The sequence below is a fragment of the Phoenix dactylifera genome, chromosome 4, assembly GCF_009389715.1.
Source record: "Phoenix dactylifera cultivar Barhee BC4 chromosome 4, palm_55x_up_171113_PBpolish2nd_filt_p, whole genome shotgun sequence".
NCBI lineage: Eukaryota > Viridiplantae > Streptophyta > Magnoliopsida > Arecales > Arecaceae > Phoenix > Phoenix dactylifera.
In genome coordinates this window covers 3,323,114-3,467,292 of record NC_052395.1, presented here as the reverse complement: position 1 = coordinate 3,467,292, position 144,179 = coordinate 3,323,114, and the positions used below count along the sequence as shown (strand labels likewise).

Sequence of the window (144,179 nt, the reverse complement as noted above, 5' to 3'; positions counted from 1 at the left end):
CCCACACAACAATTGGAACACATGCCACCGCCAATCATATTAATGGAACGGATCGAGCATGGGTTCCTTCGAATATAAAGAACAATTAACGAACACAATGGAATGAGGGCAAGTTGGAAACAAAAGTGACACCTTCAACGTGGAAGTCAAAACAAAGTAACCACCTACAACAGTAATACAGGTCAAACATATGTGCTGTGTCAGCCTCGAAGAGCCTCTCCACCTCCCGTTGGAACAGAGGCAAACCACTCTGAAGCAGAGGCTTGGATCTCAGAGCCCTCACGCAAATTCAAATGTAAAGGAGTTACAGCAATCTGTAAAGAAGATGAAGAAGTAAGCTTGTGCTAAGAGCGTGCAGATATACATGCTTGTGAATCTGTCTGTGTTGCTTGTGAGAGAGAGAGAGAGAGAGAGAGAGAGAGAGAGAGAGAGAGAGAGAGAGAGACTCACACAGCCATTTTCCAGAGCCCTAAAATCAAGATCTTCGTTTAATTCTTCTTGCTCCTTCTCAAGAAACTGCAATTAAAGAAATATGTTTGAAGGCTCATTTGAAGGCTCCAATTGTTAAATCCTAAACACTTGTACAACATAAAGTACTCAGGTGTTCTGAGAAAAGCTAAAAATATGTTCTAGTAAGGAAACAGCCTCCTATGCTACTATCCATATTCAAAATTCTTTTAGAGGAAACAAGCCTAATATTAGGCTATTGCGCACAATTTAATAAAGCACATCAGCTAAAATCTCATCAATGAGCTTTGGGTGAGCCACAAAACACCCCATATTATTTAGACATGGCTTGCCTGTTAGAAACTTACACAGGCCAGGCATACCTTTAGACGGAAGTACTTCTTCACCACTTCTCGTTGAGTCTCAGGTTTTCCAGCTGCTCCAACTGACTCTATTTCCACGTTCTTCCTTGGAGCATTAATGCGACGAGCTGCTCCCTGAAAATGCAGAGCTTCTTCAGAAAATACAGGAACAGTCCGACAAAAAATAATGGCAAATTTCTGGTTCCTGTCCATAGATTATGGTATGATACTAACTGCTGCAGAGGCATCTCGGCCAAGCTGTGCGAGCTGCACTCCAAGACTTTGATGCATAGACATGAACTGCCCGGCAGAAGGATGCCTGTTTGCTGACACAGATTGCCAGCTCAGAGAAGACCTCCACAGACTCTGCCTGGTCAGCTTGAAGCCCTGTCAAAAAGTACAGCACATAGACTGAAAAACAACAACAGTCTAAGGAGCTAAGATAACTTGCAAACAGGGAAGTCAACAAATTCACAATGAAATCAGGCACAGCAGCCATGTAAAACATACTTTAATCTTAGCAACTTAAAAAGTTCTATATGATAAATGTGCTAGTCATCAACGCAAAAGTACCAATACAGCATCTTCACAATGTTGGTATCTATCGATAGCTTTGGTCCATTGCAAGTGAATAAATGCAAGTGCATGCCAGATACCAAAAGAAACATGACACCCTTGTTATCATTCAGAGATAATATGTCAAGCCTCATAAAGGTTCTCAGGATAAGCACCAGTCTGCTAATGTAGCCACATTAAGACACCCTAAGAAGGGAAGCTCAAGCTATTGGAGATGCGAGCTCCCTAGAGAGCACCTGAAATGAATAACATTAAAATTTACCAAGAGAGATCACCATTTTCATGTTATATAATTGTAGCAAGTGAAGAGCAGCTCCTCATATTGGAAATGCATTTCATCCTTGGAGGAACATGAAATGGAAAATGGACAAGATGAAATTTTTCTAATCAATTCAACTCTAATCCATTTCCTCTTCATCTTCATCTTTCTTCACACTAATTTTTTCTTGCCTGTAGATGGTGGATTTAATTTTAAGCTCATGGATCCATTTACCAAGGCCACAATTCAATCACAATTAGAGGCAGAATAACGACCAAAGGCCAACAGATTAGAAATACAGTGAATTGATCAAAGTAAAGATTTTGACAAGTTCAGAAAATTTAGCACATCAGTTTATTATTATAGCAGTTAATTCAACCTGATGACAATGTAAACATCCACTACAAGCTTAGCCAGCATATTGCAGTCTAACCTCCGAAAAACATGTTTATTGCCATTCCACCCTCCAATTTCGAACAGTAAGATTTGCTTCTAACATTTATCTGTCTGATCATGTCACCCCCCTGATCTTTTTCTTTCCGACTCTCTTCTTTCCTATATCCTTTTTATCTTTACCTCAAATCTCAACAAAGGAGGCACAACAACCTGACAATGTAATTGGATTTTACTCCGTTTGTGTAAACATGACCCTCTTCCAATGTCATATATGTGTAAGTAATTCTTGGACTTTGATTATTTTTGATAAGAGACTTCAGATTTCTTCAACTTGGTGGAGCAATCTATAAAGTTGACTACATCCAAAACAAAGTTAATTTTGATCATGTTGACAACTTAATTAGTGAAAAGAATATGCATGATGATAGAGAATTTACCATTAGTAGAATATTTAATGGCTAGGAAGCACAGATAGTTTAAATGTCTCAGATAAATATCTTAAGTATCCCTTTTTTGTTGTTCTATTTAAAGGCTTCATATACCTCCGGATGCTTTGGGGATGAGGGGAGAGGACTTTCTTCTCGTTTTATAAATGTTGAATATTTAATGATGGATGGTTAATTTTGATTTTGATGTTATTATATAGAGTGTCAATTTTGATCTATAAATTTGAAAGGCTAATTATAAGTTTGTAGAAACTGGTGACCATGTTATTATAATAAACCATCATGCTTTATAGACGATTTTTACATATATCTAAAAAAATCACTTATTTATGTTGTACCATACATGTTTCGTACCCTATTTTTCAGGGTTTGCATTATTGATGCATCTCACATCCATATCTATGCTTCAAAACTTAGAATAAGTATCTGACATGTATCTTAATCATAACCAATGCATGCAAGTATAGATGCAGTGATAAAACATGAACAATTTGTTTATCCTGGTCAGATGCAAAACCTTACAAATTCAGTATCTAGCGTAGGTTGATTCATAACAGAACGAATGATATTCTACCTGATTGTGCACTGATAGTATCCATGTGCAAAGCATGATTAGAAACAAAAAGGTTTAAAATTTATAAAGAAATCCTAAACAGTTTCCCGAAAAATAACAGATGTTATTAACAATTGAAATATGTCCAATGAAATAGAGTTTTCCAAAGGATAAGACTTTAAGGAGAAGATTGGAAGAGGTAGTCGATGATATGGACACGAGTTTTCCTAATATTGCACCTTTACAAGCATTGGAGCAAGGGACGAGCCAAGGTTCCCTCCCTCCCCACAAATTTTACCTTCCCTGCTCACCAACTCATAGCCCTCAAATCACCCCAGCTCTGCACACCCCCACCCCCCAGCCCCCTCCCTATATTTCAAAATACTTGATAGCCACCTCATGCCTGATCAAAGCACAACTATGGTCAAGAGGGTGTAGGGCTATAAATAGGGTTTGGTTTGTTGATCAGGTCCAGAACATGTAATTCCAGTTCAATTATAGATACAGCCAAACTCAACCAGCTGTCACTCCTCATGATAACGCATATCTTTTGTTGGTTTAGGCATGGCCAGTACAACTATTGTGCCACTACATGCTAGCAAAAAAAAGTTAAACCTTTTGGAAGGATAATATCATCAAGTATTATTTGTGATAAAATCAGATGTTGAGCCTGCATTTTTTCTGAATAGCCAACCGCATGGCACTCCAAGAGAGCGGATTCATGTGACTTTCAAGAATTACTTTGATAAAGATGATGCTCATGGTCCATACCCATAAGAATTAAGTTTTTGATATAAGAATAATTTGCCATGATATCAAACCCTCACATCCATAAGTTCTTAAGCACCACTCATGCTTCACCGAAATGACAATGAGAGGTTTTCGCATTGAAGAGACAAATGATGGAAAAGGTGAACAAAAAAGCATGATACCATGAATGACACTTCTGACTTAAGAGACAAAATCTGGTGCAGGTGTAGCAGATAGCAGAGACCCAGGTCATCAATGTTACATTCATGTATGCCATCATATTCATATGTATAGTGATGACTACACAAATCATTGGTTACATGAGACACTGGTTAAGCCATATGGGCTAATTAGAAAAAAACTTAGCATATCTATTGTAATGATCAACCACTGAACATGCCTGAAGTCATTTGAGAATCTTTGCTATGATGTAATCCTAGAACAAATAAGAATAATATCCAGTACGGAAGCAGTCAAAATGCCCTCAAAAAATGCACATCAACATGTATGCATATCAAGAAAAGAATCATAGAAGAAAGTAAAAGGGAAGGGGGGGGGGGGGGGGGGGTGGGGTTCAGGTAATTCACAAACCGTGGAGTGATAAAAATATGGCTGTATATGTATAACATTTCCGAAAAATTATCAGACGTATTAGCATAATCAGGAGGAGAAAATCCAACAAAACTATAAAATGTTAGGTTAGGGGAAAATGAAGAGATATTACACAATATCACAGAGAAATAGCAAAGAAGACAAGACACCATTGAATTTGGGGAGAAAATACAACTCTATCCTATTTAGAGCAGAATGATAAAAGATTTGCTTGTTCATTTCCTTCCAAATCCCTCGCCGGCTAAAGGGAAGATATGCCATAGCAAGTTCTAATCATAATGAGGCCCATCAACTAATGTTAGGTTTTTTTTTTTTTAAAAAAAAAAAAAGAGATGCAACTTGGGTTAGGCTCAACCCGAACCCGCCCGCCCAACCCCCTCACTAGATAGGGCTGGGTTGAAGTTTTATAAACTTGGGTTGGCTTTGGGCCAGCCCGATCTCAAGTAAAGCTAGGTTAGGGTTGACCTTCAATCCAACCCAAACCCGACCATAAACCAACCCGAACCCAACCTGACCTGATATATGAATAAATAAATAATAGTCCATATTTATGTTTCATATAAATTACTTCTATGTTTGTATAATTATATCTTAATCTTCTTAAACTATGATTTAGGTCACAATTCGAGAAATAGGAATCCAAGAAAAGTGCACTAAAATTCAATCTATCTTAAAATTCCTATTCAACTTGATATAATCCAATTAAAATTAAACAACCCAACTAACCCGACCCAACTTGACTAACCCTTACCCAGACCAAATTTAGCTGAAGACTTGATTAGGTTGGTTGAATGGTTGGGTTAGAGAAATCCCAATCTGAGACCAAGTTGGATTGGGGTTAGGGTTGAGGGATTTACAGGCTGGTGGGGTTAGAGTTTGCCCTCAACCCAACCTAACCCGCCCGAAGCCCTTTGTTTTTATATGTAGCAACTAGTCAACTTCTACATTCCTAATAAAAAGGTTACACACTGCAAGGACCCACTTTTACATAGTTCCATGAAATGAAGGCCTGAATACTAAACTCATCTATCGAGCATTACAAGTTCATGCATTAGTCATCATCTTGAAGAAAGATCTTGGTGCTACAATCTAAGCTCCTGCCTCCAGTAATACCCACTTACCTGCCATATGCTTTCATCACACACACACACATTAAATTCTTCAATGCCCAAACTTTGTTCCATGCAATATAGCATGTCTCGTTATTTTTTGTCTTTCCAGATTATCTTAAGTCTCACTGGCTTATACCAACCAATTTACATTTCTGCAGTGCATCTCAAATAATTCCATTTTCAGCACAACAATCTCACTTATCATATCATCCCCCCCAACATTATATCACAATTAATGTCAGTCAGACCCACATCTTCATCAACTATCTTATAAAAACAGAGATACCACAGCACGATTAAACAATTATATGCACCCGCTACATCTATAAGTTCGCTACTTTTCAAAATGGACAATCAAATATCTGGAATTCTGCTTCATGCATAGGGGTGTCAATTGTTATACTAGGCCTGATCATTTAATTTGCTTGGCAGACCTAATAAACCTTGTGCGATTAAAGGATTGGACACACCACCCACCCCTCCTCTCCAGGGGCGTCATTGCAACGAGGGAGAAGAAGGGAAAAAATAAAAAAAAAAGGCGCCTTGACTCATGTCATGATTAATTAAGCAAATGCATTAGTTTTAAATTCAAGAGAAAAACCTAAGCTGCTCAACTCCTAACTTTGCCCCAATCTATTGCTGCATTTACACCATGCTTTTCGTCTTAAGAATTCAGGAGCACATACATCCATTCCTTGCTGCCGAGTGGGCTATATATCTTTTTACTTTTTGGCCTATTTCAAAAATTAGTCATCCGTGAGATTTTCTCCACTCTAAATGTTGGTATTGTTGTTGATGTTGTTATCCCTTGTATATTTCCTATACTATTATTATAAAACCTCACAATCTTCAAAATTCAAAAGACGGTACAAGCATGTGTAACTAGATGCGCCATTGAAGGAAGCACATACATATAATATAATTATCAAAGAATTCATGGTAAAAGAATTGAATTACATAGTAAAAGAAAAAAAATAAAGGTCACATTATATTTTTCAAACTTTAAGGCATCGTGTCTGGTTCATAGTTAAAACCCGGTTAAGGCTTCGTTATCTACTTAACCAACCAAATAGTCTTACTTTTTGCATGATCAACTTTAGCTAGTTAATGCACTTTAATTACCTAACCATGTTTAAAGTTCTTTCACGAGGGGGTAGGAGTAACTTCAACCAGCTGGTTAAGCCACCTGGCCCCTTATTTTCATTCCCAAAATGCCCCTAGGTGGTTAAAACCCTTTTCCCCTTTTTTACTTCGGTTTGGGTAGGCACAGTCCCCTTACCACGGTCCTCTTCTCCCCATTCCGCACTCTCGGTCCAAGTGGTGTTGTGCCCATCCTGGTCAGCTCCTAGCGGCCAACACAATGCCGCCAGTCATGCTAGTTGGCAAGGCCTAGCTTTGTTTGTTTATTTTTTGCTACTATCAGTGCTCCCTCTTCCCCTTCTCCCTCATCGATTCCTTTCCCGCTACTCTGGTAGCAAATCTGCCCTCTCTACCTCATCGAAGATTGATTGGTGATCGTGGGTTGTACCTTGGGGCTCCGTTCAAGTCTCCAGTTAGTTGCTTGTCGTGGTCTCTAGATCAACCACAAGTGGTGTTGTCCCGTGGCCTATTTCAGCTTCAAAAGGTCTCAAGGCTCGCCAATCTTCATCGCTTTGAACCCCAACTCTATCTCAGATGAATGTGCTCGCTAAGGTCTCGTGACCAAGCCAACATCCATGTCTAGAATGTGATATTTGCTTTGCTCTATGATTAATTTAATACCTTGGCCATTTTCAAAAAATGCAAGGTTATGCTATACTACCTAATTTCATATTGGCATGCTTGAAATTCTTGTCAATTTGTGTGGGCTTGTGAATGATATGCTCTCTATTTTGATGCCGGCATGCTCTTATTTTGGTCATCGTGGGATCCATGTTTGGAATGGCCCTGCATCTTTGTATCGGGCAAATGCATGGATCTCGATGATGATCTTCACGACTAAGCCATAGATACGTTGAACGTTACCATACTGCCTACCCATGTGCTATGTCTAATAAGCTAATATGCTACACTTAATATCTTTCTAGGAAAAATAAAAGGAAGGCCCATTAACAAATTCTATCGAATCCATAAGATATTGTTGAGAAGGTAGGTCATAATACTCATGATAGGAAAAGTAGTAAATCATGTTGTGAGAGTACAAGTTATGAGAGGATATGCATTGATGTCATTTTTACAATCATGTATAATAGAGATTATTTCGATAACATTCAACTAATAAAATAATGTGGTGAGCAAAGACATATTGGGTGGTCAGTGCATTCATATGATGAATGAAGTTCTTAGCCATTTTCATCCAAATGGAGAAAATGCATAAGGACATTATTGTCCATATAGCACAAAAAAGGACCTCAAACATGCTTTTTGCAACCAAACACCATTTCAACTAACTCAGCAAAAAGTTGTGGTTAACCGACCAACAACCAGGCAGCACTTTAACTAGCCTATGTTTAATTGGTTAAGTAGTGGTTACCAATGCTTAACTTTAGCCACCCCCCAATTAGATATCTAGGAACCAAACATAACCTAAAAGACTCAAGACTTGGCAAAAGCAAACCTTATTTGTAGAAGGGGAGGTAGGAATTTCTATGCTCAGCAAGCAATTTTTTGGGAAAAGTCCCTTTTCAATATCCCTAATGGCTGCATGTATTAGTGGTAAACAAACTTCAGCTGCATCCTTGAAATCACTTTCTTGGCTTTCATCCTTCCTCCTAGCAGAAGTAATCAAGGTTCAATGTGTAAGATATACAAGGAAAATGGAACAAGCAAAAACCATCAAAACAGATAAGGCATTATTTACCAATTCAATGAGATTGCGAAAGAAGGTAGTCCACATAGTAAGGCCTCTCTAGCTCCAGCAATAGCACCAGAGTAGAAGCTATATAAATTTTCACAGGAGATGAGAGAACTACGTCAACATCCAACATTTACATAAGAAAGTCTGACTTTAACCTGATTCAAAGCCATATAAGGAATGAAATATGCAAGGAAAGGAAGAACTATAAATAAGCTAGTAAGTTATCAATTTGCAACCAGATCTTGAGACTGAACATGAAACATGGAGCTCACATTTTGGAGGAACATAAAATGAATAAACTATACAAAAACTACAGTGTACACCTCTCATCAAAGAAAAGAAGGCTAAAGTCATTATTTGGTTACTGATCCGCAGGAAACCAAGGGGGAAATGAGAAGGCTCCCATACTTACATGTGATGGCCACAATTTGATCCCTTGTTGATACCGCTGATGACCTGTGATGTATCATATTAAACATTCTTAAATCTCTAAAAGACAAGGTACTAAATTGACTTCAATTTTAGCAGCTAATAAAAGGAAATATAGACAATCATATACCAATGCTGGCCTGGACCAAGAAAACAACACGCCTGACAAAGCCAGGGAGACACAATCAGCAGGAGTCCCTGTGAAAAGAAGCAAAACCTACCCGCAATTAGAACATAAATAGCTTCTTTGCTCGCCCTGTGATGGTTTTTGCAAAATAACTTCTTCAAATCCAAGTTCCAGTATCGCAATCTTGAAATGTTATTTCTAATAAATTAATCTAAAAATCATAATCTAATAAAGCGGGGAAACAATTTAATATCAACAAATCAAGAAAGGAGCCTGGAGGAAAAAAAAACCTCAAGAATCGACTGGAAGAAGATCTCACCAGAAACTTCAAAAGCCGTGGCACCATGGAACTCTGCAGAAGTCACGGCGACGGTCTCACGAACGGTAACTGCATGACCCGAGGCTGACTTGTCCCTTTTTCCAAAAGGAAAAAAAAAAGTTACAAATAACCAAGAAATCCGACAACATCATTACCAGTACCTACCAATATCCAACAACCTCATCTCGCTCATCCAAAACCCACGAAGCCAACAATGGAATCAAACTAAAGCGAAAGAAAAGAAGAAGACAAAATCCATGCATAAATACAAGTCAGCAAACCCTACTGTAGCTATCCCAAATCACAAGCTGCGCAGAGACACAACTAGTGGAAACAAACCCGCATTTTTTGGACACATCCAATACCAAAAAAAAAAGAAAAACCCAAATAAACCAATCAAGAAGATAACAAAGACAAATCAAAAGGAAATAATGCTAACTAAATTTGGCGAAAAAAGGAAAGGAGCCACACACCCAAATCTTGCTACATAGGAATTAAACCTAACAGATAAAGAACCAAATGAGGGAGGGAAGGGCCTCACGATTCGGGGGCGCAAACGTGGACGTCGCACTGGCCGCAGCGGATGAGGGCCTCAACAAGGGCGGCGAGCCCCGGGGAGCCAATCCCGTCGCCGTTCGTCACGAGGACGACAGGCTTCTTGGATCCGTTCCCTGACTCCTCGGCGGCGGCGGCCGCGGAGGAGGAGGAGGGGGCGCCCTGGGGCTCCTCCTCTCCGGGCTTGGCATCGCCCTCGCCTCCTTCGCCGTCCACGCCGCCGCCTCCGAGGGCGGTGAGGAGGGAGGGGGGCAGATGGTTGTTCTTTATAGACATCGAGTCCGTCGTCATTATTACAAAGTTATAGTCCACGGGGAGGAAGAGGAGAAGAAGAAGAAGAGAGAACGGGATGTGAGAGAAGGAGAGATTCCAAGAGAGTATAAGGAGGTAAAGGGGAGGGAGAGGGATTCGTTAGGGGCGAAATGTAAATTGGGTGGAAACGGTTCGGAGAAGGGCGCATTTATAATATTATCATCCTTGAGGGATTTGGCTGATTGATTATTGATGAATTTTTGGCATGGAAATTTTGTATGAATATCCTTTCAAAATTGATATTTGCATTTACATGCTCATAGAACTTTGTTATTGTATAAATACTATTCTAATAGTGTTTAAAAAATTATTTTTATATTAATTAAAAACAAAATAAAAATTTGAAATGACGTTATTATCCTTACTATTTCCGTCTTTCTCTTCCCTCCCCTTCCATCCCCACACCCGCAACCCATCCCTTCCCCCCGGTGCCCGGCTTCCTCCCCGCTCTCTACATATCGGAATCCTAAGAAGAAGAAGAAGACAGGAGCTCCACGCAGCTGTGCTCTGCTTCAGAATCTCTTAGGCCCAGAAAAGAGAGATAGAGATAGAAAGAGAGAGGACTGCTGGTTCACAGAATCCAAAGGAACCTCGGCCCGTCAGGATTCTCTCTCGATCTATTACACTGTTGATACCTCTGGTGTCTCGGTAGCTGGCTTTTTTTTTTTCCTCCTTTTTTTTTGGTTTTTGTTTCTTTTAACTTTTGAAGGGAGAAAGTGAGGGAACACTCTAGTGTAATAGATCGAGAGAGAAACAATAACCAAAAAACAGGAGGAAAAAAAAAAAAGCTAGCTACCGAGACACCAGAGGTATCAACAGTGTAATAGATCGAGAGAGAATCCTAACGGGTTGAGGTTCCGGATTCTCTGAACCAGCCCTCTCTCTCTCTTCTGGGCCCAAGAGATTGAGCACAGCTGTGTGGAGCTCATGTCTTCTTCTTCTTCTTGGGATCCCGATCTGCAGAGGGCGGGGAGGAAGCCGAGCACCGGAGGGAGGGGGTGGGTTGCGGTTGCGGTTGCGGTTGCGGGTGTGGGGTGGGGTGGGGAGGGTAAAGCACCGGGGGTGGGGGGCTGGGGTGGGGTGTGGGGAGGAAAGGTGGGAGGAAATAGTAAGGATAATAACGTCATTTCAAATTTTTATTTTATTTTTAATTAATATAAATATGATTTTTTTAACACCGTTAGAACCACCATTATATTAGGGGTATTTGTACAATAACAGAGTTTTACGAGGGTATATATGTGAATATCAATTTTAAAAGGATATTAACGCAAGGCCGAAAGGGAACCAGAATCCTCTACTCTATGATAGGCAGTGTATGTGTATCAAAAGGGGAACAAACTATCGATCGGGTTGCCTTCTATACTGCACAGCACTTTGAAAAAGTTTTTTTGGGCATGCTAGAAGATTTCTCCTTTACAGTTGTGCCAAATTATTGTTGCTGATTATGCTGGCTGCACCTATATTAGCATAGAATAAATCATTGTACCAAAAAAAAAAAAACATTTATAATATTAAGATTGAAGAGGGCTTGAGTCCGTTTTTCCTATACGGTGTGTGTGGCCCAAAGAGTTAGCTGAGAGTTTTGACTTTACCAAGTTAGTTGGTAACTTTGGTGGGGACGGAAGCAAATTAAATTTTTCAACAGCTGCTAGAGTTATGGAGAGGTGAGTTCAAGTCTTGCATAGATGAATAGCTAGCATAAAACTTTCTCTCTCTCTCTCTCTCTCTCTCTCTCTCTTTTTCTCTCTCTCTCTCTCTCTTTTCTTTTTTTTTTTTTTTTGCTTAAGCAAAAGAGGAAGGGAGAAGCCCACCCCCGTATAGCAGCCCCCACTGGGCCTCCACCCCGCCAGAAGAATGTTCGATGTGGGCATAAATGACCGTATGTTGAACACCCCGACCGATTTTACTCATACCCTCCTCATCCGTGGGTCCGGCTTGGTTACTCCTCTGGGCTCCGGCACGAACCCTCCGTGTGAATACGTCATATCCGGCACCACCGAGGCTACCATCATACTACATAATTTAATCGACGCTCGCGCGTTTCGAACTCGGAACCACTTGGCTGAAAGTAAGGCGATGGTACCACTGAGCTACTCTTTGACAAAGTGGATTGAAAATCTACAATTTTTCTGATATAAAAATCTACAAATTCAATTATTCCTTATATGTGTGTGTGTGTGTAATAGGAAATGGAATCGAGGAATTCAACTTTAGAAGGAACAAAATGCAGCAACAATCATGATCTTATTGTTCATTACCAAAACAATGTAAGCACCACACACGGTAGGATTATTCTACTACAATGTGAGCAAGAGGATCATAACAATTTGCAAATAAAACCAAAATAAATTGTTCGCTGCAGCGAGACTAACTACCTTACGGTCTTGAAAGCTAAAAATAGAACTTTAAACAGGAAGGAGAATTCTCTAAACTTCGTTTACAAGAAAATTACACATGACCTCAAGTTGAAGCCAGCTTAGTTCAAGTTTGAGTGCAAGAAAAACTGGATAATTATCATAGTTAATTAATGAGCAGCATAAAAGTAGCATTGGTGTTGGAAGAATTAGTAGGTAGTGCAGCATAAAAGTAGCATATAGTTATTTGGATCAATATATTTGGATTAATACTGATGTATGTTATAGTTTCAACCATATAACTTTGCATTCTTGGTGGAACTCTACTAAAATGAGTAATTTTAAGAGTAAAATCACCAAAAAAATGATCATGTTTGAATACTTTAAAAAAGAACAAAATAAGAAGAAAGCTATACAACAATTAAAGAGACGGTAAGTTCAGGTAGGGTGGCAATTTACTCCACCCTATCAGGTACCCAGCCTAACTTAATCCTAATGGAGTAAGTTTTACCTGGCATGCAGTAGATCTAACATAGATACGGATAATAGTAAAACCTACCCCAAACCCAACTTGGATATATGCAACTCTTCCCGACTCCTCTCTCTAAAGTTTAAAAAAAAAAAAATCTACTTGTTCCACCCTGCCCCAAGGCAAGTATGAGGTAGGTATGGGTAATGGCTTATTCGATCCATACCCGACATGTTACCATCCCTAAGTTCAGGTCAAGACAACAAGGATATGGTGCATGGTTCAATCTTTGGAAGAATATCTGCTCATGAAATAATACCTAGTTTACTAGCTGCTGATTTCACCAGAAATGGTAAAAGAATCCAAAGTAGGATTTTGCTCCATGCCAAAGGAATCCTGAAAATGAAACAATAAAGTGTATAACATATTAAACAAAAAGAAACATAGAAGGGTCAAGGTTGAAAAAATATTTTGGAGAACCAGATGCAAATAAGAAAACTTAAGGAAAAGAACTCAAACTGCTCATTGTTTGGCAAGCAGTAAAGATTAACTGCCAATTACTGAAGTTCCTAAGTTTCCTAAGAAACAACAGCAGCAGCATATGGATAATGTTCTCTCTATAGTCATCAAGAGAAATGCCTGGGTAACACAAAAGAACTCTAACGTCTCAATTTCTTATTAACTGGACAGCTTGCTAACAGATTGTATCGCCGACTGCCTATGTAATGGTAAATTACCTAATGGTGTTATAATCTTCTTAGTTATTATAATGTGCAGTCCACATGCTTCAATTTAAAAATTCTAGGATCATAGTTATTTCTTTTCTATTATATTTGCATTCTTTTTATGAATTTGATCAAAACAATCATTATACACACATACACACACACAAATAATCATATATATATTTGATGGGTTACTGTCTACCTATATTAACTGGGCTCTTGGTAAGTCGTGGCAGCAGCTAATGGTCCTTGATGGCATACCACAATCACAATTTCCCAATTTTTCACTTACTTAGAACTTGACATGTGTCACGCCCCGGATCCGAATCCGTGACACGGCCGTGCTATTGCCGACTACCGCCCACAATAGCACGCAGCCTCATACCTGGGTAACAGGGTAGTCAAACCAACCAAATCTTTTCATATGAAAGCATTCTTAGTACAACATGCTGGTCAGTACCCAAATACAGAGCTTCTATGTAGTTTATGTACACAAAAGTATACTTGCTTTACCCCAAAGAAAGAAGCCCTGATACCAAATTAACGTGTCTCTGGCAGCTATCAGTGGTGAGGATCTGAAAGAAAAAGTAAATGAACGGATATGAGCTACACGGCTCAGTAAGTAATCATACATAATCTTACCGGATCGGACATAATGGTAACCATGTTTATGCAGGGTTTGAGAAGCTGACATGCGTATTATCTCACAATTTATCATGGCAAAATATGTATGCTTGGAAAACAAAGCAGTATTTTTAATCAAACAAAATTTTCATAAAACATAAGAATTTATGCGATTAGCATCATTTAAAGGAGATAGCGGTTTTAGCAAAATACAACATTTCATAAGGATATATTCAAAAAAATCCGTTGTAAAACAATGTATGCTTTGGCCAGGCACGTTCATAAATGTCACGGTCCGCCTGCGCAGGGCACGTGACTATCGGGCCCACATGAGGGGGAAACACGGGGCTCCCCTGCCAGATGTTGGCCGGTTCCGGGGCTTCACGCAAGCGTCCTTCACCCCTCACCGATTTTGCTTCTCCCCAAAAACGCATCTGCAGGATTTGGAAACACCCGCCTCATATACCCAGGCTCTGAAACGAGCCTCATGATCATGCTTCAAATATCATTTTCATAAAGTATGCATAGAAAATCGTGCTACCGGCATGCCGTGGTCATACTCTCAGATACTACTGCGAAGTCATTCTCGGCCACTGGCGAGGCCAGCTCAGTTATTAGGCGGCCACTGGCGGGGCTGGCTCAGTCATTCTCGGCCACTGGCAAGGCCGGCTCAGTTGCATTCGATCAGTAGCTCTTAAGAGTTCGTGGACAATATTTCTTATGGGTGGTACCTCATGGATGCTAAGGCGAATTCATTATCGGTCACTGGCGGGGCCTGCTCAGTTATTAGTCGGCCACTGGCGGGGCTGGCTCAGTCATTATCGGCCACTGGCAAGGCCGGCTCAGTTGTATTCGGCCCGTAGCATCAAGAACCCTTAGGTACCCCTTGCAAGATGTGCAAACAACTAGAGGCAATTCATCATCATGCTTTATGCTCATGCTAATGAAAATTATGACATGCAATTCTATTCACCTTACATGCATCATGAAATCTACATAAGCATGATTTATGCATAATCGCCAATTATATGGCTGACACACGCCACTCATACACATGATTCATAATCCATATCTTAGGATATAATGTAATCTACTTATTTTGTAGGCATAATGGAAATCATAAAGCACATACAATCATAACTTGTATAACTAAGGCATGCCATATACATTCACCGTTCATAGCTTATAATTTAGGGTACATGACCTACAATCAAGTATAACGGGTTAAATTTCATGCATGATCCGTAAAAGATTAGGACAGGTTACTTACATTTTATAATACACCCATTCATGAAATATATACACGAATAACACTTTAAAATCTTAGTAAACATAGTACTCACATGATCCACAATAAGATTAACATAGATTACTTACTTTCTTCGCAAATTATGTATACAATTCAAATTGTATGAAAAAACACTGGTTCATCTTATAAAACGTAATACAAGATCTACGATAAGATTAAGACAGATTACTTACTTTCTTCACCAATCATGTATACAATTCAAATTGTATGAAAAACACTGGTTCATCTTATAAAACGTAATACAAGATCTACGATAAGATTAAGACATATTACTTACTTTCTTCACCAATCATGTATACAATTCAAATTGTATGAAAAACACTGGTTCATCTTATAAAACGTAATACAAGATCTACGATAAGATTAAGACAGATTACTTACTTTCTTCACCAATCATGTATACAATTCAATATGAAAAACACTGGTTCATCTTATAAAACGTAATACAAGATCTACGATAAGATTAAGACAGATTACTTACTTTCTTCACCAATCATGTATACAATTCAAATTGTATGAAAAACACTGGTTCATCTTATAAAACGTAATACAAGATCTACAATAAGATTAAGACAGATTACTTACAGTAATTTGCTTTTTCCTAGGTCTCTCGCGTCTTGGTGTTGGATCCTGAGTCACCTAAAATCATGTTATAACAATGTGTTATTCCTTTTTTTTGCTGGTTTGGATTCTACTCTGAATTTAGCCCAAGCCTAATGCATCCGTATTGGAGCCTTGGATGGGTTCACATGGTTTAATTGGCTTTCTAATTGGTCAATAAGCTTAATCCCAAATTTAATTGGGTCAAATATGGGTTTAGGGTCAATGTGGTCTATTTGGGCCTGAGGGTGAACCCGGGACGAACTTTTCTCGCTTCAGGAGAAAAGAGGAAGATAAGGCCAACGGTGCAGGATTAATCCGGGGTTAATTTGGCCCCAAATTAGTCACATTGGGCTTGAATTGGACCTATTTCCACTAGTTTGGTCTGTTAGGACCAATTCCAGCCGAATTGGGTTTGGGCCTCATCCAATTTGGGCTTAATTTTGGTTAAATTCATAGTCTGGGCTCGTCCAGACTTAGCCCAATTTACTTGGGCTCGGGTTCAGGTTTAATTGTGTTCAGATTTCACTCCATCCCTCATCCGGGTTCACCCAAATAGATTGGGTCTGGTTTTATTGGGTTCACCTAACCCATTTAATTATATATTTAAGCTTAACGGGTTGCGGGTTCGGATCCGACCCGCAAACCCGTTGCCATGTTTTCTTTCTCCCCCTTCCAGAGGCTTCTGCCTCTTCACCTTCCCGACTCCCCTCTCTCTCTTCCGGCCGCTCTCTCTCCCTTTTCTCTCCTTCGTCTCCACCAGAACCCACGCCTCCGGCCGGTCCTCCGGCTCCCCTTCTTCTCCTCCGGCCAGATCTGTGGCCTTCCCCCTCTCGGTCACTCCCTCTCTTTTCTTTCTTCTTTGTTTTCGCCGAGACCCTAGCCTCCGGCCCTTCGCCCCCCCACCGGAACTCACTGTCTCCTCCCCTTCTTCTCCGGCAGGCGACCGGGGAGACGAGGCTCCCCCCGATCCACCGACCGAGGCGGGGGTTTCCCCCCGGTGCACCGGCGAAAAGGAAGGCCGGCCCTTCCGCTCTCCGAAGTGATGCCGGAGAGGGGAAGGGGGCTCGGAGATGGGTCGGAGTCCGGGCTATACCCGAGAGCCTCCATCCGTTCCGTCCACGGCAGGGCATGGCCGGAGGGGATGAAGCCTTAAGGTCCGGTGAGTTCATTTTTTTTTTCCCTTCTTCCTTTTCTTTTCTTTGGTCCTTCCTTCCGGCACCACCACCTCTTGCCGGAGAAGAGGTGGCGGTCCGGCCGGGGCTGGTGGCCTTGTGGCCACCTCTATTGCCGGCTCGGCCAGATCCGGCGGCCCGAGCTGCCCCCCGAGCCCTAGAGTAGCCGCAGCCGAGGCTGCGGTGCCCTGCAGGCGGCTCGGCCGAGTGGTCATCGGGCCTGGTCTTGGGTCGCGGCCATTCTCAGGCCGGTCCGGGGTCCATGGGTCCGGCCCGTGACCCTTCTCCCTTCTGCCGGTCTCCTCCTCTCTGTTTCGTTGTTGAAACAGAGGGGAAATCCTCCACAGAGGGTTTCTCCAGGCTTTAAAATTTTATTAACAGGGGGTCCATACCTGGTTTTAGTCGGTTGTAGTCGGGCAGTGCTTCCTCCCTGGTAGTCCCCCCTTTCTCAGAGCTTCAGGGCTCCTTGGCCTTAGGCTCCAGGGCTTCGTCTTTCTCTTTCTCTCGTTCAGTGTTTTAGGGGGGTCTGTGACTTGGGGTTGCCGGCAGAGGCTTAAATATTTTGTTTAAGGGATGAGACCCCCCTCTGAGAGGTCCCATCCTCTCCTTTCCTCCTTGCTCCGGGACTGTCAGCCGCCCCCCCTGTCTCAGGCGCGCCGGAATCGGCTGCCAGCAGGGGGTGAGGTCACCGTCCCAGGGTTTGCATGGCTGGGGATTTCCTTCTGTGAAGTCCCATCTATCCTACCCTCTGGCTCCGGGACCAACAGCCGCCCCCTTGTCTCAGGCCCGCCGGAATCGGCTGCCAGCAGAGGGTGAGGTCACCGTCCCAGGGTTTGCATGGCTGGGGATTTCCTTCTGTGAAGTCCCATCTCTCCTACCCTCTGGCTTCGGGACTAACAGCCGCCCCCCTTGCCCTGCCACTGTGCCTGGCCTGGCCACGTGGGGCGTGAGGTGGCCCTCCCTCTGTTGGCCAGTTGTGGCCTTGTCCCTTCATCTCTTAGCATGATGTGGCAACCTCTTCCTAGTTGCCATTCTAATAATACTGCCCACAGTAAAAATTTGGGCCCAAACCCCTTACTGGGCCTATTTCTTATTGGGCCTAGTAGGTTGTGGGCCCGGACATTACAACATGCCTTGTTCCTTTTTCATTTCTTAAATGCTCAAGAATCTGATGACATCAAATCATTAATGGTTGGTCTCTCAAGTTGCACAACTCTTCCAAAAAAAAAAAATGAAATGAGGAGGAGAACTAGTTCCTTAAAACTCGGACCATGAAGTAATGAACATTGCATACATATTATGAAATTTTGAGATTGCATGTGGTTGATGAAATGTGAAGAAAGCCATATAATTAGAGAAACCTACATGTTAATGTAACAGTCATTGTTTGTGAGGCCTTCAATAGTTGTTTGTTTCAAAATTTTAAAAATAATAAAATGTTTAGCCACTCATGAATTGTTAATTTATCTGTTCATGTCGCACTGAGAGTTAGTTATTTGATATTCTTCAATATTTTCTAATAGGTCATTCAAATAAACCTTAAATATGACCATGAGTGCATGTTCTTGTTTTAGTAGGAAAAATGACCTTAAGTTTTCAATGCCCTTGACAACTATGTAAATCTTTAACTACAGACTGGAAGGCCAAAGCCTATCAAACAATTTAATTATATTTAAAAAGTTCACTTGCTGTCAGATGCGTAGATTATGCAGCATGGTTGGTGAACTCAGTCATCTTTCCAACAGTGCTGCTTTACATCAAATCCATCAAAGAGGGAGGATTAGGTCTTGCAAGTTTAATCCATCAAGAAAAGAAAACATCTTTGATACAAAATGCAATTTCTTCATACATATTTTAATAAAATTTAAGAGCAAAACCAGAAACATATAGAGAAATGCATTTCTTCGCCATCCATCTCCTTTCAAGAAACTATCAGCAAGCTGAAAATAAGGATATCTGTACTCTCCATAAGGCTGCATGGTGTTGCGTTAACATTTGCATTGACTATCTCATAATCCTTTCATTCAAACTTGACATGAATCTCTACCAAAAAAATGGTGACATGAATCAAGAATCTTAATCCAAGCTCAATGACTGAAAATAAAATAAGGGTCCAACCTCTATCTCTCTCTCTCTCTCATAAATGATAAAATGAATTTTTCATATTTCATCACTTATATCTGTCACACTTTTATGTTAAAGGTATTCCTTTTTCCAATCAAGAGATGTATTTTGTGGTCAACAATCAAGAAATGTATTTAGAGATATGCAGCCTATATTAAATGCAACAACCTCTACATACCCAACTAAATCACTTCTATAAAAATCCTAGGAAGCTGTTTCCTAACCACATCAAGATCCAGCAAGCATCCACAAAACCACTAGTAAATTTTTAAAATCAAATGCACCAGCTTTGTACATAGATGACTATACATTACAATGTGGTCCTTAGGACCTCCTTTAGGGCTGGAATTATTTTCCACAGTAATGGCAAAGCTGACCCTTTCTAGATTGAGTACTGTCACTTTACCCACCAAACAAGTATGACTACCATTCCTCTAGCTTAAGATGATTTCAGAAGAAGACACTGCAATTGGGCTCTCTTTCGCACCTATATTCGTTTTATCCTAAAATGAAATTATGATGGCAAGTGCTTTGACCATGTGAATCCTTTCAGTGCTCTTCTGACACCATGTTGGACTTGCAACCCCACAGGAGGGAAAACTTCACACAATGAAGTAGTTTTCACTATGATATTGACATCTAGGTAGCAAGGAAGTAATACAGGAACCAGTACACAACCTTTTGTTTAGCTTTTCTTTCCTCAGTTAAAGCTCCTCGCCTTCTCATCACCCTCGCTTCAAGAGCCTGCAATATGTAGACATTGCAAAGAAACTAGTGACTACATGAAGATAATAGACCAAAGAAAGACTAGGAGGTAATACAAAAATTGGATCAAATTTAATACTGTGTAAAAGAAAGATGCTGCTAATCTCCATGTTCACCTCCATCTTACGGATAACAAAACCTAAGAATGCTAAAAGTTGAATCCAGAAGGTGAAAAAAAATATTCAAATGCAATTCAAAATTTCATTTTGGTTTGACCTGTTTCCTATAGGAGCCAAAATGGTATAAGCCATTCCTTATCCTACAACATGTGAAAGTGACCCAGCATATCTGTGTCTGATTAAGAGAACTTATTTGTAAAAAGCACTGGAGTAGTAAATTTCGGATAGATCACTTGGATGAGTTAGAACATCTGCTCTACAAGACCATTTTTCTGTAGTAGCAAAAACAACATATTGTCAAATTAAAAGAACCAACTTGTAAAAACAGTATAGCAGCACATGTCTGACAGATCACTTAGATAAGTTAGAAATCTAATTTTATGATACCAAGAACATGTAAAAGCAATAATATATTTTTAAAGCAAAGATAAAAGTGATGATTACAAGATTAACTATTCTATTTAATACAAAAACTTTTGCCCGTGCTGCAAATAGCAAGAAAAATATAAAAACAAAAACACCATTTCAATGAATTACTGAATATTAAACAATCATTAGAAAAAGAATTGTCCATGAAAAATGAAATCCCAATTTTAAACAAACAATGTATTAAAGTTATTTTTGAAAATGTCTCTAATGGAAGACGATACACCTCAGAGCCAACCACAGCCGACATGGCATACCAACCAGTGAGAGCTCACCACGAAACTTCTGACCAACCAAACAAAGTTTGCCACATGGCAGACCCTAAAGGTGTGCGCAGAGTCCTTCGAATTTCAAACTCTTACCCCCCAACTGGCAATAGCTTAGCCACGATTGTGAACAATTTCCATAACTGCATGCGAGATGCATGGACGAAACATCCAGGCATGATCTTTGACATGCGCAATCTGTTATCAAAAATAGCCAATCCGCATACTCGATTTCCTTGACGACAGGTGCCGATCATTGCCTATATAAACAACTCCCAGAGGACCCTCCAAACAAACATTCTTGAGCCCTAGAAGCGCTCCTTTATTTCTTTTGCATTGTCATTCTGCCGCTCTCACAACACCTTCGTTGTTTCTTAAAAGTTAGACTGATTTAGGCATCAAAAGATCCCCGTCGGCTCTCCGGCAAGAGAACTCCCCTGTCTTTGTTGTTTCATGTCAGATCCCTACGTCGGAGCGAAGGTCTGAGCTAGATCTCCATCACCTTCAAGGGTGACTAGTGTAGGAGTCATCACCACCCAAGCTCAGCAGCCATCGAACCGTCATTGCAGGGACAAGCAGTGACCCTTAGTCGATCTTCCGACCTAAACAACTGACGATTGGAGCACTCCAGCAGCCCAACTAGCTCAGTGCCTTGGTCGGGCTGATTTCCAATGGCAACAGAAGACATATTGATTCATATATGAATTTGCAAAAAAATATAATCATCGACTTTGAGAAACAATAACAAGCAAATAAATCATGGCAGCATATTCATCGATAGAACAAAAAAAGCTTGCAAAACAATGCCAACACTCTGAGAGCAGGACCATCCACAGAAAATGCAGAATGGAAATTTGTTTTTCTAAAATGGTAATGTAACACTCAGAAAAGAAAAAAAATATAATCATACCTCATCGTTGGATGTTTTTCTTTGTTGGTACTCGTTGTTTTTTCTGAGTTCTCTCCAGCCAATTCTAGAGCGTGAGTTCCCACATCCAGCCAATTCTAGAGCGTGAGTTTTTTAAACATGCATTATTTCATCCTTGGTAATATGTATGGGCGTAGCTGACTCATCACCCTTGCAGTTACCTTCACTTGCATGCATGTCTGCTTCAGTACAAAACATGTTTGTATGCTCTTTCTTAGGAGAGCCACAAGATGTCGTCCTTTCCACTAAATTTCATCGTTCTTGATGTCTCCATCATCCTCTGAACCTAACATTGGACACTACTGGAATTCATCTTTCTTGACCCAAAACTTCCATCAAAGAATCGGGACAACAGTGTGTTACTTGTTGCAACCTTTCTCCTCATTCTTTCATTAACTTAATTTCTTTATCCCGAACTTTATCCATCACATGCTTTTCAGGAAACGTATATTCAGTTAATACATCATTTTTATGCATTGACCGTGCCCTGTGCTCTCATTTTACCATGAAGACATGAAGTAATTCCTCAGAAGAATAGATCATTCCTTCCCCAGAGACAATCTTTTTACCGTTTGCATCTAGAGTTTCATGATTCCTTCCTTGTTCTGAACAGGAATTCCGATCCTTGCCATCCGCTACTTTAGCGTTTTGAAGAGGTACATCTTTTGGAAAGTCTCTGCCGTCGCCTAATTCCTCCCTTAAACCAATATTTCCATTAAAAGAAGAATCATCAAACCGACGGTTTCCACATGCCGAATCTCTACTCCTCTCACTGCCTCCAAATCCACCGTGCCTTCCCCCTTTCCAACCATGCCCGAGTTCCTCCGCCACGATTCCATCACATCTTCCATCAAAGATCGAATCTTTACCGGTACAAGAGCTCTACGGCACTTCATCCGATCCAGGGTTTGGATATTTACGAGATTCATGAGGACGAACGAGGGTTTCGTCGAGGCAGGAGAAGACACGAAACAGAGCGCGATAGGAGGCGACGTCGAGGTGGAATTGCCGGGGGACGCGGGAAGGGAAGCTTGAGAAGCCGTCCATCCGAGGGTTTAGGGTTTGGAGCTCGGGCGCGCGGCTTCGAACAAGGTTCCCCATCAATTCGAATTCCCATCTCCCTCCGATGTCTCTTTTTGATCCGTTGGAAACCCTAGCGTCACCCGTGGAGTATTTCTCGGCAGTCTATAGGTATAGCCGTATAGGGCTCGGGCTGCGGTAGCGTATACCGCCGGAGTAGTTTAAAGTGGGTGTCGCGATCTTTGGGTTAAGTCGGCGCGTGACGTGGAAACTATTGGGAGCCGTTAGAGACGTGCCACGTCGGATGGTAACGTTGTGAGTCGTGTCTGGAAGTTTAGATGACCATTGGGTATCTGGATCCCATGGTCACGTTGTGATTCAGATGGATGGCTTAGATTTCAGGTCCTAAGGGTACAAGACCGTGCAAGGCCAGGGAAGCTTGGCTGGGCCAACCTTGGGCCCATATTTTGGGTCATTCTGACATGAAACGAAAATGGTGACATCTACACAATTTCTAAAGCATTGTTTTCAAATAAAATTGCATTGAAGTTACATTACATTAAAGAAAATCCCTTTTAGTTTTATGAGTTAATTACAAAAATCTTTTTAAGATTTATGTTTATTACACTTATACCTAGTTAAAATAATGGGTTAATAAATCTGTTTACCTTATATGAAAAGCTAAAATTGCCCTTAAGTGATGAATAAATTACAAAACTTCCTTAAGATTATAAGCAAATTATACTTATATCCAATAGTTTGAAAAATCTATGCTTATCCCACTAAAACACTTTAACCTATAACTTAACAGATTGTTAGCCAAACTGTTAACTTAAATGAGACATAAATGCTATGTCAGAAAAAAAAAAAAAAAATGACCAAACTAACCTTAAGTAATATAATATCCATCCAAAGAGGAGAACAACCATAAGGCATCATAGGTCTGGAGCTTGATCTTGATGAATTATCAAAAAAAGAGCCATGTGCCGAAAGAAAAGCAATGTAGATCTCTCAAGCAAGTAGATACCTCTAAAATTTTTTGCTGCAAAAAACTAGTATCAAGAGTTTTATCACTTAAGCCAGTTTGTCCATAGTTTAAGCTAGGACATGGAACCGCAACTGATGCACTATCCAAAAAGTTCCATATGTAGACGAAGGAATCTTCATCAACAACGACAATATCAAGAAATCATATATACGATATTCGACAACTAGGACTCATAATCAACAAATAATACATCGTCATCCCTGATCTCTATGACGTGGTGGCCGTGGGGAAGCAAGAACAGAACCTGATCAAGAAGAACACTTGTTGCTGGATGCCGGTTGGAAAGGAAACTTGTTGTCGATCGCTTGTCGGACAGAAATGGTTATGGTAAGGTGGCAAAGCGAGAAAGAAACCCTAGTTGCTCAATCTCGAAGGGAAGAAAACTCTTGAAGATGGAAGATTTCAAAGAGATCCGGAAGTCAGAAAAGTGAAAGAAAAGCTTTTTTTTAATAGAGGTAATTTTAACTTTTTACAATGAATAAATAATTACACTAACAATGTCAATTTAATCAGGTGGAAGTATAAGGTTTTACAAAATATTGGGTGTACGTGTAATAAACGTAAATTTTAGGAAGATTTTTGTAAGGTTATTTTGATCATTTTTAAAGAGTTTTTTGACGTAGCATTTGGGTCCCATTAAAAGTTAATAGTTTGACAAACATTCTATTAAGTTATGGGTTAAAGTATTGGATAAAATAAACCTCAAGGAGATAAACGTAGGTTTTTCATACTCTTCGATATGAATGTAATTTACCCTAATCTTTAGAAGATTTTTGTAATTTACTCTAAATTTATTTTATATGATATTTTTGATTTATATACATTAGTATTGTGCATGCGGAATGCATGCAATTGTTAAATGTGAAAGAATGTGTGCATGTTGGGTCTCTACTCTCTAATGTCAAGAAAAATATTGGGATGTTGATGTAACAAAATGGAATGGTTTCTAATATGATAAAAAATATATTGTATTAAATCATAGATATGTTAAACTAAAGCATGGACCGAAGTTAAAAATTTTATGGTTAGAGGAGAAGTCATGAGGAAGAGCAAGATGATGGATGAAAACCTTAACATTGTGGCTAGCTCATAAGAATCAAAAAGAATTGGAGTGGAAATCTAAATATAGCGGAAACAGATGGGGAAATTATGCTTCGTATTTCATTGTTTGGGTGAGACAAAGGAATGCATAGAAAAGAAATAGAAGCTCAGTTCTGATATATAATTTGGCCAATCGTACATTAGAATGTTAACTATTTTCTATTTTTTAATTTATATTTTAGTTTCTATTTATGGTTTGAATTTTTATTTTGTAATTAATATTTTATTTTTGATTACTACAATTTCTATATTTTCTTAAACTATTTATTTTTGTTTCTAGTTTTAATAATTTCTTTATTTCTATTCATCATTTCTTTTTTATTTATACATATTTTATTATATTTTGTTCCAATTTTAATTTATATTTTGTAATTTTTAATTAACATATCTTCTGATATTCTAGTTTTATGTTTTCTAGTTTGGTATGGTATTGATATTTATTTTTGTTTTTTTATTTTGTATTTTTACTTTAATAGAATATGTTAATTAATTTGAATATTTATTTAATATATTTTTGTTCTATATTCATTTTCATTTAATAATTTATTTCATATAATATGTATTGCACAATTCTTGTTCCTTAATAACATATATATAGTAAACCTTGAAGTAACTATTATCATAATATTACAACCCATATTTCCTGATACTTTTATTATTTTTAATATAATATCAATACATTTAAATATAAATTAAAATATTTACATTTTATTTATATCATAATTATCAATATTAAATTTATATCAAGTATATTATTCATTACGTTTTGTTTATATCGCAAATATTACTAGTCAATTCACTGTTTAGAATATCATCCATTGCCATTTAATGGTGGAATAACCATTATTTTTCAATTGAAGGAATGGTGATTCCAGAGATGATACGATTCCTACCAAACACTGGAATGGATCGAGCTGGAATTTTCGTTCCTGCATTCATGGGATGGAATCGCCATGATCTCGGCAATCAAGAAATTCCCGGATATGAACCTCTCGATGATCCTAGTCAAGAGGTACGTCCTAAGAGGAGGTCGAGAAGCTTATGGAAAAGCTTCGACGACCAAAGAGGCTCCATTGGGAGGGAGTACTGGAGCAAAGGTAAGAAGTTTTGGCAGAATCTTCTTACTTACGAAAACATTGGAATGAATTTGTTGCTTTGGTTGTGGGCGAATCAGACAATGCAACAGACGAGTTCAATTCAAAGGAGAATTCCATTGCTAATGAGATGATGGATGTTGGAGGAAATACAAGTCCCCCCCAAAGCACGTGAGCATATCACCAGCACGTGATCGGAAGCACCCTATCTCGGACGCCCGACCTCGGATGCTCGACCTCAAAACGCCCAACCGGGTACCCGACCTGGGAGCTCTCGACCTCGGAAGCCCGACCTCACCATCCACCCGCCGCGGTCACATCTTTCTGCGGCTCGCCCAGAGACCATCCCCTGCCACCGCCGCCAATAATTAATGCGTATGGTCTCTGCAGACCTCCGGCTTACTCAACGATTAATACGCATGACTCCTGCTATCTATGGATCTCAAGCCCTCCACGACAAATCTGCTCGGCTGCGTCTGATCAGCCATGACAACTCCTTGGCCCCGGCCTAATCTCCTACGGCGAGGCATTAATTCACACGATCCTACATTAACTCATGCGACATGCTCAATCATACGGCAGCTCCGCCCCGTTACATCACAAGTAATCCGGTACCTCTCTATAAAAAGGGAAACCCTCCCACCTTAGAGGGGACTGGACGCTGAAACTCTGGACATATTTTTCTCCATATATCTTTGCCATCTCTAACTTAGGCATCGGAGGGCCGGCGCCGGAAACCTCCGGCCACCGGCTTTTTTGCAGGCCCTACGGAGGACGCCGCCCGCCGACGGATCGCCGCCCGCCAGTTCTCGCCGGAGCTCCACTCTCTCAGCCGACGGCCGCCCCCGGGTCCAATTTTCAGCAACAGTTGGCGCTAGAGGAAGGGCCCGAGTTGTGGCCATGAAGTTAAGAAGTAAAGGAGCCTCTAATGCCTCCTGGCGTCTCCCACCAAGTCCTAGACACTCTGTCCAGAACTCGCCGTCGCCGGCTGCTCCGGTTCCCCAAGTCTAGCTGGAACAGTTTGATGTCTTGGTGCAACAGATTCAAGCCTTGGCCGCAGCCGTCCAAGGGGAGCCACGCCTGTGCCGCCTTCACAGGCCCAGGTTCAGCCAGTGCACCCTCCAAACGGGCCCGTGCCCCAGGGCCAGAATCTCCACGGCTCCTCAAGGGCTAATAATGAAGAACGATGCTGTTACCAAGGCTCAGCCCGGATGTCTCCCCGGAGATAAATGCCGGGGAGGAGCATAGACCGAAGGCCGCAACCTTCGGAAGCTGAGTCAGCTCCATATTGCCACGAGCTGGAGCAGACTACTGTGATAATCCTCCAGGCTGGGGAGCTCGATAGAAAGGTCGAAAACCTGGAGCACCAGATTGAAGCGCTTCATAGCAGGAAGGCGAGGCGCGAGGGTGACTTTGATTTCACCACCAAGTCCCCCTTTTCCTGCCAGATCGAGGGCGAGCTGGTCCCACCGAGGTTCAAAATGCCCTAAGTGGAGCCCTACAACAGAACTACCGACCGCCTCGACTTGCCGGATAATCCTGAGCTTGCACCAGCGCCAGCGATGGAAACCCCGAGGCAACCATGGACTCTACATGTGGATGGCTCCTCGATCTCGGGGGGTAGCGGAGCAGGCCTCATCCTCACCAACCCGGACGGGGTGGTCGTAGAGCAGGTTTTACGCCTCGAATTCTCCGCCTCAAACAATGCGGCAGAATACGAGGCGCTCGTTGCTGGGCTCAAACTGGCGAAGGAGCTGAACGTGGAGGACCTAAGGGTCTTCAGTGACTCCCAGCTGGTCGTCAGCCAGGTCTTGGAAGATTTTGAGGCCAGAGAACCAACAATGCAGAAATACCTCCAAAAGGTGCGGGACTTCATATCTGCCCTGGGCTCCTTCAACATCCAACATATCCCCAGAACAGAGAACTCAAGGGCAGACCAACTGTCAAAGCTGGCGACCTCCCGCATGAGCGAGCTTCCTATGGCAACAATGCTCGAATATCTCCAAACGCCCAGCACCGAGGCGCCTGAGCCGACCCTCTGCATCGAAATTGAACCGAGCTGGATAGACAAGCTCGTTAACTATCTACAAAATGAAGTCCTCCCCAATGATGAACTCGAGGCTCGGCGAGTCAGACGTTTAGCCTCTCGATACATATTATATGAAGGCAAACTCTACTGGAAATCTTTCACCTCTCCTCTCCTCAGATGCCTCCGCCCGTCAGAGGTGGACTATGCCATGCGGGAGGTCCACGAAGGAATATGTGGGAACCATTTAGGAGGCCGAGCACTGGCTCATAAAATCTTGCGTCAAGGATACTTTTGGCCCACACTCCAAAAGGACGCAACAGATTTCGTCCGAAGGTACGATCGATGCCAACAGAACGCCAATATCCAGTGACGGCCCTCGACCCTGCTGACCTCGATCAGTGCCCCCTGGCCATTCGCCCAATAGGGGATCGACATCCTGGGGCCATTCCCCCTAGCTACCGGGCAGAGAAAATTTCTGATCGTCTCCATCGACTACTTCACCAAATGGGTCGAAGCCGAATCTGTGGCCCGGATCACCGAACAGAAGATGCGGGACTTTGTTTGGAAGTCGATAATCTGCAGATTCGGACTCCCCCGCATCCTCATATCTGACAACGGCCGTCAGTTTGACAACGTCCGCTTTAGAGAATTCTGCTCCGAGCTCGGCATCGATCATTGCTTCACCTCGGTGGCCCATCCACAGACGAATGGAGAGACTGAGGTGACGAACCGCACCATTCTTCAGGAGCTCAAGACCAGGCTCAACCGATCCAAGAGGCAATGGGTCGAAGACCTCTATAACGTCCTCTGGGCCTACAGAACCACATTCTGACTTCCTACCGGCGAGACCCTCTTCAACCTGGCATATAGAACGGAAGTTGTCATCCCTCTGGAAATCGGACTCCCCTCACCAAGAGTGGAACACTACGACACAACCTCCAACTCATCCCAACTCAGGGGTAACCTGGACCTCATCGAAGAGACAAGGGAGGCAGCCCATGTTCGCATGGTGAGATATCAACAGAAAACGGCACAGTACTACAACTTCAGAGTAAAAGCCAAGCTCTTCAAGGCAGGAGACCTCGTCCTCAGGAGAGCTGAAGCTTCTCAGCCCACCGAGCGCGGAAAGCTTGCCCCGAATTGGGAAGGACCATACCGAATTGCCCGAGTGCAGCGGCCCGGGGCATACAAGTTGGAGTCTCTCGATGGAATCCTCGTCCCATGAAGTTGGAACTTCGAGAACCTCCGGATATACTGTCAATAGCTCCCCTCAGGGGGTCCACAACACTTGAAAATGCAACTCTTGCCTCTTTCTCCTAACAATTTATTCATAACTCTCCTTAATTGTTCCGTGTTTCTCCTGATATTGGGATATTTGTGATCTTCAGAAAGCCCGACCGAGCTCGGATGCCCAACCAAGCTCGGATACCCGACCGAGTTCGGATGCCCCAGACAAGTCTGGAACACCTTGCCACGTCGACGTCGAGCTTGGACTCGATCTCCCTCAAAAACCTCGACCAAGGTCGGGATGCCCCGTGTGTCGACCGTAGAGTTCCAAACTTCCTCGACCTCAAGAAACGTCACCAGGTCAACAGCGAGCCCAAGCTCTCTTGACCTCGTGCTCGATACCTCGACCAAGGTCGGGATGCCTCATGTGTCAACCGTAGAGTCCCAAACTTCCTCGACCTCGGGAAGCGTCACCAGGTCAACAGTGAGCCCAAGCTCCCTCGATCTCGTGCTCGATACCTCAACCAAGATCAGGATGCCTCATGTGTCGACCGTAGAGTCCCAAACTCCCTCGACCTCAGAAAGCATCACCAGGTCAACAGCGAGCCCAAGCTCCCTCGACCTCGTGCTCGATACCTCGACCAAGGTCGGGATGCCCCGTGTGTTGACCGTAGAGTCCCAAACTCCCTCGACCTCGGAAAGCATCACCAGGTCAACAGCGAGCCCAAGCTCCCTCGACCTCGTGCTCGATACCTCGACCAAGGTCGGGATGCCCCGTGTGTCGACCGTAGAGTCCCAAACTTCCTCGACCTCGGAAAGCGTCACCAGGTCGACAGTGAGCCCGAGCTCCCTCGACCTCGAAAAGACGGGGTAGTACCTTCACGGCCCTCCATGGCACTCGACGACGACAACGGAATAACACCTACGCAAATCTCCGACGACGACAACATCTCCTAATATGCCGGTGTCCTCGAAGCGGATCTCAAGCCAAATAACGCCTTCGAAAGCTGGCCAAGGAATGAAGTGGCTTGCTTCAACATAAGGCGCCTGACCCTAACGAGGCAAGAGGTACATCCCGCTTAGCACCTGCTCCATTACATCTATTTACTTATATCGCCGACAAGATCCCGATCAAGCTCGGGATTTCCCCCGACCAAGGTCGGGATGCTCTTCTGAGTCGACCGTGGGCCAAGGGCCCATCGACCCCGTGCACGCTCTTCCCATTTGTGATCTCCATTTTAGCCTATATAGACCCCTCTGAATGAGGACTCGGACAAGCCCAAACATTGAAAAGTCGACGCCAGTCTGCAGTGACGACCTCGACCATTGGTACCCTGGTCGAGCTCGAAAGGGCTAAGGCACTCACCATAGGTTCCGATTCTATTCGTCGGAACCTCGGCCAAGCCCGAGGCCAACAGCTGCGAAGGCCCCAACGGCAACTCGACTTTGGTCCACGGTCTCCTCGGAGACCAACCCCAGAACTTTTTGTAAACCTACGTCCGAAAAAGCCGAGCTCAAAAACTTGGCCGAATATTCTAGAAGATGAATCTGAAGGCCTAACAAAACCCCTTCGGGGTCCTAGGCCCGAGCTCAGTGCCTTATAAATTCGGAGGCCAAGCTCAAGGGCCTGGCAAGATTTGAATCCAAGCTTGAAAACTTGGTGAACTTTTCAAAGTCTAAGCTTGGAGCCTTCCCTAGCGAACGCAGTCGAAACTTAAATCTACGGAATCCAAGTCTACGAACTTAGCCGAGTCCCAAGACTTAGAGAAATTCGCTGAAGAGAATTTGACTTAGCGAACGTGGTTGGAATTCAAGCCTGCGGAACTTAAGTCTACAAACCTGGCCGAGCTCAAAGACTTGGTGAATTTTCCTAAGATTTGAGCCCGATGCCCAAATGCCATCCCTATCGGACCTTAGCTTGATAGCTCAGCAAACACGATCCGAACCTAGGTCTATGAGCCTAGCCGAGCTCGAACACTTAGAGAAATTCGTCGGAAAGGATTCAACTCAGATGATTAAAGTAAAGGCTTACCCATTACGCGAGAAAGAGAAAAGTAGACATGAATTTACAAAGGGAGTTCTTTCATTGATAAAAGTCCGAAGGCTGAAATACAAAATTGAGGACTGGCCGTACGACAAGTTTGGAGGCCGACCTCGCTTACAAAAAAAAAAAAAAAGATAACAAGTCTCAGGAGGCGGCGGCTTCATCGATGCCGGGGTCATCCACGATGATCACTTGGAGGTCCTCGACGTGACTCGGCTCGGAACCTTCCGCGGCAGGCTCGGCCGAAGCTCCGCCAGCAGTCTCGGGAACTCCCTCAGCAACCTCCCCAGCGGGAGCCACTGGAGCCGATTGATCGGCCATGATGGCCTCGGTCTCGGCGACCTGTCCCCCGACCTCGATTTCGGCGATCTCTCCCTCGACCTCGGTCTCGTCGGCCTCCCCCTCGTCCTCAAGTGCCAAGGGCAGGCCGAACTCGTCTTCCGCGCCGAACCCCGATCTTGGACGGATTCCCAAAAGGTCGAACTGGGGACAGTATCGCGCCATCTGCATCCGAAAATTTTCAAAATCCTGGAGGAATCCGTCCACGGTCTCCTCCTCCAGCATGTCGCGGAACTCTTCCGACTCCTTGAAGAGCTCCACGGCATTCTCAGCTCGCTCGAGTGCCTTCTTCTCTCGGGCCTCAAGCTGCTCAACCTTTAGGCGGAGAACTCCGCCCTCGTACTTGTAGCCGGCGGCTTCGGAGCGAGCCTCAGCAAGGCGCGCCTTGGAGGCGCGCAGCTCTGATCTCGCCAGAGCATGCATGGCCCTCTCCTCTTCGAGCTCATTGATGATCGCTCGCCGCCCGACCTCAGTGGCCTCCTCCGCGCAATGGCATCCGCCAACACGGCCTCCGACTCTGCAAGCCTCTTCTCGGCCGACTCCAGAGTGTTGATTTCGTGAATATGCTGCAGGAAAAACAACGATAAGTGAAAACGAAGAGAATACCGATGACTAAAGACAAAATGAGAAAGCGACTTACCCGAACAGTGTTGCGGTACGTCTGGTCGACAACTTCTTCGAGCCCAAGGGCTCTGAACTCGGCCTGATCGGCCGAGAGCATCGCGCGGCGGAACACTGCGCGCGCGACGTCGCCGTCCCGGAAGGCCGAGCTGCCCTCGCGGATCGGAGACTCTAGGTCGGCTTACCCGAACAGTGTTGCGGTACGTCTGGTCGACAACTTCTTCGAGCCCAAGGGCTCTGAACTCGGCCTGATCGGCCGAGAGCATCGCGCGGCGGAACACTGCGTGCGCGACGTCGCCGTCCCGGAAGGCCGAGCTGCCCTCGCGGATCGGAGACTCTGGGACGGCCAACTCCTCCCCAGAACGTCCTCCGGCCCCCGAAGAACTCGGCCCGCCCGAGCTCGTGGCGACGGGGTGGGACGTGCTCGAGACCCTGGGGCCCTGCTCGGCTCGGGCCCCGAGCGCCGCAGACGGACAATTGGTCGGCTTGCTCGTTGGAAGATGGGGACGGGACGTGTTGAAGGCACCGAGTCCGACGCTCCCCCGGAACCCGAGCTTGTATGCTCGGTGACTGGGGCCCTCGCCCGGGCAGATCCCGATGTCCCGGCCCCGGAGCCCCTCACCTCGGCGGGGGCGAAAGTAGCAGCTGGCCTGGTCTTCTTTCGAGGCTCGGGAAGAGCCCTGCCGGCCTCGGCAGCCCTCCTCTTCAGACGGGAGAAGAGAGATGTGTTGCTGGTCGGCATGTGGGGAATATCTGAAACGAAGAAAAGAAGAAAAACTCTAAGTAAGGAAAGAAGGAAACAAATAAGACAGAAAACAAAGCAATACGACCGCTCTTACCCTCGGGGCGCGCCGAGCTCAGGCCGACGTTCACCAAGGCCTCCTCTCTTAGGAGGTCGGTCAGGTTGATGTCCTTTCCGAGACCCCGCAGAGCGTCGAGAACCCTCTGCTCGTCCGACGTGAGCTCGGAGAAACTGTTGAGGGCCTTCAGCCGGGGATGCCCCCACTTCGGGTCGAATCCCCACGACATCTCGAACGCAAGAAAGAAAAATCTCCCTTTCCACTCATGGATAGAGGGAGGGGCACCTCGGAAAAGTGACATACCGCCCCGAAAGGCGAAGTATAGCCACTCTCTGTCCGCCGGGTTCGTCTTCAATAAGAAACACCGGCGGAAGACGCTTACCAGAAGTCGAGATCCCATGCGCATGGCAAAGGGATAAAAATCCGACAATAGTCCTCCATGAGTTCGGAGCAAGCTGCGCTGGGACGAGTTGGTACTCCACCAGCAAGTCGTTCACGAACTCATGGAGGGGGAACCGTAGGCCGGCCTAGAGCGTCTCGACATGCACTCCGATTCGACCTGGGGGCGGCTGCGTCACCCTATCCTCCGGCCTCGCAGTTTCGAGATGAAACCCGGGCCGAAAAAAGAACCGGATGTGGACCAGCTCCAATTCCTCCCCCGACAGACTGGACCCGACCTCACTCGGACCAAAACCCATTTTAGAAAGAAGAAAAACAACAAAAGGAGAAGAAGAAGAAGAAAGAAAACCCCCTAACTAGTGTGTGGGGGGGTGACCTACGAGGGGGATCGTCGGAAATCGCACTGGGGCACCGCCGGAAATCGCCCTGGGGCACCGCCGGAAAGGCTCTGTCACGACTGGAAAAGGAAAACAGGAGAATGGAAGCGGTAGAAAAGAGGGAAGCAGCCAAGCGAAACCTTTTTAGGGCCAGGTTAAGGGGTTTATATAGACCTTCCTGACGGCCCAGATCGGCAGGGCTGAATCCCGCCTTCCGTCCAGATTGCGCCACGTGCTGGCCCCAAAAGCTGAAGCAGCGCATTCATTCCAGACCGGCGCCTCGAATACCAAATCGAGACGGTGTCCCGTCGGATTTCGGAGCCCCATCATGAGCTCACTACACGAAGCGACCTCGAAGGACGAAAGGGCGTCGCCCCCTCTCCTCTCATTAAAAGCACCACGAAGCGCGCGGAGCGTCGGCACAATTTAAGTCTCCCTAGCCCCCACCACTGCAATAAAAGCAACTACTTCCCACGTCCGAGCTCGCGAACAGCCCGAACTCGGAAGTCGGGGGGTAGTGTTGGGGGAAATACAAGTCCCGGCCCCCAAAGCATGTGAGCACATAACCAGCACGTGATCGGAAGCACCCTATCTCGGACGCCCGACCTCGGACGCCCGACCTCGGATGCTCGACCTCAAAACGCCCAACCGAGTACCGGACCTGGGAGCTCTCGACCTCGGAAGCCCGACCTCACCATCCACCCGCCGCGGTCACATCTTTCTGCGGCTCGTCCAGAGACCATCCCCTGCCACCGCCGCCAACAATTAATGCGTATGGTCTCTGCAGATCTCCGGCTCACTCAACAATTAATGCGTATGGTCTCTGCAGACCTCCAGCTTACTCAACAATTAATACGCATGACCCCTGCTATCTACGGATCTCAAGCCCTCCACGCAAATCTGCTCGGCTGCGTCTGATCAGCCATGACAACTCCTTGGCCCCGGCCTAATCTCTTACGGCGAGGCATTAATTCACACGATCCTGCATTAACTCATGCGACATGCTCAATCATACGGCAGCTCCGCCCCGTCACATTATAGGTAATCCGGTATCCCTCTATAAAAAGGAAAACCCTCCCACCTTAGAGAGGGCTGGACGCTGAAACTCTGGACATATTTTCCTCCATATATCTTTGCCTCTCTGACTTAGGCATTGGAGGGCCGGCGCCAGAAACCCCGGCCACCGGCTCTTTTGCAGGCCCTACAGAGGACGCCGTCCGCCAATTTTCGCCGGAGCTCCCCCCTCTCAGCCGACTGCTGCCCTGGGTTCAATTTCCAGCAACAATGGATGACGAAGAACAAAGGCTCATGGAGTCGGAACAGGGAAATGTAGTTGCTTCTGATGAACCTTGTCAATGATAATATCCCACGTACGTCTACCACTAAGAAGAGCATATATGTTGGTTGAATCTACCCTAAACATTCTTGATTGATGGAAAAAATTTCTTCTTAAACAAAACAAGTACACTAGATGAGTAGGATATCCAGTGTTATAGGCGTTTCTTATGATGGATGCCATGCAATAATCTATTGAAGCTAAACTCAATTCTCATTGTCTATTCTATTCAGCATATAAATTCCTTTATTTGAACACTCGAGAATCTCTAGACAATTCTGTCGTTCCCACGTATTTAAAGGCTAGTACATAGCATGCAAGCAGTTATCATTCCTTCCATCTCTTTCTGAGGTTCTTTCGTCTAGCCTGCTACCAAGAAAAAAAAGTAGCTTTCCCCGGGGCATTCAAGGTAAACAGTCCACTTCTTTTCCGATAAGAAGTCTTACTGAGAATTGCCGTCCCATTGCAACGTTCACATGACTCGCAGATGGTGAGCCGTAGAATATTTATTTCTTTTGTCCATACATGTCGTCCGTCAGGATTAGAGGTACTTCTAAACAGAGGTACTTCTCGTCCCTTCCGGGGCAAGTTGCGATCCTTTCCAAGCATCTGCTGCTTTAATGGACTTGGCTTATTCGTTGCAACCATGCGGGGGGAGGGGGAGGGAGAGGGGGAGAGAGAGAGAGAGAGAGGTATTCTACCTAGAATTTCACAAATAGGATATGGCCATTAAATATAGGTACAAGCACCAAGCTTGTGCAGTCACTTTATATGGCTATCTGAGAATGATTAAATGATATGCCATATAAGAAATTAAGCATTTTAATATCAACAAATGAAACATGATTATAGCATGCAAGAGAGACAGAGAAAGTGATAACAGAGAAAAATTCAACACAGTCGTTTTAAGGAAATATACAATAAAGTTTTGCATATAAAGATACCAACACGTACAAGTAGCAACATAAAAGCAATTTTCCATTCAAGGGGGCATATTCTGCTTCTGTCCATGGCTCAGTAAACCTAAGCAGATGGCAACTTTAAGGCATCTCCATGTGACAAGCTTCTTCCTCGCCTTCACTTCCGCAACCTTATATAAAATTTATGCAAATATATATATATATATATATATATATATATATATATATATATATATATATATATATATACACGATACGGTGGTTTTAAGGAGAAGGGAAAGATCAAACCATGGAATGCCAACAACCCCTTAGCTAGGGAACCCAATGTGGTTGCAAACTAGGAACCATAGCAAGGCTATCATCTGAGACCTCTCCAGATGAAGACGATCCTATGATCATATCCATGAAGTCCATCGGATTGGTTGATTGTTGAGGAGTGTATAGGTGAGGACGAGTCGGAAAAGATGGGACCCTAGCATTTGCATCGATCTCACAGGACACTGACAAAGTTGGAATGGTGCATTCTTGGGTATCCACTGATTGATTGTAGGCGACCACGAGCTTGGAACCGCTACATGGAGCTTCTGTGTACTGCAAGGGGACGATCTCGTCATTGTACACCGGAGCACCGCCGTAGTCCTCCACTCGATGCCGGTGATCATCGGGGCGTTGATGAAGATGATGACGAGGGTCCGAAGGCCATGTGTGACTATAAGAAGAAGCCTCTAATGGAGAGGGTGCATTTGCCCTATTGGCAATGTGGGCAGTCATGTCATGGCCATCATAACCATGTGGCATGGGTGTCCCATTGAGAATATAGTAATGGTCTTGTGAACAAAACAACTGGTTTGTGTACGACTTCATCGGTAATAACTCATCACCAGTGCAAGAGATTGGGTTGAGGCCCCCCACAGCATGAGCCATGAGCTTCTTCTTTATGTTGGAGTTCCAGAAGTTCTTCACCTCATTGTCTGTCCTTCCAGGGAGCTGCTTGGCTATCTGCGCCCATCTGTAGAAATCCATGCACTTTTATAGCAGATTGGATTATGTTGATGGTAGTTATGTCTATAAAAACAACATGAAGAATTTCCAAACAAAGGAAGAGTAGCGGAAGAAGAAGGAGGAAAAAAGAATACTATAACTTGTTTCCTAGCACTCTGTGGAGTTCAATGATGAGAGATTCTTCTTGGGCAGAGAAGCTCCCTCTTTTCAAGTCTGGCCTTAGATAATTGATCCATCTTAGCCTGCAGCTTTTGCCACATCTTTGCAGCCCTGAACCATAGCCAATTGAACAACAAAAAAAGATGATAATTTGTGAACGCGCACAAAGACACAGACACACACACATCTACACAGAAAAGAGAGGGGGAGGGAGGATCCGCTAATATGAAGTAAGTGAAGATAAACAAAGTTTAAAAACGTCAGATGCTGCATGCAACTGGTAGAGTAGGTAAAACGTATTAGAGGCCTGTGTTCAAGTGTACAATCTTAAACGAAAGGCTGGGTTCGATATAAGTGTGAATGCATTACATAATATTTGTGAAAGAGAGGAGCTGAACCTGCTAGTCTTGGGACAGAGCTCCAGCAACCATGGCCAAAGGTGGAAATATGCTTTATGAGCTTCTCATCTTCCTCAGGTGACCAGAGGCCCCTCCTAACCTTTTGCTTGTTGCAGCATGAGTGCCGGCCCATTTTTGTTAGACGCAACCTTCTCGTCCTCTCCTCCTCCTTCTCCTTCTCCTCTTCCTTTACTTCCTTCAGCTTCAAAACGCTTCTCTCATGGCCTCCTACCACACAAGCCAGCCACAACTAGTTGGAAAAAGGAAGATAAGGTGACAAAAACCACAAAAGGGGAAGAAAAGGGGAAGTTGAGGGGGGAGAGAGAGGGGGGGGGGGGGGGGGGGGGGGGGACTCCTACTTCCTAGGTCTCAACCCCAGCCTTATCACTGAAACCCCTCACTGGGGTGGTGCAGCTGCGCTCTGAGATGGGTTTCCTGGTGGTGAATTTAATGTGGGTGGGGGCAATAAGATGAGTCGTACGCAGCAGGTGGGGGCCGAGAAACTTGCTTGCCAGGGTGACAGAGCAAAAATTTCTATTTATTTGTTTTTTTCTTCTTTTTTTCTCAGTAGGCAGGAAGGGTTGTTTGGTAGTTTCATTTTCTCGCAACCTCACAGTACAGAAGCACTTAGTAGCATAACAACCATGTTCATTTTCTTTAGGAAATTCCAGAGACTAGGCTAGAGCAGTGGATTATCTCCAAGGTCACTAAATGGGCAGCAACATAACATGGATTTGATGCAGGATCTGTGTCCTTTACACTAGCAGTCATTCGCTTCTCCTCACTTCTTTATTCGAAGGGCCTGCTTGCATCCCTCCATCAAGTTATAAGGATTATTAATTCATATAGATTTATTTCCTCAATTCTCCAATCACTTTTAGTAATTAAGTTCAACATACCAGAATTTGAATGAGTGCAGACTCTCTAACAAGTAGTCCCTGTTTATAAAAATTACAGATCTTAATAAGTCTGCAATTCGGATATCCACATTCAAATATCCAGTAACAGAGAATGTTTGATGTTAAGTGGGAAGAAATCGCAACAAATTAAGATTATTATTATTATTATTTGGATCGATGATCAAATGCTTAATTAGGCTGTAGAAATTTTCCAGTGTAGAAGACTTAGCTGCTGATTTTTGGTGGGGCCCAGATCATCATTTGAGGGATACTCTGTAATGTGTCGTTGGTCCCACTGGAGAAAGTAGTCTCAGTTTGAAAGTTGCGTTCCTGCGATGCTATTTGCGTGTCCAGGAGCCCTCGGCTGATCAGAACCAGCCAAGGGTACGAGTGCATGGCCCTTGCAATCAGGAAAAGGAAAGCAAAACAAGGTAAGTACGTGAGTGGTATCTCTCTTTCTCCCCCGGGGAAGCGTGGGCCTTAAGGCTCCTGTGTACGTGTTGTTGCCTTCAATTGGCTGGGGCCAGGCCATGGCCACTAAGGGGTAATCGACCCACCGGTCCCGGTTCGTTGAGGACGCCACAAGCTTTTCTTCTCTCCTTTTGCCTCCATGATCATGATGCGAGGCCTGAGCTGCCAATCCTTTCAAGCCCTTTCCCTGCCTCTGTTTGTCCCTTCGGTTGTTGTGACTTCCTTGGGGACTAGAGGTTATTAATTTTCTTCCATTTCTTATATTGGAAGGAAACAAGAAATTGCCTTTACTGTGAATGGAATGGACCTTTTGCCTTGAATATCCTTAGTTGTCCTGCGTATATGATGAACATTCACGGGGGGATTTCGAATGATCGGATGGTAATCTGACTTGCAATTGACAACATATGCATGCCACGACTGGTTATAATCTGATTGGGAGAAGAAAGATTTCTTTCAACTGACTTAACTCGGATCTCTTGGAAGAAAATTAGAAGAATATGAAAGAATTACAAAAGAAGGGCTTAAGTCTTCTTTTCTTTTATCGATGATCCACATCTCCTAAACTGAGACACATAACCTCTATTTATAATATTAGTGAGATCCTCCTTTTCACAATTTGGGTTGGATCCCTTTCATAATTTTTTACGCATTGGAAGATAACATCAAATTAAAATCTTTCCAGAAAAAAAAAAAATTCAGTTTGATCAGTCCGTCTTAGAGCCTAAACGATAAAATTTTGGTCCGATACAATCCTTAGGGGATTGACCTAAAGTTGTAGATCTTGAAAAATTATCTAATTTCAAAAAGGAAAGATCATCTCAATCGGGCATCGTATGACCAAGTTATAGCTTTCGGAAACTTGGCTTGCGACTTAGCATTTTGATTGGCTGATTTCACTTCTGAACCTTTTCTAGCCCTACGCGTAGTAGTCAAAGTGGTCCACATCAAATCTGTGAATCTTTCTGGATTCGGCTAGGTAGCCCTCTTTGAGTACCCCTTAAACTCGGGCATGATTTAATCCTAAGTCAATCTCTAGTACAACCAACAAATTCAGTAGAACATTGCATTTTACAGAGCTCTAGTAGAATGTATCGCAAATCAATTGGAAGTATCAAGTCAAACATAGCCATCACTAGACCAAATCCATAGGTATAGAGTCCATTGTGCTAACCTACCATGGACTTGAAGGTTGGATGGTGCGCGTTGTTCACTATATATGAAGTTCGAGAAGTAAGTTATTTGCATTTAGTTGGACTGCAGCATTCCACAAAGTGGCATTTTGAGCCTTAATTTGGCATAGTTTCATGTTTCTTTTCCCTTACTTTTTTTTTTTGTTTTTTGATATACGAGAGAGCTTGCACTGGTGTTGGATAGTATTCAAAGCAAGCAGGTTTTTTAGGGAGTTCGATTTTACTCTAAATACATTTCATAAACGGTTGAATAAGAATGATCTTCTACACCGAGAATTTGACCTTAATGTTGATGGAGGATGGCACCATTCAGTTTCTTATCGAATGAGATAAGGAAAAGTGCTGGTGCGAGTAGGAGGAAGAAGGTGATCAAGAGTGATAATTCTATCCAAATCCAAAACCAAAGTAAATATTAGCATTAATTCCTTCTTTTAAGTAGAAATTGATTGATGACATAGACATAAAAGAAGACGGCTCATAATCGACCACTCAACCTACCTTGATATCAACAATTTGCTGCGCCTCCGCATATATACATCCCATGCTACGTCCAGGAAAATGCTACAAGGAAAAAGTAAAAAAGAGGAAAACGAGACATGAGAATCAAAAAAATGGAAGTGATACAATGAATGTTTCCATATGAGTTGATACTGCGATGACATCACTGTCCTTTGCATCCGAGACATTAAAGATCATCACATCAATATAGAAACTAGAAGGCAATGCCCCTGGGAGAAAGTTAGCAGTTCACGAGTCAACTTCAAGAGGTTAGAGTAAAGATTTGTTTGGGCAAATGAGGGAGCATCACTTGTTCGGTAGACTTTTTTCCATGGCTGCATGGATATGTGGGAGAAGATATACAGTGGAGTTGGGATTTGCTTTGTCTTCTCTCACATGCTCATGTGCAACTAATGGCAAAGAGATCCCCACCTCCCAAAAGTCATAAAAATACTGTAGAAATATAAGAAGGATGAGTGAATTTGGAGGGTCAGCAAAAGGAGAAAGAGTAAGGAGAATGGGAGGCCAAGCTGTGTCTTTTAGTAGAGTGGGTTTTCTCCCATGGACATTGCCATGAAGAGAAGGAAACTAGTGTTTGCAGGATAGCCTCAAGAAGAGGCCACCTTGCTTTCTCTACACTTCTAAACCAATACTATATCATCTTCAAAATTCTTTAATTGCATGAGAATTAAGTTCCTTGTTTTGGAATTCCCATCAGTCTTGATCATCTAATTCACAATTGTGGTGTCCCACATGTTCCTCCATTAAAAAAAATTGCAACTTGTCTGCATTCTGTGGGGGGTATGAAGATTTGGAATGATCTCTTCATGTAATTTAATGATCTGATCAGGGAGAAAAAGATTTTCTTCAACCCACTCAACTCAAATCTCTCTCTCTAAAAAAAAAAGAAAAAGAAGAAAAAGATAGAGAAATCTCGAAAGTAGGGCTTTAAGTCTCATTTTCTTTCATTGATCCTTTACCTCTAAGTCTCATTTTCTTTCATTGATCCTCTACCTCTTAAACTGAGGTACATAGCATCTATTTATAATGTGAGATTCGCCCTAACATAATTTGAATCGGATTTTTCTTAAATAGACATCTTTAGTAGGCTAAATATTTCGAGGAGGTAGATCTCGACTTTTACATATGTCTTCCATCGCTCCGCAGAATTTTTTTCAGATAGAGAGTTACGCTCGATCAAAGTCTTACTCCAAAAAAAAAATTTGATTTGACCAGTCTGTTTCAGAGCCTAAACGATAAAATTTTGGCTTGATTCAACCTCTTAGGAGTTGGCCCAAAGTTGTAGATCTCAAAAAGATACCAAATTTCAAAAAAAAAAATAATATCTCAATTGGACATTGTATGATCAAATTATGGCCTCTTAAAGTTTGGCCAGCGACTCGACTTTTCGATATGATGGATCTCACTTTTGAACCCTATTCAGTTCCGCTCGTAGTGATCAAAGTATTACGCATTGAGTCTGATGATCCTCCTATATACTCGTTAGTGGCTAAAGTATTCCACATCAATTTGGTGATCCTTCTGAATATTTGTAGTGGTCAAACTGATTTACATCGAGTCCAGTGATCCAAAGAAACAAGGCCACTAAATACCACCGATTGATTGCTAACAAAATAAAGTAACAACCAACCAATGCAACTGAGAATTATTTTTTTTTAAAAAAAATCAACATCTTAGCAGGTTCCATTTATTTCTTCCACAGCAAGCACGACATGTTGAAACTTGCTAGGTTCGGTGCATTCCCATTTTCAGTTCCATATGCAAGGAGCAAGAGGTAATTAAGCTTCCTGTTGCCCAAGGTGACAAGCCAAGAGGGGGGGGTGAATTGGTTTCTTCTAAATTTTTGGTGTTTAAAAAGGACTTTCTTAATTAAGTGCGGTGGATGCTTTCTTAAACTATTTGAATGATTTAAACTAGTGCAAAAATAGAAGATGATGCAAGAATAAACGTAAGCACAAGCACAACACAAACACAACAATATATAGTGGTTCGGTGCTCTCCTTAGCACCTACGTCCACTCCCCAAGCGTCCCCTTGGGAATTCACTATAATCCCGCGGATTACAGTTGGATTGTTTTCCGGGCTCACAATCCAAAAACCTTTGTTGGTTTTACGGGCTCACCAACGAACCTATACACTTTGGTTTTCCGGGTTCACCAAAAACCTTTGTTGGTTTTGCGGGCTCACCAACGAACCTTTACACTTTGGTTTTTCGGGTTCACCAAAAACCTTTGTTGGTTTTGCGGGCTAACCAACGAACCTTTACAAAGTGTTTGACAAACAAAAAGAAAAGATTCAAACTCCTAAATGAGCATATGAAACAATATAAATTACAAAGGAGAGTTAGAAAGTATTTATCGCTTTGAAGTGGCTTTGCTCTTCTTTGTCAAGGATGCTTCACTCTTCAAGGGAGGATGGAGCTCTTGATGCCTCTTTGAAACTGCTCAATCCCTTTCTTTGATTGTTGAATGAAGCTCTTGATGAAGGAGATTAGGGCACTTTTGTTTTCTTGTGTATTCCTTGATATTTCTCTCCAAAAGATATTTTCTCTGATGAATAGTGCCCCTTTAAATAGTTTCCAACCTTCTTTGGACAAGCCCCAATGGTCAGATTTGAAAAACTAGCCGTTACTCACCTTGGGAAGAGCAAAACGTACATCTGCAGAACTAGCCGTTACTGTTCAGCCCGTGTTTGGGTCGGCTCAACCTGTCCTTGGGTCGACCCAACTTTTACTTGGGTCGACTCAAACATTCCTTGGGTCGACCCTCTCAGAAACCACAGAAACCTGAATTTCAGCCTTCCTTCTCATGGGTCGACCCAACCAATTTTTGGGTCGACTCAAAGTTCACTTGGGTCGACTCAACTTCTTCTTGGGTCGACCCTCTCAGTAATTCCAGAGAACCATTTTCTGTCTGTCTTTCTGTCTTGCCTTTGGGTCGACCCTCTCAGGGTTTGGGTCGACTCAAGCTTGGGTCGACTCAACCACTGTTTGGGTCGACCCTCTCAGTAAATCCAGAGAGCTTATTTCCTTCCTATTTTGAGGTTCTTCAAGGTTGGGTCGACTCATGCTTACCTTGGGTCGACCCAACTCACTGTTCATCTGTGCCATTTTTGCAGGAGTGTGCCAAATGATTTCTTGATGTGCCGGGGTCGACCCAATCAACCTTTGGGTCGACTCAATCCACACTTTGCTGCATTCTCAAGGTTAGATTCATTCAAATGAACAAGAACATGTCTCTATATCAATTCATACAAATATACTGAGAGTAATGAACTTATAAATGAAGTATCAATTTAACTTTTAATATACTCTAGATAATTGCTTGTTAATCATCAAAATAACACTATCATCCTCACTTCCTAACTCTAGTAATGCCAATACATGGAATTCATGGGTTGGAGTTCAAGTGGGAAGAATCCTAGGGAGCAGATCCACTATATGAACGGATTCAGTGAATTTAATCGCAGGGTGCGCAGGAGTTTGACAGCCGCATCAAAAGGTCTAAAGAAAAGATTTTGGGACACATCATGTTTTATTGCGTGTTTTTTTCTAGAAAGTAAATTGCAACACATCTTCTAGGGAATCTACTGGAGTTTGAGCACTTGGTCTTGTGTCCATACTACTATGGCCTCGTTTCGAAAAGCTTTTGGAGGGCCAAAAAGCCCTTTCTAGCCCTCCAAAAGTACTTTTAGATAGAATAGAAGTGTTTAGTAAAAATTTCGAGAAGCTGTTTTAGCTTTTTCAAAAAATTAAAAACAGCTTTTTGGGAGAAGCTCCATTTTGGAGCTTTCCGGAAAAATACTTTTAGGCCCCATCGGAAAACTGTTTTTTTGACCAAAATACCGGTGATAAAATATAACAATTACACAAAATATCCTCCTATAATTTTGAAAATCTGCAGAAAGGTACAAAATTAATTTACACTAATAATTATAATATTTTATATATTTATTATTGTATTATACTATAAATATAATATTATATTACATTATATCATATTAATATATTATGTTAAATTATATTATATTATAAAAATTAATTTATACTAATAATTATAATATTTTATACCTTTGTTATTGTATTATACTATAAATATTATATTATATTACATTATATCATAATTATTGATGTGTTATGTTAAATAATTTAATATTATATTAAATTATTATGCTATAGTATATAATATTATATTACTATATTATAATAATATTATATTATATTATAGTAATATTATACTATATTATATATTTATGTATTAATACATATTATATTTTATTATGCTCTGTTGTATAATTTTATGTGATGTCCTTTATGGTAATTTTGTTATACCAAAAATACTTTTTCAGTTTGTTTACTAAACACATATTAAAATGCCACAGTACTTTAGAAATATAGTTACTTTAGAAATATATTAAATCCATTATTGTCCACTAGCATCTAGAGATCCACGAGCACAAGTCTCCACAAGAAATTTTTTGATCGATCAGACCCACCATAGACCTAGAGTAAAGTCATCCTAGATGAATTTATATCATCCTAGGATAAAATTATTCGATGAATTCATTTTATCTTGAATTCTCAATAGACCTGATCTACCTAATAATTTCTCCACGCGGCACCAATATTGGCAGCCAAACACGTGAAAAGCACCGTCCTAAGAAAATGGGCTTCTTTATAGAGGCAGGTAGCAGTTACATCATAAAAATACAGTTGGATGTATTTTTTTCGAATAGTAAAGCCCAAATTAAATCCCATTGATAAAGGCAGGCGGTGGTCAATGGATAAAACCAAGCCTTGTGTGAGTTTAAGGGGGAAGAGATGGGCATGGACATGGTGGTCTTTAACAACATAAGAATATTGGCAGCAGCTGTAGCGGTCTTGGAATATACGAGGCATTTATGCCTTCTTAGGGAGGCTATCTTAGAACCTCAACTAGTAACAGGTTTTAAGCTATCCTCTAAAACCATGGGATCTCTGTATCATCATGCCAAGTTGTACTCCAACTGTCACCTCCACGTCGCTTGCTTGATTAACTCCTTTACAAATCAAACGCTGCCACCGATATGTACATTGTGGCTATCTCCCATGCTCTCCTTGACATCATCAATAAGTTCGGAATCATATATGAACCCCAGTATCTACAACAGCCACCACTGTCTATCCCCCTTGATCCAACATGGAAACCCAATCTCTTACTAGGTCAATGTGCATCCAGTAACAAGTCTAGTGGTCTGATTACTAGGTCAGTAACAAAGCCCGTCATCCGATTTTGTTGAAGGAATGACGTCGACCACCCATGACTTAAACGTTGAAGTGAACTAGGGACCTAAAAGGATTCACTCGCTGGTCGCTGTCTCCCTTGAAGTGAACTAGGGACTTAAAAGGATTCACTCGCTGGTTGCTGTCTCCCTTGAAGTGAACTAGGGACCTAACCTGACAGATAATTCAAAGAGAGACGAGGGGAAGAGATGCCACGTATACGCACCTGCATATACGAGGAGAGACGAAAAACAGTTTGGTATATTGAATCTCGATGGCCTACCATTGATTTTGAAAGCAAAAGGACAATTTCTGCTGTCCTCTCAAGAACATGTTTAGCATTCTTCATGCATGCACGCATGAGGAGATACAAAAAACAGTTTGGATATTGAGTCTCGATGGCCTAACATTGATTTTGAAACCAGAAGGACCATCTCTGCTATCCTCTCTCAAGAGTATATTAACATTCTTCATGCATGCATGCTCAAGAGTATATTAACATTCTTCGTGCGTGCGTGCTCACTCGCATGCATGCCTGCATGCAAACCTTGCATGCAAACCTAAGCTGTTACATATGGAGCCTAGAGATGGGAATCTTTTGAAATTCAATGGACATCCCATTTGAGATGCTTTAAGAGCAAGGAGAAATGATCAACGGACACCCCATACTCTATAGTAGTTGAGAAATGATTGGTGCTCTAGTAACTCAGAAATCTCGCTCAGAAGGTTAGTCAGCTAGTTTCCTTTCTGAATTGGCAACATGAAGTTTTGCCCACATAAGTACATAACGAAGCCAAGGGAAAGTTGAAAGCCAGCTGAATAATTTTTAGTTACCGTAGCATCATTCCAACACCACCATCCCCCAATCCTGGATTCCGTGTTGAAACCCGTCGTCATGGCTTCTCTAGAATGCTAAAATTTCTAAAATACCAGAAGCTCCGATGATTTGAGCATGTAAACGTTCTTCTTGCCTTTACAGTCTCCCTTGATTCGCAAGCATGATCTTGAAGTCAATCACCCTGCAGTTTTATGACCCACCTTTGGTAGTGGAAGGTCTGAGAACCCTCTCTAAGCTCTCAGGTGGTTGGCACAAACATGAGAACTGTGTGGGACGCCAATGTTATAGATGAGCTCTTTATATCTATCTGTTCATTGTTATTCTCATTGGAGTATTATCCAATGAAGATTGTTGCTTACAAGAAGGCTGAAAGTAAACAGAAGTAGTCTACTGGTGACCGCTTACAGATAATTTTAAGACAAAGCAACAACTTGGAAGAAACTCTATTATGAAGCCACATTAGTCCTATAATAAACCAGAGTGGAGGATCCACATGTCTGAATTGTGGGCTCTCCTAGTGAAAGAATTCAAATTATAGATGTGGGGATTAGCTAATACAGATTCTTCATGTTGCATTTTGTCAGTGCATGCAAAGTCTCAGTTAAAATCAATAAAAAAAATCTTTTTCTGACCTACCTACATCATACAGTAAAGATGAACAGAAACACAAGCTCTAGCCTTTTACCATCCATCTGTCCATTTGGGTCTGGAAATTCTCAATTGGTCTGGTACATGATTCTTCGAGGTTAACTATTCATATTTTATGCGGTGTGGCAATACTCACTAAGCAATTCCGGACCAGTGGAACCTGGAATGCACTTCCTTCCTCGGTGCTCGAAGGTGCTTAGCAAGATCGCAGATGATGATTTATCAGAATACATCGGTCTTGAACATATTTTTTCAGAAGAGTGAATGAGAAGATACCTGGAACTTCTTAATGAAATCATGAAAGCATTTAGCCAGGACAAGGAGTTTCTTGGGTTTGCCTCATCCTCTTCATCATCCAAATCAGTACGAGTTGTTCGAACTAAGGTTGCCAAGAAGCGACAGATATGATTTTTCTTCTTTTGTATTAGAATCTCTAATCTGTTTTCCTTCACACCTCATTTGTAACATATGTTGGCCAGTCTCAACTCTCATAGTGGCTCTTCCAAAGCTTTCTTAACTTAGCTGTCCATATGCAAATAAAGATGGTCAACAATTCATGCTCCCTTCCCAATTCTACTTGGAGATGGGTGAGAAACCATTCTCACCATTCATGTCAAGTTAGGGCTAGGGTTAGGCCAATTGTATGCAAACTATTTCCTGCTCTATCTGAAATAACCATGGCAAACGATAACAGAAATAAGCCAGAAGATGAAAAACTTTTATCATTATCATTTTCCTATATGAAATTAAAGCCATAAATTCTTATGTGATTCTTGTTTTAACAATGATACGAACAGCTGGTAGATCCTCTCTCTCTCTCTCTCTCTCTCTCTCTCTCTCTATATATATATATATATATATATATTCCCTCTCTCTCTCTGTGTTAGAGAGAGAGAGAAAGAGAGATGTCGAAGAGGATTTTAGCTTGACTAATTACTTCTTGTCAAGATTGGCTTTGTCTTGCAGGTCATACAATGATTTTTCAATCCGTCGGTGTGACACCTAATGGATCTTATCAATTAGAAAGACAATTTTCCCTAAAAAATGAGGGCCCTTTCTCTAAGAAAATGACGTTTATCCTCTAGGAATCAGAAACACAGCAACAGTTTTCCTTCCAGTTACCATACCAATACATTAGATTGTTACATCTCTAAGCAATTGTCCTATTTTTAGATCCGCAAATAACAGTAAGTGGTCACTATTACTAAAATCATGCTACCAAACGAGAAAGATAAGATTGAAGGAACAACAGTTCATTCTTTTCCCCTTCTCAGTGCAGAAAAAAAGTACAGTGCTCTCACTATTCACAGGATGGGAGAGCAGAAGATCAAAATAATAATCTCTAGAGATGATGATACCTCGCAGATCTTTTGGTTGTCTTCAGCATACTGTAGTTCAAACTATTCACAGCCTACATCACAACCCAAAAAAGAAAAAAAAGGAAAACAGCAATCAGCTAAAATTGATGGATAATCATAAACATATCAAGTGCTGAAAATACAGACAAAAATTAAAAGAAAAGAACAAAACCTTTATCTCTTTAAACAAATCAACAAGAAAATCAGATATAAATAAAGGATAAATTCCATCAAATATCCCTCTGCTTTCTCCAACCAATTCCACCTGTCTGTGGCTTAAGAGATCGTAGTTTAGCTGCACAATGCTGTTCAAATCTATTAGTAAAACTTCAGGGTGATATAATCATATACCTAAACAGTAAAAATGTTGCAGAAGGCCACAGGTTCTCAAACCACTTTCCCCCCCTTCCATCTCTAAGGCTTTGGACCCAGAAGCCCCAAACGCTCCACTAAGATTTGTACATCTTCACCCCAGTTCCCTGTACCAAGCCCCTCCATTCCAGCCTCTATCTCAGCCTGACCTCCTTGCTCTACTTCAGCCCCTGTGAGCAAATGTTCATCCAGCAATTCTTCCCACAACACTTCGCAAGCTGTGTCCAACTTCTGATCGCTGGATTCCAATACCACATCATCTTTCTGAAATCTGTTGCTTGAACTGCTTGGATCATTGTTCAATGTGGAAAACAGAGACTCCACCTCAAGTTCAATCTCTGCTACTTCAGTTGCTTGAGGATGTTCTGAACTTGTATCCGCCGGCAACCTCCTCTTCTTGTTGACACTCCCTAACTGCCTCTTCCGCCCACAGCGAAGCATAAGCTGCTGGACAAACATTGGGTTCTTGAGAGCTCTGCCCAAGAAAGCCATTGTCTGCTGCTGCTTCCTTTCGGTGCCTTGAATCCTTTCCTCCATGGCAAAAAGCTGTTCTTGATAATTCTGCTGCTGCTGCTTGAGCTTCACAACTTCTGCCATCAGAACGTTGCAGTCCCTCCTCAATCTATCAACTTCAGTCTCAAGCCCAAACTGCTCCAATTCAACACAGGCTCCCGTATCGTGCTGCTGTTGCAAGCTCTGGGAGATGTTTCGTCGCCTCTTGATGTTCTTCAAGAGATGCTTCTGGCCTCCTAAGAATCCTTCATTGGCAAATTCCCATCGGTCCGGGTCAACCTTTCGAAAACCCTGAATCATTTTTTACTAAAGGATTGGTATGGTTGAGAATCGACATCCACAATAGACACAAAATTTTGTTACAAATCAAAACCTAAAAAATTAGCAGTATGGACAAATAGAACTGCGAGAATTACCAATGAAGAATCATCCTGAAAAGAAATTGAAGACAAGAGTAACCCCTATATCCATAAATCAGTTACTCCCACCATAAACTAGAAACCATTAAACCTCAAAAGCATCTATCTTTTAATATTTTTTTTTTTATAAATAAAAAAAACGTTGCCGGAGCCCCACAAGCTTGGAACCCCTTATGGCACACACTCTCAGAGCAAATTGTGGGGCAACAAAGAGGGTTCAAGAATTGTCCACGTTGGTCAGGACAAAAGCTTATGTTGCACATTGTAGCTCATACTTATTAAAAAAATGATTCTTTTTCAAAAGATCGGTTTCTTTATGCAGTTTTTTAATCTACAAACCTCATCTCATGAGGAATTTAGATTGACGCTGTTTCACAAATTTTATTTTTGAAAAGAAACTTTGGATCGGTCAGACGCTTAAAATATTGAAAGAAAGAAAGAAAGAAACAACGTTTAATCCTCAGAATTTGAACATTTTTTTCTCCAAGAGGGCTGCCAAGTAAGACTGATACACAAAACCCTATGAGAAATAGAATGAATGCACACAATAAGAAGAAGAAGAAGAAGAAGAGTAAAAGTGCTTACATAGGTATTAAGCTGGCGAATGAAGCTGGAGAAGTTACTGTGCTTGAAGTGCATAGGGAGGAGGACCATGGAGAACTTGTGGGGATCCCAAACGACGAAGCTGTTGCGATCGCGGCTCCACGACACCACCTCGTCGGTCTCCGGGTCCTCCACCATCTCGAACGTCTTCGTCAGGAACGGCGGCGGGGCCACCTCATTTAACCCCGCCATCGGCCGCGGGCTCGCCCCCGCCGCCTCCTCCTCCTCCTCCTTCACCACCTCCACCACCTCGCCGCCGCCCTCCATGCCCTCCCCCTTCACCAAAACCCCTGCGTGCATATGAACCTAATCGGGCTTCGATTCCATCTCAGGTACCTTTTTTTTCCTTCCACGGGTTTAGGGTTTTACAAATGGGGGATCTGGAAGTTGGTCGGGCTCGAAGCCGATCGAGAATCGAAGCCGAAAGCATTAATATAACATAAAGCCAGGAGATCGGGAAGAGAGTAGGGAGAGGGAGAGCGCAGTGGTTGGTGGCCGGTGGGTTGGCAATTTTCTTCGGTACTTTACTCTCTTTTTTTCCCCTCCCCTCTCCGCACGCCCAATGCCTTGTGCAGCAAGATTTCTTGAACCCCCGTACACGGATGACCGACGGACGACAACAGCCGTGAGAGCGTCCTCGTCGTATAGATGCGCGTATCCAAGGAAAACGGATGCCTTCCTTCTAGAAACTTTCAACGTACACGTAGGGCTGCAATTAAATTATTCCCATCGAATAGGTAAATATTTGAATTTTGATTCATTCAAAATACTCAATAAACTCGAAATTTAACTCCAACTCGATTCAGTAAAAAAAAAAAAAAATTATCTTGATTCAACTCAAATATCAATTGAACCACTTAAAAAATATTTAAATTTATATAAATATTTTCTTAAAATTTATATTTATTTATATATTCTCATAAAATACCGTTTTTCATAACTATTCATAATATTATGATTCTTCTAATATTATTAATAAAAATTATATTTATTTTAATTAAAAATAAAATAAAATTTTAAAATTATTTTTGTGGTGTCGCTCGCAATAGCTTTATAAATAATTTTTTTTGAATATTTTAATTATTTTAATTTAATTTTTTTTTTAAAAGACGTTAGATAATTTTAAAATTTGAGAAAGAAAACGGACGGAAATATCAGCACCCGCGCGTCTGCATCTACATGACACATGCTGTCCTCGTGGGTGGCACGTGTGATCCGCTCATCCCACCACCGTTCATGTCAATCCTTTTCTTCCTAAGAGAACTTTCGCTTCTTTCAGACCTTTTTGGCAGTGCGTTGCATTGGTCGTTTTACGGTGAAGGTGCGAAAATAGGAACCCCCGTTCTTCCGCTACTTTTCATGTCAACCAGTATCCGCCATTCACTGTAGATTGATGCATGTTACGGACGAGATTGGAGGAAAAAAATTGATGGGTGGACGAGAATTGTCCCCACAAGACGCATCTACATGACACATGTAGACATCTAGTGTGGATCGTATGTTTATTTAATTTCATATTTTCTGTATATCAACTTAGCCCGTGATCCACTCTAATATAATATATAATATTATCCATTTTAAATTTTTATTTTATATTTTTATATTTACGAATGCAATCAACTCAAATAATCAAATACTCGAACTCAAAATTCAACTCGAAGTCGGTCGAACTTTAGTATCCAAGTTCGAACTGAATTCAATCTTAAAAAAAAGAAGAAAAGAAAGAAAAACAACTTGGGATAGACCCGATTCAACTAAATTATCACCCTACTCGAACTCGAATTCCAACCTAAATCACAATTAAAAATATAATAAAATATTATATTATATTATATTATATTATATTTTTAAACTAATGATATATATTATTTATAAATATAATATGATTAAATATATGTGTATTAGAAGAAGCTGAATATTTTACTATTCAAGTTTGGATATCAAAGTGGTTAGGTCTCTTAGCGGAAAAGTAAATTCAGGCCCAATCAGAAGTTTTTGGCGACTCACCATGAACTTGGGGTCGAGGATTTAGATTCGAGGTTGTGTCGGCTTTCTCAGGAAACCGTACGGTACCTATCATTAGGGGTGCAAATGGGTCGGGTCAGGTCGGGTCTTGGGTGATCCCGATCCGATCCCATTTTTTGTTCAGATCTTAATTTTGGATCCATATCCGATCTGGTTGAAGATCGGATCGGGTCGGGTTCAAGTTGGGTCCAGATCGGGTCCGGATCCAAGTCGGGTCGAATTCGGATTCGGATCAGATCCAATTTTTTTATATTTTTGGGAAAGAATTTGGGTAAATCTAATTTGCTCATATCATAATTATGAGGTGCCGGGTGACCCATGACTTGAAAGACTTGCAATTGATCTCCAGTCAGAACAGATGACCCCTGACTTACTAAGTAAGTCGGTCTACAAGCCAAATTTCATATCACACTATTTTTTGTCCATATGACTGATTGGACGGAACTTGGTGTCTCCCAGCTCCCCTCTCACAAGGACAAAAAAAAATCCCAGACCTTCCAAAATCCAATTCCATTGCAGAAAACTGGCACATGACCCATATTCAGTTCAGTGTTCCCTCACTTCCTCCCTGTAAAAGTTAAAAAAAACAGAAACCAAAAAACCGAAGAGGAAAAAAAAAAAAAAAAAGCCAGCTACCGAGACACCAGAGGTATCAACAGTGTAATAGACCGAGAGAGGATCCTAACAGAACAATAGTGCCATGACCCACACAAAAAAAGAAAAAAAAATTCTCTTTTGCTTTTTCCCCCTCTCTTTCTCTCTTCGGATCCATTCGGGTTAGGTCGGGTCCATTCAGTAAACCCAGATCCGATCCAGAAAATGATTCGGGTCCAATTTTAGGATCCGACTCGAACCTGCGGGTCCTAAAATTCGGATCGGATTGGGTCGGATCTCAGATCGACCCGACCCATTTGCAGCCTTACCTATCACGTACTGTCCAGTCCCAATGCGCGCAGTGCTTGAGATCGGCACGGGCAGGTTTCGTGGGTCTGCGACGGGTAACATGGCCATTTTTTGTGGCTAGAAAAAGGGTGCCAGAGGCCCAAATAAGGAAGTTCCAGGTAACTGGTTCTCCACCTCAACAATTGATAAGGTGATCTTAGAAAAAATAAACTTATTAGTGATAGGACAGTGAAAGAGATTAGCTCCAGCTTCACTAATACAAGCTATGAGCCATAAGATTTTAAGCCAAACTAGTTAACCAATCATTTTAGAGCTAGAAACATACCGATCATCAATTATCTTTAAGATATTTGGCAACCAACTTTTTGTTTTTCCTTCTTTTGTGGAAACGAATGATTCATACATATCTAATATAGATAAATTTAATAAAATTAGAAAATAAATAATTTTATAGTGCTCTAGACAACTCTTTATCTCTAGCCTACAATATGCCTTCGAAGTAACTGGCTCCATCCAATTTACGACTCCGTTTAACTCTTTAAATATATACTTAACTTAAAAAATTATTTTATTATTTATCATAGTCCCAATATTCTGAAGCAGGTGGCCCCGGCAACCTAACTTTTAAAGTGAGGATCATGAATGGGCGCTAGTGTTAGACATGTGCAGCTAAAATACCAGTGTTTGACATAAATAAAAGCAAAAGAGAGATAAAAGAGTATCCACCATATTTCTCAAGGAAACATAATCTTTAGAAATATAATAAAAAAATCTCAATGAAAGTTTGCATTAGGATCATTTCCTGGACCACCGCAATACCCTGACATGGGACAGATTTGGGGAACCACCTTCTTAATTGTGACGTGGACAGGTCATCATGACAGCTCAGGTGGTCCTATTCTATTAAACTTTTTACCCCCTCTCTCTCTCTCTCTCTCTCTCTCTCTCTCTCTCTCTCTCTCTCTCTCTCTCTCATATTATGCGTCTCGTGAGAGCACATGAGGACGACTCACCGTAAACCAGCTCTTCTCCACCGTATGCGTCTAATCCTGAAACACGCTTGCATGCGTCACCTCTGATAAGATATGTTATAGAAGATGTGCAAGGCACGTGGCACCTAAAGATTTTAGGTAGAAGATTTGTTTCAAAAGATTAAGCACGAATAACACAATAATATATTTTTATTTTGGCCATTATATATATTGTGGTTCAAATCTGGCCCGAGAGTGACCACATCGAAGGAGTCGGAGAGCTGCCGAAGTACGAAGCATGACAAGAGAAGCCACTTCTCGCGACCGACCGGGATACCTACACAAAGCCTCACCGGTGAGGGCCCTCTGACGATCAAGTTAGAGTAGAGCTTAGTAGATCCAGCCAAAAGTCCCTCAATATTACATGTCAGACGTTTTTATAGTCCCGATAGGGATACTCAAGTAGCGGAGGTATGGCCCGTTTCCATCATGAAGGGAAGTGGCGTGCAGTCAGAGCTTGCTTGTGGCGCACGGTGAAGTCCGTTCTTGGAAACGGTAAGGCATTGACAGTCGTAGCAGGATATGGTCGGAGTAGCATGGCGCTGTCCTCGGACTATTGTGGGCCAGCTAGCAAAGCGTGACATAGTGGTGTTAAGATGTACGACCACGTAGGAGGGCGTGGGCACGCACATGGGTGCGGCCATCGGCAAGGCCGAACTCGTTGAGAGGTCGCATCATGCATTTGGCGAGGTCGGCTTGACAGGTGCCAAGGTGTGTCCGGCGAAGTTCTTCGAGCTCAAGGGTCGGGGCGTATAATTGGAGAGGGCGCTCCCAGCTTGGCCGGGGCGCGTCGGCGAGCAAGGAGGGCGCCCCGAGCTTAGCCGGGGCGCGTCGGCGAGCAAGGAGGGCGCCCTCCTAGGGAGAGCGCCCCGAGCTAGGAGGGCGCCCCGAGCTTGGCCGGGGCGTGTCAGCAAATATCCAAGGTTGAAGGAGCTTTCAAAGCCGAAGCGCATCGACGAGCAAGGAGGGCGCCCCGAGCTTGGCAGGAGCGTGTCGGCGAATATCCAAGGTTGAAGGAGCTTTCGGCAGAGCCCGGGGCTGGGCTGATTCTAGGCCGGACCGAGGACACATCTGGTTGGGGTTGATGCCGATCGGTCCAAAACTGGGTGGCCTCTTTTGTCGTGGGCTGGACGATCCATTTTACCCCCCATCATTTGCCCCCCGACTTTCGAGGCTAAGTTGCTTTCCAGCTCGGGCGAAAGAAGTAATTGAATTATTGGTCGTCCAGCGGCGTGGCCTGGCGCTGGCGCTTGTGAAGACGCGCATGCTGAGTAGGGAACACTTGGCGTCTTTCATAGCCGAGAGCTTTGAGTCGGGCTTTCAGTGCCGAGCTTAGGTGGCTTGAGCTGCCACGTCACCCCAAGCAGGGTCCGTCATGGGGACTTCCTTGTGTCCCATGTGTGCATTCTTTTCCAAAGAGGTTGCTTGATGGAATGGAGCGGGGCGACTATTAATGCCTCATCCCCTGAAGCGCCCTGCCTGATGGAACACGAGAAGCCGACCATTAATGCTCCATTCTCCGAAGCGTCTCACCCGATGGAACACGAAAGGCCAGCTATTAATATTCCGATCTCCAGAGCACCGTCCATAATGATCGGCATTGAGTGCCGCAATCCGGAAAGATTTGTTGAGGCCCTTTTGGGGCCTGCCATGTGGCGGGACTCGGCTTGTCTGATTGCTTGGGCTATCCGATCAGAGCCGTTGTAGTAGGCTATATAAGACTTGGAGAAGACCCTAGAATCGTTATTTGATCCTTTTCGCCTCCACTTCTTTTCTTCCCGGCCGCTATTGTTGTGGTGTTCAAGCCTTTTCTTGGGCGTTCTGGGAGCTTCTTGTCGACTTTTATATCAAACGCTATTCATAATCTTCGGCGATCGTCCTGCTTCTCCTCGATCATTTTCTTCAGCGAGCTCTTCGGGTAGGTGTTTTATCCTTCTCTCGATCGCTCGGAGAGTCTCGTCTTTTTTCCTCTTTATATTTCTGTGAACAAGGCAATGAGCTCGCCTACGAGGGTCTTGATGTTCGGCACAGGTTTGTCCCGAGCTCAGACTTCTTCCGGTGTGGGGGAGACTGAGTTCGAGGCGGGCCTAGATCCGCATGGGACCGGCTCGCTCTTGAGTGATGAAGACTTGGGCGCGGTTCATACCCAATTCTTCGTTCCCTCGAAGTTTGTTCTTAAGCTCCCGGACCTCGGTGGGCGAGTTACCAACCCTCCTGAAGGTTAGATCGGAGTGTACATAGACACGCTTCGAGCAGGGCTGAGATTCCCTCTGCACGAGTTCGTGGGAGAGCTTCTGACGGCTTACCACCTTGTGCCTGCACAGCTCGCCCCGAACTCGTGAAGGATGATAATTGGCTTCCTCACCCTTTACCTTGCGCACGGTCTATCCCCCTCAGTAAACATCTTCAGAAGTTGCTTTATAGTAAAGGGCAACCCCACAGACAAAGGATTGTAGTTCTTCTCTCCCCGAGGAGGCCGTAAGCTTTTCGGAAGACCTCCAGCTTGAAAGAGTAGATGCCCTACAAGCCAATCGCAATATGTATTGCGAAAGGTTTTTTCTTTTGATTTGTCCAAATCATGTACATGACATTTAAATATGAATAAAGGCGTTATGTTTTATCATATGCTGTTGATTATATTTATGATAAACTCCTTAGATTAGGGCAATGGTTTTAAGACTATGATGAGATCATACTAGTGAGACTTAAAATCCTAAAATCCTAATCTTAAATATTTCCAGTCATTGGTACATTGAGTCGGGGATCAATGATTACCGGAAAGACTGGCATGTCTTATGTATGCTCGATGCAGAGGATGATTGATCTCACAATCATTTGTGTGGAGACACTAATATAAAGATGTGGGTGCTCATTAGAGGAATGAGTTCACTGAATTGACCTACAAAGAGAAATCTTATGAAGTCTTACTTACATGTCAAAAGATGATTCTCTTAGTGGGAGTTGTGCAACTGATCCTATGACCTGAGATCACCATGGTATCTTGTGCACATGAACCCATATTTTGGTTTACACTCATTCATGACAATAAGTTATGTACGAGGTCTTCTGGATATGGTGAATTGTGTACGAAGATTATGAGTAGGTCAACAAGGAATTAATCACTTCTAGTAAGAGAAGATAGCATCCTATTTATTCTAATCATATGATAATTCAGGAAGCCTTTGATCAAAGCAGAATGAAAATTAGAAAGAGTTTCTAATGTTTCATTATTTGAATTATCATTAAAAGATTGAGAAAAATATGAATATGAAATTGAGTTTGACATATATTCATACTCATATACATATTTGGGATGCAGTTTGATTAAAGGATTGAATTGCATGGTAACTTGCCACTGAAGGGTATTTTTGGTATTTCTACCAAATTCCATATTTTCCGGGTAGACATGACACGTTGCTAGACGTCAATCTTGTCTTATAGGTTTGATCGAATTAAAGAGTTTAATTCGATCACCAATTAGAAAGGATTCTAATTGTTAAGTTTGGGTTCGCGCAGTTTGGACTTAAATCGATTAGAAGAGTTCTAATCAAGTTGGGTCAACTTGCACTCACACCTATTGCTGGCTAAGTATGGAACCCAATGGGTCACACACAAGAAAACTTATTAAGGGTCTAATTGGATTAGATCATGTTTGCAAGATAGACATCCTAGCAGGTGTTGCAAACCCTTAGCTCTTGATTCGAATTGGATTCGAATCTGATTCTTAATTGATCTAATTTGATTAGATCATCTTCTAATATGGGTTAGCCAAGAGTTGGCACCTAATTGGCTTGGTTTGAGTCTAATTGGATTAGATTTAATAAATCATTCAATCTAGACCGTTAGATCTTGATCTACCGTTGGATGAAGACATAATGGAGAGTTGGTTTAACCCAATTGGATTGGGTTAGAGGATGGCTATCATAATTGACCATTGGATCTTAATCCCACCATTGGATGAAGACATAATGGGTCAAGTAAATGGCGCCTTGCATTGGAGCCCTTGGATCATCATCATGAAAGATCAAGAGGTGAGGCATGATGGACATGTGATTAGCATGTGATGTTGACTTGGTCAAAATATGGCACCACATGAAAGGACATATCATTTGATACACCTCTTCACTTGATCTGCACCTCCTCTTATTTGATATGGCCCTTAGATGATGTCCTTTCATGAAAGGATGTGTGAATGGGATGCATCCCTTGGAGATGCATCCCTACACCTATTATAAATAGGCTAGCACTCCATGGGTTTCATCATTCCAACTCCACCCCACTCCTCTCTTCTTTCTTTCTTACATTAGTTTCTTTCTTTCTAGCATTGCTTCTAGTGTGTCCTAAGCCAAGACAAGGTGGTCTTCTTTAGGACAAAAGGATTAGAAGTGATTCTAGAAGGTTAAAGAAAAATAGAAAGAAAGGAAAGCAAGCCATTAGAGTTCTTTAAGAATTCTGCATTAAGGATCAAAGTCTTTAGAGCTTAAGACTTAAATCAAGTTTTCGTGTGGATCAACGTTGGAGGGTGAACACTTGGGTACCTAGTGGAAATTCTGCATATTGGATTAGCGTTAGAGGTATTCTTCTATTTCTGCATTTATATTATATTATTTGATTGCTTCCATTAAGGTGATCTTGGCTTATAAGGGTTTTATGTTAAGGAACTTTATCAAGAAATTTTTAAAATTCCTAACTTCCGCTGCGCATTATAACATGCTAAAACCCTTCAAGTGGTATCAGAGCCATCCTTAATTGGTTCAATCAAATAATTATATATGATGTATGATTATTAATTTACTATGAGATAGTAATGTCATATGCTTAATGAAATGCTGAAATATATGATTCATATATGATATGATATGTAATAAAATGTCATGATATGAAATTTTCCATATAAAAATATGTTGAAGCATGTTAATTAGTTGCTTATGATTTATACATGCTATGAGATAGCTATGATGCATGATAGCTTATTTTAGATATGTTAAATGTATGTTACAATTAAAGAATGTGCTAGAGACTAGTAAGCCCTCAATAAAAATTATATTAAGTCATAGTGTTGAAAAACTTTGAGCTAACCCATTCTAGAACAATTAATCTAATTGGTGTCTAAGAAAAGCACTAAAGGTGGTTACTTAATTAGGACCTTACTCTCTGAGTAAGGGGAGCCTCCCACCTGCTTACCTGGCCAATTGTTTGATTGCCTATTATGGATAAGCTTAATATTGATATAACACTATTGATAGCCTTCCTTCATGCCTCGATATTATTATGTCAAGATCCATGCTAGTTTGTTGTGCTAACACAAAACTTGCAATGGGGACTGATGTTATACTGTCTTGGTGCATTAAGATGCTTATGGCATATTTTAATATATTGCTTTGTTGTGCAACCACAAGGGCAATATTATTCGAATATGACTATATGGAAATGAAGGGTTTGACTTAACTAAAATATTATTGTTTGTTGTGCTAACACAAGGCAATAAGTATTTTAAGAGGACAAGATAAAGTTGAGAATTGCATGAGATGCAATTGGAAAGAGGTTCCTACCTTTGAACTCATAAGAGTTTGTTGTGTAAACACAAGGCTTTTTATGATGAATTAGGATCTCAACCCTACTAAGAAAAATTATATTTTCACGTTTATCATAGGAGAGGGCTATGATATTCGATAAAAATAGTAGGAGACAAATTAGATTAAAGTCCTTATCTAGTTGCAAACATGTCATCATGATTGGTCTGCTTATATTAGTTATGTTCTTGCATATGTAGAATTATTAAATGGCTTCTTCACTTTCACTAAGAGGCATCTTAGATGCCAACAAGTTGACCGGACCAAACTATGTGGACTGGTTGAGGAATTTAAAGATAGTACTCACTCAGGAGAAAATTTCCTATATACTTGAAACCCCTGATCTTGGAGATTTAGGGGATGATGCTACAGAAGAGGAGGTTGCCACACATAAGATGTGGAAAAATGACAGTGTGACTGTCAAATGTATCATACTTGCCTCTATGAGCAATGAATTACAAAGGCAACATGAAGGCATGGACACTCAATCCATACTTCTCAATTTAAAAGAGTTGTATGGAGAACAAAGCAGGACTGCTAGGCATGTGATATCTAAGCAGTTGTTCCGTGCTAGAATGAATGAAGGAACTCCAGTGCAAAACCATGTTCTTATGGTTATAGACTTGATCACCAGATTAAGTCAATTAGGTTTTGCTATGGATAGTGAGCTCAGTCAGGATTTGATCCTGCAATCACTGCCTGATTCATTCTCTCAGTTTGTTGTGAACTTTTACATGAACAAGCTGAACACCTTCCTGCCCGAGCTGTTAAATATGCTCAAAACAGCTGAAGGCCATATTAAGAAGGATAAAGGTCCACTCCTTCTTATAGATGGCACCTCTAAGAGAAAATCGGGCAATAAGGGTTCTAAGAAAAGATTGAAGCCTAAGAGTAGCATCAAAAAGAAAAAAGGAAAGAAAAACTCCGGATCAAGTACCTGTTTTCATTGCGGCAAAGCTGGACACTGGAAAAGGAATTGCAAGAGTTTTCTTGCAAGTATGAAGACCGATGCAAGAGTTGCATCAAAAGGTATGTTTATGTTACATGCCAACTTGTCATTAAGTTCTTCAAATTCAAATTCATGGGTATTGGATACCGGCTGTGGTTTTCACATTTGCAAATCTTTGCATGGACTACAGAAAATTAAAATTTTGAAGAAAGGTGACTTCGAGCTGTATGGCGCTGGAGGAGAGTCCATCCAGGCTGAAGCTGTTGGAACCTACAACTTGGAATTGCCTTCGGAAAAGCTCCTACAATTAGAAGATTGTTATTATATGCCCAAAATTATTAGAAATGTAATTTCCATTCCTTTGTTGTTAAAGAAAGGTTTTGAAATTAATGGAAAGGGCAATGGTTGCTCTATTTATTTTTCTAATAAGCATCTTTGCAATGGCATTATGGAAAATGGTCTTCTAGTTTTATTACTTAATGACAATGTCTTTCATATTAATAAAAGCAATAAAAGAAAGAGAGAGGAAGTGAATAATACCCTCCTTTGGCATTGCCGACTTGGTCACATAAGTGAATCAAGAATCAACAAGTTATACAAAGAAGAGTTCCTTGATCCTTATGATTATGAATCATTAGGAACTTGTGAATCTTGTCTTATGGGAAAAATGACCAAGTCTCCATTCACTGGACATGGAGAAAGGGCAAGTGAGTTATTAGGACTTATACATACAGATGTATGTGGTCCTATGACAACTCCAGCTAGAGGTGGATACTCTTACTTCATCACATTCACTGATGATTTATCAAGGTTCGGATTTGTGTATCTTATGAAACATAAATACGAAGCCTTTGATAAGTTTAAAGAGTATCAAAGTATGGTTGAAAAACAAACCGGAAAGTGTATTAAAATCCTTCGATCTGATCGAGGAGGTGAATACCTTTCTAGTGAATTTTTAAATCATCTTAAAGAAAAGGGCATTCTCTCTGAATGGACACCTCCGTATACGCCACAACTAAATGGTGTAGCTGAACGGAGGAATCGTACTCTATTAGATATGGTAAGGTCCATGATGTGCTTTACAGATCTTCCTATTTCCTTCTGGGGTTATGCCTTAGAAACTGCTACATATGTGCTAAACAGGATACCTTCAAAATCTGTATCTAGTACTCCATATGAGATATGGAGAGGTAGAAAGCCCAATCTTAAATATTTTAAAATATGGGGCTGCCAAGCATATGTCAAAAGAAATTTTGGACATAAGCTAAGTGCTAGATCAGATAAATGTACATTTATAGGTTATTCCAAAGAAAGTATTGGATATCTCTTCTATCACCCTACTGAACAAAAGGTATTTGTTAGTAGGCATGCCACTTTCTTAGAAAAAGAGTTTATCTTAGAAAAGGGCAGTGAAAGAAGAATTGAACTCCATGAAGTTCAAGACCTACAAATAGAAACACAAGAAATTCTTCAACCAGATGTACCCATTGATGAAGTACAACCACAACACACATCTCCTCTCCAAAGGTCAGATAGAGTGCGAAATGCACCTAAGAGGTATGGGTTTATCATTGAGAATGATGAAGCCCACATCGTCGAAAATGATGATCCTCTGACCTATTCGGAAGCTATCATGAGTAATGACTCTAACAAATGGTTAGAAGCTATGAAATCCGAAATAGACTCTATGTATACCAATCAAGTATGGACTTTGGTTGATTCACCAGAAGGTGTAAACCCTATAGGTTGCAAATGGGTCTATAAGAAGAAGATTGGAGCAGATGGCCAAGTAGAAACCTACAAGGCTAGATTGGTGGCAAAAGGTTTCAGGCAAAAGCAAGGAATTGACTATGATGAAACTTTTTCACCAGTTGCCATGCTTAAATCTATTCGGATTTTGCTTGCAATAGCTGCATACTATGATTATGAAATTTGGCAGATGGATGTCAAAACCGCCTTCCTTAATGGTTATCTTGAGGAAGAGGTTTACATGACACAGCCAGAAGGATTTGTCTCAAGTGGGAGAGCAAATCAAGTATGCAAGCTTAAGAGATCCATTTATGGATTAAAGCAAGCATCGAGGAGTTGGAACATCCGTTTTGATACAACAGTCAAAGAGTTTGGTTTTATCAAAAATGTGGATGAACCATGTGTGTACAAGAAGACTAGTGGGAGTGCCGTTGTCTTCTTAATATTGTATGTAGATGACATACTAATCATTGGAAATGATATTCCAATGTTACAATCGGTCAAGACTTGGCTATCAAAAAGCTTTTCCATGAAAGACTTGGGAGAAGCATCCTATATACTTGGTATAAAGATCTATAGGGATAGATCTAAAAGGATGCTAGGCTTGTCCCAGTCTAGGTACATAGATCATGTGCTAAAAAGATTCAGCATGGAAGGAAGTAAAAGAGGTTACTTACCTATGAGTCATGGCATACGTCTCTCTAAGAAGATGTCTCCTAAGACATCTGAAAAGAGGAATAGAATGAATTCTATTCCCTATGCTTCGGCAGTAGGATCAATTATGTATGCTATGCTATGTACTAGGCCTGATGTTGCTTATGCCTTAGGCATAACAAGCAGATTCCAGGCTGATCCAGGAGAAAATCATTGGATAGCTGTGAAAAATATTCTTAAGTACTTAAGAAGGACTAAAGATATTTTTCTAGTTTATGGAGGATCTGAGTTGAAACTAGAAGGATTTTCTGATTCTAGTTTTCAATCAGATCCAGATGATAGCAAGTCCACTTCAGGGTATGTCTTTACCCTAAATGGTGGTGCAGTGAGCTGGAAGAGTTCCAAGCAGCAAACTGTAGCTGACTCAACTACTGAGGCAGAATACATCGCTGTAAGTGAAGCCGCTAAGGAAGCTGTCTGGATGAAGAAGTTCATCGCTGAGTTGGGAGTAGTTCCTGAGATTGCTGGACCAGTTTCAGTTTATTGTGACAACACTGGAGCTGTTGCTCAAGCAAAGGAACCAAGATCTCATCACAAATCCAAGCACATTCTAAGACGCTTCCACCTCGTTCAAGAGATCGTCGAGAGACAAGACATAGTCATTGAACGAGTAGACACAAAGAACAACTTAGCAGACCCGTTCACTAAAGCTCTACCACAACAGCAGTTCGATCGCCACCTCGATTGTATGGGGATAAAATATAAGAGCGATTGGCTTTAGTGCAAGTGGGAGATTGAAAGAGTAGATGCCCTACAAGCCAATCGCAATATGTATTGCGAAAGGTTTTTTCTTTTGATTTGTCCAAATCATGTACATGACATTTAAATATGAATAAAGGCGTTATGTTTTATCATATGCTGTTGATTATATTTATGATAAACTCCTTAGATTAGGGCAATGGTTTTAAGACTATGATGAGATCATACTAGTGAGACTTAAAATCCTAAAATCCTAATCTTAAATATTCCCAGTCATTGGTACATTGAGTCGGGGATCAATGATTACCGGAAAGACTGGCATGTCTTATGTATGCTCGATGCAGAGGATGATTGATCTCACAATCATTTGTGTGGAGACACTAATATAAAGATGTGGGTGCTCATTAGAGGAATGAGTTCACTGAATTGACCTACAAAGAGAAATCTTATGAAGTCTTACTTACATGTCAAAAGATGATTCTCTTAGTGGGAGTTGTGCAACTGATCCTATGACCTGAGATCACCATGGTATCTTGTGCACATGAACCCATATTTTGGTTTACACTCATTCATGACAATAAGTTATGTACGAGGTCTTCTGGATATGGTGAATTGTGTACGAAGATTATGAGTAGGTCAACAAGGAATTAATCACTTCTAGTAAGAGAAGATAGCATCCTATTTATTCTAATCATATGATAATTCAGGAAGCCTTTGATCAAAGCAGAATGAAAATTAGAAAGAGTTTCTAATGTTTCATTATTTGAATTATCATTAAAAGATTGAGAAAAATATGAATATGAAATTGAGTTTGACATATATTCATACTCATATATATATTTGGGATGCAGTTTGATTAAAGGATTGAATTGCATGGTAACTTGCCACTGAAGGGTATTTTTGGTATTTCCACCAAATTCCATATTTTCCGGATAGACATGACACGTTGCTAGACGTCAATCTTGTCTTATAGGTTTGATCGAATTAAAGAGTTTAATTCGATCACCAATTAGAAAGGATTCTAATTGTTAAGTTTGGGTTCGCGCAGTTTGGACTTAAATCGATTAGAAGAGTTCTAATCAAGTTGGGTCAACTTGCACTCACACCTATTGCTGGCTAAGTATGGAACCCAATGGGTCACACACAAGAAAACTTATTAAGGGTCTAATTGGATTAGATCATGTTTGCAAGATAGACATCCTAGCAGGTGTTGCAAACCCTTAGCTCTTGATTCGAATTGGATTCGAATCTGATTCTTAATTGATCTAATTTGATTAGATCATCTTCTAATATGGGTTAGCCAAGAGTTGGCACCTAATTGGCTTGGTTTGAGTCTAATTGGATTAGATTTAATAAATCATTCAATCTAGACCGTTAGATCTTGATCTACCGTTGGATGAAGACATAATGGAGAGTTGGTTTAACCCAATTGGATTGGGTTAGAGGATGGCTATCATAATTGACCATTGGATCTTAATCCCACCATTGGATGAAGACATAATGGGTCAAGTAAATGGCGCCTTGCATTGGAGCCCTTGGATCATCATCATGAAAGATCAAGAGGTGAGGCATGATGGACATGTGATTAGCATGTGATGTTGACTTGGTCAAAATATGGCACCACATGAAAGGACATATCATTTGATACACCTCTTCACTTGATCTGCACCTCCTCTTATTTGATATGGCCCTTAGATGATGTCCTTTCATGAAAGGATGTGTGGATGGGATGCATCCCTTGGAGATGCATCCCTACACCTATTATAAATAGGCTAGCACTCCATGGGTTTCATCATTCCAACTCCACCCCACTCCTCTCTTCTTTCTTTCTTACATTAGTTTCTTTCTTTCTAGCATTGCTTCTAGTGTGTCCTAAGCCAAGACAAGGTGGTCTTCTTTAGGACAAAAGGATTAGAAGTGATTCTAGAAGGTTAAAGAAAAATAGAAAGAAAGGAAAGCAAGCCATTAGAGTTCTTTAAGAATTCTGCATTAAGGATCAAAGTCTTTAGAGCTTAAGACTTAAATCAAGTTTTCGTGTGGATCAACGTTGGAGGGTGAACACTTGGGCACCTAGTGGAAATTCTGCATATTGGATTAGCGTTAGAGGTATTCTTCTATTTCTGCATTTATATTATATTATTTGATTGCTTCCATTAAGGTGATCTTGGCTTATAAGGGTTTTATGTTAAGGAACTTTATCAAGAAATTTTTAAAATTCCTAACTTCCGCTGCGCATTATAACATGCTAAAACCCTTCACAGCTATGGGTGGAAGGACAAGTTTTTCCTTGTTTCCTCCGAGCGGTCACGGGGATTTGATCCGACCTGGAGCTTTCCGCTGGCCTTGGCGAATAACAAGCTCCCACAATTATCGCAGTCCGAGCAGGGCATTTTAGATAGTTTGCTCGGGCTGAGGGAAACTCCACGGCTCTCCGATCTGCTTAGCGAGGAGGCTTTGATAAATCTTGGCCTGAGCCCGGCTCGCCCCGAAGGTAAGAGTAACTTAGTCGCTCCTTTTTCCTTTCCATGCAGGGTCCTAATAAGACTTTTTGTCATCAGATATTGCATGGATGATCTTTAATGCCAAGATGTTGATGGCCAAGTATAGGAAGAGGATGGCCACCTCGGAGGGGGCTCAGCCCAAAAGAAGGCCGAAGAAAACTAAAGTTAGCTCCGGCTCCGGGATTGAGCGGAGTGAGCTCGGGGCAATTGAGGTTCTCGCCCTTGGTCAAGCTAGATCTAATCAAATTCTTGCGGCGGCGGTCGAGGTGCCCTTATTGGCGGAAAGGGGGAGCCCTTCTGGTTCAATGGCGGCCGTGCCCATTGGCCAAGTCCAGAAGGCTAGAGAAGCTATCTGGCTATTTGAATCGGGTATCGAATTGAGGAGCGGGTCCGAGCTCCCGACTTCTTTCGTGGGCCCAACTCTTGTTGAGGTCACGACTTTCCTTGAGGCTCCGATCTCAGCGGGGATTTTGATTCATCCTCGGGTTCCGACGTCAACCGGAGCGACTCCATTCCTTCCGAGTCCAGGATAGGGCAACTGCGACATCAGCGTCGCATATCCGAGGGCGCCTCGGGCCTTAAGTCCGATGACGTCGCCCGAGAGCTCATGTGCAACATTATGCTCCCACGCGATTGAGCCTTAATGGAGGAGAACTTCGATGACTTTTCCGTCGCATTTACTCAAACAGTGTCCTCATTTTCTATGCAAGTGTCCGACCTCCACTGACTTTATCTTTTGTGATAGTCCCTCCACGTGGTTGACATGCTGATGTCTAGCATGCTCGCCTACCGGGAGGAAGTAAGGGTGTTAAGGTCGAGGGTGGAGCGTGCTGAGCTTCAAGGACAGGAGGCCGAGGAGCGGGCGGCACTGGTAGAGCAGCAGCGTCGTATGATTGAGGTGAGGCCCACGGTCGTGGAGCAACGGCTTCGAAGTGCCAAAAAGAAGATACGGGCCGTTGAGGCCCTATTTAAAGACAAACTCGCTCAAATACGAGGAATGGAGGCCAAGCACTCCCAGGCTCGCTCGTCTGCCGCGGGTCATATTTCCGAGTTGGAAGCTGCTCTGACCCATCTTCAGAACGAGGTTGAGGAACTGAGGCCGAAGATCGGGTGGCTCGAAAGCCTTTTGGAGAAGTCTGCCGCGAGGCTGTTGAGAAATTCCGTCGGTCGGAGGAGTATCTCGACGAGCTGGTGGAGGGGGCTACCACTGCAATGGTCCAAGGTTTCAAAAATTGTCGCGATCAAGTCCAGCGACTTTTTCCTGGATCCGACCTCAGTAGCCTTCAGGCAAATCTAGACGAAGCTGTCGAGGTGGTCGGGGGTGCTGCAGAGGCCATTGCCGAAGCCGGGCCCGAGGTCGTCCGCGAAGTTGCCGTTGGAACGGCATCAAAAGCCATTCCTGAGGCCGGCGTCGGAGCCGAAGTCACCTTTGAGGCTAGCACAGGCGCCGCTCCCGAGGCTGCTAATGAAACGGAAGCTGCCTCTGATGCCGACGTGGAGGTCGTCCAGGTCGACTAGTTTTTGTTTTTGTAAGGTCGGCCGCCTAGGCCTTTTGTATTTGGTTCGATCTCAAGGTCGGGCTCCCTTGTATTTCACCCTTGGCCTCTTTTTGACATAAATGAAATATACATTTTCTTTCAGTACTTGGTACCTTTGGTTGTGTTTAAGCTTCTTTCGCTCTGCCTTTAGAATCTAGCTGGGCATTTGAGCTCGTCCTGCTTTGCGTCCGATTGTCAAAGAATCGAACTTCGCAGCTCAAGTCTGAGCCTATCTTACATAGCAGGAGCCGTTTCAGAGATTTGCCAAAGTCCTTACGCTCGGCATCCGCTTTCATCTCGGAGATAATCCTTCAATAAAATGAGCTCATGGCTCTTTGTTCGACATCGCAGACCACCTTGGGCCCGATTCAAAAGGTGATGCCGGTAAATAAGAAAAACATACTCAAGACTAGCTTAAGAACAGAATTCCGCCCGAAGGTTGATTCCAGCTCGGGAATAGTTCGAGACCTGCTCGAGAATAGAAATCCACTCGAGAGTTGCCACCAGCTTGAGAATAGAATTCCGCCTGAGGGTTGATTCCAATTCAGGAATAGCTCGAGACCTGCTTGAGAATAGAAATCCGCTCGAGGGTTGTAACCAGCTCAAGAATAGAATTCCACTCGAGGGTTAATTCTAGCTTGAGAATAGCTCGCGACCTGCTTGAGAGTAGAAATCCGCTTGAGGGTTGCCACCAGCTCGAGAATAGAATTCCGCCCAATGGTTGATTCCAGCTCAAGAATAGCTCGAGACCTGCTCTAGAATAGAAAATCCACTCGAGGGTTGCCACCAGCTCGAGAATAGAATTCCATCCGAGGGCTGATTCCAGCTTGGGAATAGCTCAAGACCTGCTCGCGGGTTGTCCCTAGCTCGAGAATAGATTTCGCCTGAGGGTTGATTCCTGCTCGAAAATAGATCGAGATCTGCTCGAGAGTAGATATCCGTTCGAGGGTTGCCACCAGCTCAAGAATAGAATTCCGCCCGAGGGTTGATTCCAGCTCAGAAATAGAAGCGAGTTAAGCTGCCCCATCGGTCAGCGCGGCAGCGACTGTAGAAATTCCTCGGGGATTTATGTGGGTGCTCTTTTTCGAGGCATTGTCGGGTGGAAGGCGAGGAGTTGGGCATCAGAGGCCTGTCCTCCAAAATAGCTCTCATAGCTATCTCGGTCCCCAAGATTATGGCCTGGGGAGATTCGCTGAGGAGGCTTCCAGACATGCCACGTGGCAAAACTTGGCCGTGAGGCATTTGGTTGCCCCATTCTGAGCCATTGTAGTAGGCTATATAAGGCCTTCGAGGGAAGGAGCCCCAGGACCTTCACTCGGCTTTTCCTTCCTTCATCTCCTTCTTCGGGTGCCACCCCTGCTGCGAAGAATTGCAGAGATGGTCTTCAGCAATAACATCTCGGTTGCCCGGCACAATGGGGTGGTTGCGTCAGATGGTGTTCAATCTGAGGAGAGGTCGAAAAGCCTCATCACCGGGGCGACAAAGGGCTCCCGTTGCAGGACGCGCTCCATCCTCGCCTACAGATGCTAGGAAGAACGTCGTCCGAGAGGCCTAGGCTCATTGAGTCCGGCGAGCCGTCGGAGCGGGTGACGATCCAGGACGGGGGTTGTCACGCCGGGGTGAGCTACCAGTGGGGGTGACGGTCCAAGACGCGGAAGTCGCCGCTGCGGCCGGGTTGGAAACTTGTTCAAGCCAATAGTTCTTTTGAAATCTCTCTCTCTCTCTCTGCTTTTGTAAATAGGTCACTTAGGCCTTTTGTATTTAGCCCGGCCTTAGGGTCGGCTATTTCGTAATCGGCCCTTAGCCTTTTGGTGAAAATGAAGTGGATTTTCTTTTCCACCTTGGAATCTAACACTACGTGTTAAGCTTGCCTCTCCTGAGTCTTTATGCCAGTTAGTAGGACCGGCATCGCATAGCTCAGGGATCAGCTCTATCTTTACTTCGCAACTCAACCCCCGCAGGGCTGACGAAGGCATTGTAGATAGATTCCGCAGTCACCGAATTTCCAGGTCTGGGCTAGGACGATTCGTCCCTTAACAGCAGCTGGGGGAGATTCTTTCGGCTTGCCACTAATATAACTTCGAGCGCCCCAAACTTCGTTGACGGACACGGTCATAGCAAGTACCCGCGGTCGCGAAAGCACTTGAGCTTGCGATCGACACAACGCGGGGCATCCTGAGCCGAGCTACAAGGGACGACTTTGTAGGTATAGTAGGAAGCTCCCCGCTCAGATCGGAGGCGTACTTTGTAGAATATTGCGGACGAGGGGAGCTCTTCAGCGGCTCCTCGTTGACGTCGCAGGGCGCCCCCCACTAAGATCGGGGGCGCACTTTGTAGAATATTGCGGACGGAGAGAGCTCTTCAGCGGCTCCCCATTGACGTCGCAGGGCGCCCCCCACTAAGATCGGGGGCGCACTTTGTAGAATACTGCGAACGAGGAGAGCACTTCAGCGGCTCTCTGTTGATGTCGCAGGGCGCCCCCCACTCAGATCGGGGGTGCACTTTGTAGAATACTACGGACAGGGGGAGCTCTTCAGCGGCTCCCCGTTGACGTCGCAGGGCACCCCCCACTCAGATCAGGGGCGCACTTTGTAGAATACTGCGGATGGGGGAGCCCTTCAGTGGCTCCCCTTTGATGTCGTAGGACGCCCCCCACTCAAATCAGGGGTGCACTTTGCAGATAAATTCTGCAGTCGCGAGGCCCTTTGGCTCTCGGTCGATACTGCAGGGCGTCCCGAGCCGGGCTCGACAGACAACTTTGTCGATAGATCTTGCCGTTGCGAGGCCTTTTGGCTCTCGATCGATGCTGCAGGGCGTCCCAAGCCGGGGCTCGAGGGACGACTTTGTCGATAAATCCTGCAGTCGCGAGGCCCTTTGGCTCTTGATCGATGCTACAGGGCGTCCCGAGCCAAGCTCGAGGGATGACTTTGTCAATAGATTCTGCAGTCGCGAGGCCCTTTGGCTCTCGATCGATGCTGCAGGGCGTTCCGAGCCGAGCTCGAGGGACGACTTTGTCGATAGATTATGCAGTCGTGAGGCCCTTTGGCTCTCGATCGATGCTGCAAGACGTTCCGAGCCGAGCTCGAGGGACGACTTTGTCGATAGATCCTGCAGTCGCGAGACCCTTTGGCTTTCGATCGATGTTGCAGGGCATCTCGAGCCGAGCTCGAGGGACGAGTTTGTCAATAAATCAATATATCGCTTATGCCGCGAAGGCAACCGAAGCGTGTCGAGCCCATTAGGGAGCCTCGAACACGCTTTGGAGACGTTCCAAAAGATAACTTTACTAATTGAGACATTCTGAAGTTTAAAAACCCTGACCTGGAGGGGCTAAGGTTTCATCCGGGGGTCATAGCTTACATCCTGGGTCGTCGGATCCAGACTAACGGGGGCACAGCCTCGTCTCTGCCCCCCAAAGTCAAAAGCCACTAACGTGTGGGATGTGGAAGAGCAGTGTTGAGGGTACCCGCACTAGGGCAATTGTCGTTGGGCCCGTTAGACGGCTCCGAGCTCTGTCCATCGAGCTCCATTCTGTCAGCTTGGCTACAGACAAATCGACTCAGCTGGCCTCTGCGAACAATCGCTTTAATCTTATCACGGAGTTGGTAGCAGTCCTCCGTGTCATGACCGTGTCTCTGTGGAAGCGACAGTATCTGTCTGGGCGCTTCGGCAACCCTGACAGTCGTATTTTCGGTGGGGCTCGGAGGTAGCCGTAACCCTCAATTTTTATGAGGATCTATGTCCGGAAGGACGTGAGGGGAGTGTATTCCGCAAAACCAAAGAAAGTGTAACTACCGGACCTCCAGGGGGATCTGCTCCTCAATCGGCGGTGCCCCTTATGGTACTCCGCAACTTGACTCTAGAGCATCTGGACTCGCCACCCCACTTCCTCTACTTTCCTATTGAGCTCGGCGAAGGATGAGGCTCCTACCGGCTGAAGGCTTTGAACAGCCGCGGTAAGAGCTTGAATTTGCTGAGCGAGCAGATAAAACTGTTCCGATTGGACCTGAGGAGTCCGATCCGCTGGCGCGGGCGCTGCAGGGGGTGAATTCTGAAGAGAGTGGTCGGGTGATGAGACCCGATTGCTTGACGCATTCGAAGCTCCATGACTCCTTAGCCTCATGATCACGACTCAGGCCCTTCCTTTAGCGCCAAAAATGTTGTGGTTCAAATCTTGCCCAAGGGTGACCACACCGAAGGAGTCGGAGGAGTTGCGGAGTGCGGAGGACGACAAGGAGAGCCACCTCCCATGACCGACCAGGGTACCTGCACAAAGCCTCACCGGTCTTTCCGGTAAGGCCCCTCCGACGATCAAGTTAGAGTGGAGCTTAATAGGTCCAGCCAAAAATCCCTCAATATTACCTATCGAGAGTTTTTATAGACCCGGTAGCAGTACTGAAGTAGCAGAGGTATGGCCCGTTCTCATTATGAGGGAGAGTGGCGCACAGCTAGAGCTTGCTTGTGGCGCGTGGTAGAATCCGTTTTTGGAAACGGTAAAGCGTTGACAGTCGTAGCAGAGTATGGCCGAAGTAGCATGGGTCTGTCCTTGGACTACTGTGGGCCAGCTAGCAAAGCGTGACGTAATGGTGCTACGATGTACGGCCACGTAGGAGGGTGTGGGCACGCACATGGGTGCGGCCATTGGCAAAAGCTGAGCTCGTTGAGAGGTCGCATCATGCATTTGGCAAGGTTGGCTTGATGGGTAACAAGGTGTGTCCGGCGAAGTGCCTCGAGCTCAAGGGTCGGGGCATGTAATTGGAGAGGGCGCCTCAAGCTTGGCCGGGGCACGTCGGCGAACAAGGAGGGTGCCCCAAGCTTGGCCGGGGCGCGTCGGCGAATAAGAAGATCGCCCCGAGCTTGGCCAGGGCGCATCGGCGAGCAAGAAGGGCGCTCCAAGCTTGGCCGGGGCGCATCGGCAAAAAAGAAGGGCGCCCCGAGCTTGGCCAGGGCGTGTCGGCGAATATCCGAAGTTGAAGAAGCTTTCGGCAAAGCCTAAGGCTGAGCTGACTCCGAGCAAGACTGAGGACACATCTGGTTGGGGTTGATACCTATCGGGCAGAAACTGGGTGGCCTCTTTTGTCGTGGGTTGGACGATCAATTTTACCCCCCCCCCCCCCCCCCCCCCCCCCCCAACATCAATATGTTTTCAATCCAAATCGAAGTTTAAATCTAATAATAACATGGATTTTAAGTGGAATTATTTAAGATATATCTGGTATGTTATATTTGTATTCAAATAAATTTTTAAATTTGCCTATAGCCAACAAACAATTAAGAATTAAGCTTACTGTAAGATGGGGTCTCCTATGATGATAGAATCATAGAAATTCCATTAAAATTCCTTAAGTATAATTTTCTTTATTTTAATTTTTGAAGCAAGCAATGTCATTAGGATTGATTTTGAAATTGAAAAATTAGAAGATTAAGCCCCTGAAGATTTAAATATATATAGCCAAAAGAATTTGGGGCTCGTTTGGTTCGTGGAAAGCATTTTTTCTCCTAGAATTATGATTCCTGAAAAACAAATTCTTAGAAAGAGAATGTCTAGAAAAGTACTTTTGGCATGTTTGGTTGACCATAAAAAAGTGACAAATTTTCAAAATGCTTATGTTTGATTGGCCATCCACTTTTCTGAAAAAGTTATGTATAATTTCTATTATGCCCTTAATAAAAATTAAATCTTTAATGCCTCTTTAATACTTCTTTAATGCTGAAGGGTCTTTTTGGAAAAAAATAAAAATGGAGTGATTCCCACCTCATGGAAAAGTAATTTTTCCATGTTTCTCATGAAAAAAACTTTTCCATAAAATGTGAAAATTATATTCCCATAGAAATACAACTTTTCCATCTCTCTCCTTTGAAAACTCCAACCAAACAAGAAGCATCTCATTACTTTTCCGTTGATCATACTTTCTCTCATTCTTTTCCCGCGAACCAAACAAGCCCTTATGATTAAGAAGAAATTGTACATACTTTGCGATGCCTTCAATTATGTTTAACAGCTTGTTTGGAGCCTCGAAGATGAGATCATGAGCAGGAAAGTTACACAGGAGACTCCAATTATGTGAGCATTCGTTCCTCTACTAATGAACAAAAGATGTCCAACCAGCAGCTTGAACGTGCGGCTTCTAAACATAAGATGCCAATTTGTGCTAAAGGCCAAAACAAGGCGAGGGTGACCAAGAGTCGCATCTCAAAGGTATCTTGCACTTCCAAAATACTATCAGACTTGGTAGGGATTTGATGTTATACAGTAATTCTTGATCTACCTTTCACCAACCTCCGAGCAATGACCTTTCGCCCACCTCTCGTCGATTTACTGAGCAAAATAATGCACACCATCAATTCTACTGAAACATTTTCCGACAGTAAATTCACAAAGGCTAAAACCAATTTCGCAAATAAAATAAGCAAGCAGCATTACTGCAGTCTTGTGAACTAGCTAGCTTGCCTGATGAGCATCAAAGAAAAGGGAAAATAAAATAAATAAATAAATAAATAAATAAACTAAACCACCACACAAAATAAGCAGTTGGCTGTCACACATACACACAAAGAAAAGTGAGTCATGAAGAACCCTTTTATTCCCAATGATTGTCAAGGGGTTTGCAAAGACCATGACTAATCTGATTGACACTGGGGGAAACCATTAACTGGTAGCCAGGGCATCTCCAAGGGATTAGCCCTCACTTGAACTCTTTCGATGCAAATCATGCTATTTTTTCTTCCATGTACAGAAATTACCATCTCAGGTGCTCTATATTAAAAGGATTGGTTAATGGCAAATAAGGATTTACACAGCCAAAGACAATGCTGAATAGTTATAGATAGATGTGTACATGAATAGGGTAAACTCGGTGATCAATAGCCAATCTAGTCACATTATATGTATAAACTATAATATAGTCAAATTATATATTAAAATTGCATGGCAGTTTTTTGGTTTATACATGTGTGTGATTGCTAGACTGATCTAACTCCTGTACCATCTCGAGAAAATATCATCATAGGTGCTCGTGCATATGCTTCCCCAATGTGCTAAAGCAGCTCTAATTGCACTCTAATTGCAGTTTTGGTCCAATCAACATGTCGAAGAAATGAACACAGTACTTCTGTCTGGATGTGTGGTTGGCCAGTCATAAAGCATTCTAAACGTGTATAGGCACAAATATTTTAGCTTGATCGTGTGTGGGTGTATCTGTATGCATGTGTATGTGTGCACATGCTTGCATGAATGTGAGAGAGAGAGAGAGAGAGAGAGAGAGAGAGAGAGAGAGAGAGAGAGACCGTGCAAGGAAACCATGAGTTCTCTTGCGCTTGATGTGGCTTGGCTGGTAAGTTCTTTTTGGAAGTAGGAGTAGAGGCTCATTAACCAAAGCATCATTTCCTGAAGAAAATATCAGTATTAGTAATGACAAGGTCCGTTAAATAGATTTCTTGAATTTGAGATACATCAGTACTAAAAGCATTTCTATTTCTAATAGTGGTAGTGCCTGTATATCACTGTGCTAGTTGAAATCGGGACAAAAGTTGAACATCGCCAACCTAGTAGGATGAAGGCTAAGAACTGCATAACATTCACTGTAACATGAAACAGGTTAAATAAACTTAGAATAACAAGTTAACAAGATTACATTGCAGGTGTAAATGCCTTAACAATCAGTTTTCAGCATCTATTCTTCCTGTAAATCTAGTTTACATTAGTAACCAATTAAAAGTACTAATTGAAGGAAGAAGTTATTAAGGTGCTTCTCCATCTTATATTAATGTGAAACACAAAAGAGAAAAAACACCATAAACAAGGACAGCAAAATAATAAATTGTAGAAGAAAAAACAAGTCTCCAAAACCCTTCACAAGCCTTCCCAAATAAGATCCACAGATTGTCTCCAAAAACCAGTACCAACTACATATCAGCTGCCTGGCACAATAAGATTACCTTAGCTCCACAAATTCCTCATTAGTACTAAGAAATTCAAAACGCCTGCTAGATCCCATATAGAACACAGTCTAATCCATGCCTCATATTTGAGGAATTCTTGGTTCCTCTTGGATATGCTGTTGCATGTCAAACCTTTCTTCTCTCGGTCAATTAAAATCAGGAAGCAAAATAAAATAAAAATAATTATGACAGCTATTATTTTTTTTTAAAAAAAAAGTAACTCTGGATTCATTCTCCAAAAAGTTAGCTTTGCCTAATTTATGGCACCTCTCAATACTTAAACTGTCTTCCAAGGACAAATGAAATTCAGCCTGATGGCCTCCAACATCATTTAACAAACCCATAAAATACAAATGAGCTAAACAACATACCAACTTTACATGTCCATGCCTGATAGAAAACTATCAGATATTAAAATTGAAAAGCACAATTATATAACTTTTTTAGATTTGGAGCAGCGAATTGCTATTATAAGTCACTTATAAATGCCTCATACGATGATATCACATGAAGTCCCACCCCTTGTTTACATAATTCATGATTTACCTGCTCTTCCCAAACCACAGCATCTGGTTCTAGTGGTTCAGTTAATCAACTGAACCCCTAAGTGACATAGGGTTGTGTAAGCCAGGTTCAGGGCAACCAAGTCCTTCATTTTTTATAAGCCATGGAAAAAGAAGACTAAGAATTTTTATCTCCTCGAGTTTCAAAATGAACACTTGAATGTAGGCAAAGGACCTTGAAGGTTCAGCGGTAATTGGACCTTTTGTGCAATGCATGCTCGTTCACATATTTTTCATTCTGCTCCATATTGTGAAAATGAGGCTTTCACACATCTCGGTAGATGTCAGGATAATCACTTTTCTCCCAAATAACTTTGATGTAAGCTGAAATTTAGCCGTTGAATTTAATGTTCTCCGGGAATTAGCTTTTTGCAAAGAAAAGACTTCAAAATTTATATGTGTTTATTAACCAGACACTATCAAGTCTGTTGAATCTTAAAAAGAAAGTATAAAGTATTGACATGTGCAACTTCCTACAAAACCTACATGCCACAAGCATTATTGATGTGAGCAGACCACAGAGTTCATACTTTGAAATCAAGTTGCTTCATGAAAGTAAAAAATGAAGGATTAAGTCTAACTTTTTGTTCCAACCACGAAACTATATGATCTTTAGCTAATTTTGAAAAGGAAATCTAAGTACGCGATATCTAATGCACGATGTTTTCTAGCTTATGCTGTTTAAAGGTTCAATACAAGTAAAAATAGTGCAAAATTGAGGAGATCCCTATCATTACTGGAATGGTACTTAGTTGGCATTAATTTTATGGCTCAGATATATCTCAAAGTAGTCTGCAATCATTTGACTTAAATAAAAAAACACTATTAAAGTATCCAAAGAGGGTTTTGGACAAACATGGAAAGGTAAGTGCCCTGTCCCTGATATGCACTAAGTGTATAACATGATGCCTATCCTCCTGACATACAACCACAACAATTTTCCTCCAAAACATATGTATCAATAACACCACTTTGCCTGGTTCCAAGCTTGTACGCAAAAGTTGAAGGGCTGGTGTTAGGTCAACGGCTAGCAGCAAAAAGAAGCTCAACCTATGAAATCAAACATACAAAAGTGATCTACAGCTTTTTTTTTAGCAAAAAAGAATAAAAGAAATTACTTCAGTATTCTACCTATAACCCTGCAATAGCCTTTTGGCAAGTTTTCACTCCTAAACAGTGTTCCTGAATGGACTAGAAGTTAGCACGAATGTAGAAGGTTTCTTCCGTCACAATTTAGATAACAATGTATTTTCTTTATACAAGAAATCATGTAGTGCAATTAGATATAGATAACAATCAAAATAATAATAATAATATCTGACCAGCTGCTTTGAATAAAGATGTCAGCAGAAAGAAATCAAAGACATCGAATTATAAGAAAAAAATAAAAAAATGAACGAAATGAAGCCAAATCCTCTTCTCGATTTCCGAAAACTGATAACAAAAATGAAATTTTTTGGAACCGAACGACTAAAAATTTCCTTCTCACCATCTTCAATGAAGAAGCGAAGCGAAGGGAGCCCGCAGGGAAAGGAAATCCCTTCAGAGGATGCAAATATTTTTAGAGTTTCGGCGTCTCCCCCTCCGCCTCCTCCTTCCACCGGAGGAGGCCAATGGGTCTGAAATTTCGCCGGAAAAGACTGAGCTGAGGGATTAGAAAGGAATTGAGGCAGGATTAACGAACTGCTCGGCTTCGGGGGCTGGAATGGATTGGAGAAGCGGAAGCGATTGATGAGGCAAGCTCCAGCCCGAGCTAGGGTTTTGGACGCCATCGTTCCTCTGGAGCGCCTAAAACCCTAGTTCGCTTGATCCCTTTCACAGGCTCCCAGCGGTCGCGCGAAAGAACCGGTTTATGTAAACGAGGCATAACCGGTTTGGACGGGCTAGTTTGGATCTAGCCTCTCGGTGTGAATAGGCGGGTACCGGCCGGTAAACATCCGATTCCGGCCGATCCAATATCGATTCTAGCTGATAGAAACCAAAATCGAATAATGACGAACACCAAGTTGATTCGGTACTATCTGAATCGAACTATTCGGCTCGGTTCAGCAGACTTTCAATTCTATCTCTCCTCTTCTCCACACCCTTCACCACCTTTCTTATCCACCCTCTTCCACACGTGCTCCCCTGCCCTAGTCAAACTCCAACTTCCTTGATCCACTCTATTGACATTCACCAAAGGCACCAAGATTATTTAACCATACAATCACGACCAATAAAATTAACACCGGTAGCCTTCTCGACATGTTATCAATAGCCAAAGTTGCCGTCTCGACCGCACATGATCATGTGGCACCGGCAATCATGAATATTCTAACATGATCGGTGCAAGTCTTTGGACCAACCAGTTTTGATTCCCTAAGAAATAGTTAAGTTATTGCGCCTGCCCCGATAGGCACAATGGAATTTAATAACAGATAGATACTCTCATCAATAAGGCTACTTGCGAGGATCATTATGACATAACTATGTTGGCACTCAAATTGGTATTACTTGTGGCTGAACTAACAATAGATACCTACCACGTTGATAAGAAATTATTGTCTACACTGCATGCACCATATAATCATGTAGCCACTAGTTCATATGGGTCTTGTTCATCAAGCTTATATCTGGATGCGCCATTAAAGAAACTATAGTTGGCTATGTGCACGATCAAGCTGCTGCATGCAGGGCAAGCAGTGATTTCTCCACTTTGACACCTCTCCGGCTCCAGTGTATTTTACCCATCTCCAAATGCCACGTGGGATAGATGAAGCGGCAAATTGTTCATCATCAACCCTTGGAGGAAAAGGCTGTATCCTGTTCGAAGCAAGACATCCCAAGCCAAAGCAGATCTTATCAGGATGGAGATGCTATTGATTTGCAACGCGTTGCACAACTCCTGTTCGCACGCAAACTTACTCGCAGCGCTTCAGCCTTTTTCCCTTTCTTCCATCATTCCCTCTAGGGTTTCCACTGATAGTTGGTTTTTTTCTGCAATCAAAGGATCACGATCAGGTAATTTCCCCTCATTCCCAAATCCAACGCTTTCTTGATTTTTTTTTGGCTTTTTTGTGGGTCTGTTCGATCCTAAAAAAAATATCGTGTGCAGCGCGTAAATCTTGTCGGACGAATCCCCTTTTTCTACCGCATCTTTGATCCGAGGATAATTGCATAAAAATCTTCGTTTTCTCTGGGTTTTTATGATTGATTAGTTACTGAAGTTAGATAAAGTTTACGTTTTTTCATTATGTTGATCTGAAAATCGTCCCTTTGAATCAAGTTGCTTATGGGGGGGAAAGACTAATTTTTCGTTCATAATCATCAAAAAAACGTTCTTTTTATATTTTTTTCATCCGAACCAGCACAGGGATCACTTGCAGTTATTTCATAAGTATCAGTTTGGAGTTATCCACTGATCCACGTAAATTATTCTTGTAGTCTTATATAAATCTATGAATTTCTTCAGCTTTTATATGTTATTCGCTGAAGGATCTAATAGGGGTTGTACTATTTTTGAATCAAATGGCAGGAAAACGAGCAAAAAACACTACATTTGTGCAAGAGGGCAGAAGAATAGATCGCAGTAACTATGCATAAGGCGAAAACCCATCATACGGAGACTCATGGAATGAGCAATGACATGGATGAGAACACACCAGTGGACGAAGTTAAAGGCCCAAATGTGTTTGAACGAGCTAAGGAGGAGATCGAGGCCATTGTGGAGGCTATCAGTTCCAAGAAAGAACCCCATCACGATTCACCCACAAAGAAAGAGGGTATTTTTTTTTTCTCCCAAATATGATTAAGTGGGAGTTGCATTAAATAAATTTAATGAGATATCATTTGGGCATGCCATGTTAGCTGTGCTGAGATGTCTTGCCATGCTATTTCCTCTCTCTCTCTGTTTATGGTTATTCACTTGCCTGATTAGCTCCTGCTTAAGCTTAAGAATTGGGGCTAAGTTGGTCTTTACTTTGCGCAAGAAACGGCTACTCTGGTAAAAGATTTATAATCCAATTACATATTCAAAATCAGATTTCTTGTCTTTCCCCTGTAGGCCAAATCTTCCTTTAGTGCTTCTTTCTTATTGCTGAAATTTGTAACCATTGCCAAGCCTTCTTTCTGTCAGATCTTTGATGAGGATATTAGTTTTTTTTTAAAAAAAAAGTTTGTTGATATATTGAATTGGGTCTTTTTCTATTTCCTTATATTTATGGAATCTCATCTATTTGGTTCATGCATTCAGGGGTAAATAGAACCTTTTTCTTCATAGTCCTAATGCATTTTCCTAATAATTTTCTCTGCAAAGTTAGTGCTTCAGTCAATAAGAAAAATGCCAATAAGGTTTGTTATTGCTCCAGAAGTATTACTTTGTTTATAAGTTTTTGTTTTTACAGTCCGTAAATTATCCTATTCTCAATGAGGCTGTATTTTTGATTCATTAGCAGAAAGTGTTGTGGAAGCACCTACTTTAACTGTGAGGGCAAACGAAAAGGCGAAAACATTGAACAGGGTTAAAACCCATGATAAGGAGACTCATGGTTCCAGCAATGACATTGATGAGAACACACCTGTTGACAAAGTTAAGGGGCCAAGTGTATTTGAAAGAGCTAAAGAAGAGATTGAAGCCCTTGTAGGAACAATTCATCCAAAGAAAGAACATAATAACGAGGTACATACAAAGAAATAAGGGGGAGTCTGGGGTTCTCTCGGAAGAATGTGAAATTCTGCTCCCCTTTTAATGGAAAGAGAGACTAGCCATGAAGGTTTTTGGGAATTCTTTTGATTATTTTCCCCATAGATGTGTATATGATTACAGATACACATCTGATTACAGATACACATCTGTGATTTCTTGGATATATTGTTCTTTTATTCATTTTTTCAGACTGCAGAGATGAATTTTTGTATAGCGTACTTTTTTTTGTTAACCATGGAATTTATTTGTTGGCAGTGAATGTGAAGTTGATCTTCTTGGTCTTACATCACCTTTCTTCAGAGGCTGGAGTATTGATCGATGGAAGAAGGAAAAGGGTTGTCGCCATGATGTTTGGGAACTTATAGATGAATGAGTCTTGTATTTTAAGGATTGTTCGTCCTGTCAATTGATGTTCAGGCTGCAAGCATAATTAGTTTTTTGCTGCAAATAAAAAAAAAAGAAATAATGAATCAGTTTCCAGAAATATCACTTCTACAAACTGGCTTCCGTTAACATGGTGATCCTTTACAGATGTGCATGCAAGATGGTTGGTTCATGTATTGATTAAGACTTGCCGTACCGATACCGGATCCTGTACCAGTGTTATACTATCATAGTATTGATACGGTACGATATACGGTATGTTTGGTGTACCGAGTGTCGGTATGCCACCAGTACTGGTATCGGATCGATACCGTATGTTCGGTATCATTCGGTACGCTATGATATTGATGGATATGCAACTTTTCATATTTTCCATCTTCTTGCTCTTCTCTCTCTTTTATATTTGCCCCTTTATGAGAGAAATTATATTCTACATGCACCACAGGAACAAACCAAGATGAGATGCATGAGGCGGCAATCCAAACAAACGCATGATGCATGGGGCCTACACGACCGAGACGTGCGATTAGTATGGCGCACCGCCATGTGGTGCACATGATGCAAGGTATAATTTCTCCCTTTATGGATTGTTAGACAAGTTGAGTGAAGGTGTGCAGCTTCAAACCAAGCGGAATACTCGGTTTTTCCTGTTGAACCTTTCGCCCCTTAATTAATTGCATGCTTTATCACAAGATACTGGCCTAGTTACATATGCTATGTTTTCAAAAAAATGAATTGAATGAGGGTGTATGAGAATCACACAAAAGGGGGAACCAATGAATAATAGGATGGAAATAGTGGGAAGGGGCTTGCAGTGAGCTTGCTATGCCGGAAGATGCAATGGTAGATGAAATAGAGGAGTGAGATTCATGAATTAACTCCGGATGGACAGAATTGTTCTTGTGAACTAGGGGATGTTAGTTACAACCAGGGAAGGAGATCGTGCCAAAAATGTGTAATGAGATGTATGGTTGAGTTGCAAGGGAGCTTCATGGAAGAATCATGGGAAAGAAAACTGGGATGCTAGGGCATGGACTTTGTTAAAACATGTTGGAAAATTATGAGAAAACCATTCCATCTTTTAATTCAGAACCAGCAGGGGTTGCACAAAGCATATAACTTGGAGGTACTGCACTTCTGCATTGAAGGGTCATAGTTTAGGTTACAGATATCATGTTTTGCTGGGATTTCGGTATTTCAGATACCATGAACCTTTCTGAGCAATCTTCATGTATACTAGTGCTTGTTAAAGCGAGATTGTTTGTAATAAATATTCAACAATGAAGAATAGATTGGTTTCAACAGATATCCAAGAATAAGGTCAAGGTTTATCTGATGTTGATGCGGTATCGGAGTTGAAGTTCATTTAGGGTAACCTGGTGTTGTGAATAAATGATTGCATTGAATGTTCTTATCAATCAGGTAGCTTCCACATAAATCTTTAATTATCATTGAGAAATTTAGTGGATATATATATTTGGCATAGTTAGATAAAAAGACAGAAATCCTACGTAGTGATACGGACTTACAGCTCAAAAGCTTAAGCTACTGAGAGGAAAATCGGCCGGAGCTAATAAACCATATGGCACATTTATTAGTTAATATGGGACTAAGACAATCTTCCTCATCCAACCTCATGGCGTCCTTATCATGGTGGCCACTACTCGAGAGAGAGGGGGCTCATCCATGGCCTAAGTCCTACTTAATCCTACTAGATCCTTCTGACCTTGGTATCTTCTAGTGAGGGCCTTGCATGACTAATAAGGTTGTGATGTGCAATGGGCTTAGCTCCGATACCACTTTTCACGGACTCACAATCCAAAAGCTTAAATTGTTGAGAGAAGCACTGGGTGGACTAATAAACCTATCATGTACCCCTTTTATAAGTCAAATGTGGGGCTATAATAATAAGCAGCCCTAGTTTAGATAGTAAATTTTGTATTGTTAGATTGATTTTAAATCAAAACCAGACACCATCTTCTTAGAAATCTGATGGACTACTTTTCATTAAATGATTGCAAGACTAATCATCCCATTTCATGCTATCATCCAATCACAAGTTGTGAAAGATCGTCTCATTAACCAAAGATAGACAAGCCAGCTCTTAGAGAATGACAATCAATAAATTTACATTGAACAAGCATATTAAAATTGAGATTGAAAGAATGGAAAGTACAATAAATCTTTAATTATCAAACAGGCAGCTTCCACAGAAATCTTTAATTGTCATCTAAAGAAATTTAGGGATGCATACATTTTATGTAGTTAGATGAAAAGGCAAAAATCCTACATTCTGCCATAGACTCATAACCCAAAAGCTTAAGCTATTGGGAGTATGACTGACCTAGCTAATCGACCATATGGCATCTTTTTTTCTTAGTCCACGTGGAACTAAGACAAACCCAACCCAACCTTGTGACGCCTTTGTTACAGTTGGCTACTTCTCTAGATAGGGAGGGGGGGCATTTATAGTCCATGTCCTCCTTGATCCAACCAAATCCTTCCAACCCTGGTATCCTTCTGCAAAGGGTCCACATTATTAATAAAGATTGTAATATATAATGGGCCTAGCTCTGATACCATTTGTCACGGATTTACAATCCAAAAATATAAGCTATCAGGTGGAGGACCAGCATGGCTAAGAAACTCAGGTGGCACCTCTTGTATAAGTCGATGTAGGACTATGATAATAAGCATCCATATATAGTTTAGATTGAATTTTATTTTGTATCGTTAGACTGATTTTTAAATCAAAACCCGTCCCCATCTTCTTAGCAATCTCAGGGACGGATTACTTATCATTCAATGATTGTAAGGCAAATCATCACATTTCATGCTGTCATCCAATCACAAATTGTGAAAGATCGTTTCATCAACCAAAGATAGACAAGCCAGCTCTTAGAGCATGCATATATACCACTCAATAATTAATGTACATGGAAACATTCATAATAAAATTGAGGGTGCATGCATGAAAGAATGGAGAGAGCACAATAAACCGATCAATGCCTCCGACTTGCCAGTTTTTTACAGAACGCCAATCCTTCCTTGGGTTTCCCAGCAAATCCTGCTTGCCTGCAAGCCTCGTTGCACTCCTCCTTGCACACTTCGGTGGTCACCATGCTAAGTGGGATGCATTTCTTCATGCATTCGCAGAAGCAGCTTTGTCCGGCCTCGCTCCTCTCGACGGTGGACAGAGCGAGCAGCAGGCTGATGAAGATCATCGCGGCCACCTTCTTGCAGGCCATCTTTTCCTTTGTCGCCTGTCTTGGTTGAAACACCAGAGGGAAGTCTCGGAGGCCTCTAAACCTATGGGGTGGTCCTGGTGCAACAAGAGAAGAGAGGCACAGAATGATGGATATATAGGGAAGATCATGAGGTGGTTAATTGGATCCCTCTATGTTGGGAAACTTGTTGGTCTTCCAGTTTTACGTTGTATATATATGGGAGGATGGGGTGTCCTGAGGTGGACTTTGTTTTTTGGTACCATCAAAATGGTTAACTGGGACTGTTGACATGGTCAACTAATGCTCATCCTCTATCCAACTATTATTACATCTCATTATAGAGAGAAAAATAGACAGCCTCTCGTAAGAAAATATGGAGTCCTCGCATGCATATTAGAGAATTTAATCTAGTTCTCGCATGCATTCTATTCTCGCCCATGCCATCCCGTACACAGCATGGTACGCCATTATCATCAAACTTTCCACGTAGATCGATGGTAAAAATAGCATCTACACAAAACTTGATCATTATGCTAGTTTTTTTTCTGAAAGCAACAAGTTTTTGCTGCCAATATTTTGATTTAGAAAACAGAAGGATCTAGCTTATTAGAAAAAGAAGAAAACAACAAATGTGCAGCAATATGTATTACCCAAAAAAAAACAAGAGGGAGCTACTAATATGCCCCCAAAATGAAGACTTGCGAATTCCTGTGATACCTAGGGAGACCGTAGCACGGAGTACATATACAACGGGGATGGAGTGGAACTCAATCCCAGGCGCTATACGTGAGGAGTGAAATAACGACATCTCATGGCCCTTGCACTCTCAAACAATCTGCTTTAAGATTCAGAAGATTTCACAGCAAGACTCACTTCAAGCCATGAGTTTGATTATTTGATATCAACCATCAAAATTTCTCCGGCACCTACTTCCCATATTTTGGCACCTGCCCGCATCTCATGAGCTCGTACATCCATCTTAATAATATTAGGCAGGGCATGCAGGTTCCTTTTTTAAGTCTGCGTAGGCCTGGCATTTTGGCTGGTCTGCACTTGGCGGTAACGTGTAGTCCTTTCCATCCCCCTCCAAAAGTCGCAGGCATCCATTTCACCTCCTTCTTCTTCTTCTTCTTCTATTATTTGAGGTAAAAACGGCATTTCATATAGCTCTAACGTAAGTACAACCTATCAAATTAAGAAAAAGTAAGGAATACAATGAAGAGGAATATTCTCCATGGATGTCCAGATGATCTCTCTGAAGTACCGGACAACAAAGGAGGCGACCCAGTCTGCAGCACTGTTCGCTTTTCGGAATACTTGTGCTGCCTGAAAAGAGCTTAGATCATGAACCAGTCTGCGAGTATCACGAATAAGAGGATGACCATCACTATATCTGTCCACTCCCTGCACCCAATCAATCACCATTGAAGAATCCCTCTCGAGGCAAATGCACTCAGCACCAAGTACCCGTCTCGCAAAGGAGATATCCTCTCTGGCTACCCGTAGCTCTGCCCCAACTGCAGTAAGACCGGCTGTACAACGACCACCCGCTGCTATCATTCTGCCAAAGTGGTCTCTGATCACAAATTCGGCCCGTTCCAACGTCTGGTCTGCCGATATACTATCATCGAAATTTACTTTGAGATAACCAAGGGATGGGGGCACCCAAAAAACAAGGACAAATGTGGGTACTGAAACAGCAAATCGAGTGCCCCAGGTGTCCCTAGCCATCCCAGAAGTAAACACGGCAGTAGCTGAGGTGATCTCTTCCGTATGGAGATCGAACAACTCTCTCCACCACCATCCCCAGGGGTAACCTCCTGCCCTCAAACATACCAGCATTTCTATCCAGCCATATGTAATAAGCCAAGTAAGCCCATAGTATCCCAGCCTCCACAATACTAGAACTTTGCATGGAAGCTCTCAATCGATGAATCAAATCCTGTGCCGACTCCACCGAGTGGGAAAGAAAAACAGGTGACCTATACCATATGTCTCTGGTCCTAGGACACCGCAAGAGGACGTGATCAATGGTCTCCTCGGTATCAATATACACCTCGTAGCACTGAGTGATCCTCACCCCCTGCCGAACTAACGAAGACCTGGTTGGTAGGCAACCCCATGCCACCTTCCAGAGAAAGAGCGTCGCATGCGGGTGAATCCTCAACCTCCAAATCCAAGCTCCCTCTATCCTCCGAGCTGGCTCCCTACTCATCAATGCCTGAAGATCCCTTTCACCCTCACCTCGAGCTCCAAACTCATTCAAGCGACAAGGCATAGGTGTTCTCCGGCCTATTTAGTGCGAGAGGCTCAAAGTGGTTATCAAAATATAAAATTATGTTGCGTTTGAATCCTCCATCATCATCCATAGCAAAACATATGCTCTACGTGAGCTCCACCATCTGATCAATCAGTACTCTTCTGCCAAAAATAATAATAAAAAAAAAGCTTCGCTCACTTGCGCCTGGTTGCATGGCAAGTTGGTGATTGATGAGAAGGATTAGAGCCAACCATGAAGATGGAAAAAATGCACGATAATAAAGCTTGTATTCTTTTGTACCAGAGGTCCTAGTGAATATATTCGGACAATCTCTTTTTTCTTTCCCTCCTTACCAAATGCCATGTAAAATTGCCTCCACTGCTTACAAGTTATCATTGCCCGACACCCACATCTTGGGACATGAATACACGGTGATATCAAACTGAACCTGGTGGTGTAATCAATGCTCTCCGCCTATTCCAAAGGCTCCTAAAACAACGGAGGCTGCTTACCCTCGTTGCAAACATCAGTTGGGCTCTGCAGTCCAGGGAACCTACCATTGCTATATCTTAGAAGGATGGAAGCATGAGAAGGGCGATTCCTCCTCAGAAGCCACCTCAAATGGGATCTCTTTGTAAGAGCTGAAAGAGATGCATGCAGCACCATGATCTATCAAAATGATGAGATTTGAGGGTCAAATTCTTGCCACAATAGGGAATGCAAATTGCGTGAAGCAAACAATACCAGGGTAAAGGAAAGAGAAGGGCAAAGAATTGACATTTTAAGAGGGATGGGAAACAAATCTAGGCCATTGTGTTACCTGCTCCTCATATTTCATTCCACGACCCCTCCCCCCCCTCCGTTAGTTACCATTAGCGAAACAATATCACAAACTCAGCAACATCAGTTTGCTAGTCATGCTACATGGAGTGATAAGGAGAGGCTTGCAAACTGTAAACATCAATCTATCCAAAGAGTGGCAAGGCGTGTGATGAGTTTGAATCAAGGCAACCTCGTTTCCAACAAAGCTAAAACTCTGGTCAGCGAAGAAACAGTTTTAGCCAGCAAAGAGATGGCTGCAAATCACTTGAATTCAAAAGAGAGTAAGGTTGTTGCAACCACAAAAACAGATGGTCACCCGATGATCATGAAATAACAAACCATATCTTGTAAAGATATAAACTAACTTGTACTCATTAAATACTCATGAAAAGACATCTCTGTTGCTCATGAGTACAGAAATTCATAAACATACAAGTCCTTTTTTTAGTTTGGTATCTGAGCCATTGTGAGCATCAAGAGTTTCATTCTTCCGCTACAACCATGTCAACCATCTCTCTCAATGTCAGCAACTTTGCAACCTTAAACTCACACCAGATAACTACAGCTATCCCTTATAGCGTGAGCAGGTCATTGCACTAGCTGAAAGCCAAGATCTCTATGGTCATCTCACAGGAGACATGGTGCCTCCAACCATGTACACTCCAGACACATCAACAACAGACAAGCCCCAGTTCAATGCAGCTTATCTTCACTGGAGAAAGTTTGATCGCTTACTTCGAGGGTGGCTCATTGGCACTCTGATAAAAGAAGCACTTGGGCTTGTTGTGGCACTTCAGACCGCCAAACAAGTATGAGACGATCTTCAAGAAGCCTATGCCCAGGATTCCTGTGAAGGAACTCGGTTGATCTATAAAGAGGGGGGGGGGGGGGGGGGGGGCGGAGGGGGGCGGGGGGAGCTCGGCTGGGTGGTGGTCGGCGGGTTTTGGGCCAAAGAACAGGGGAGGCCCTGTTTTCCGAGAAGAAGGGAGGAAAAAAAATGTTATTTTAATTTTTCTTTTGTTTAGGTGTTCAACCGAGTTACTTGTTCCTTGTTTTTTTTATATTTTTTTTTTCTTTCTTACTCTTGTAAGCACTTGTCCTTTTATGCAATCCATAAATTTATTTTATGCAATCTATATTCCAGTCTGCAATTTTTCTAGCACTGTTTTCATCCAATTTATGATAAAGCTTTAATTTCTATTGTTTTTAATTTCTATATTTTTAAGTTCCGTTCTTCAACTTCTGTAATTTTTCTTTTTATGCAATACAATTAAATCTTCCTTCATGCAATTTGTGTTCGCTTCAATCTTCTTGTTTTCATCCATTTTAATTTATGCCAAAACTCTTCTTTGATTAATTAAATAAATGCTTTTCGAATCTGAGTACCTTTCTTTTAGTTAGTTTCAATTAGAAAATCACATCAACATCCTCGACATAATATTTTTCTTTTATCATTCAAAAATCGCTTTTGAATCCGAGTGAACGTTTTTATTTTTAAGCAACTCCAATCGCCTCCCTGTGGATCGACCTCTTACAACCACTATTCTTCGAGTAGAACAGGTAAGAGTAAAATTAATTTAAACTTTGTTTGACGGTTCTAACAACGATCTATTTAGCATATTTTTAGGTAAACAGGAATCAGACAACAAAATTACATCTAAAAATTACGCTAATAATCTATAGATCATTCCCTGAGGAATCGACCTCGGACTCCCGAGTTAAAAACTTGATGCTAAAGTAGAACTGTTCTCCCAAGTGCAGAAGAATCGCACAAGTAATATAACTCGGGAGTTCGAGGTCGATTCCTCAGGGAACGATCTATAGATTATTAGCATAATTTTTAGATGTAATTTTTAGTTAATTTTCAAAAATTAAAAGCAGAGGATAATAGATCAATAAACAAAGTTTAATAAAATAGAGATGGTTAGGGATCCGGAATCCCCCCTGACAATAGTACATTCAAGATATAAACTCTATGGTTTCTGATTTAAAAGTTCAAATGTAGGATAGATCTAATCATGGAATATATTGTTTGAACACACGAACTCAATTTCTAAGCATTCGTCATACCGGTTATGTCTACGACAAATCAAATAATAAAGTAATCCATGCATCAATAGAGATAAACCATTAAAGAACTATCTATAACATAGGCAAGCAAAAAATCAAAACATATCAAAAGATCTAAATTGAATAGAACAATAGTTTAGAGTTTACTTCAAGAAAGTAACAAGTCAAGGGTTCTCCCATCACCCTTGACCAAAGGGATTAGCCTCCCATTACAAGCGTCAGCATCTTTCCCTTTTCTTTTTTTTTTTTCTTTTCTTTTTGGAGAACAGAACATGCTCTGTTTCCTTTTCAAATGAGAGAGCTCAACCCCCCTCCCCTGTTTGTGTGGGAACAAGAACCGCCTCCTATGTTTGTCGAATAAGAGCTCCTCTCCCTTTATATAGATCGCCCCCACCCCGGCGATGGATCCCTTGATTCTGCGTGGAGAGGAGGACGAACGGGGCGGACGCTGAGGGGCGGATCTGGGAGGTGACCTCGGGCGGATCCGGCGCTGATGACGGATGCCGAGGATCGTGCGTGGGAGGCTGAGGTTTGGGAGGTGATCGCGGGATGATCACGGAAGATTGCTCACGCTGGGGGGTCTGATGCTGGTCCGGTGCGTGAGGCAGGCTCGCGGAAGAAGAGGAGGCAGACGGCTGGGAGATGATCGCGGGCGGATCACGGAAGATTGCTCGCAGATGTTGCGACGCTTCACGGGAGACAGAATTGCTGGGAATGGAAGGATGCGGAGGATCAGTCGGACGCTGGCGATGTTGTGATGGCCGGGGGAAGCTGAAACGCACATTGGACGGGCGGAAGAGGCGGGCGGATGCGTGGGATAAGGGGTTGCACGCTGAAGAACGGAGATGGAGGAATGGATTTGAGGCTCGGAAACGGAAGATCATGGGGATGCTGGAATCCTGGATGTGATCACAGATGGCTGATTGTTTGCTAATCCGGAAGAGATGGATGGATCGCGATCTCTTCCACGCGGGCGCTGGGAGGCTTCATGGGATGCTTCGCACGCGGAGAAGACGGACGCTGGGCTTGGGATTCAGATGACGGCTGGGACGTGGACGGTGTAGATCATGGTTGGACGCTTGGAGGAAGCTGGGACGTGGACGGTGAAGATGGAAAACAACTGATGCTGGTGCTTGGGATGATGCTGATTTGGAATCACAAAGTCAATTAACTGCAGATGGCTGGGAGCTTGGGTTGCATCGCGAAATATGGTGTGGAGTGATTGATTAAAATCCTATTTGATTTTGATGAGCTCAAACAATTGAGTATATCTTTTGTTTACTAATGAATTCAATTGAGTGTTTCAGTGAAAATCTTGTCTAAGTGTTTCTAGACTTGGTTCAAGATATTTTGGATAAGTTAAGAAGTCAGTTTGAATCAAAGTCTGAGACTCGAGTCGACTCCGGGATATTACGAGTCGACTCCAAGCGTATCAGAATCACTGGCACGAGCTCGAGTCGACTCCGGATCATTACGAGTCGACTCCGACTGAGAACTGACAGACGAACAGAAAGACTCAACTCAAAACCTGTCAGCAAGTCGACTCCTGAAATGCGCGAGTCGACTCCGATGATTACCGAGTCGACTCCGGAATAGTATGAGTCGACTCCAAGGAGTTACAGACAGAAAAGTCAGAGAACGATTTTCGACCCTGAGATTCGAGTCGACTCCTGTGGAACGCGAGTCGACTCCGATGGTTGGCAGGTCGACTCCAAAGAAAGCGAGAGTCGACTCTCAGTGGTACACAAGGCAAAAGTCAGAGAGCAGTTTTCGGACTCTGAGATCCGAGTCGACTCCCGCAATGCGCGAGTCGACTCCGAGACAGCGCGACCCCAAAAAGATAGAAGACCGAATTATTGTCTCTGAGAGCCGAGTCGACTCCCAGACAGCTCGAGTCGACTCCAAGGCAGCGCTACATCAAAAAGGCAGAAGGCTGTGTTTCGGAAACTGAGAGCCGAGTCGACTCCGGAACAGTTCGAGTCGACTCCAAGACTGGACGAGCCAAAAGACAGAAGATCGGGAGTTCGGGCTCTGAGCGCCAAGTCGACTCCCAGGATTGTCGAGTCGACTCGAGTGGGCCAAGTTGAAAAATTAGCTCCATGGACTTCATGGGATGAGCCGACTCCGAAAATGGCAAGTCAGCTCCAGAAGTTGGCGAGTCGACTCCGGGTTAAGTCGAGTCGACTCCCAGTCGCGGAGGTCACTTTAATTCAAATCCGGAACAGTTGCCGAGCCGACTCCAGAAAAGCATGAGTCGACTCCCGCTACAGCCGAGTCGACTCCAGATCGCGCGAGTCGACTCCGACCCCAACGGACATATTGTCAGGATGTGCAGAGTATGCAGAACGGGCAGAAAAAGGTGTCTAACGGCTAGTTTCCGTGGGGGATGGCTTAAATAGCCACAGAGGACTGTAGCAAGGCAGAGAAGCACTATTCCACTCAAAGAAATCAAGCATCCTATCTCTGCCAACTGGTTTTCAACAGAAAAGAAGGAAGAGCGCCATTAACTCCATCCAGCTACCTCTTCCCAGCATTTAAAAGAAGTCTCCTCCTGCCTTCAAGTCGACCAGACATTCAAAAGGAGACTCACAGTTCAAGAAGCCCTACTCTACTCCAACTCAAACGTGTTTGAGGGCTCTTAACTTCTCTCTAGTTTATATTGCTGTATATCTGTTTTTTAGAAACTCTGTTTTTCTGTTTGTCCTTGTTCTTTCCATCTTGTCTTTGCTTGATTCAATCAGGGGATTGAATCAAGAGTGTAGAGGTTGGTTGGTGAGCCGAGGGTAAAACCAACGTGTAAGGGTTCGATTGTGATCCCGGGAAAACAATCGGGGTGGTTCTAGTCGGTGAGCCTGGGAAAACCGACCGAGTTCGTTGTGAGCTCGTAAAACAACAAGTTGGGTTGTGAGCTTGTAAAACAACCGGCTGTAATCCAAGGGGTTATAGTGAATTCCCAAGTGAGACTTGGGGAGTGGACGTAGGAGCAAGGGTTAGCTCCGAACCACTATAAACATTGTGTTTGTGATTGCTTGTGTCTCTCTCTCTCACTCTCATTTCACTCACAGCACATAGCAACTAATTAATCATCTTGCAAAAGTATTAATTAGTCATCCTCAAACGTTTTAATAGCACAATTATTTTAAAACCCAATTCACCCCCCCTCTTGGATTGTCTATCTGGGCAACATATGGGAAGTCGCTCAGGTGCGCGGAAGAAGAGTCATGGACTCTGTTCTGCAGTTGAGAAGATGCATTCTTTTTAGATGAATTTATATAAAATAATGATAAAAATTATAATAAGTGCTAAGAATAAAATATTTAATCAAGCAAATGTTAATACCTATTATTTATCATTATTTTGTTAGCATTAGGCTAAGTTAATTGGTACTTAGATCGCACTTTTGTGCTCTCATCATACCCCCCAACTCGCTTATTGCTAGTCTCTAGCAATTCAGAGTAAACAATATCATGAGAGTACAAAAAATGTTGGTTGATCCTTTGATGTTTTATTAGAACTAATTGCATAAAATTAAGATAAGTACTCACTTTCGTAGGAATCACGATTGCACTTAGCACGTGCAACAAGCCGTTAAACCCCTAGGTTACCCTAGTGGACGAGTGTTGTCTCGTGAGGGTTTGCAGTGATGTTACCCACAAACATCATTCATAAAATGATATATAATGAAATTTAAGTCAATGCACACGTGATATATATTTTTCTCAAGCATGGCAACTATCAAAGCAAGCGTAATACTAAAGTGTAGTATGCATAAACAGAATGACTTTCTTAGAGCACTAATACCTCCACCACAACATGGTACCGCTTGAATTTTAGGTGCACTACTCAAGTTCACAGGTGTTTACTATAGTTTATTAGAGCTTGATCCATCAAATTTTCAGAATATCTCATGTTGTTTAAATTTTGTCAAGAATGGTTCGCATATAAAGAAGGAGCTATCAATCCCAACTAAACATCTAAAGTTCACAGAGTTCCAAATTAATGGAGTCAACCCAGCCATTACCATATGTCACTGGGTTCAGTCTGACCAACCCTATTCATGCTTATTTTTATTTTTAAACATATATGACGATTACAATAATCCAACCCCCTTAGGCTCTAGTAAGGTCCATGTAGCGCGTTTTCGGCCATATAATAAAAAGAGAAGGTAAACTGAACCATATAATGTGACTGCATCGTGACTAAAGGTCAATCAAGGTCGGAACATAAGACACTTGGGTGATCTAGCTTGGGTATTCAACTTCTATCTTTATGTGAAAACCAAATCATGAACCTTATAGTATGGACAAGGATACTCGTACTTCTTTTACAGATACGGCTTAATAAAAATGCATTAAATAAATGTGAACTCCTGAGGCCTTCCTATAATCATTACGTACATATGCGGGGATCTAATAATAGGTCTCTGATTAGTCATAGTATGCATGTGTTCCTTGCCTTAATAGTTGCACAAACTCAATATGAAAATACATGTGCATTTGCTTAGAAAAGAAAGTAATGGAATAAATCAAATGCAAAAATAAGTTTTTTTTTTCAAAAAATCAAAATATTTCCCTCCCCCCAACTTAAACATTGCATTGTCCTCAATGTAATAGATACAAGAAAACTATATATGAGAGACAGTAGAGAAAATAATATTGGAGAGAAGAGGAATACCTTGAGCTGTTGATATCTAGAAAATAAGGCCTACAAAATAAGAAGAAAACTAGAAATAAAAGAAAAATTAATATACACATTCCTTTGCCGTCATGCTTAGTCATAAGAAGGTTCCTCCAAGGAAAAGGAGTCCTCTTCATCTGCAAAATTCTCAAGAAAAGGTTTTAACCTGTGTCCATTCACCTTAAAAATCGTACCATCTCGTGGATTCTCAATTTCAACCGCCCCATGTGGAAAAACAGTTTTTATAATGAAAGGACCTGTCCATCTTGATCGTAACTTTCCAGAAAATAGATGTAAGCAAGAATCATAACAAAGAACTTTTTGTGAAGGTTCAAAAGATTTTCTTAGAATTGATTTATCTTGCCTAATTTTCATTCGTTCTTTACAAATTCTAGCATTGCCATACGCATCTCTGCGAATCTCGTTAAGCTCATTCAATTGCAATTTTCTAGCTAGACTGGCATCTTGTAAATCAAAATTCAATTTTCTAATTGCCCAATACGATTTATGCTCTATTTCAATAGGTAGATGACATGCTTTTCCATATACTAGCCGATATGGAGACATACCAAGAATAGTTTTATATGCAGTACGATAGGCCCACAATGCATCTAATAGTTTCAAGGACCAATCTTTTCGCGATGGGTTCACCGTTTTCTCTAAAATTTGTTTAATCTCCCGATTGGCTAACTCTACTTGGCCACTAGTCTGCGGATGATATGGGGTAGCAACTCTATGAGTGACACCATACTTTTTCAATAAGGTCTCGAAAGGCTTATTACAAAAGTGCTTTCCACCATCACTAATTATGATCTTAGGTATCCCAAATCGTGAAAAAATATTTTCTTTCAGAAATTTCAAAACAGGTTTGTGATCATTGGTTCTACAGGTGACAACTTCTACCCATTTAGACACGTACTCAACACCGATTAAAATGTACTCATATCCAAAAGATGGTGGAAATGGGCCCATAAAATCGATGCCCCATATGTCAAAAATTTCAATAGCAGTAATGGGCTGAAGAGGCATCATATGCCTACGAGTTAGACTCCCAACACGTTGACATGGGTCACATGTCCTACAGAACTCGTGGGCATCTTTAAATAGTGTAGGCCAATAAAAACCATATTGCAACACCTTAGCTGCCGTTTTCTTAGATGCAAAGTGTCCTTCGCAAGCACTGGCATGACAAAAAGAGAGTACACTTTGCATCTCATGATCCGGTATGCATCTTCTAAAGATTTGATCATTGCAATACTTAAACAAATAGGGGGCATCATAATAATAACTCCTTACTTCATGCAAGAAATTATTCTTATCATTCGATCCCCAATGCTCCGGCGTCCGGTTCGTGACAAGAAAGTTTACAATGTCAGCATACCATGGCATAGTTGAAAGTGCAAACAATTGCTCTTCGGAGAATGAGTCCCTGATGGAAAACTGTGGCACTGAATCATTAAAAACTAGCCATGATAAATGGTCAGCAACCACATTCTCTACTTCCTTTTTATCTTTGATTGTGATGTTAAATTCTTGGAGTAGAAGTATCCATTGTATTAAGCGTGGTTTGGCCTCTTTCTTATCCAGCAAATATTTTAGCGCTGCATGGTCCGTGAAGATAAGAATAGGAGCACCAAGAATATAAGAGCGAAATTTGTCTAATGCGAATCCTACTGCAAGCAATTCCTTCTCGGTGGTGGTGTAATTCATTTGGGCATCGTTTAAGGTTTTGCTTGCATAGTAAATGATATATGGCTTATTATCCTTGCGTTGTTCTAGGACAGCTCCTATTGCATAGTCACTAGCATCGCACATGATTTCAAAAGGTAATGACCAATCAGGTGGTCGCACGATGCGTGCAGTGCTAAGCATAGACTTCAACTTTTCGAATGCCTCTTGACATGTTTCAGTCCAATTGAACGGTGTATCAAGGGATAGAAGGTTATATAATGATCGAGCTATAATACTAAAGTCCTTGATGAACCTCCTATAAAATCCGGCATGATCCAAAAATGATCTAACATCTCTAACCATCTTGGGTGCAGGTAGCTTAGCGATTAAATCAATCTTAGCTCTATCAACTTTTATGCCCTTCGATGAAATAATATGTCCTAGGCCAATTTCCTTTGGCATCATGAAGTGGCATTTCTTCCAATTCAGTATCAAATTCTTTTCCATACATCGAGCTAAGACTGCTTGTAGATGTGACAGGCAATCACCAAAAGAATCACCAAAAACAGAGAAATCATCCATAAACACTTCTAAAAACTTCTTGTTCATGTCTTCAAAAATGCTGAGCATGCATTTTTGGAATGTTGCAGGTGCATTACACAACCCGAATGGCATTCGTCGGAAAGCGAATATACCAAAAGGACAAGTGAAAGTAGTTTTTTCTTGATCCTCAGGTGAAATTTTGATTTGGTAGTATCCGGAATAGCCATCGAGAAAATAATAGAATTTGTGTCCTGCAACTCTTTCCAAAACTTGGACTAGGAAGGGTAAGGGAAAGTGATCTTTCCTAGTGACCAAATTCAATTTTCGGTAGTCAACACACATGCGCCAACTCGTCGGAAGGCGAGTCGGGACTAACTCACGCTGCTCATTTTCGACTACCGTTAGACCCGCTTTCTTGGGCACAACTTGAGTAGGACTCACCCACTTGCTGTCGAAAATCGGGTAAATAATACCCACATCAAGCAACTTAAGGACTTCTGTTTTAACCACGTCTCTCATTGTCGGATTCAGCCTACGCTGCATTTGCCTTGTGGTTTTCGCATTATCCTCCAAATATATCCGATGCATGCAAATCAAAAGGTTAATCCCCTTTAAGTCTGCAATCGACCATTCAAGTGCTTCTTTATGACTCTTTAGGACCGTAAGTAATTTTCCTTCTTGATCATTATCGAGCTCAGTCGAGATAATTACGGGAAAAGTGTTATCGGGTCCAAAAAAGGCATACTTGAGTTCTCTTGGTAAGGGTTTCAGCTCAAGTATGGTGCTTGTTTTCAAGATTGTACAATTTTTGTTCTTTGTGAGGGCAACTGCTCGAATTTCTCTATCCTCGGTCTCCACCCATTGACCATCATGACATCCGAATTATCCAAAACAGGTGGGACCATATCATCAGCATCGGTTCCATTAGGACACCAATCAATTAAGCTATCATCGGATGGGTCGTTAATTGCTTTAGCTAACAAATATTCTTCTGCGATGGTTTCAACCCAATCAACCTCCTTACTCTCTTCGGAATCATTGGGTTATTTGCACACATTAAAAATGTTCAGTTCTAAGGTCATGTTATCAAAAGAAAGCTTCATGACGCCATTCCTACAATTAATCAATGCATTAGAAGTTGCAAGGAATGGACGTTCTAAAATGATCGGAATCTGAGACTGTAAGTTCGAAGCCGGATGTGTGTCCAATACGATAAAATCGACAGGAAAGTAGAACTTGTCTACTTGGACTAATATATCCTCGATAATCCCCCTTAGAATTTTAACTGACCTGTCAGCTAATTGCAAAGTGACGGAGGTTGGCTTCAACTCACCTTAACCAAGTTGCTCATATACAGAATATGGCAACAAATTCACACTCGCCCCTAAATCTAACAATGCTCGCTCTATCCTAAAGTCACCTATGATGCATGAGATGGTTGGGCAACCTGGATCTTTATATTTAGGAAGAATGTTGTGCTGCAAAATAGCACTCACATTTTCAGTTAAAAATGCCTTCTTCTTAACATTTAATCGGCGCTTGACAGTACACAAGTCCTTCAAAAATTTGGCATATGAGGGTACTTGTTTGATTGCATCAAAAAGAGGTATGTTGATCTTTACTTGCTTAAAAAGCTCAAAAATTTCAGAATTAGGTTCGAGCTTTTGCAACGGCTTTAACCGTTGTGGAAAAGGTGGAGGAAAAGGACATTCAACTTTCTTGGTAGAAGTTGGAACCTCAACTTCTTCTTTGTTCCTTTCATCGGCTTTGGGAGCATCAGAATTAGAAGTGACCTTTGGTGCAACTTTCGGTGGTCTTCATCCTATTGAGCTCCAATGTCCTTAGGGGCCAACGTCTAGTTGATTTTAGTTAAGTTTAGGATATTTATGCACTGGGATGATTTTTGGGCTAAGAACGAGTGATGAAATTCCGATCTTATCTTTTTAATGGGTTCAGCCCTTAGAATATTTTATGCTGATGCCTTATACTATATGCAACAATCAAAGATTTTTTTTTTTATGTTTTACGACATGACATTAAATTATATTGAATAGTTGATCAAGCAAATTATTTATTTATTTTTTTATTAGTTTAAATTTGAAATTTGAATTCTGAAATTTGAAATTTAAATTTTGAATTTTTTAGTTCTTCCCTCTCTCTTTTTATTTTGAATAATCACCCTTGATCTTTTCTTAAAGTTTTTTTTTTCAATTTTCAATTATCAACAAGGGTTAATAAGATATGATAACAATAAAATTCTGATTCTAAAAAAAATAAATACAGAAAATTCAAAATAGAAAGCAGCAATATTTCGTATTAATCTAATAGTCTTTAAAGTCTCAGAATGTCAATCAGACCGTTCGGATTATCGAACAATGTGTCTTGCAAAAGCTAACCAAATTTGAATCCAATCAGACGGTTAAGTTCTATGATATCAGAGTTTGATGCAGACTATGCAGGGAATTAAAAATAGTAGTAAAGATTTATTTTTTTTCAAAAGAAAAATACTAACTACTAAGGTACTAATTAAATCTAAAATTATACTAATAACTCAGCCGTTCCCCGGCAACGGCGCCAAAAACTTGATGCTAAAGTAGAACTGTTCTCCCAAGTGCAGAAGAATCGCACAAGTAATATAACTCGGGAGTCCGAGGTCGATTCCTCAGTGAACGATCTATAGATTATTAGCGTAATTTTTAGATGTAATTTTCAGTTGATTTTCAAAAATTAAAAGCAGAGGATAATAGATCAATAAACAAAGTTTAATAAAATAGAGATGGTTAGGGATCCGAAATCCCCCTTGACAATAGTACATTCAAGATATAAACTCTACGGTTTCTGATTTAAAAGTTCAAATGTAGGATAGATCTAATCATGGAATATATTGTTTGAACACACGAACTCAATTTCTAAGCATTCGTCGTGCCGGTTATGTCTACGACAAATCAAATAATAAAGTAATCCATGCATCAATAGAGATAAACCATTAAAGAACTATCTATAACATAGGCAAGCAAGAAACCAAAACATATCAAAAGATCTAAATTGAATAGAACAATAGTTTAGAGTTTACTTCAAGAAAGTAACAAGTCAAGGGTTCTCCCATCACCTTTGACCAAAGGGATTAGCCTCCCATTACAAGCGTCAGCATCTTTCCCTTTTCTTCTTTTTTTTCTTTTCTTTTTGGAGAACAGAACATGCTCTGTTTCCTTTTCAAATGAGAGAGCTCAACCCCCCTCCCCTATTTGTGTGGGAACAAGAACCGCCTCCTATGTTTGTCGAATGAGAGCTCCTCTCCCTTTATATAGATCGCCCCCACCCCGGCAATGGATCCCTTGATTCTGCGTGGAGAGGAGGAGGAACGGGGCGGACGCTGAGGGGCGGATCTGGGAGGTGATCGCGGGCGGATCCGGTGCTGATGACGGATGCCGAGGATCGTGCGTGGGAGGCTGAGGTTTGGGAGGTGATCGCGGGATGATCACGGAAGATTGCTCGCGCTGGGGGGTCTGATGCTGGTCCGACACGTGAGGCAGGCTCGCGGAAGAAGAGGAGGCAGACGGCTGGGAGATGATCGCGGGCGGATCACGGAAGATTGCTCGCGGACGTTGCGACGCTTCACGGGAGACGGGATTGCTGGGAATGGAAGGATGCGGAGGATCAGTTGGGCGCTGGCGATGTTGTGATGGCCGAGGGAAGCTGAAACGCACATTGGACGGGCGGAAGAGGCGGGCGGACGCGTGGGATAAGGGGTTGCACGCTGAAGAACGGAGACGGAGGAATGGATTTGAGGCTCGGAAACGGAAGATCATGGGGATGCTGAAATCCTGGATGTGATCACAGATGGCTGATTGTTTGCTAATCCGGAAGAGATGGATGGATCGCGATCTCTTCCACGCGGGCGCTGGGAGGCTTCATGGGATGCTTCGCATGCGGAGAAGACGGACGCTGGGCTTGGGATTCAGATGACGCACTGGGACGTGGACGGTGTAGATCATGGTTGGACGCTTGGAGGAAGCTGGGACGTGGACAGTGAAGATGGAAAACAACTGATGCTGGCGCTTGGGATGATGCTGATTTGGAATCACAAAGTCAATTAACTGCAGATGGTTGGGAGCTTGGGTTGCATCGCGGAATATCGGAAGTCGCTCGGGTGCGTGGAAGAAGAGTCATGGACTCTGTTCTGCAGTTGGGAAGATGCATTCTTTTTAGATGAATTTATATAAAATAATAATAAAAATTATAATAAGTACTAAGAATAAAATATTTAATCATGCAAATGTTAACACCTATTATTTATCATTATTTTTTTAGCATTAGGCTAAGTTAATTGGTACTTAGATCGCACTTTTGTGCTCTCATCAATTTCCAAGAACGGGAATTCACCTTAAGACAACAGCTAACATATCTAAAGAAGAATTTAGCAACAATCCTGGCTGATCACCTTCGTGCCTTCAGGAAATTGTGTGACAGCCTTGCAGCCATTGGCCGTCCACTTCTAATAGAGAGAAGGTATATTCACTTCTCAATAGCCTTGGTCCTTGATATGAAACCTTCGTCACCACCATGCTCAAACCACCGATGCCAGGCTACTCTGAATTGGTGTCCCTTCTTCAAGGGTATGAGCAAAGAATCCTATGGCAGGAACAACAATAAATGGCTTTCTATGGCCAACGACAACACCATCAGCATCATGGGACTTCCAAAAATAGCAAACTTGATTTCTCCTCCAAAGGATGTGGGTTTCAGCCAACCAACACAAATACTTCAGCACCTCATGATGGAGGAAACCGAGCCACTGGACCAATCCTCCCAGATGGAACATGCCTCCAGCGCATGACACCTGCAGAGCGAGAACGCTGTAGAAATCAAACATGTCAGATCTGTGGGAAAGAAGGCCATATTGCAACTATATGTTGGGAACGATACAAGAAAAAATCTGTTCAATCTGAAGAAATCCCACAGGCCTTAGCTACTCTCACACTTGTTACGTCAGTGCAGGATACAGAATGGACAACTAATATAGGTGCCTCAAATCACATGATAGGTAACTCAGATCTCCTGTTCAATTTACGTTCTTATTTTGGAAATGATTCAGTTCTAGTTGGTAATGGGAATGCTCTATCCATCAAAGCAATTGGTGATACACGAATTAAACATGGGAAGATAAATTTAACATTGCGCAATGTTTTATTGGTTCCTTCATTGGCTCGTAATCTACTCTCGGTGAGCCAACTTATAGATCAATTTTCATTGAATTGTGAATTTTCTAATGTGAATTTTTGTGTTAAAGAACGAGAGACAGGCCGAATTCTGATGACAGGAGAACGCAAGGGTGATTTGTATGTGTTATCACCTCCCCATGAAGCTCAGTTTTCAAATCGATTCACAAAGACAACGGAGGAGGTGTGGCACCAGAGGCTTGGGCATCCACAAGCTGTTGCTACCCGTATTCTAAAGTCTAAGGGTTTAATTAGAAGCACTGAGTTGAATAAAATGACCACTCTCTGTGAGAGTTGTCAGTTAGGAAAATTAAGCAAATTTTCCTTCAAACATTCGGAGTCTATTAGTTCTAATTTGTTTGATAAAGTTCATTGTGATCTCTGGGGTCCTGCACCAGAGTTATCAATTGAAAATTTTAGATATTATGCATGTATTGTTGATGATTATTCTAAGTACTGTTGGTTAATCCCTTTGCATCTCAAATCTGATTTTTCCTCCGCTTACTTGGCTTTTGAGCGTTATGTCTACAGGCAGTTTGACAAGAACATAAAAATATTTCACTCAGACGGAGGAGGAGAATTTATAAATGCAACACTGACTTCACATTTCAAAAAGGAAGGGATAATACATCAAATCTTCTGTCCAAATACTCCACAACAAATAGGTTCAGTAGAACGACGACACCGAGTGATAAGAGAACTTGGCATGACCATGCTCTTTCACAGTGGAGTCCCCAAACAATTTTGGGTGGAATCCTTTCATACAGCAGTTTACTTAATAAATAGATTACCTTGTTCTGCAATTGATTTTCATACTCCTTACTTCCAGTTGCATAAGAGACATCCTGATTACTCCAATTTAAGGGTCTTTGGCTCAAGATGCTATCCTTATACTTGGGAGACAAAAAGAAACAAATTTGACCCTAAAACAATTTCTTGTGTCTTTGTAGGGTATAGTGACAATCACAAAGTTTATAGATGCTATCATCCTTCTACAAAAAAAGTTTTGGTTTCACGGCATGTTGCATTCGCTGAGGATATCTTCCCATATCAAGCAACAACTCAACCAATTGCACCTCATCCCTCAACAGTGACCATATCAGAATTTAAAGATTGGATAGAACAACATGACTCTTACAATAATGACTGTTTGCATTCACGGGATAAACCTCTCATATCTTTTGGTGATATCACCATCTCAAGCACTCCTCTCTCATCAGCTTGAGTTACTTCTTCTGAAAACAATACACCCACAACAGTTAGCAGCGAGATCTCCAACTTACCAGCACCTCCTGAAGGACATAGCTCTACACCTCCATGTATGGACATAGCCAACACCTCACCAAACGATCAGCAAGAGATACAGTCATGTGGAGATCAACGACTGCTTCCTGATCCACACTCAGCAACTGCAGCAACTGAAGCACTTGCGCAACCTCATCACCCCATGCCTGAGCAACAACTTTCAGACACTCCTGTATATCCAATTTCAGATACTCCTATACACCCCATGGTCACGAGACTCAAAGCTGGTATAGTAAAACCTAATCCCAAGTATGCTCTCACTATGGCTTGGCATGATATTCCGTAGGAACCCAAGACAGTCAAAACAGCACTCCAACACCCTGGGTGGCGAGATGAAATGGTTGAAGAGCTAGATGCTTTACATCACAACAAAACATGGAGATTAGTCCCTCGCACACTAGACATGCATGTAATCGGTGCCAAATGGGTCTTTAAACCAAAGTTAAAAGCCGATGGTTCCCTTGATAGATTGAAAGCTCGTCTTGTTGCTAAAGAATATTATCAAGTTGATGGTGTTGATTATTCTGAAACATTCTCTTCTATAATCAAACCAGGTACCATTCGACTGGTCATCAGCCTCGTGCTTGTTCGTCATTGGGAGATACGTCAGTTAGATGTTAAGAACGCTTTTCTCCATGGACAAATCACTGAGGACATATGCATGATTCAACCACCTGGAATGATGAATCCCGCCTATCCCAACCATGTGTGCAAACTTGAACGTGCTCTCTATGGTCTCAAACAGACTCCAAGAGCATGGTTTGATCGATTCAGCTCCTTTCTTTTACAATTTGGTTTCTTTTGCAGCTTGGTTGATCCATCCTTATTTATCTATCACTCATCACATGGGACATTAATTCTACTTCTCTATATTGATGATATATTAGTTACAGGTTCCAGTTCCGATTTGCTGACCCAATTCATTGCAGTTCTTAATCAAAAATTTGCCATGAAAGATCTCGGCACACTTACCACTTTTTTGGAATGGAGGCCACTCCTACTTCAAAAGGTCTTCACCTATCACAAACTCACTATGCCCTCACAATTCTAGACAAAGCAGGAATGCTGGATTGCAAACCCATGGGAACACTAATGGAGACCAAAGCCAATGGTCTCAAGGATGGCACTCCACTTGAAGACCCGAGCTTCTTTCGTGGCTTAGTTGGATCTCTTCAATATCTCACACTCACTCGACCAGATTTAGCGTTTAGTATTAATTTTGTGTCACAATTTATGCATGCTCCTTGCTACTCTCACTTAAAAATGGTCCGACGTATTTTGCGATATGTGAAAGGAACATTAGATCTCGGTTTAAATTTTCGCCCATACTCTGTACTTGTTCTTTTTGCCTTCTCTAATGCGGATTGAGCAGGTTGTCCTACCACTAGGTGGTCCACCACTGGGTATTGTACCTTTCTTGATCATAATCTCATCTTCTGGTGTGCCAAGAAGCAGAATACTGTGTCACGATCCAACATCGAAGCAGAATATAGATCCATGGCTCATACCACTACAGAACTTACATGGCTCACCTTCATCCTGCGCGACTTGTGTGTGCCTCAACGTACTCCACCAATTCTTTTTTGTGACAACCTGAGTGCTCTCTACATGATAGTCAATCCAGTTTTTCATGCTAGAAGCAAACACATTGAGCTAGATTATCACTTTGTTCGGAAACAGGTTGCTCTTGGTCAACTTGTCAATCGCCATGTTGCCTCTACGGAACAATTTGCTTATATCTTCACCAAAACCGCTCTCCAAAGCAACCCTTCGCCATCTATGCAGCAAGTTGTGTCTCACACCCCGACACAACATGAGAGAGGGTATTAGCGAAACAATATCACAAACTCAGCAACATCAGTTTGCTAGCCACGCTATACGGAGTGATAAGGAGAGGTTTCTGTAAACATCAATCTATCCAAAGAGTGGCAAGGCGTGTGATGAGTTTGAATCAAGGCAACCTCGTTTCCAACAAAGCTGAAACTCTGGCTAGTGAAGAAACAATTTTAGCCAGTAAAGAGATGGCTGCAAATCACTTGAGTTCAAAAGAGAGTAAGGTTGTTGCAACCACAAAAACAGATGGTCACCCGATGATCATGAAATAACAAACTATATCTTGTAAAGATATAAACTAACTTGTACTCATTAAATACTCACGAAAAGACATCTCTGGTGCTCACGTTTCCTGAGTACAGAAATTTATAAACATACAAGCCATTTTTTTAGTTGTTACCCTTCAACCTCTCTCCCATCATAACACCATGATGAGGGATGCCAAGGACAAGCACAAGAGTGCTTCGCTACTTCTACTGCTCAGCATTGTACACATGGGTGACTGCGGCAAGTGGAAGGCCTTTTTCGTATGGTTCGCAAGGTATATTGTCCATGCATGCTCTCTTATATATTTTCTTTGCCCATATTCTGTCCGGAACATATGTGCCTTCTACTGTTTCATTCACTTTCTCACTGCTACCTTTTTGTAATCCGCGCAGCCCAAACTCCGCAACCATTGCATGGAAGATGGGTAACAAAAGTGGTTCTTATTCCTTCTCTCTCTCTCTCTCCCCCATATTATGGGTGTGACAAATTGGTGATGTATTCCGCTACTTTTGTAGGAGAATGTAGGCGGTAGGAGAGCACGGGAAGGTAAAGTCCTTGGCAGATGGGCTCGATGGGAGTAACAGGCTCGTAGTTGGTCAATACCGACCTGCCAGGTTCAATGCGGAGAATGCAAGCAAGCCATGCAGGAGACGGCCCCCAGCGAAAAAGTAGATACATTCTTCTCTCCAGCCCACAAAATGCCTCCGAAGTAACAAGTCATATAAAAAGCCACCTAATCCACAGCCTATTGGCCTCCCTGAACACATATTTAGTCTGAAAGGCCACCATCTCCGTGCGAAAGATTTCTACCACATTCAAGTCCATTACTATCACCATTCAACTAACAAAATAGAAACACCCAAACTTTCTCCTTCCATGGTAACGCTGCTCTACGCGTTATGAAGGTCGGGGAGGGAATTCCATCACAGAAGAGTCAACAACTGTCACCAACCTACCACCACGATAGAAAACCCAAACTTGCTCCTATATGTGCCAGAGCCATATGTTCATTGATATTTTATCGGTCAGAAAGAAACAAAGTGATCAATGATTTGTTTTATTTCTTTTTCGAGTCTCACAAGATAGGAAAATTAAAAAAAAAATAATAATGCCTCTCAGCTTTCAAGAACATTGAGTAGCAAGGCAGCGACTAGTCCTCCTGTCCTTCCAATTAACTAGTTTTTTTAAAAAACAATCAAGGAAGATGATTCACCAAATTAATGAGGAGCTGCAGGAATTCCATATACTGGCAGATGCTGGAAACTGAATGTATAATGCTTCGAGCAAGTACCCCAATCTATCCAAAGTCAAATGATAGCGTTACACTGTAGCCAAGTTGCTTCCACACCCATTGGTAAATCAACTTCACTCTGGAATATTGTGTCATCATGCAGCAGCAGGAGATGAAGCAGCAGTCTTCTCCCGTGGGGGGACTCGCAGCACGGTCTTCATCATGTCGTACGCCGTGAAACCAATGGCCACCGAAGGAACAACCTGCATAATTCCATGATTTTGTGAACATGATATATTGCATGCTGGTGAAAAAGGGGTACCAGAACTCATTACATTAATAATATTTCAGATACAAAATACAAAACTTATAAGCTAAATACGTATGAACTATAACACACGGTCACCGTTATTGTAACACAAAAAAATTCACATGGTTTGGAATGGGATAACAACACCAGCAAATATGTTTCGAGTGATGACAGTTCAGAGGGAATGGTGAGTGGTGCTGGTGCCATGTTCGAAGTGAAAATCCCAGCTCCACAAATTACTATCATAAGGATCCAGGTAAAATAGGAAACCTTATCATTAGTGCAAAGAATTCACTAACGTAGTATTCTAAAGACAACCACAAATATCATTATTCAGACCTAGTATAAAAACATATCAGAAAACGAAGTTCAGCATGATCAGAGATAGAATGCAACTTTAAATTCCTTGGAGTGTTTTAATGCACCAGCAAAGGTAGATTTTGCATCACAACATTCAATCATTCAAACGGCTCGCTTTTGTTATTTGTGTGCATGAATTTACCTTTGCAAGCAGGTGCATGCAGTAGATAAATTTCATTACCTTGACATAGTTGAGGCTCAGACCAGCAAACAGTTGCCTCCATCCCTGGGTGCGGACGATGGTAGAAAGCCCTTGCAGCGTCCCCGTGATGCGAGGAGCACCAAGTTGATTCACTGATTGCTGATTTTGGACCTAAAAACATGAACCAAGAAAATTAAGGACTTCATGCTGCCTGACTGGTCTCAAAGCAATCACCAAATTACCTAGTTAAAAAAAAAGCAAAAGAGGTACAGGGGTGCAGCAAGTGGTGAAATACCTGCATCTGTCTCCGGACCACATCTAGTGGGTATGTAAGAGTCTGACCAAACAGACCAGCTAAAGCTCCACAAGAGAGACGCAGTATGACAGATTTCTTATATTCATCAGGTACATGGGTTTTGAGCTCTTCATAAATGTAAAATTTCAGACCAGCATAGGGAAGGATGCCAATAAGTGTTGGCCCTGCATGAATATAACGATCTTATTTCAACAATCTTTAATTATAAAAAACCAGGCGACTGGATGAACCTCGTAAGTCATTCTTATCAGAGGCCAAATCTTCTATCAAAGCAAAATCTAGGGACACCGTAATTTAAGGAAAGATCAGAAACAAGGAATGAGTTAGACTGTGCATCTAAAGAACTTGAGATGTATGAGTAAAGAGTTCGCAGATCGCAAGCAAGAATGTAATACCCCTCCTTCCAAGATCATGACTACTGCTTACAAAAAGCAAAGTATCCCAAACTCTGATGCGATATCCAAAATTAACATGCCTTATTGGATTCGTCCAAGCAAGTTTCTTCAAATCCTTCATTTCCATCCTTCTTCCCAATATACAGCAATGTCTATAAAAGCAAGTTTCTTCAAATCATTTCTCTTTCCATAATGAATTCTTCAGTCAACACTCCAATTTTCAAACAATTTAACTCAAATTGGTAACATCTCCAAGTGCCAGCCTAGAACATCAGCTTTGCAAACTATATTTCCACAGGAAGAAAAAGAATCCACATCATCAGAATGCAAGCTTTAGTTTATATATGCATAGGCTTCATCGATGGAGGCTTACACTTAAGTCTGGATACTAGCATTCTGTAAGTGCAAGGATAAGAATTTTTATTTTAAAAATAATATCTATAATCTATGAATCTCTTTAATTATAGCAGCTTAGTTATAGTCAAAAAGAGTTTTAAATAAGTGAAATTTCTGATTTAAGAAGGTAAATCAGAAAAGTTTTATTTGGGTAGAATTCTAGAAAAGATATTTTTTTCATGGTGAGATCATGGAAGAAGAACCCAATTGGTTTGAAATTCATGATATGGCATGCTCTACTTTTCTATAAGTTTTTAGATTTTTTTCTGAATTTTGGAGAGGGTAGAGCTTTCTCTTTCCAATTCATTTAATAGGTATAGAGATACCATAGATGAATTAAGATTTAAACAAATTTCAAGTGACCACAAACAGTTTACTATGTAATAAAATGTTTGGATCATGATGGGCATGCATTTTTAGCCTGTACATGGTGTGGCATGGCCAGTATAAATCCTCACCTGACAAAATAAGCAGATGGAGCAAATCATGATGAACTGGCATTGTTTATCCCTGTGATGAACAGTTCAAATGATTCTCGAGCCTTTCGAAACTAAAGTTTATGGCATCACATCCTAATGCAGAAGCACTCAGTTGAAAGATGAGTTTTGACAAATTTAAATTGGTGTAATATGTCTAAATATGCTGATTCAAATTATTAGCTAAAATGTAAAAATATAAAAAGAACATCCTAGGGCACAAGGCTCCCACCACTATAGAATTTGGGAAGAGTCAGATGTATATGGCCTTAACCCCACATACAAAGAAGATGTTTTCATGTTTCGAACTTGTGACACCCAAGTCACAATGAAGCAACCTTACCATTACACCAAGACCCGCATAAAATGTATCAGTATAGACATCTTTAAAAATCTAAAGCTTCTCATGTATAAAGCTTCTCATGTACATGCAAAACTTCAAGGTGGGTTTAAAAATTAATGCTTGACAAAGGACGGGAAACCATACCTACTCCACGATATAGAGAACGTATTCCACCTTCCATATAAACATTCTTTAAAACATCCGTTATTCCACTATAAGCAGGCCGAGCATTAAAACTTCTCAAACGATTACCGAGTTGTTCCGTGCTTGTTACCTTGTAAAGAAAGTGAATTAAGAACATCAGTATGCAAGCAAATGATTGCCATAAACATGAACAAAGGAGACATGATAAGAAGTGCCAATAGTACAAGGAGCTGCAAGGTTATACTGAGCTTTAAACCCACATACCCACCCAAAACAATGGAACTTGATGAAACAGATCTAATAATTAATTTAATTGATATTGGCATTAGACACATGCAACCCACATCAGAAAATCTATTCCTACAAAAGGCCAGTAGACAGTAGCCTTTTCTGTCCACTAGAGTGTGCCACATGCAAGAATTTTATACTATCAAAGCATGTGAAAAGGTCCTTGCTTGATCTGGCTTCAGGTCAAGAGCCCGAATGGCTACGCAACACACCATATTTAAAAAAAAAAGGATGGAAAAAGGGTTGTGTATGTTAAGAGTTAAAGGCTTCAGATCTTGGACTAGCACTTTTTGAGCTTGATTCCAGCATTGGCATTGTGATATAGCATAGATTGGATAAATATAAACAACTGCATTCGTGCAAACAATAGGTGTACACTGTACACTATGCTGTATATGGCTATTCTATGTAACAAAATAGTGAGAAACAAGGTATTGACCATCACTAGGGGTTTAAAAGATTAGCATGGAATGAGACCATTGATCCTCTCCAGTGTGTAAGCGACCTTGTTCTAACAACCAAACAGAACTTCATGTCTGAAATTGGTTGATTCGCCATCAATTCTTAACAATTATATTTGAACTTCTGCGTGCCAAATTTTCAAATTTTTTGCAGTACAGAACAACTTTTCTTGAAAATTGAAGTCTATTACTATAACATACCACTAGTAACAAGCGGACATTACAAAAAGTAAGATCATCTGAAAAAAGCAGTAGGTGTTTGACAAAATAACACTGAACTACCTGGTAAGCAAGTCTAGTCCGAGCCAAGTCTAAGGGATAGGTGCACAAAACAGCAGTTCCACCAGCAGCAGAGCCAGCTAACAGATCTATAAGAGGTCCAGTACCCAAAGAGGGATAATTATTCACTATCCAACATCGATACTGCTCATATGTCATAAAGTGTAATGCTGCATATGGAACAATTCTAAGCACACTAGCACCATTGCCTCTGAAAGATGAAAAAGAAAACAAAAAATAAGTTGAAGCATAATGAGAGATTGCTTATATTTTGTGTACATAACTCCATAAGCCTGTAACTTACTTATAGAATCCTAAAATACCATCATGTTGCTTCAGCTTCCTCAGAGATTGGAAGATTCCAAGAGATTTGAATTCTTCAGTTCTCGTCTATTAAAATAAAAAAGGGAAATGGTGACCTTGTGTTAGACATAAATACGATGGCCATAAACACCATTTAACATGCAACAAATAACAAGCGAATTTTCCTGACAAGTGTTTTTGGAAAATTTAGAAAAACTTTAGAAAACATCAAAAATATTGATCGCGCATCTTTTTACACATTCAAAGAAGCAATGAGCGATAACATAAATTTTAAATGATGTATGTGAAATTAATAAACATAAATTTAGGAGAAAATGCAAATTCACTGTTCACATGCTCATACAAAAGAAACAATGCTAGCAAAGTGTACATGATGTAAGAGTCATGGGCTTTACAAAGGAAGTCCAGTACATGCTCAAATTATCTCAACATAAAAATTCAAAATATAGACCAGTAGAAGTTATCAAAAATACAGTGAAACTAAAACATACATCAATAGCACACTTAATGATCTTTCTCACATAGCATGGCCTTAGAAGCCTTATTTTTGACAAGAGTGCTGAAGAATTTGCCTGATGCAGGTAACATATATGCAGACGCATACACATACATACATATATGTGCATGTGGGTCAGGCACACCCTTACCCTTCTAGAGAAGAGAAGGATTAGGACATTGGCTTAGATATTTTGGTTGGATCAATACTAATGCAATAGGTTTTGTAGCTATAACAGTAGGCAAGTGTTCATTAGGATGCACAGTAAAAGAGAAGCAGAAAGGAGGAGGGAGGGGCATTCTTATAGCCGGCCAAACATGGGAAGGTTAATTGCATACATATCCAATCTAGAAACACCATCCAACTTCAAACCATGGGCCAACCACCAAACATCAACAACTTGAGCCAACTAAGAACTCATGAAACATTTTGCCTTTTTTTTAGTGAACCCCAACTCCAGCCTTCTACTAGGTATTGCTGGGGCCGCCAAGCCTGTCAACCAAACCTAGAACAGCAACCATTATCATACATGGCAATTTGAGCAAGTTGCATTCAGTCAAAGGCTAACCTACATCCAGCTTGTTTCTTAATTACCCAACTCTATCCTAGCCTAACCCAAACAACCCAACCTGAACCCAAAGAAACTTCATAATTACTAACCCGAGCATAAAAAGGAATAAGCAGGGTCAGATCAGGAGAAGCACAATCATAAGGATATATCTAGCTCAATTTGGTCATATTAGGATTTAGGATTGGTCATCTATGTTCCACCCGGTTAGAGATTTTTTTTTGCGTTCACCGTGGACATCTTTTGCCCCAACAAGCATAGTCTAAAAAGGCTTATTGTGTCTTGTTGGTGTCCCGTGCTTGCTTTAAAATATGGTCTACAAAGGCACTTTGAGGCTAAGGGTGGGACTTCATGACATGAGACATATCATACGAACAGGCTTACTAAAGCTGTTCACCTTGCAAGAGATGCATATACAGTAGATTGTGATTACTTTCCCTATCAATAACAGGGAGGAGATGGATCCTTTTTGGTACATATCTATGTATGGATTTGTTTTCTGACCCAAATTCTAAATTGAAGTATGATAAAATAGTCGTTAGATGCAAATCACTAGAAGTTGATAGATTTTGTTTGTAGAATGCGTGCTCCTTATCGAATTTCATAATCATGTTCCAACATAATTCATCCTCTGCCTAGCTTATCTTAACATGTCTCTATATTACTAAGCACGGATGAGAGAGAAAGACCACTCCGTAGCTTTAAACATAAAATTTCTGAAAATTAGAATTGTGGGGTTTTTCAACAGGAGAACTTCCCTACTTCAAAATCCCCAAGCCACATTGTCATAGCCACCATTCTTCATCCTCTTCAGCTTTCTTGCCCACCTATGTATTGCACAAGCCTTTTCCTTGTTGCTTCTTGGAATTTAAAGCCATAAAAGAAAATAAATGCGTACGCCATACACTTTACTTCCCTAAGCGTTCAACTGTCTCATCATACACCTTTTCCTTTTTAAACATTTTCTAAACATTAGCATAAGTGTCTTTCATGCATCCATCTGTTTAAATAACCTGATGAATTTGAGAAGAAATTTCTGGTGTGATGGCTTATCTATCAATAAACATGGGGTCAAGAGCATGCTTTTGTTAGTCATCTTGTACTTGTTATAGTTGATTATCCATGCCCACATCGGAATAATCATAATTCTGGAATGTTTAACACAGCTAATTGATGCCATCATTTAAATTCTATGTTAATTGTATCCAGGCAATACACACATTCCATTTTTTTCACGCATCTGAAAGATTTCCTCCACAATTCCAGCTTCACATACCTTCATAATGTCCTCAACCAACACCATATTATTTTCTCATATACTAAAAAATATGTATCACTGCCTTAACTTACACAAATGATGCTTTAAGACATTTCAAAATATACAAAATTTCAACTTCTTGGTCTTGGACTAAAAAAAGAAAAAGAAAGAAAGAAATCAGGAACAATGAAATAGATTAAAATCTAAAATGGAATACATCGATAAGTAAAGTAGCTTGCAATGTTCAATATCAACAATGCTAGTTAGACCATGTCATCTCAAGAAGATATTATCCATTGATCGACCTTAATGAATTGTTCTACGACAATCGGCAATATTCTAGTTTTCCTTCAAAAAAAAAACTTTGATTAACATAAAAGTAGAATTTTGAACTCAACAAATATAACAGAGACATAGAAATTTCTAAAAGAAAAACAAATATAACTAAAAACAATTTGATAATCAAGAACAGGCAAATACAGGCGGACAAATTTCCGTTTTGACATAGGAAATAGGTAAAGCCATAAAGAAGCAGTGGACAAACCTGCAAGAGAATTTTAACGCGCTCCAATGGTGCCACGGCGGTCTTTGAGAAACCCCCCGCAGCTCCTCCGGCGATCAACTCCTTGACATACACCGGCAAAATATCCACCAGGCGGACATCCACGTCGGCCGCCGAAGTCAGCGTCGACCCCTGGGAAGAACCCATTTCTCAACCCACCAACAACCCCAATCAAACCCTAAAGAAACCCAACAAAGAGAACAACGAAGCAAATCTAGAGCTTTCCAGATAAATCCTCTCCCCACTAATTATCCCGCCTGCAATATGGCGAACTCCTTATCCCATCGATCCCTGGAGAGGCAAAAGGAGAAGCCTTTCCGCTGAAAGAAGAGGACAGGGAGCGGTCGAATGCCAAGAAACTGGTGGGGTTCCTTCGCATTCGAATCGGCCGCGGGAGGGAAAAGACACATCAACAAGAGACGAGGATCAATAGCCAGAAATGACGACAAGACACCGAAAATCCTAAAGAAGACGCATCAACCCCATGGATCAAGAACGATTTCGCCTATTCCCATCGGAGATTTTTCAAAAAAGAGAACAATCCTCGGAGAACGGGATCAACAAAAGCAAACCAAGCGACCGATGGAAACCCTAACGAGATCTCTTTCCTCTTTCTTCCTCTCTATCTCTCGCTCGATCTCCTCTCTCGCTCTGATGGCTTCTTCCCCGAGTCTTCTTGCTCTTTTCTCTCTTCTCCTCTCCGCTCCCTTTGTTTCTCTCACGAGGAAACGGAGAGGAACGCGAGGGGAAGAGGGGCCGGAATACGAAGAAACAGGCAGCCCTGTCCCTGTTTCGTGGGACCCTGCAAGTCCTATACACGCGTTCAAATAGTTCGTATAAGTAGGGCACCGTCTTTTCTTCGAGGGAAAAATATTAACTTACGGAAGAACGCATGCGTAAATATATACGACTAACGGATCGCCGTCCGCATGGCCGATCTTAAATCATCTCGTCCGCTAGTTTATCGCGTTACGCCCTGGGCGGGCGTTGGACGGCGGAAGAGAACCCCGCATTACCATCATTATGCGCGCGTTGGAGTAAACATCTCTCGCTTTTTCTTTTCCATAAACAAAAAAACCCAGAACGTAATACACCCGATATCTCGGAAGCGCGTATAGAAATTTATATGCGGTACCATGCTCGGCTGTACGTGTTGGCCGTCTAGTACATCTCGTTCGTCAGGTAAAGCGTCAAGAAAGAATGTCACCGTTCCTGAGATGTGACGCGAAATAAAATCGGTCAGATGGGCTTACTTCGGTGACTCTGACGGTAGATCCAGTGCCGCATAATTGTTTCTATGGGCTCGTTCATATGCGGGGCTAAGGAAAAATCTGGGGGCCAGCCGTGGGAATAGGTCTCGGAAATCGCGTATGTTTCGGCGGAATCGAAGGGTATATTCCATCAAAGGAGATAACGCCGAGGTTTTTGAGAGGTGGATCTCCTGTTTACCATCGAACTATTTAGTTCATCACAGCCGCTCATCGGAACTAGTAACTATGATGGACGATCCTGGGGCACCGAACGGTTTCTTTTTCTGTTCGAGTAGTAACAGCAGATCCCGTAGGAGTAGAAAACTCCACACCGAATTCCACAGGCGATGGAACTTAGTATGTTTCGGAAATCACGTTTTTTAAACTTTTTTAAGACCGAGTTGTCTTTCCCAAAAAGCTTTGTTGCCCAGGGATTCAAGCCCTGCTGCTCGCTTTCATAAAAAAAAAAAAAAAAAAAGTCTACCATCCAAATTAATTTTAGATAAGCAAAAAAAAATAGAAGATTCGAATTGAATGAGAAGAGAAAAAAATATAAAATTGCTTCTCTCTATTGAATTTTTATTTTTGTTTTTAACTAAAGAAAAAAAAGATCGAAAGGCATAAAAAATTGTGCAAACTACATGAGCTTTATAACTAGTATGATCGAGAGGGATAATTAATTTATAGATAGATGTAGTTGGACAAGCAATTTATTATATGATTTCAGAATTGGTAAATCAATGTTTATGATCAATAAACAGTGTTTAAAAAAAATATCGGAAATATTGATTGGTTGATCGACCTCATCTATCAATTTAGGGTTTGGAATGCAATTCTTAGATAATGGTAAGACAAGAAAACGAACAATCATATCTTCCTCTTACCTAAATTTTGCAATGAAAGGACTATATCAAGATTCAAAAGTATAAAAGAATTCTAACTGGCCATATTCATCCTATTAGTTAGTAAAATGTGCATTTTACTAGATTTTTTTCTCTTTTTATTTACGCTGGTTAATAAGATAGAACTTTTTTTTGGTTTGATGTATTTAGTTCCTAATGGAATGAAATTCATGAACAATTTCATTTATTACCCTTTAAAATGTAGGGGGTTTCATTTGTTTTCAAGGCATTAGGCACCTCTTTAAATATTGCCAAACAATATTTATATTTCTCTATCCCATATAAGTTAGTCGATCAATAAATTTATTGAGTCCCTGCTAATGTAGCAGATTTTGAAGCATCACTTCCTCTATCCAACATTTTTTATATATCTAATCAAGCTGTAAATATTCTTCACTGCCAATAATTATGCTAAAAAATAGCTGTCCATGCATATAAATATTTCCTTTCCCCCTCTTTAATAAATATATAGAATGCCACTCAAAATGCCAAGCACTTCAAATTCCAAGGACACAGAAATCAAGGCTTGTTATATATAGGCAAGCAAGAAATTACCAGATATCATGAGCTGTCCTCCAAAACTGGAATTGTGATGCCGTTATATATAGTACGGAACAAATGCAATCTTGTTGGGCTGGTCACAGCCTTACCACTTTGTTGGCCATTTGGTGTTTGCAATTATAGTGAATTGCATGTATCCAAAGCTCAATTATTTGATTTATTAATAACATATTTGGAGAAGATTGCTCATTATAAATTGTCTTGAAAGTGGTTCTTCCAAAAATAGCAATGCCATGTAAATGATCCCACACGTGTGAACTTCCAAAATTGTACTTTCGCATAAACTGAAACTATAAATCTCGCATGTTTCTCACATTTAAGTCCTGACTCATATTGCAATATTCTATAGTCTATATAACATGTAGGTTAGATTCGCTTTAATATCTTTTATAATGACTAAAGATCTCATCCAAAATAACCGGCCAAAAAGTATTATTTAAGTACCAAAGATCTATCTTGAATATAGCCAATATAAAACTAAACATATACCTATACGAGTCTTCAAAAGTATGGTAATAATAACTCACACATTCTTTCTTTTTGTATAAAAAAAAAAATCTCTGGCACACTAACTAGTGTAATGATGTATTATAGAATTGGGCAACCGCATTGACGGCAATTTCCCATGCATGCATTTCCAACATTATTTGGTCATTTTCTATGCTTTGCAGTTGTCGAATGCTTCGTGCCAGATGCCTAAGAACTGGATGCTGATACGAGAGAAGAGAAGTCATCCAGTTCCAATCCAATATTGACATCTAGAGGTTTTCTTCCAAGATCGATGATCGGGCTCATAAGTAAAGCCGATCATGGGTTGGGCTTGAGCATAGAAAATATCCAACTTTATATAGGCCCAGCCCAAAGCTTGATTACAAATATATATAGTTTAGGCCCAAGGGATGGCCTATGATCAGCTCAACTCATAACATAAGCCAAGTGTATAATAATTCTGTTTAACGGGTAAGCGAATCCATCCACTACTTATCTACAAAATTAAGACATTGAATAAAAAGGCTTCCTTCAGAAAACATGGACCACTTCTCGCTTATCTCGAACTACACAATTTAGCAGCTCTAATTCTGACTTGCTCGCTCCAAGTAATAACCCATACTTATATATCAGTCCTTTCTATTATAATCTAGTTCACTATGCAATTTAGCCAGCTTCAATCTTAAACTATAGATGATTGATTCCCTTTTTCTTTTAAGGGAGGCAAAAGGGATCGGAGCAAGCCAAGCATCTTCCCAAAATATGATTCTCTCCCCGTTACTGAGTTTAAAGGATGTGCAGTTCCAAAATGCATCAAAATCCTTGCAAATGACTCCTCTAAACTGGTGAAGCCTTGGAAGGTTTCTGCCTCGGCAACTTGCAGCTGGCTTGAAATTCTACTTCCTACATCTATGATGCTTCATCTTTCGAGCCAAGTCTTCTCTTTGTCCAGCCTAATTGCTTATGTTTGTATGTCTTTTGACCTACGCTTGATGATAGTTAACTGATCTATCTTGCACTGCTTTTTTCTCCTCAACCGGTCCAAAATTATAGACATATTCGTGCTCATCATTCTAAAAAGGAAGGAAGTTGTGGATAAAAAATTTATATTAGAAATAAGATTTGAATTGCTTATTCTGTTCATAATAGTAGTGTGCTTTATATACAAGTTGAGTTTTAGATATAGTGGAATACAACAATAAAATCTTATAATTATAAAAAAAATACTAGAGACTTGATATAGTATAATACAATAGTAAAATCCTATGATTTGGTACAAATACTAAATTTGAATATAACAATCAAATTCTATAATTTTTGGAGATTGATTTGAAGTGATATGCCAAAATTGTGCATACAATATGGGGCAGCTGTAATATCCAATATTGTGCATACTATAATAGGTGAGATTATGTATAATTTAATAGTGTACAAAAGGTAAACAAAGAGGAATTTATAATACATTTCAATAAGTTTTATATACTTTTTAGGAAGAATCATATTCTCTTGAAAAATAATGATGCACAAAATAAGAATTACTCGACACATGAAAGGGAAGTATAAGTTGCATTTTAGATCCAATCCGAACCATTTTTTAACCAAAGGGTAAAGAAAAAAACCTCCAGTCTAGCCATCCTAGATACCTCTAATTAAAGCTGCAAATGGGTTGGGGTTGACCCGTAACCCGACCTGACCCGATCCGATCCTTTTTAGAGGACCCGTGGGCGGGTCGAGTTCTAAAATTAGATTCATTCCATTTTTCGGATTGGAATCTGGGTTTATCGAATCTCGACCTGACTCGGACCAGACTCATTATTTTTTGGATCAATTTTGGATTGTTTACCCAACAATTCGACCCGACCGAACCCGAATTATTCATTTGGGCCCACAGGCCACAGTCGTAGGAAAAATCGCTCAATCACTTGATTCTCTCCGTCGCTCTGTCAGTTCGACTCCGTGAGGACAGAGGCCCAATCGCTTCACTCTTCACTACTTTAAGATTGCACCCTTCTCCTTCCACCGTCTCTTCATTGAGAAAGAATCCTCTCCCGAACCCTAACCCTAACCTTGACCCTAGCCATGGCGTCGTCCCCAATCCTTCCTCCCCCCGGCTCTTGTCCTCTCCCTCTCCCCTGCACCCCCTTCCCACCTCGCCTACTTCTTCCGTTCCCACCTCAACCCATCCTTCACCCCTTTCGACCTTCTCCACCTCCTCCTCTACCGCCTTCGACACCACCCTGGCCTCGCCCCTATGACCTCAATGTCTTCTTTTGGGCCGCCAACGTTAACTCCTTCCGCCACGATCCCCGCACCTACGAGTGGATGGTTCGCACGCTCCTCGCCACCAGTCGCCTCGACCCCCTTCTCCGCCTCCTCCCCTCCCACCCCTGCCCCTGCGCCGACGGTGTCTCCGCCCGCCCCCACCTCAAGCTCATCTTTCGCTTCCCCCTCCGCGCTTTCTGCTGCGCTGGCCAATTAGCTGACGCCGCTATCATCGTCAACGATGCTCGCTGCTCTCTCGACGGCCACACAACCGACACCCTCTACATCATCCTCCTCCATGGATTCACTCGGTGGGGTGATCACCAAAAAGCTCTCGACTTGTTCGACAAAAACAATACCCAAACCTAGATCTAGATCCGGATCTGAATTTTTTAGGTTGGGTCTGGATTAGACATGGATCCGACCGGATCTGAATGACCCGTTGGGTCAAAATCTATAGTCGTGGATCCAACCCGACCTGATGTTTTATTGGGTTGGGCCTGAGTCAAAAATTAGAACCCGAATAAGAAACCAGGTTGGGCCATAATTATTTATGAGCCAATCCGACCGATTGCATCCCTACCTTTAGTAATGTAATGGCCATCATTTAGCCATTATTGCAATCAAAACAATAGCCTTTATATGGAAGAAAATATAATATTTTGAAAGAAAATTCAGAACCTCTGATCTGATTTCAGGAATATTCCCCCTGAGGGGGACGAGGCCGGAGGCCGAAGGGGGGTAAGAATATCCTATAAAAGATAGGAAGGGGAGGGGGTTCGGGGGAAGGGAAACCTTCCCTTCCCCAGAAATCTTTAAAGTTTTCCGAACCTAAGTTTGCGAGGTTCAGGTTCCATACAGTGTTTTGTTGTATCCGTATGGAGCCAGTATCGGTCGATCGCGTTGGGACACCACCCCGTTGGTTCATCGATTTGGTGGGAGTAGTTCTACTTTTCTTTTCCTATGGCACAGCTATTTGCCTACCGAATTTTACCTAACCCAACATATATCTGCCTTCTTGTATGTATCAATTCTGGATCTCTAAACCTTTTGATTCACTTACTTAATGTTCTCCGCTCAATCCTCTCAAAGGGCGAGGGCACTTCAGCTCTAGTCTCACCTCCTTATAGAAGAATGGAGCCTTTTTTTCTTCGATTTGGTGAGGTTGCCTGAATTGGTCTAAGAGTCAGGGCTGTTTATTCCGTTAGGTGTTTGGTTTGGTTATGGAAGTCAGGTATTGGATGCCATCTCTGAGGTAAGGGATGGGATTCAATACCGGGTAGGTAAGGCTTCGCCGTGGGTTCCCTCAATCAGTGGTACGTACAAGAAGGCGGAGATCTAGTTGGTTCAGGTAGTATTCGGTTAAGTCCGTAGGGGTTGTTGGAACTAATCCCACCGAGGGAACCAACGGACTTTCCTTCGGGAAAGCCCACGCTGACCGACCGACGCTGGCTCCATACTGTTGTAGTGCTATATGGATCCCCGACCCTCTGATGAACACTCAACTTTACCTCTCACATGCATTGATGGACGAGGGCTTCTCTCCCTCTGCTTCACCTCCTGTTATAGTATGTAAGCTTTTCTTTTTTGATGAGGTTTTGGATCCAATTTCTGAGGTTAGGGATTGGATTCAAAACCGGAAGCGGTAAAGCTTCGCCGTTTGAGAACACCGGGGGTTCGGGGGGTGGGCCCCCCAAATTTTTTAAAAAATTCGAATTTCTGAGGTTAGGGCTTCTCTCCTGACATTATTTTTAAAAAAAATTTATGATCTGCTTCTGTAACTGCTGTTATGAGTTTGTCTGTTTCGTTTCTTTTTACTTTCTCGCGAAAAGGAGAGAAAACAAAGGATGGAACACCGACCGAGGTGAGTCACTCAGGTTCAACACTTTGGAAATGCATGGCCAAAGGCTTGAAGCCGGATCTTCTCAGAGGGTAAGGAGAGAGAAATTGGGAAATGTATGACCAAACACTCAAGCTTCCTCTAAGCTAAGAACTGGTGTGATCATCAGAACGTCATCTTATTCTCAGCTGCTGATATGAACTGCTACAGTGATGACTTCTTTGTCTTTAAACAAATCCATTTAGGAATGAATTGTTAAAATAATGATCACTATTGGTATTGTGATGTACACAAAAAGCTTTGGAGGCAAATCCCTTCATTATCTCGGGATAAAGACGTCACTGGAGCCTTGCTTGTCGCCACCCTGTGAAGAAGGCAATTCATCAATACTAATTTAAAGATGTCAGAAAACATTAAGTCATTGGCAACCATGTAGAATATTTCAGTCAAGAGAAAACGCAAGCAATGATCAAAAGGAGGTTGGCCTCTCACCTTCGTTTTGCAACTTTTCAATTCCTTCAAAAAAATATTTTCCTCTTCCCCAAGAAAGCGATACGGTCAGGTTCAATGTCGAGCGAAGACCGTGAGCTAATTAAAATTTTAGACTTGTCAACATCGATTGGCGCCAACGCCCCACTACCAAGATTTTCTTTTTTTTTATTGGATCGATGAGAGATTAGAACGCAGAGAAATGGACTAAAGAAATAATTTGTCATCTTACGCAACCTTCCCCCCTCCCTTCATAAAAAACGGAGAAGAATAAGATAGAAAGAAAGTGTTGCGGCCGATCCCCAAAACGATTGTATGAACTGTTTTTATGGATCTGTAGGGCAGCAAACAAGATATGAGAGCTTAAATTAGAGCTTATGAGATTGGCTTCGGTCAGAATCTTTGATTCTTAAATTAGAGAAAAAAATTTAGTGAGAGATGAGGCAGAAGAATATAAAGAGAATAAGTGCTTTTTTTTTTAAATTTTACTGAAACGGGCATTTCATACATCACAAGTACGAATATATCCAATAGAATCCGAAAACAAAAGGTCCCAAAGTGCTCCGGGCATATCTCTCTTTCCAAGCCATAGGGTACCTCCTGAGTGGCTCGCTACATGAGCTGCCACTCAATCGGCCGTCCTATTGGCCTCACGATATACATGCATAGCTTGAAATGTAAGACCCTTCCTTACCCTCTCCCAAATGTTGCGAAGCAGGAGATGATCTCCTTCATAACTGCTCGGGCCTTTTCGGACCCAACCGATCACCGTGGCCGAATTTTCCTCCAGTAAGACTGAACTCGCCTGAAGCACACGCTGTGCGTAATACATACCCATCCAGACCGCCCGCAGCTCTGCACCAGGAACCAAGATATCCATAAGCGCCTTAGTTGTAGAAATAGCTTTAGTTATACTGGCAATAAGAAACATGTCAAATTGGTTTCTCCTTCTGGCATACTTTTCGTCCAATTTATATAAATGGTGCAAAATTGCTGCCATCGTTCTCCAAATTGCTAACATAAGCTGTTTTGATCGATCTACAAGATACCAAAGAGGTCAGAAAACTTGCTAAAGCTTTGTTCCGACTAGACCCTCCGATATTTAAGCCAGAGAAAATCTTCGTATAAGTCTCGCCTGGTGCGCCGTTGTTTGTTCGAGTTGGGGAATCCAACATTAGAGATTAGTTATTTCTAATCTGTTTGGCTTGGCTGTCTGGTCAGCAGAAATTAACACAGTCCGATCATGTCGAGGAGGTGTAAAAGCTGCTATATGGGTTACGAGCTGGTCGAATCTCATCGTATTATATTATTATGCTTAATTGATGCCACCTTAGAAACAAAACAAATACTGCAGCAACATGTGCCTTGGTCTTACAAACTCTCCAAGATTTTGACTATTAAATGGGAGTTTTATTTACGAGGTCATTTCAATGGTGGTCCTGCATGTGATTTCCAGCATGTGAGAACTGAGAAGGATGCAACTCCAAATTAAAAATTCTGAGCCACCAGCGACATGATCGAGTTGAATGCACGGTCCTCGTCTACTCTACTCTGTATTTTTTTAATTCTAAACCGTCAACGACGTTATCCGAGTTGAATGCACGGTCCCCGTATTACTTCTTGTAGAATTTTGTTTCCCGTTTTTGTCCGCCTCCTTGTTCCAACATCCAAAGAAGACCGGGATGAAGCTTCGATAGCAGGAAAATATATAGTATAGTTGGATCTCGTTTGTTCTGTGTAAGGATATACTAATCACACCCATACAATTTATCAAGAAGATTGATACATATGATATTTTCTACTTACAAAGTCTCCCAAAGAATGATTTCAAACTTTGGCTGAAAAAAAAATTTAAATCTAAAAGAAATTCATATAATGATCTGCAACAAAATAATTGAAAAATTGGTGCGCATACATGGTGAATGAATGAATGCCAAGCACTTTGTTAATCAATGAGATAAACATGTTGGAGTATCTCCTTCAATCAAACCTAAAAGCATGTAAGATGAATGAGTTAAGATCCTCTGAGGTGCAAATTTTACACTGTAAAAAGCTTACAATCTCCATGATGGTCGTCGAATACGGCACAACGCATTTGTGTTGAACATAACTGGTATCTCGTGTTTGATGAAATGATGTGGCAGTTATCTAGAACTATATAATTTTCTGGGGTGCAAAAGAGGCACTGTGTAGAATCCAAACTCGGATTAATCTCTAGGCTGATTGCTGCTTATTATAATTTTCAAGCCCAAGCAACCTTCTTTAAATCAATCTTTTGGCGGTAAGATTGTGTGACGTTTCCTTGATTTCATGAACACATGCCAAAACTAGAAAGAAAGGTCAAGATACGTAGTCTAATCCTATGAGCGAGCGAGCGAGTCGACGCTGGAGCGAATCACAGCTTTCCTTTCGGAACGCGTAAGCGACCGACCGGTCAACCGTCAAACCGGAGTGCGTCCATACACGTGCCCAATTTCCACTGGTCAACACTCCGGTAGCGGCACGTTGACCCCTCCCGCGCGGGGATTAGTTGTATCCCTTGCGCGGCCCGAAAAAGGAATGGACCTTCCTTCGCGCCCATCTATCGTTGGATCATCCGCTGCTCGCTTTGAGATCTGCGCAGGCAAGCGAATAATGAAATTTGGAACACTTTGAGATCTGTGCAAGTGTGAGCGAACGGTGGATGGATGACAAGGAAGATAAATCCTTCTTTCGTGCGGATACAGCCGCGTTCCCTCTCCCTACGGAGCACGGAAGTTGATTTTGATTGGTTTGCAATGACTTCCGGTGGTTTCCGTGTAACCAGTTTATTACGACTTCGTCGGGAAATATTGTGGCAATGAAATAGTTGCATCTAAGAATTTTTTTTTCAAGAAAAACAATATCTTAAAATAATATTATTTGATAATTTAATTGTGCATGTCTTTTTATGTTGTGGGGATAAAATTTTTGAGCTACGAAGCATTTGCTCGAATGATATCATCCTTTGTTTTTTGGATAGGACAGTGGGCGTTCAATATTTGCCGGTGTTTAACCTTAGAAAAGTAGAGTTGGTATAAGGTAAAAGATGGAAATTAACTCTAAAAAAATATTTGATTACATGGTAGCTAAATAATTTTCTCCAAAATGCATAAATAATTTAATTTTGGTAAAATAATTTAAAGAAATAACAACAACAATTTAATTAAATAAGAGAAAAAAAATACAACACGTCATTTGTGATTCGCAAAAATACTGCTTGATGATTCCCATTACTTAAAATATAACTCACAAATTCATCATAAATATTTGAAGAAAAATTTTTTTAAGAGCGATGTAACTTAAGTAATTATTTATTCTTCTAGTTAAAAAGAGAACTGCCCATTAGTGAGTTATAAAATAAAGAGAGATAGAATGAAGCATTGTATAACACTTTCTTAAATACCTCAATTTTCCAAAAATCTAAGTGTTTATGGTGTTACAAAACTCCTATCTCATACAATCAAAAAATTTTTGTAAGTAAACTAGCATCTTTTTGTTTACTCTTATAGAATGTACATAAATATTCTAAAATTATCCAACATCTTTTTTTTATAGAGAAAAAGCAGAGTTCAAAGTTGCTCTTTTGGATAATCATGAAGAAATTATATCTTACACGATGCACCACATAGCCATACATTATGTCAATGATCTCGTCATTTTTCTTTCGGCCTCATTTATTATTTATTTTCGTGATTGACTTAAAAGGCAGAAGAGTTGATTAGTATAGTGCACGACCATATGGTACATAGGATGTAGAATATAATTAATGCCTAAATAGGTAGTTAATGCCCAAATAGGATCCTCCAAATCCAGCACATGCTTATGTAATTTGCTCATTATATAAAAAAAGTTTGAGAAAAAAAAGGTCTACTCATAAGGAAATCAGCCTACATATTTTATTTGTGGCTCTTTTTTCAAAGAATTATCTTATTGACAACCACTTGATATTTTCCAATTCCTTGGATGGGACGCAACCCTAGTACGGATGGAACGGGCATTAATGCAGGTGCGTGAACGATCCCAGCTAAGACTCGTTCCTCCGGCCCCACCCCCTGCCCCACACCAACCGTACCATCTTCGCTCAAAGCTAGAACCAAGAAATAATGTCTTCATTAGACTTTAAAATCCCAACAACTATCTCAACTTTTTTATGTCCCATTCTCCCTGCCTTCAAGCAAGTAGTATTCCAAATTTATTGACATGGCAGAGTTGGTCTAACCAACCGCCATTAACAAAAATCTTATCATGCCAGCCCTAGCCCAGCAAAGGTTCCAAAAATTTAGCTCATTAATGAAGACTATTCACCCACTAAACTATATATGTGAATCAAATTAAAGAGATGATATTTGTTTTCCATTTGGCCAACTCTCAGCACTGAATTATGTGGGGTTGGCAGATCATTTTGGATAGGATTTATTGGAATAAGTAGCTCATATTGAGATATTTTTATTTGAGTGGTACACTCGTATTCTAACGGAATAGAGCGAAGCAATGAGATATGTTTATCTTTGAAATAATTATGTAGTGTTTTATTCTACCAGGAATGCAGATAGAGTTGAGACTCTGGGGTCAGGGTTTAACTATAAATATCTTGTAATCCTAGTTATTTTGAGAGATAGTAAAAGTTACAGCCGTTTCGCTTCCGTGGACATAGGCACATTACCGAACCACGTAAAATTTCTATATTTAATTTCTCTTTCTCTCTCAATTCTGCGCATTGTCGCGCAACATGATTGTATTCAACCAGGAGCAAGAAACCACATAAAATTCAACTTCGAACTTCTAGTATATCACTTGTTATATGTTTTTATTATTGAAACAAGATGGCCAAGCATCAACCATACCTTTTTTATTTTTTAAAGATAACAAAGGTATATTTTAAAACAGTGTATGTAGATTATGAACAAAGGCATTAATATCCAACCCTAGTAACTTACCAACCGATTTAATTGGCCTCCGAACATCATCAAACACTCGAGACAATTACCAAGCTTGTAAGTGCAATTTCGCATCTTTAATCGGATCCGATACAAATATAGTTACCCAATTTACCTGAAATCAAATCCAAATAAAAAGTGTAAACTTGCGCAATTTTTCAACATTTGACCTAGATTTAGACCTGGCTGCACTTGATCCCTCTACACCCATAAGCTATATCGGAGAAGCTAAGATTGTTCCATGGGTTAGACTGGTGTGAATCCATGCTTTCCATTTACTCTATGCATGGAAAAATCTGACCAGAAGCTACCAAGACTATTGACCCATTCTCCAAACCTAACTCAAGCTATTGTGCTTCCATTCTATCAACAAATTTCGACCGTCTTCTTCCTCCTGGCGACGGACAATTCATGTAATACGGCTCCCTGTATTCCTTTTTTTTTTTTGTTGTTGTTTTCAAATATAAACCATGCAAAAATTTTTTCCACAACTCAGAGTAAATCCGGGAGGCAAAAGAAGTGTAACACGCAAATATCTCTCTTTTCTCATTTACGTTTTTTCACTATTTTCATGACCAACCCATGGCCTCTCAAACTTTAAACAAATAGAAAATATTACTAATTCTAGCATAAGTGAATAAGGGCAGTTATCTTTAAAAATATATATATTCCAAGATTTTAAATAGCAAGATTTCAAATAGGAAGCTATTATTGAGCAAATGCAGTATTTTAAATTTCTAATAGTGAAATAATAATTTCTTATAAAGACTATTATGATGATGTTATAATAAAATATAGTAAGCAATAACGAGAAAATAACGGCCTTAACTTTCCCTTCACTTTTAATTCAATAAAAATTATTAATTTTTGGAGTAAACAGCTATTTTTGAAGAAAAAATATCAAAAAAAAATAAAATTTGAAAAAAAAAACCAATAATATACACGGAGAAACATATAAAGTAGAAATTACAGTCTTTATATTATAATAGACCTAAATGATGGATTATAATAACTATTTTCTTTATTTTTATTACACATTATATAATGTAATAGGAGATGGCCAGAACTATTATAAAGAATTATAACACCATCTCTTAAGATCTTGCCTAATCTATTTATCTGCGATCGAATTATATTTCTTCGATACATCATTATCAATATAAATTTAATATTAAAAAAATAAATTTAAATAAATCAAATAAAGACTTATGGTGGATTGGCACAACATAAACATAAATAAAAAATTTGGATAAAAAAAAGCAAGATGAACCCTTGTTTGTTGGTAGATTTCCAAAACTAACAAAACAAGAAAAAAATAAATTAAGCATGAATACAACAAAAAAAATAAATTATGTATAAATAATTATACAAAAATAGATACTATATTTTTTTTTAAAATATCATAAATAGTTTTCGTCGGTCGAGCAGTCTTCTTCGAAATACATTCACGTTCCAATACAGAGGAATTTTTTGACATCCATAGACATAGACAGTAGACTGGCTTCTTGAAAGTGCAATTTGAACCCTTCAAAAACAAAAAAGTATTCCAAAACGGCCGGGCAAAATCCCACACAAGCGCTGACGCCCCCTTCATTTCTTTTTTCCAAAGTCAAGGCCACGCCTCCGATATAATTTCTAGGAAGGACACGCTCTTAGGCTCTTAGCCAGCCATAAGCCTTAGTCTCAGTTTCGTCTTTGAAGGTTATATGCGAAGACTAGTTTTTCCATTGGGGGGCCCACCCTGGCTTTGGATTTCGGCTTCCATCCTCCTGTGTATATATAGAGACAAGCAGGGCTGGCCAACTCATTGGGTTGTGGTTTGGGCTTTGTGTGAAAATTTCTGAGCTTCTCTTCATCAAAGCTGTGGGATTCCTCTTCTCACCTTTGAGGTACTGAGAACAGAACTTGTTCTCCTTCCTGTCTCTTTTTTGCTCCTGCGTCTCTGTATTTCTGATGATTTTGGTTGTGTTTCTTTGGTCTATTTGTTTTTGGTTTTATGAGTTGAAACCTTTTTCCAGTTTCTGGTTTGAAGCTTTTATTTGAATTGGTGCTGGATAGATTTTTATCTGTTTTTTTTAAAGCTCTTCTGTGAAATCTGAGAGTGCTTTTGTATGGCTGATTGAGTTTTTGAAATTTCTAAGTGAACTTTATTGAGAAGAGGAAAACATGGATATGTTTTTCAAATTTTGGAGATAATCTTAAAATTGAGCTGGTGTGGATTTCTGGACGAATTAAACTCTAGATTCAGAAGGTTTCTCTGTATTTCTAGCTACAATTGCTAACTAATTCTTTGAGCAAAATGGTGCCACCACCTTTTCATTGAGGATTTGAAATGATTAGAGAAACAACATGGAGCTAGAAAAAAAATTCTAGAACCCTGAAGGGCAAAGAGTCCATGCTCGAGTCCTAAAGAGTTCAATTTGGCATTTTTATGAGCTTTTGGTTCCCCCCCCCCCCCCCCCCAAACATTTGAGGTGAAAAAAATTAAATAACTAAATGCTTTCCAGTGTTTCTGAGATCCCTTCTTTTGTTCTGAGGTGAAAAAAAAAATTAAATAACTAAAAGTTGATATATATAGAATTGCAAGAGCTTGATAACAACTTACATATTATTTGGCATCTTGAGTTCAAAATTGTTGCAACATCATTCAGAAAAAGTGTTCTTTCAAAATCTTTTATATGTTTATGGCCTATTATAATCTTTTTATTAGTTATAAAGCATCACACTTAATAGTAAGTTTTTGGCTTTATGACTCGTGTGCAGGATAATCCTTCTGTTAAAACTTCATAACCAAGAGCTGATATTGTTCATCAAAAAATAAAAAGAGCCTTGCTTTCATTGGCTTGGTTTGAAGTCTTAAAAAACAAAATCGTTGGACTGACAGAAGGAGAAGCTGCCTCCGTGAGCTCCATTAGGTTGGGTGAGAAAGATATCATGATGACCGTGAGATCTCTAAGTTTGAAGAGAAGTCATTCAGCAACCAAAATGGAATCTAATCCGTCTGCTCATGGTGTCCTTGCGAAGTCATTTAGCTTCAAAAACTGGAAACGAGAAAACACCAAGCTTGGACCTACTGTTCCATCTAAGAATCAAGCCATGGATGATGTCAAAGCAGTGCCGACATCCTTGAAGAGCCCGGTGAAGGGTGCAGTGCCTGATGTGAAGTCTCCAGGGGGTCTTCCTGGATTTTCTTCACCGAGGCCTCGGTGCGAGCTTGATGCAGCGGCCACCAAGCTGCAGAAGGTCTACAAGAGTTATCGGACTCGGAGAAATCTGGCAGATTGTGCCGTCGTGGTTGAGGAATTCTGGTTTGTCTCTAATCTACCACCTTAGTGTGACATATTGCAGGTGGTGTCTTCTTTTATCTTACAACACATTTCTTCTGATTATAGGTGGAAAGCATTGGATTTTGCATCTCTCAGTCGTAGCTCCGTATCATTTTTCAATGTTGAGAAACCAGAAACAGCAGTTTCCCGTTGGTCAAGGGCACGAACCAGGGCAGCCAAGGTATAATTATTGCAACAATTCCTATATTATGGGAGTAAACATTCTGTTTATTTTGGATGAATTTTTCTTTAATTTTTTTTCTGGCTTCTTTTTCAGGTTGGTAAGGGCTTGTCCAAAGATGAAAAGGCTCAAAAGCTAGCACTTCAACACTGGCTTGAAGCTGTAAGCATTCATTCTCTTTATTCCTGTTCCATCATTACTATTACAACCCTTGTAATTTTGTTTCTAATTAGCAAGCTTTGTCCATTCTAGAAGCTTATTTGAGAGTTAATTGTTTCTGAGGGATGGGCTCAAATTATTAGGCAAGAGTTATCTGATGTTGATTTTTTTCTCTCTTATATATTATGCTGTACAGATTGACCCACGCCATCGTTATGGGCACAATTTGCATTTATACTACGATGTTTGGTTTGCCAGTGAGAGCACTGAACCATTCTTCTACTGGTATATATAATTTCAAACAAGCTATCATTTCCCTTCTCCTTTTTTAGTTTTTATTTTTATTTAGTGAAGCTTGTCCTTTGTGCTGATCCTTGTTTTTTTTTGTTGGGATAAACATAAAGGTTGGATGTTGGAGATGGCAGAGAAGTAAACCTTGAGAAGTGCCAGAGAAGCAAGCTTCATAGCCAGTGCATCAAATATCTTGGACCGGTGAGCACCTTATCTAATGATATTCTGTATTCTCATGTAAACTTTGAGCAGATATCACAAATTTGATTATCCAAGTATGCAAATACAGACTGTTTGATTATAAATTTAAATTCAAGTGAGCTCATCCAGTACACGCGTTCTTTGCTCCCTTTGCAGAATGAGAGGGAGTCATATGAAGTCATTGTGGAGGATGGGAAACTTGTCTACAAACAAACTGAAATGCTTGTGAACACTACTGAAGGTTCTAAGTGGATATTTGTTCTTAGCACATCAAGGACATTATATGTGGGGCAGGTATGCATGATCTTGCATCAAAGAATAATATAACAGTTTCAGAACGATACATTTTTGTTGTTTGTTAGATCTTCTGCTTTCATTCTTATTACAGCGATATCCGGGTTATTGTATCCGTTCTTATACGTTTTTCTTTGGAATGAGCAGAAGAAAAAGGGCACATTTCAACACTCAAGTTTTCTAGCTGGGGCTGCCACAACAGCTGCTGGAAGATTGGTCGCTGAAGAGGGGGATATCAAGGTACATGAAACTCTTAAATCTTATTTAGCTTTAGTTATCATGAATGGAGGAATAACTAGCTAAGGATCCTTCATCCCACCTACCTTCTGTGGAGAAAACAGCACTCTATTGTCTCCTCTTTTTCTTGTTTAAATGCTTACAGAATTGCTTGTTTTTGCAGGCTATATGGCCATATAGTGGTCACTACCTCCCAACCGAAGAGAATTTCGAGGAGTTCATTAGCTTCCTGCAGGACAACAATGTAGACCTCACCAATGTGAAGGTAAATTTTCCCCTTTCCCTTCTGTTCATTCTGATGCATAAAGTCAGAACCATTTAGGATCAACAGACATTTTGATAGTCAGAAATAATTAAGAACTATGGGAAGTCCACACAAGAGACTTTAAAAAATCATTCTTCAAATTCAATCTTTCAAGATGAGCTTATGCACCATTTTCATACAATCAGAATGTGAGAGATATGCTGCCATAAAGTTCCTTGTTCCACAATCACCTCCACTTTAAAAACTTTAGAAATTAACAGATCAATTGCATGAACTATGGTTTTTTGACTAACATATGTCCTCTGATCACCAGAGATGTTCTGTTGATGACGATGACTACTCCTCATCAAAGAAGCATGCCAATGAGCCAGCAGCAGAAGTACCAAAGATGCCCGAAGTCGTAGAGGCTGTGATTGAGGCTAACAAAGTTGAAGAACTTGCAAAAGAGACTGCCAGGGCAGCTCCATTCGAATTGGGCAAACGGCTATCATGCAAATGGACTTCACCTACTGGGGCTCGTATTGGTTGTGTGAGGGACTACCCAGCTGAACTCCAACATAAGGCTCTTGAACAAGTTAATCTTTCACCCAGGGTTGTCACCTCCCCCCTTGGGAGCAAGGTTCCAATCCCATCTCCACGCCCAAGCCCCAACGTGAGGCTTTCACCTAGGCTTCAATACATGGGCATCCCTACCCCCACTGTCTACCTTACTCTGCCCAAGCCCAAGAGGATATGATTTGGTGGTATTTCTCCTGCCAATTCAGCTTCCTATGCTGGTTCCAGTAGAGTTTTGCTCAAAATCTTACAGCAACAATTTTGATCTTTGGCACCCAAGCCTCGTGCCATTAACGAACTGTGCGCCGGAAGCTCGCAGAAGACGACCGCCAACCCATCTGCAATTTTTTCTTTTTTTTTTTCTCAGGTTTCTTTCTTGACCTTTTAGTCAGAGATTTGTTTGGTTGAGCTGAACAAAAGTTCTTTATTTTCCTTTATTCCTTTAGTTTTGGACCCCACAAATGCACGCCAATCCACGGAGTGTAAAGTATGACATTCTTTTTTTTGTAGATGTGGAGATGGATGCAAAGATTATTCTTTTGTTTAAGATAATGAAATTCTTTTGTTCTTCCTTATGGTTTTGCCTAGAAAATTTCCATGTGTTCGTATATTAATACCGGCTCTGATAACTAAGTGAGTCTTTGCTAGATCTTCAAAGTCATGTTGCAAGAAGTGCAAGAATATAACAAAAATGTGTTCCCTGGACATTCTATGCTCTTGAAGTATTATGTTCGAGGTTTTTGTTAGCTAAAATTTAAGACTCAACAGCTTGCACTTGAATTATCACATACTTCGGTGCAATATGTAGTATCTGTACTAATAAAGTAATTTTTAACATTAGCACGCTTATATCTAGTGGAGCATTGATCACTTATTAAAAAAAAAAATGTGCCAAGGGCCTACGGAATATTGTCCTTTCCTTCTCAATCTGATGACCATGTCTCGCTAGCCACCTTTGGGATTCGGTAGTCAACAAGTGTGAAAGAGTTGAGCATTCCAACCTAATAAAGTAAGAGGACCGTTCAGATTTGATATTCAGCTGGTCTATTTTGACCCTTCAAAATTCAGTCAAACTTCTGACCTTTAGTCTAGTTTCAAAATTTTAGATTGATTATGGAGTGCAATATTGAGAAAAACTAGGAGCATAACTCGGGTTGGGCTCAACCCGAACTTGCGTGCTCAGCGAGCTCATTAGGTAGCTCTAGGTTAAAGATTTTACAAAATTGGAGGGGGTTTGGACTTAAAAAAAAAACCCAACCCAACCTCTAGTTGGATTGGGATAGGGTTCACCTCTAACCCAACCCAAATGTGAACCTAATCCAACTCAGACCCAATCCGATCTAATCCAACCTAATATATAAATAAATAAATAGTTTATATATATATATATATATATATATATATATATATATATATATATATATGCACCCATTTATATCTGTATGTATGTATGCATGTCAGGATTAATCTCTTTTTTGAAAAATAAAAAATAAAAAAGCATCGTAGCAATCCCCATCAAACAAAGTTTCAACTTTTTGAAAGAAAAAAAAATATAAGCATTCGATTTCTAGCTCGAGAGCAGCAAAAATCATAAAGGAGAGGAGGTGTACTTTGTGGTATTGAGGATACAGTGGCAGAAGTAGCGGCGGCGACGACAGCAATGCTTCTCTGGATATGGGGGAGAGCTATGTTCGCGGGTCGCCATGGATTCGCCAATACTAATAGATTGAAGTTAGAGAAACTTATTGCTTAGTGCCTAGGTGGCAATATCTAAAGGTTCACGGTATACCAAATAAAAATATATGACTGAATCCTCATTTGGATAACTTATAGGATCCAAATAAGATTTTATTTTTTACTAGAACGGAAACTTTCTTATAGCTGCCTAGAGCAATCTCGCTATCATTTTCCCCATTTGCATATAACATAGTATTTTTATTCACACCCATTACATTTTTTTCACTCTTTTTAGTTTCTAGATTCGTGCAATCTGATGGAGTCTAGAATATGGGGTGCTGGATAGGGGCTCTATACAGGACAGAGGACGGCTTTGTTTTCCTCCGTTAATTGGGTTTAAAGTTCCGGGACAGCGCATGGCATTGCAAGGTAAAACGCTTCCCTTTCTGCTTTTTAATGGGTAAATGAAGCTTGAAGGATGACCACTATCTATCTATCTATACAAGAAATGTATAATATATTCATCCTACTTGAAAAAAAACACTCAAGAAGGAAAGATTAGAACTCAAATTTATGAAGTTTGGTACAAGAGGAGTCGACTTCAAGAACCGTAGGAGCCGACTTATAAATATCCACAGGCTTAAACAAAACACCTCAAAATAGTTTTAGGAGTCAGTCGAAGTCAACCCAAGGAGAACATGAGTCAACCCTGGCATAATAAAGAAGGATGGCATATGTCGACTTCAGAATCATCTGAGTGTACCCCAGAATAGTCTGTGGTGAAAGATGAAAGGTGGTGAAAAAACAGCATTTTTATAAGTGGACCATGAAGCATATCAATGGCAACGACGGGTACTGCCGATTGTATGGCATCTAACCTTTCTATTCAAATTTGTAATATTTTATTTTCTAATTCTCACGAATATGCCAAGATCAAAAAAAAAAAAAAGAGATCCCAACCAGGTTGTGCATGAGAAGTACCAAAGAGAGATAAACTCATAGGAACTGGAGAGAAAAATGGCCAGATAGGGGTCCTTTTTGCCGTCCTCACATGCTAATCTTTCGCAAGTGCACCTAGCACATTGACTGGGAAAAAATACCTATGGAGGCAAGGTAAGTTTAGCCACATCATTATCAAGTTAAATAAAGGGACCCCATGTTAGAATAATTTTAAAATATGGTTTCCATTGATTGTATATTTTTTTGTTTTATAAAACGGGTTAGACGTATGGTTCATAATGGTACTATGATTAAGCCTAATATGACTTGTGATCATTTTGTTTTATAGGTTTTGGTGTACCCTGGATATATAAGATTGAGTTCTATTTGTTGTGATAATTTTGGTATGTAGGGTAGGAAACCTAATTAGGATTTGAAGTCCTTAATGGGAAGACTCCCTTATATTGCCTATATAAAGGATATGTTTCCATATGGTTCATAGCTTGTCCCATTGACGGCTATCTTTTGTGAGAAGCAAGGAAGGAAAAATCCAGCGGCTATTATTTCAGGTGATTGAAAAATCGTATTCAATATGTCTTCCATAGATATATCTGTCAAACTTGAATATGGTATTGTTGTAACTCTAAATCTTAGCATATTATTATTTATAATTAACAATTGGTATCAGAGTCACCATGGTAAGGCTAGAATCCTTCATATATAATTATTATTTTATCTAAATTTTTGGATTAATTTTATGCATCGGTGATATATGGTAAATGGTTCTTCCGCATAAATCCTTGTTAAAAAAAAAAAAGTTTTCTCTTTCATCTTCTCCCGCAATGCCTTTTCTTCCCCGTTTCAAATCCTCTAGATCCATTCATGGAGGATGATGAAACAAAAAAAAAAAAAAATGGAAGAAGAGGAAGGGGAGGCAAGGCCTCCCCGGACTCGCATCCGGCCTCCCCGGGAGGCGGACGGCATGGTCCCGCGGCCGCCGCGGACCCGCTTCCGGCCCTCCCGGGACGCGGACGCCGTGGTCCCGCGGCTGGGACGCCGCGTTTCCGCGGCTAGCCTACGGGTCCTTCTCTTATCCTTTCATCATCATCTCCAAAAGTAAAATACTTTGCCTCTATTTTCTCCTCCTTCCCTTTCATTTTGCTGGCTGTCCCAGCACCAGGTCACCTTACCAACCCCCACCCCCCTCAACCGATCCCCCTTCCCTCTTTCCATGTCGATGTGCAGACCTTTCCAGAAACCGTGTTTTCTTCTATTCCCGGGGTGGCGGCGGCCTCCAAAAGAAATAATTTAGGGTTTTTTTCTTTTTGATTGGACTTGGGTTTACTAAGCCAAATCTGAATAAGTCCATAATTGCAAGCTGGGCCTTTTACTTAGTCAGCTCATGTTTATTTTATTTACATTTTATCTTAATAGATCTGAATGAATTTTGGACTTGGGGCCAAGAATTAGTAACCTATTTAATTGTTGTTTAAGTATTGAATAACTTGAATTAAGGCCCTCATGCATAGCAATTATTGAGGTGTTAAATTTTGGATATATCTTGCTGCCATATATGCTTTGAATTTTATGATTAATATCTTTGTTTGATCAATCACATGTGATTTTGATTATGATTATAGCATGTTTGATGGTTATGATTTTGTCACATAACCATTATTTTTGTGATTGAAATTTGTTGGGTATAAACACTATCTTTTTTCTATTAAGAGAATATTTTGAAATTGAAGTGGGTGGTAACCGCCAAAATGGCACACTCACTGATATTTATCTGATTTTCTCGAAAAAAAGGGGTAGCATTGCATTTTTTTCAGATCATTGTATGCAATATCTTGCCCAAAGGTGTTATTGTGTATGATGACTTGGAAAATACCATGAAGTGATTAATAGGATTGTTTTAACCTAGAATCATCCTTCTGCCCAAAGGTGATGGTGTTTCGAAAATTGATGTGATTTTGTTAATCGGCTTCATGATATTTCTTAAGAGTATCTATAGCGTATTGTATTGTCAGCCCAAAGGTGACTCTACAATAATGCACCAAGGCTCTTACCGTAATTAGACTTATATATTTTTTAAGTTTGATTACGGACTATCTAATTAATAGCCCAAGTTGATTAGATAGTTATGTTGTCATATATTGATTGCATGCATCACATTTGGATGATATTAATTAAAATATGTTGTTTCCGCAGTTTTGAATGCCTCTTCCCTTTCAAGCCAATTGTCTGCTATTGAAATCTTGACTGGAAATAATTATGTGAGATGAAAACGAGCTATAGAAATAGTGCCGGGTCTCTTGGGTTTAGATTTTGCTTTAGAAGAATAGCCTTCAAAACTAATATATAAGAGCACTGTCGAGTACAAGGCTGAGTATGTCAAGTGGGAAAGAGCTAACAGACTGTGTTTGAAGACTATCAAGCATTCTATATTTGATTCCATTATGGGTGCTATACCGGACAATGATAGTGTTAAGAATTTTTTGGATGCGATAGGACAGAGATTCGTTGAATCCGATAAAGCTGAAACTAGGGACCTAATGAATAAATTTATGAATATGAAATATGATGGTACTTATGGAGTTAGGGAGTACATTATGAAAATGCTGCACATAAGTTCTAAATTGGAAGCCCTTAAAGTTCCTATTGCAAAGCTTTTTCTTGTCTATCATGCTCTTAATAGCCTTTCCAGCCAGTTCAATTAGTTTAAGATTGCTTATAATGCTTTGCATGACAAATGAGATTTGAATGATTTGATTGTTGTGTGTGCCCAAGAGAAGTATAGAATGCATCGTGAGACTATTGAAACTGCGCAACTGACCTATCAACCTTCTCAGAACAAGGGTCTTCTCGTAATCATAAGGCTAAATTTCATAAGGGCAACAAGCCTCACTACAATGAGCAGAACAAAAGGTCTCGTGGACAGACTTCTGGCGGTCCTAAATGAATTATAAAGAAGAATGACAAATGTAAGTTTTACAAAAAAAAAGGGTATGAGGGATTAACTTAAGTTTAAGGCTTGGTTAAAAAAAAGAAGACTTCGGTAGGGTTTCGTAAGGAGATGGAGGCCAAGTGAGAATGAAGTGAACCTGTGCGTTGGAAATGGAGTTCAAGTTAAGTTGAGTTTATAGGAGCAGTAGAGTTATCCTTCGAGTTTGATTTTTCTCTTATTTTGGAGAATATATTTTTCGTATCGACAATGAGACGAAATTTAATTTCCGTGTCAAAACTTGATCAGTCTGGATTTTCTTTTAAATTTAGTAATGGAATGATTGAATTATTTTATGATTCTTGTATGGTTAAAAATGACATTTTATGTGATGATTTGCACAGACTGAATTTGGCTCCAGTTGGTAAAGTTTCTTGTGTCACTAAAGTTGGAAAGTAAAGGGCCTTAATTTATGAATCATCCTCTATGTTGTGGCATAAGCGTTTAGGGCATATTTCAAGGGAGCGAATGGAGAGATTAATGAAAGATGAGATTCTGCCCTCTCTGAATTTTTCAGATTTTGACACTAGCATAGATTGCATAAGGGGAAAGCTGACTAAAACTACAAGAAAAGGATCCACTAGGAGTGATGGTCTTTTGGATTTATTCACACTGATATCAGTGGACCGTTACCTTCTACTATATGTGGAAATAAATACTTCATAACCTTCATTGATGACTTCTCACGTTATGGTTATGTTTACTTGATTAATGATAAATCCCTCACTCTTGAGAAATTCAAGATATTTAAAATGGAAGTAGAAAAGCAATGTGGGAAGAGCATTAAAGTTGTGAGATCTGACTGTGGCAGTGAATACTATGACAAGTATGACGAGTCCGGTGAGAACATAGATAATTTTGCAAGATTTTTACAGAAATGTGGGATAGTTCCTCAATATATAATGCCAGGAACACCTGAGCAAAATTGTGTTTCTGAAAGGCGTAATCAGACTCTGAAGGATATAGTTTGGAGTATAATGAGTAGAACAAATTTACCAAAATTGTTGAATCCATTACAGCGAAGTTTCTGAGAATGATATTGGTAATAATAGGAGTTCTGTGTTAAAGAAAATTGTTGCTGAACCAGATCAAGTTATGGTTCCAATTTTCGTTATACAAGAAAGAGTTATTTCTCAGCTGATTGCAATAGTTAATGAAGAACCTAGGTATCAAAAAGAGCCTCACGTTCCTCCTCCAACAACAGTTGAGTCAGTTTCTAAACCATAGGTTAGGAGATCACAAAGAAAAAGAAGTTCTGCCTTGCCTAATAACTATATTATCTATTTACTAGAGATTGATTTTAATATTGGGCGTAATATTGATTCCGTCTCTTTTAATGAAGCATTAACAAGACCTGACTCAGATAAATGGCTGAATGCCAGGGAAGATGAAATGCTTTCTATGAAGAGAAATACAGTTTGGGAACTTGTTGAACTTCCACCACAAGTTAAGGTCATAGGTTGCAAATGGATTTACAAATCCATGTTAGACTCAAAAAGGGATGTTGAACAACAAAAGGCTAGACTGATTGCTAAAGATTTCACTCAACGAGAGGGCATCTACTATAATAAGACCTTTTCACCAGTTTCATTCAAGGATTCTTTTAGAATTATCATGGCACTCGTAGCACACTATGATTTGGAGCTTCATCAAATGGATGTTAAAACAACATTTTTAAATAGAGATCTCTGTGAAGAAGTTTATATTAGGCAACCTGAAGGTTTTATCGTAGAGGAAAAGAAAAATTTGGTGTGTAAGTTGAACAAATCCATATATGGGCTCAAGTAAGCATCCTAACAATGGTATTTGAAATTTGATGCGATTGTAACTTCTCTTAGTTTTGTTGAAAATACAGTGGACCAATGCATTTATCTCAAAATCAGTGGGAGAAAATTTATTTTTTTTTGTTTTGTATATTTATGATATTTTACTAGCCAGCAGTGACTTGGGGGTTACTTCATGAGACAAAAAAATGTTATCTGCTAATTTTGAAATGAAAGATCTTGGCAAAGCTTCTTTTGTACTTGGTATTGAGATACAACATGATAGAGGTTGTGGCTTGTTGGGACTTTCTCAGAAGACATATATACGACGCATCCTAGAGAGGTTCAGTATGCAAAACTGTGCACCTGGTGATGTACCTATTGTAAAAGGGGATAAGTTTAGCAAAACTCAGTGTCCAAGAAATAAACTTGAAAGGAAATCTTTGAAGAACATACCGTATGCAAGTGCAGTAGGGAGCATGATATATGCTCAAGTTTGCACTAGACCAGACATAACCTATGCAGTCAGTGTCCTTAGTAGATTTCAGTCGAATCCAGGACAAGAGTATTGGAAAGCAGCTAAGAAAGTTATGAGATATTTGAAGAAGATTGAAGGTTATATGCTTACCTTTCAACGTACAAATCATCTTGAGGTCGTAGGTTACTCAGATTCTAATTTTGCAGGATGTCAAGATGATTTGAAGTCAACTTAGGTTATGTTTTTATGATGGCTGGTGGTGCTATTTCTTGGAAAAGCGTTAAGCAAACTCTAGTGGCTTCTTCTACTATGCAGGCTAAATTTGTGGCAGGTTATGGAGTTACGGTTCAAGCCATTTGGTTGAAGAATTTTATTTCAGGACTGAAAGTTGTTGATTCTATCTCGAGACCAATTACTATCTACTGTGCCAATAGTGCAGCGGTATTTTTTTCAAAAAATAATAAGAGTTCTGGTGGCTCTAAGCATATAGATATCAAGTACTTGGTGGTTAGAGATAAAGTTAAAGAAGGGCAGACAAATATAGAGCATATAAATACAGAGGCAATGATTGCAGACCCATTGACTAAGGGACTCGCACAGAAAGCCTTTAAGACACACATTGCCAATATGCGCATTGTGAAACCTTTGATGTTTTTGGTTAGTGTGAGTAATTCATGTAAAAGAACTACATTTTAGCTTGATGCCTTTTTATGGAGTATATAAACAACCTATATGCTTCGGGTACAGCCTCTTCCAATAATAATAACATTTATCTTTCTATTTATAATTCTGTATTTTGTGCACAGAAATTATAATTATATTTGAGCATGCATTTCACACATGTCTTTTATTATGATATCATTTTGATCTCGAGATATAATGCATAAAGACATGATGTGAGTCTCTTTTCAGACATGTGGCTTCATTTTTGAAGCATTTATGAGGACTGATGTGAATTAGCACACTTTTTGATCACATTTTGGTGCTAAGTTCATACTACATGCTACCATATTGGTTGGAGGATGGGGATCTATGTCGATAAGAATGTTAGCATTTATAGCTGTGGAGTGGTCTTACATCGATTAAATGGTGTAACGACTTCCATGTTCGATATTAAAATTATCGTTGGACTGGATCATATATCCAAAGTGATTATCATTTGAGCTATATATATGGCCACCTATGTAGTCTAACCCGATAGTCGTTTTTAAAATAATTTTTTTAGATTAATATGGCAATCCGTGTTTGCCCAAGTGAAAGAATGTTAGAATAATTTCAAAATATGGGCTGATAGCGTATTTTTTGTTTTATAAAATGGGTTAGACATATGGCTCATAATGGCACTATGGTTAAGCCCAATATGATGTGTGATCACTTTGTTTTATGGGTTTTGGTGCACCTTGGATGTATAGGATTGAGTCTTATTTGTTGTGGTAGGCCAGGAAAGTGGAAACCCAATTAGGATTTGGAGCCCTTAATGGGAAGGCTCCCTTATGTTTCCTATATAAAAGCCAAGTCCCCCATTTCCTCTCCATATGGTTCATAGCTTGCCTCATTGATAGCTATCTTTTGTGAGGAGTAAGGAAGGAAAGATCCAGCCGCTATTATTCCAGGTGATTAAAGAATTATATTCAATATGTCTTCCGCAGGTATATCTCTGAAACTTAAATACGGTGTTATTGTGATTCTAAATCTTAGTATGTTATTATTTATAATTAACACCCCAGAGAGAATAGAGGCAGCACAAATTAGCCAATTAATACCTCAGATGCCAAGATGTTCCTCCCCGATTTCAACTATGCCAAGACCATGAAAGAAGAGCAACAACCTGTGCATCAGTATTTTGGCTGACATTACAATAAAATATGGAACATATAATGGTCATAAAACAATCATCTTAACATAGTGTGCACCTGAGCTGTTTATGTCTATCATAACTAGTTATAACTTATGTCGTAATTAGTATCTGAAACCCTTGGAGGACAGATTACGAAAAGGTTCCAGATATGTCCTTTATTTCTCCTGACAGAGCAGATGCTAGAGCAGATGCTTCCCCTTGTTGAAGAATGTGTTTGTACCCAAAAAAGAAGAAAGAAAGAAAGAAAGGGCATAATTTACTATCTAGAGTTTATGTGAATAGAATAGAATACCGAGAGAACCCAGATGAGAATCTCAGACTCAAATGTGACCGACTGCTGAAGGACCAGATTAGTCTTGCAACTTATACCACATAGACTAGCCTTCTTTGATCCAGATACACAAGGTTCATTTTGACAGAGAGGCATCTGCCAATGAAAATTCCATGCCAGTATAGGAAGTACACACCGAAGAATAAGACAAGCGCAAGACCATCCACTTTCGATCAGATTTACCATCAGACAAGCAACATGTTTGATAAGAATGCTCTCAACAAACAATACCTCTTTCTCCCTATGACAAATTCATCAAGTTTCTTCAGCACAGACCGAAGGTTGGTGTAGATTATGATAGAGCCACTTGTTTATGAAGCTACAAGTGTTGGACGCAGGCATGACTCCACAAGTTGTATGCAAGAAAGTTCATAGGACAAATAGTTGGCTGCAGCCACCAAATTACAAAACTGGAATACTCATGCTCTGCAGAACTATGGTCTAGTATATGAATGAATTAATTAGTATGCAGAAGTACAAAGTCAACAACCATGGACATGTATAAAGGTTGAGGGTTGAGACGAACAGAATTAAAACCATACGGTATGAATTCTTGAGCTACAATTGCAAAAATAAAGGATAGAAAGTGAGCAAAATATTAAATTCTGCAAGTGCAATTTAATTATGAACGTCAAATGCACACTCCCACTGATTAGTACAACAAAAACACTAATAAATAAGGCTTCTTAAAACAGAGAGCCAGTTCATATAACAGAGTGAAAAGATAAGGAGAAACCTCTTACTAGGGATCATCAGTTTATCGCATAACAGAAGATGCTGCCCGCAAGTTCTGATGCTCCTCTGAAGCATGAAAGTAGTCCTGCAAAGCTAACATCTGCATAGAGCTATGCTTCAAACACCTGATAGCTTCCACACTAGCTAATGCTCCAGCAACCGTTGTTATAATTGGGATCTTATAAGCCAGTGCCATCCTTCTCAGCTGTCGTCCATCAATTGAATCCAGAGCATCTCCAGAACTTGTTATCACCATAACCTGTATTTGACCATTGGCTAGCATGTCACCTGCATGGGGCCGCCCCTCGTGCATTTTCAGGACACGCTCCACCGGTATGCCCTCCAACTCAAGCACTCGAGCCGTCCCTGAAGTTGCAGCTATTCTAAAACCTAGTTCTTGGAATCCAAGAGCAATTGAAGCAAGATGTGGCTTAGTCAAGTCATTTAGACTAAGAAACACTTGACCGCTAACTGGAAGCTTCTGCCCGGCAGCTATTTGTGCCTTAGCAAAAGCTACAGAAAACTCGTAGTCAATTCCCATAACCTCTCCAGTGCTGCGCATCTCTGGTCCAAGAAGAACATCGCAACCTTGGAATTTCTCAAATGGGAGCACAGCCTCCTTGACTGAAACATGCTTTGGGACCACCTCATTT

The 144,179-nt window shown here is 41.1% G+C and overlaps 8 protein-coding genes and 1 long non-coding RNA gene across 18 annotated transcripts in view; 3 read left to right on the top strand and 6 right to left on the bottom strand.

Annotated features, from left to right (window-relative positions):
• LOC103695568 (5'-nucleotidase SurE-like) overlaps positions 1–10,196 on the bottom strand; it is a 10,299-nt gene extending 103 nt beyond the window's left edge. The window contains exons 1-10 of the mRNA XM_039125329.1: positions 9,766–10,196; positions 9,225–9,319; positions 8,909–8,976; positions 8,762–8,805; positions 8,353–8,430; positions 8,110–8,263; positions 1,044–1,196; positions 831–944; positions 451–516; positions 1–314 (exon numbers count right to left, since the gene is read on the bottom strand). The exon at positions 1–314 is cut by the window's left edge and continues 103 nt beyond it. Of these exons, the coding sequence (XP_038981257.1) occupies positions 201–314; positions 451–516; positions 831–944; positions 1,044–1,196; positions 8,110–8,263; positions 8,353–8,430; positions 8,762–8,805; positions 8,909–8,976; positions 9,225–9,319; positions 9,766–10,070 (1,191 nt within the window). The 5' untranslated portion in view covers positions 10,071–10,196 and the 3' untranslated portion in view covers positions 1–200. The remainder of the gene's footprint in view (positions 315–450; positions 517–830; positions 945–1,043; positions 1,197–8,109; positions 8,264–8,352; positions 8,431–8,761; positions 8,806–8,908; positions 8,977–9,224; positions 9,320–9,765) is intronic.
• A 9,539-nt stretch (positions 10,197–19,735) lies between these two features.
• LOC113461122 lies at positions 19,736–23,397 on the bottom strand. Of its 2 annotated transcripts, XR_003383187.2 has the most exons (3): positions 21,961–23,397; positions 20,456–21,711; positions 19,736–20,218 (listed from the first exon to the last, which is right to left on the bottom strand). It is a non-coding gene; the product is annotated as an uncharacterized LOC113461122 (long non-coding RNA). The 2 variants fall into 2 exon arrangements; XR_005511362.1 differs by lacking the exon at positions 20,456–21,711.
• A 24,145-nt stretch (positions 23,398–47,542) lies between these two features.
• Positions 47,543–51,609, bottom strand: LOC103695566 (heat shock factor protein HSF30-like). 8 transcript variants are annotated; one of them, XM_039125325.1, is made up of 6 exons: positions 50,967–51,609; positions 49,250–50,253; positions 49,078–49,130; positions 48,325–48,385; positions 47,996–48,241; positions 47,543–47,914 (listed from the first exon to the last, which is right to left on the bottom strand). In XM_039125325.1, the coding sequence occupies exons 1-2, from the start codon at positions 51,282–51,284 to the stop codon at positions 49,492–49,494; spliced, it is 1,080 nt and encodes a 359-aa protein (XP_038981253.1). In that variant the 5' UTR covers positions 51,285–51,609; the 3' UTR covers positions 47,543–47,914; positions 47,996–48,241; positions 48,325–48,385; positions 49,078–49,130; positions 49,250–49,491. The 8 variants fall into 8 exon arrangements, with proteins under 8 accessions (XP_038981253.1, XP_038981251.1, XP_038981255.1 ...); XM_039125323.1 differs by having other exon boundaries at positions 47,543–48,241; XM_039125327.1 differs by having other exon boundaries at positions 47,543–48,241; positions 49,429–50,253; positions 50,967–51,608.
• A 22,979-nt stretch (positions 51,610–74,588) lies between these two features.
• LOC103695565 lies at positions 74,589–79,134 on the bottom strand. The gene is made up of 3 exons (XM_008776929.2): positions 78,660–79,134; positions 75,954–76,053; positions 74,589–74,985 (listed from the first exon to the last, which is right to left on the bottom strand). Exons 1-3 carry the CDS (start codon positions 78,940–78,942, stop codon positions 74,913–74,915), a joined length of 456 nt encoding a protein of 151 aa, XP_008775151.2. The 5' UTR covers positions 78,943–79,134; the 3' UTR covers positions 74,589–74,912.
• Positions 79,135–80,025: 891 nt separating this feature from the next.
• LOC103695563 lies at positions 80,026–82,384 on the top strand. Of its 2 annotated transcripts, none has more exons than XM_008776927.4 (4): positions 80,026–80,170; positions 80,685–80,931; positions 81,601–81,827; positions 82,110–82,384. In XM_008776927.4, the coding sequence occupies exons 2-4, from the start codon at positions 80,745–80,747 to the stop codon at positions 82,110–82,112; spliced, it is 417 nt and encodes a 138-aa protein (XP_008775149.1). In that variant the 5' UTR covers positions 80,026–80,170; positions 80,685–80,744; the 3' UTR covers positions 82,113–82,384. The 2 variants fall into 2 exon arrangements, with proteins under 2 accessions (XP_008775149.1, XP_008775150.1); XM_008776928.4 differs by having other exon boundaries at positions 80,027–80,170; positions 81,604–81,827.
• Positions 82,385–107,157: 24,773 nt separating this feature from the next.
• On the bottom strand, positions 107,158–115,271 carry LOC103696157 (mitochondrial carrier protein CoAc1). Its single transcript, XM_008777695.4, has 7 exons — positions 114,464–115,271; positions 111,578–111,663; positions 111,277–111,484; positions 110,246–110,375; positions 108,471–108,655; positions 108,215–108,346; positions 107,158–107,626 (listed from the first exon to the last, which is right to left on the bottom strand). Exons 1-7 carry the CDS (start codon positions 114,626–114,628, stop codon positions 107,519–107,521), a joined length of 1,014 nt encoding a protein of 337 aa, XP_008775917.2. The 5' UTR covers positions 114,629–115,271; the 3' UTR covers positions 107,158–107,518.
• Positions 115,272–119,762: 4,491 nt separating this feature from the next.
• LOC120110392 (pentatricopeptide repeat-containing protein At2g36240-like) lies at positions 119,763–120,314 on the top strand. The gene has a single exon (XM_039125216.1). It carries the CDS (start codon positions 119,763–119,765, stop codon positions 120,312–120,314), a length of 552 nt encoding a protein of 183 aa, XP_038981144.1.
• An 8,697-nt stretch (positions 120,315–129,011) lies between these two features.
• Positions 129,012–133,316, top strand: LOC103696156 (IQ domain-containing protein IQM1-like). The gene is made up of 10 exons (XM_008777694.4): positions 129,012–129,121; positions 129,996–130,540; positions 130,625–130,739; positions 130,836–130,901; positions 131,095–131,183; positions 131,303–131,390; positions 131,547–131,684; positions 131,832–131,924; positions 132,085–132,186; positions 132,500–133,316. Exons 2-10 carry the CDS (start codon positions 130,167–130,169, stop codon positions 132,920–132,922), a joined length of 1,488 nt encoding a protein of 495 aa, XP_008775916.2. The 5' UTR covers positions 129,012–129,121; positions 129,996–130,166; the 3' UTR covers positions 132,923–133,316.
• Positions 133,317–143,371: 10,055 nt separating this feature from the next.
• LOC103696155 (carbamoyl-phosphate synthase large chain, chloroplastic-like) overlaps positions 143,372–144,179 on the bottom strand; it is a 5,028-nt gene continuing 4,220 nt past the window's right edge. The window contains exon 3 of the mRNA XM_008777693.4: positions 143,372–144,179. This exon is cut by the window's right edge and continues 911 nt beyond it. Coding sequence (XP_008775915.2) covers positions 143,549–144,179 — 631 coding nt within the window. The 3' untranslated portion in view covers positions 143,372–143,548.

Excerpts from the sequence above, each read along its gene's own strand:
- LOC103695563 (XM_008776927.4), top strand. The coding sequence starts at position 80,745 with ATGCATAAGGCGAAAACCCATCATACGGAGACTCATGGAATGAGCAAT. Across the intron at positions 80,932-81,600 it reads TTCACCCACAAAGAAAGAGG|CAGAAAGTGTTGTGGAAGCA; the intron begins GTATTTTTTTTT and ends TTGATTCATTAG.
- LOC103696157 (XM_008777695.4), bottom strand. The coding sequence starts at position 114,628 with ATGGGTTCTTCCCAGGGGTCGACGCTGACTTCGGCGGCCGACGTGGAT. Across the intron at positions 108,656-110,245 it reads TTCTCTATATCGTGGAGTAG|GGCCAACACTTATTGGCATC; the intron begins GTATGGTTTCCC and ends ATATTCATGCAG. Across the intron at positions 108,347-108,470 it reads TGGTCCGGAGACAGATGCAG|GTCCAAAATCAGCAATCAGT; the intron begins GTATTTCACCAC and ends TCATGTTTTTAG.
- LOC120110392 (XM_039125216.1), top strand. The coding sequence starts at position 119,763 with ATGGCGTCGTCCCCAATCCTTCCTCCCCCCGGCTCTTGTCCTCTCCCT.
- LOC103695565 (XM_008776929.2), bottom strand. The coding sequence starts at position 78,942 with ATGGCGTCCAAAACCCTAGCTCGGGCTGGAGCTTGCCTCATCAATCGC. Across the intron at positions 76,054-78,659 it reads TCGCTTCTTCATTGAAGATG|GAAATGATGCTTTGGTTAAT; the intron begins GTGAGAAGGAAA and ends TATTTTCTTCAG. Across the intron at positions 74,986-75,953 it reads ACTCATGGTTTCCTTGCACG|TAAATCGACGAGAGGTGGGC; the intron begins GTCTCTCTCTCT and ends TATTTTGCTCAG.
- LOC103695566 (XM_039125323.1), bottom strand. The coding sequence starts at position 51,284 with ATGCACGCAGGGGTTTTGGTGAAGGGGGAGGGCATGGAGGGCGGCGGC. Across the intron at positions 50,254-50,966 it reads TTCGCCAGCTTAATACCTAT|GGTTTTCGAAAGGTTGACCC; the intron begins GTAAGCACTTTT and ends AAAATGATTCAG.
- LOC103696156 (XM_008777694.4), top strand. The coding sequence starts at position 130,167 with ATGATGACCGTGAGATCTCTAAGTTTGAAGAGAAGTCATTCAGCAACC. Across the intron at positions 130,541-130,624 it reads GTCGTGGTTGAGGAATTCTG|GTGGAAAGCATTGGATTTTG; the intron begins GTTTGTCTCTAA and ends TTCTGATTATAG. Across the intron at positions 131,925-132,084 it reads CTGAAGAGGGGGATATCAAG|GCTATATGGCCATATAGTGG; the intron begins GTACATGAAACT and ends TTGTTTTTGCAG.